Source organism: Cryptomeria japonica, chromosome 9, assembly GCF_030272615.1.
Source record: "Cryptomeria japonica chromosome 9, Sugi_1.0, whole genome shotgun sequence".
Taxonomy (NCBI): Eukaryota; Viridiplantae; Streptophyta; class Pinopsida; order Cupressales; family Cupressaceae; genus Cryptomeria; species Cryptomeria japonica.
Genome location: NC_081413.1, coordinates 712,917,722 through 713,039,617, shown reverse-complemented (window position 1 = coordinate 713,039,617; position 121,896 = coordinate 712,917,722). Strand labels below are relative to the sequence as shown.

The 121,896-nt window shown below is 37.9% G+C and overlaps 2 protein-coding genes across 5 annotated transcripts; both read right to left on the bottom strand.

Moving 5' to 3' along the window:
- Positions 1–3,970: 3,970 nt before the first annotated feature.
- On the bottom strand, positions 3,971–116,717 carry LOC131048544 (uncharacterized). 3 transcript variants are annotated; one of them, XM_057982537.2, is made up of 7 exons: positions 116,369–116,717; positions 105,611–106,059; positions 76,900–77,010; positions 21,201–21,308; positions 19,559–19,762; positions 17,340–19,465; positions 3,971–5,028 (listed from the first exon to the last, which is right to left on the bottom strand). In XM_057982537.2, the coding sequence occupies exons 1-7, from the start codon at positions 116,442–116,444 to the stop codon at positions 4,452–4,454; spliced, it is 3,651 nt and encodes a 1,216-aa protein (XP_057838520.2). In that variant the 5' UTR covers positions 116,445–116,717; the 3' UTR covers positions 3,971–4,451. The 3 variants fall into 3 exon arrangements, with proteins under 3 accessions (XP_057838520.2, XP_057838518.2, XP_057838521.2); XM_057982535.2 differs by having other exon boundaries at positions 76,900–77,085; positions 116,369–116,716; XM_057982538.2 differs by lacking the exon at positions 21,201–21,308 and having other exon boundaries at positions 76,900–77,085.
- LOC131048545 (uncharacterized) lies at positions 59,582–63,186 on the bottom strand. 2 transcript variants are annotated; one of them, XM_057982539.2, is made up of 5 exons: positions 63,120–63,186; positions 61,804–62,036; positions 61,138–61,691; positions 60,586–60,988; positions 59,582–60,476 (listed from the first exon to the last, which is right to left on the bottom strand). In XM_057982539.2, the coding sequence occupies exons 2-5, from the start codon at positions 62,015–62,017 to the stop codon at positions 59,926–59,928; spliced, it is 1,722 nt and encodes a 573-aa protein (XP_057838522.2). In that variant the 5' UTR covers positions 62,018–62,036; positions 63,120–63,186; the 3' UTR covers positions 59,582–59,925. The 2 variants fall into 2 exon arrangements, with proteins under 2 accessions (XP_057838522.2, XP_059067123.1); XM_059211140.1 differs by lacking the exon at positions 63,120–63,186 and having other exon boundaries at positions 61,804–62,101.
- Positions 116,718–121,896: the final 5,179 nt, after the last annotated feature.

Below are 121,896 nucleotides of genomic sequence, written 5' to 3'. Positions count from 1 at the left end.
ACCAGTCATATGGTGAGAACAACCACTGTCAATGATACACTCATTGGAATTATCAAACCGGGAGACAACAACCTTCTTGTCTGACACATCTTCTTTGACAGCAACAAACACAATATCTTCATTTTCTTCATCCTCTGATTCTTCATCTGTGACACCTTCATCAACTACCACAAAACAGTTCCTCCGGTTTCCTCCTTTGAATTTCTTGAACCTTTCCAGTTTGTCCTTGTTGTCTCCATTAGGATAGTTTACAACAATATGTCCTATTCGATTACAAGAAAAGCATTTCAAAAGTAGCTTACCTTTGTATTTGTCGGTTCCCTTAGGAAGTTTCCTGGCAAGGAGAGCTTCAAATGCCATCAAAATCTCCTCATCGTCCATTTCTCTGCTCTGTCTTGGTTCACCACTAGTGCTAGCTTCTTTTCCTTTTCTGGATGGTATAGCAGAAGCTTTAAATGCTGATTCAGTCTTTTGAACACTGCCATCAAAACTATTTAGCTCATAGGATGTCAATTTGCTATGATGGAGTCCAAGGATACCTTAGTCTTGTCTATTGATCTCAGCTCCTGAATAGCAGCAACCCTTATTGCATAGACCGGCAATAGGGATCTCAGGACTTTCCTTACCACAGTGGAGTCTTCTATTTTACCACCTGCACTCTTGATATCTCCAACAACGGTTTTGATTCGTATTCCATACTGTTGAATGGTCTCTCCTTCAACCATCCGCATATCTTCAAACTTCCCTCTCAGGCTTTCTTCCTTAGCCTATTTTACATGTTCATCACCGCCATAGATATTTTCAAGAGCATCCCATACCTCTTTGGGATTTACCTTGTCTTGAACATCAATAAACTCAATGTCAGATAAACTACTAATTAGGGCTTCCATGACTTGCCCATTTTCTTGTATCTCTCTCTTTTGGTCATCGGTGAGAGTACCGGTAGGGGCAACATAGACATTCTAAACATAGCTCCAATGTTGAGCACCCATGCTTCTAATGAATATCTTCATCCTGTCTTTCCAAATACTGAAATTTTCCCTGTTAAACATTGGACCTTCCCTCTTCATCATTTGACTGGGATCTTTACCTCAAGCGGTTAAGCTTATAACACAGAGGACCTGGAGGACGCTCTGATACCAATTGATACCTCAATGATGAGTGAATAGTACCAAACCGGTACTGAGAGGGGGGTGAATCAGTACAAACAAAAATACAATCCTAAACCGGTTTGACAACAAACACTTCAAATGACTGGCAGACAGTGTCACCGGTTTGAAACAGAGTGCAACCGGTAAAGCTAAGAATGTCTGAGACAAGCATTAACCAGTTACTCACTTAGCTTTTTACTCAACTCAAGACTACAATACCATTTCACCCTTATGCATAAACAAGTAATCTATCATCAGATCTTAATAACAGCTGGTTCAACATGTTTTATTGACAGACATAAAACACATAACCATCATATGCTTGACAAACAAGTAGTAAAGCATCACAAGATAAAAGCATCACACATGACACACATATTTTTCACGTGGAAACCCAACTGGGAAAAACCACGGTGGGAATGAATACCCACAAGCTGTTTTTGAACTCTTTGGAAGTCCGCTCTGTTAGAAGCCTTGTCTGATTAGAGACATTACAATAGGTTCTGCTAGGAACCGATCCTGTTAGAGATCACCCGGTTAAGGGATGGCTACAATACCCGATTAAGGGTTAAACCCTGTTAAAGGTTACCTTGTTAGAGGATTTCAAGAACTCAATAGCTAAAGGACTTCGAACTCAGTAGCTTAGAGTTACCCTGTTAAAGGATTTACAGCAAGTCGGTTAAGACTACCCTGTTAAGGGATTTTCCAACTGTTGAGGTGGTTAGAGATCAACAGGTATTACAATGATCTGGTAACAGCACTCAATACCAATGCAAATCCACTTAAGCTCCTCTTTTCCTTCTGCACTTACACTCTGCAGGTATCACTTCTCTCCTCTTGGTCTGGCAAGAATCACGTATCCCTTCTCTTGGATACTCACACACAACTTTTGCCAACAACCCTAGAAAGAGTCACAACGTGGACCTTATAGAAAACAGTTAGGTTGGTAGCATAAACCCTAAACCCTAAACCTAATAGGTTAAGGAGTTCAAACGGTTCAATCCTGACCGTTGAGCATACTGCATTAATCTCCATCGTTCGTTTTCCACCGTTTTCATGGCGGCTAATAACCCATCACACGTTATCTTCGTTATACAGTCTTCTCATATTCTGGAGGTAGATAGGCAAGATCTTCTTCATCCACGATCCTTCATGCACACAAGTCGTACGTGGCAACACGATCTTGTTCTTTGTTATCATGCTAACTTATCGCACAAAGTCACCGGTTGAGCCATACAGGCTTGAAGCACTTCAACCAGAAACCCTAAAATTGAGACTACCAACCAATAGTCATACAACACTTCCATGTGTCGGTTCCCATAACCATATGCCGGTTCATCTTGAACAAGCACACCGCTTCACTTTGGCACAAATGTCGGTTCACAGTGTTATACCGGTTCTCGCATATGCCTGTTCACACCTTTGCAACATATTGACATCAATGACAACATACAATGTCATTATGTCCACATACCGGTTCTCATAATGCCAACACATTGTCAAAGAGAAGCTAAACTTCATCTAAATAAAGAAAAATATTCATAACAGTTTTTTATCTCTGTTGACGCACAATTAGAGCAATTTGTCATTGGAGTCTTTTAATCAATAATCAATAATCTGAGATTGAATGAGATGGTTTTTCTCTGATCCAATTTCTTCAATATTGTGTAGGTGTTGTTTTCTTCTTCAATCCTTCACTAAGAACTAGGAAAGATCCATGAAGACAGATAACAAAAATGCAGCTCAAATCCACATAAAAAAACAGAGACAAAACTACATTCTATGATGCTTAGAAAAAGAAAGAAAACAATGCAGGAAAGGGTTAATACCCCCGAATACCTCAAATCCTAACATTTTAATATAGAGTTCCAGAATAATGATCAAGGTGCCCTTGTATTTCAAATTTCCATTAAAATCCAAATATATCAAGGTGTACATGATAAACTAGAGGAATTAAAACAAAAATTGAGAGTAGAAAAAGTTGTGTTGGATCTTCAGAACTGGCATGCTAGTGGGCATAATCTTCGATATCAAATGTTTGCCTCACTATCTGGGCTCCTATTTCTTGATCTCACTGTGGATTTGATTGGGAGGCGCATGGCAAATCCCCTGCACCATCTGTGGTAGGTAAAAGACTCATTTTCCCGCCCCTCATGAAAAGTTGCTTTAGATTTTGATTTGGGTGGGTGTTTAATTATCAGATGGGATGAGGCAAATTTGAAAAGAACATAATGGTGTGACGGACCATTGACTATCGAGACCACCACCGTACTGACAAATGCTACAGGACGAGATACCATGGATGGGCATGGTTCATCCATCAACCGACCTTGTTAACGGAAAACGAGAGGGAGACGGATTATGTCTGGGCCCCACCAAAGACACTCGAAGCAGTCAAAGCTTCGAGTGTGTTGGTTAAGCCCGACCACATTTGACTCGGTCTGTTGATAACTTATAGATTAAATAGCCGTAGGAGTGGTCAGCCTAGTTGTGGACTAGAGGTGTAGTGGTTTAAATGGTACGTACCAGTTTACTGATTAGCATCACAGCAGTAAATTACTTGCTGTATATCATTGGGAGGTAGCTCCGTTAAATGGCTTTGTTTCTGGAGTCAATATTTAGCATAATTGACTTTCATGTCTCTTATATTGTGATCTGTTCTATTACGGTGTATTTTTATTCATGAGTTACTATTGTTATTCCATTTGTGCATTGAAGAAATTCCATTTCAGAGCCAAATCTAATGTATACACACCCTCCTATATTGCATTATTTTCAAGCATGGTCTTCCAGAGCATAATAGGTAAGGCAAACGGTCATACAAGAAGTCACTGTAGAAATTTCTATTGGAAAGAAGTCATTTGTACCAATATTTTACAAGAAGCCCTTCCCATTAGAGGGCATTTTGTCCATCTGAGCTGGCTCACAAATAACAAACATAAAGCAATGTTAAGAGGGCACAATCTATTACCTGCCCTTCCAATTCATCTTTGAGTATGCTATAAAACACTGCAATGCCTTAATGGATTTCTCCATCTTGATAACAGGAAAATCTCTTTGCTCTAGCTCATCCACTGACAGACTGAAGAATGATTGCCATGGTTATTTACAGAATATGTTTCGAAAAACTGATACTGCTGATGAAGGGCTATGAGTTGGCACTTAGCTAATGTCCATAGACTCCATACATTACAGTCCCAACTCTCTTCTCTCCTCATAGTGTGCATTCAGTTTCATTATTTGTTTTATGACTGCATAAGATAGAGAATATGATACAAAAAAAAGTTGTGAGAAATGCTATCAAATTGATTTATTCTTCTCTGGCTTGATTCTGAAGATGGGACCAGCATTTAGAGGCTGCAAACTCCAAAATCTCCCTCTGTTGTCAAGGCATGCACAGAGCCATGACGTTTGATATAATCCACATGGCAGTGATGAGACATCCAACAAACACGTAGAAAATCCTCGTCCCTTCTTGTCCAATTCAAACATAATAAATGTCTTTCCTTTCTGGTTAGGCTTTTCAAAACTTGCATCCTTAAACTCAGTTTTTGTTCTAGATATATTGATGGACTTGGTTATCAGTTTCATATGTACCAGCAACTCCTCTGTCAATTCTAACACTTCCTGTGTTTCCTCCATCCTCCACCCTAGCCTCCAATGAGCATAATATTCTGAAGTCGTCCGCTGTGAACAGTCTGAGGGTTGAATAATCATGACACAGCAAATCTTCTTCACCTTACAAGAGCTCCCAGGTAGGATATTTCTGACCTGAACACAAAGACTCAGAGGAAGCTGGAAACCCTGCTGGACAGAGATTCCATCAATATTCCTCTCGTTCGTGTTTTCAGCAAAAAGCTCCACACCAATGCGAGGCCTGAAGTCCATTCAAAGAAAAACTTAGGAGATCAGAATCCATCATACAAAAACAATCCATTCTATACTTTTGTGACAATTACAAAAAATTAAGCAAATTAAAAAATATACAGAACTTCCCTGAAAAACAGAAAAAGCATAATGACTGAAGTTAAAAAATCTTCTATACATGAATGAATGAATGATGGTAAAGCATGGATAGTCTGTGGAGAACTTCAAAGAAGAAACAGGTGACCTCTGCTTATGTGGTAGATTGTAAATGACAAAAATAAAGTTCTTGCTCAGTATGGTCTGTCATAATCAGTTCAAAATTTTGGATGCCAACGGGAATATTATTTGTTTGATTTTACATATATCGGCATGGTCTCCAATGTCTTTGTATTAGGTTCTCTGATGCATTGAAAGCTTCTATATAAAAATCCTAATTGAAACGTATCCAAGATTATTATCAGGTCCTTGACAAATAAGGCCGGAAACAGTTCGCATGGCAGTTCTATCAATGTCAAGGAGCTATATGTCAGCGGATATAGATGGTCCTTTTATTCCCTAAGCAGAATAGATGCCAATGATTCCTAGGGGGTAAAATTGGTTAAGTTTATTCTGACTGTCCGAAATCACTCTGTCCTCTCTGTTATATATTGACAATCGTTGGACTTGGTAGGAATGACGATCCTAACAAATCTTGGTGGACATGAAGCTTGTGAGGTATGAATATGATGAAAACAGCAAGCTTCTTTGTATGATCATGCTCTTTACCCTTATCTCTTTCAAATTTTGTTCCTGTCATCCTCACTAACTGCACCGACTATTTCTTAGCACTTAACTTTAGCAAAGAATTACTCAAGAATGTGCTCTATGTTATTTTTAATCAAGCTCACGTAACTTGAATATGTAATTAAGCTCATTCATAAAATTCAATATTAACTATTAAGTATATGCTCAATCAATATACACAAAGAAAGTATTTACACTATGTAATAACTTGTTTATCCGTCATATTATGACAACTGATCATCACCATATTGAAGATGTACCAAAATATCGAAACCCCACGAATCAATTTAGACTATTATAAATATATTTTGATTAGCTGTGATGAAGAGGTAGGAACTTGTCACGTGTCAACCCAGATGTGATGAAGAGGTAGTAATATGTCATATGTCAACCAAGATGTTAATTTAATATCCATATTATCATAATTATCGAGTCATGTATACCACAATTTCCTTGGACTCTCAGTATATTCAATCTGACTACCATGGGTCAGTTCTTAACAAATTTGTCTTTTCAAAATAATAATTTTATATGACACTATGATGTCCAAAAAAGAAGAAAATATTTAACAAACAGCTGGGTAAATTATTGATTAAAGCACAGTTACTTTTTATGGTTAATTTTTTTATTTTTGAGATTTAAAGGATGAGGTATATTTTTGACCAGAAAGTAGAAAAGGAAAACTAACACTATGCATGGTCAAGACATAATGCAATTACCAGATTTAATACAAAGAGATTTTAAATTATCTACCAACACACAAGTTTGGTAATCAAAATTTTTTAAAAGGAATGAAAATCACTGAAAATCCCAACACAGATTGAAATACAGGTGAATGATATGCAACTTTAAATTAAAATTTCACCACCATGAAAGGAATTGAATGCCAAGCAAATGGATATCATGTTTGCACAAAAAGGTAATATCTAGATATTAGCTAAAAGCACAGAGACTTATAAACAAATATCTAAAACCAGACATCCAAACTCATATGCACACAAACAAATGAATCCTCCCAGGAACGAGCAAAATTTTATTGTTCCTTCTTTGATCGTGTTTCACTCTTGCACTACAATGCAATGGGGATCAAAATTCCAGACCTTCTGATATCTTTCAATTACATATTTAAAGAGTTACAAAAGTAACTGCCACTAGAGTCTTTGTTGACGTGGCTAAAATCGGATCACCAACTCTCTCTGGTCAACACAGAATAGACTATTGTTGAGTATCCTATCCTCTCTTGCGTAAGGAACCCCTAATGCTATTTTAGTTGACCAAAGGGGACAACCTCAAGGTTTCAAATGTCAGTTCATGACTGCGGGATAACTCAGCGGTTTGATGTGTTTTGCTGGCAAAACACAAGGGGCCTTACATTTTGCAACAAGCTGGTCTGCATCCAACGATGCTGTGATTCTCAGACTGGGAAAAAGAAAAGCAAAAGAGAAGGGTTTAGAGATCCTAAGTGCAATGATAGGAATGACTAGTGTTGTGGGTAGACAGATTTTCGCAAACCGTTTCTTGTTTTGCTAGAGACACCCTCACAACTCGACAAGAACAGTGTAATCTCCAAGGGGATGAAGGATTTTCAGACCGGAGATACTCATCTAGGCACCCAATTCTAGTGCAACCTAAAACGAATACCTACAGTTGAACTAAGCACAGTTTTGGGTTCAGACTAACCATGCACGGTGACCTACAATCAGCAGGTCCCCAATGGTATGAACCTAAACTGTATCAAATTCCCCCCACATTTCACCATTGAAATCATTGAACTCTACTTCTAACTAGCTGGAAGGAAACCATGCAAACAGAATAAAACCTAAATAACAAACACCAAATCAATGTTTATATATTGACTTTAGCTGCTATTACAACAATTTTGCAACAGTTCTATTCTACTCCTAATAGTCTAACTACTTAAATCTAACCCTTTACAATGAGAGGCATCCTGCCTTTTATAGATTTTTCAATTCAAATCAAGGGCCAAGATTGACTACATCCAAGGGCCCTGATCTGCCTTCTAGAAACTTGGCAGCTTTAACCCATGCCTAGTTAATCCTCAGTTATCCTCCCAACCACATTCCAGCTACCAACCACTGTTTGGCATCAATTCGGTCAATATGGTAGTTGGGAATAACTGTCTTGTATCCCTTTGTTTTAAAATGCCTTGAACGGGGCCCACAAGCAGTCCTTTTACAATAAAGCAGTTCAATTTACAAACTGATTTTCTGGAATTAATTCCAGCTATGTATTTTTGAGTTTGCACATTTTGTAGCACTTTGGGTGTTCTTTTGTCTAATCTTGTTGGTTTAGTAGTGGCGCGTTTCCCCGTGATTGTTTTAGCTCTGTAGTGCGCTCTTCATTGGCAAAGCTTTGGGATCCTTGTTTTGATCTTGCGCTCCTACATCTTCGCTTCCTGGCTTTGATTGTGATCATGCCTCCAATTTGCACTTCAGGTTGTCACTTTAGTTCATTTTCCAACGCCGTCGATATGCAAACAATTGATTTCGACTTGAATTAATCACTTTGAAAAATTAAAAGATTTAAATAAATTTAACTCTTAAATGTCCCTTGTTGAAGAAAACTTAGCTTCGGATTACAATGTGATTCCATGCAACTTTGGTTTAACTCAGCTTTAAAGCCAAGATGAAAGAATTTTATAACACCTAATGTCAAATTTGGGTAAAACAAAAATAAATCGACCCCCTCCACCATTTTTAATTTCATCTTTTCACGTTTAAGGGAGAAATTCAGGTTTTTTAGGTAAATTGAGTGACTTTTATTTTTTCCTTTTTGCAAAATGACTAAAGGCACCGAATTTCATTTATAAGCCCCCCAAGTGAATTCGGACCTTTTGATGTATTTGCATGACATTACTTACCCTTTTTCCAAACCTTGCTTTGGTAATTAATTCCATCTTCTATAAAGAAACTCGGCATCTTTTGCAAAATGAACGATTTTACCTAAACTCAACATTTTCACCTAGCCGATTCGGCTAAACTTAGACTTTGTTTTGAAAACCCAGCCACTTCATTTTAAATGTGCAATTTTCATTATTTCTCGCAAAGCTTATGATAGGGGCGAGTTTGCTTGAAACTCGACACTTCTTATACAATCGTGTGAACTTTGATCCGCAAGTTTTGAACTTAAAAAAAAGTGTCCCCCTTCACACTTGCAAACTCGGCCATTTTTACAAAAATGCGTGATTTGGTGCTTTGCTTCTTCATTCGGGATTCTACCAATCTTGACAAGCGATTTCACATTTTATATGGGCAAATGCCCAACCCTTTTCTGTGATTCCATTTCGGGATTCGGCCATTTCAAGTAAAATGTGCAGCTTTAGTTTTAACTTAGGCTCCCACACCAAAATGAATCGACTTTGATTCACATTTCGCCCCTTCACTCAATGATTTTCGGGCCCCTTGAGGATTTTGCGCAATTTTTTGACTTGCGTGATTTCCTAGTTTGCCCTCTACAAAAAAATCTAGATTTTCAATTAAGATGTGCGATTTTCATTCTTTGGTCTTTAAACGCCCCCTTTGATAGATGAAATTCGGGGAAAAGAAAAAGAATACAAACATTCGTTTTTAAAACTCCCTCTTTCACTTTATGCTACAATTTGGAACTTTATATTGTGCATTTGAGGGAGAAATTCGGCCATTTCAGGGTGAATGAGCAATTATTTTAAAACTCACCAATCGCATATAATCGCCAAGTTTTAAAACGCCTCCTTTTTAATTGGAAAACTTGGGATTTTTTAGCAGAATGAGCGAACTTAGATGCGCGATTTGGCTTTGGAATGAATCTCGGGGTTTTGGATGAAATGCTGGCGTGATTTCAAATCTTGGGCTTCTATCTCACAGAGCAAACAAAGGGCAAAATTGGGGGTCCCCGTCAAGGATGGGGAGTGTTGTGCGAAGCACAACAATCTTCAAACTGATTCTTTAAAAGAATCATTAAATAAAAATATAATAAAATTGAACTTTATAAACATTAAAAAATAAAAAATAAACAAGCAGCTACTGCTAAGGCAGTTAATTTTGTGGGCCCATGTTTGCTCGTCCACTTAGACTTGTTGGGCGGCTGCCACACGTGCCTTGTAATACTTCAGTACTTGTGTGACAGCTAGAATCTCTACGTGCTAAGGAATACTCATGTTTTTGGTCCAGAGTTTCTAAAGGGCTTTGTTGCAATGGATGTTATCCATCTTAGCAGTGAAGTTGGCTAGATGACTATCATATTGTAGTGTCGTACATTGTAACCCTTTACAATGTCACACTCTTTTTTGGGCCCCTGTTTTAGTGATCCCTCTCATAGCTCATTTCAAGCCTATTTCTAGCCTTGTCACAACTAAACTATCATTGTATGCTCATGAGGTGACCAGATCCTATGTCCTAGGACCTTCTACTCTACAACCATCTTTCTCTTCTCCAGTTTTGGGTGGACGAGGATGCCCAACACCATAGTCGCTCTATAAAGGTTCCAAAATCAAACATGTCGAAGTGTCAGTTCTCGCCATTTGTTATCTGATCCCAATATTTTGATATGACCATTAGAATTCAACCTAAAATAGGAAATACCTAGTGATCCCTATATAAAGGCATCCTCTCTAATTCATTTTCAATCCTACGCAACCCCAGAGATTCTAAGCAAGTTCATTGAGCAAGCATTATTGAGCAAGTATCTTCAAATCTAAGCATTATGGAGCAGCAACCTACATGCAAATGTGTTTTCATAATTGATCCTTTTATGACTTGTCATCTCATTTTATTGTATCAACCCTTGAAGCTCTTATCCAAAGAGCATTGCTTCACCACCATTATCAAACTTAAAGTAATACCATTTAAATTCAGCATTTCCTTAAGGTTTTCAGCCTCTGACCTACCAAGGGTAAGCTCTCTTTTCTAATAATCATTGTTGTAATGGAGGTTAATTCATGCCTGGGATTTCAGTTAGGCAAGCCCCTATACAACACAACATTTTTCCCTCTTTTTTGTGTGCAGATTACATATCCGACAGCTGAAAATTGCAAAGTTGCAAAGCACCTGATCCATAATCCGAAGTTTTAGCTGACAAAAACACCTCCACGTCATTATTGTTTATTCCCCTTAATGAAAAGGGGAAATAGTGATTGATTAATTTCTTAGTTTACAATTATAGGCGAAGACTACTATTTCCACTCCATTTCACATACCAAGCCAAAGCTGAAACAATTATTACCAACTTATCTAGGTTGTCTTTGTTGAAATCTTGTTCATCTGAAAAATGCAACAATGACTTTCTAAAATTCTTCCTTCAATTCAAGTTTAGTAGGATCACTAGCATTGACTTTCTTTTTCAGTTGACACCCTATATCTATAAATTCTTTGATAAGGTCAATCTAGATGTGGTTACACACTCTCAACATCCTTGATGTTCTGTTTGAGGAAAGAATCTTCCATTTTATGCTCTCCCTCCCACATCACACACTTGGTGTCATTGGTCCTTTACACAATTTTCTCAGTTGATGCTTTATCTAAAGCCCATATCTATGACATCTTTCAGCTCTTGATCAGTTTGCAGCCATATGGACTCTTCCTATTTAGTACACACTCGTATTGATAGTATTTCTTAGCAATATCAAATCATCAGACTTTACTTAGTTGTTCAATGAAAGGAGGTCCCTTGGCCTTCAAAACCTTCATCCATTCTTCGATGATTCTGCCCAAAGAAACGAGACTCGGACCCGACTCGACAAGGCCTATGTTGAACACAATGTACCACTGGGAGGGGGGCGAATCAATGGTTTCTAAAGTCTTTTTCCTTTTTAAAACAACCTTAGAATACTGGTTATTATCCTAAGCACTAAACAGTCAAACCGGTAAGACAAATGAGGATACCAAAAGAGACAATCACACAAATGCAACCCACAACACCAGATGTATGAGGAAAACCCAATATGGGAAAAATCTCGGTGAGAAATGTTGTTGGAGACTACTGCTCCAATCCAACCTCACAAGTGAAAACACTGAATTACAAAGATTTAGGGTACCAACCCAAGGAGCACCAACCCCTGTTGATTCAGGGCCCCAACCCAAGGAGCACCAAGCTCCAACTTGGTGATGTATAATGAAATACAATTTTGATACAATTATAGCTTCTGGTTGCAAATGAGTTCTGCAACACTTGATCAAATAGATTTATGCCAGTTAATAGCCTTTTCTTCTTCTCTCTCAGCCTCACAACACACTTAGTCACACTTGGATGCCTTCATGACCAATCACACCTTACTTGTTAGCTCAACTGTTAGACCTGCAACAGTTTACCGATACTCTGTCTCTGCCAGTTAAACCCTCTCACCGGTTTGCTTGCTAACTCACTCTGCAACCTTCTTAGAATAAATTCTAAGGAAGATGATCCTTCTCGGTGCTCAAGCTCTTTTCACTCTCCTTCTTCACATCAAGCATCATAAATTTCTGTCTCGAGCTCACATATTTATAATCTTGGATTCCCACCAAAAACCACATTCAAACAATGTCGTGTCAGGTTTTGCCTTCTCCAACTCGATCCAAATCTGATTTGATTCGATCTGCTTTTTCAGGGATATGATCTTCATGACACAAAACAGCACTAACAAATCTTCGCATTCCAATGTGCGTTTTCTAAATCTGGAGGTTTGCACCATGCTTTTTTGCTTTTCTCTGTCATACGCCAGTAATGGCTCGGTTGTTTCCTTTAGCAAACAGGTAGGAAGATCAAATCTTCTTGCAGGTTCAGTTTAGTCGCTTGCCAGCTTGCCTTCCTCGAGCCGCAATCCTCTGGCATCCTTCGTGACTTGCAGGTTCTTCATAAAAATCGACCTGCTTGCTGACTTGTTACATCAATGCACACTCCACTGACCTGTGCAATATCACCACCTGGCATCCAACTGTCATGTTTGTCGACATCCACCTCTGCTTGGATTTCTATGTCAGTTTGACATTCTTTGTTGACCAAGGTTGACTACCGGCTCAGTTCACCTTACCGGTATAACCAACAAACATCCTTTTTATCGACAGCACATCCTCTTGATAATTCATCTTGCCTTCCAGTATGTCTTCATGCCATCCTCTATGTTCTGCTCACCATGTGTTGTTGTGATTCTTTTAACATTTTGTCTCTTCATCACAAACAAACAACCAACCTTCATCCCGGTTGGGCCTTATCGGTAAGCCTGCTTTACCGGCAGATGACACAATTCATGTGTACCGGTAGCCTTCCTTCTGTCTACTCACTCATATGTACATTGCCATCAAATGGCTTGCTCTTCTTATACCGGTCACCACTTCTTGCTTACCGGTGACTTTGCCAAACCAGTTGACATCAATGACAACTTAATGCCAATAATGCCAACAACCTACTCGTCTCGGGACTCGGGACTCGGAGTCGAAACTCTGCTCAGACTCGGCTGGACTCGGCAAAGTGAAAAACTCAAGAAATTTAGAGATTTTTAAAGATTTTGGACCCCAGTCTATGTTTGGCCGAGTTTGGCCGAGTCCAAGCGAGTTTGGACCCCAGACTCGGTCGAGTCCGAGTTTGAGCCCAGTGGACTCGGCCAGCATGACTCAACTCGGAAATCGCCCAAACTCGGCGTTTAATAGGTATTTTTTTTTACGGTTCTTATACGGGATTAGGGTCTTCCTTATAAGAAAGTATCAAAAAGAATTTGAGATCGCCCTAAAAGAAAAAGCATATAGAACGAATTCTAAATCGTCCAATGCAATTTTGGATTCTAAATCGTCCTTTAGCATTTGTTGATCATTTCCTTTCCAACTGCAAAGCTGAGGTCAAAGGAAGAGCTTGCCTGACTGATAGGTTGGGGTGAAGGATCTACTAATGACTTCAAGCAACTTGTGAGCAGCTCCATTGCCTTCTTTAATTCGTCTTTATCCTGCTTATCCCCTCCACCATCATATCAGATAATGCCAAGGCATTCATTGGAACCCAAATAAGTTCTTGGGCAGTTAAGCATGGTGTATACTTGAAGATGTCATCCAATTATTACCCCCAGGGTAATGGCTTAGCTAAATCTTCCAACAAAAACCTCATCAAGATAATCAAAAGGACAATTGAAGACAACGAGCGGTCTTGGCATACTAAGTTGAGGACAACCTCATGGGCTAACAGGATCACACCCAAGAGGGCGATCAGTAACTCTCCCTTCATGTTGGTGTATGGGAAAGAAGTAAGACTCCCAACTTCCCTAGAGTTACCCTCTCTTGAACTAGCACATCAGCTATAATTGATAGAGTGATGCCATGACAGTAAGGTTGGCTGAGCTAATGGAGCTGGAAGAGATTAGAGGTCAGGTTGTGCATACACTTGGGACTCATTAAGAATAAGTCAAAAGAAGTTTTGACAAAAAGGGGATACAAAAAGGGTCTTCAAAGAGGGAGATCTAATTCTCAAGTGGGATGCAGACAAAGCCAAAGTCGGGCGACACTCCAAATTTGATGCTCTCTGGAGTGGTTTGTATGTCATCACCAGTTGCAAAGAGGCTAATGCATTTCATCTCTCCAAGATTGATGGTGAAGTTCTTCCAATACTGGTTAATGGGATTCATCTCAAGCCTTGCTTTTAAAGAAGGTCTTGATGACATTGTAAATATTAGATTAGGGGTTGTTTTGCTTTCAAAAGTGCTTTTGCACCTGATGCATTCTCCTTAAGAGAATGTATGCTCTATTTTCCCTCCAAGTGATGACACGCACATGTTTTGGGTCTTTTCAATGACTCAGTGCCCAATGGATGCTCAAGGCTTCTGGAATCCATGCTTAGCAGGCAAGCATCCCGCAAAGGTCGCCAAAATGTTATCATTTTTATGACACCCTTGGACCACCAATGAGAACTGATCAGAGATATGTTCTATGGACCAGTGTTGCCGCAGTTGATCAAGGAAAGAAAGAAGGGAATCACGAAATGTGAAGTGTTGTCATATTGGGAGACGAAAGTCTTCCAAACTCTGGAGACCCAAGTTTCCCAAGTCTTCCAAACTCCGAAAACCCAAGTTTCCCATGTCTTCCAAACCCTCCCGAAGTTCACAAGTTCTTAAGCATTTTCCTCCCCAGAACCCCGAAGTTCCCAAGTTCCTAAGCCTTTTCTTCTCCAGAACCCCGGAACTCCGAAACCTCGAAGTTCCCAAGTTCCAAAGCCTTTTCCTCCCCGAAACCCCAGAACCCCGAAGTTCCCAAGTTCCAAAGCGTTTTCCTCCCCGAAACCCCAATGTTGAGACATGGACCAGCTAGGACTCAAACCTAGGACCTTCCATATGCTGTTGGAGTGCTCTACCACTGAGCTACTGGCCCCTCTTGGACCAGTCCATCGTCGGTCCGGGTGTGGCTTATTTCCAACACCAACACCCCCCCTTAAGCCACACCTCTCGTGTGCTTGGGGCTCCTAGCCTAGACCTGGCTCTGATACCATGTTGAGACATGGACCAGCTAGGACTCAAACCTAGGACCTTCCATACGCTGTTGGAGTGCTCTACCACTAAGCTACTGGCCCCTCTTGGACCAGTCCATCGTCAGTCCAGGTGTGGCTTATTTCCAACACCAACACCCAAAACCCCGAAGTTCCCAAGTTCCTAAGCCTTTCTTCCTCGGAACCCCGAAGTTCCCAAGTTCCTAAGCCTTTTCTTCCCTGGAACTTCGAAACCACGAAGTTCCCAAGTTCCTAAGCCTTTTCCTCCTCGGAACCCCGAAATTCCCAAGTTCTTAAGCCTTTTCTTCCCCGGAACCCCGAAGTTCCCAGGTTCCTAAGCCTTTTCTTCCCTGGAACCCCGAAGTTACCAAGTTCCTAAGCCTTTTCCTCCCCGAAACTCCGAAGCCCCGAAATTCCCAAGTTCCTAAGCCTTTTCTTTCCAAACTCTAGAAACCCAAGTCTTCCAACTCCCGACGACTTGCAACACTTCTAGATGGCGTGATCAACATTGAAAGCTCTTAATGCTCCATCAACTCTTGCAACTTGTACACTTTCTTTCATGGAGCTACAGGGGTGCATTTAATTATTTTTGCAAGATTTGCATCAAGTCGAGTACAGGGCCATGCTTATTTATAGTTGCTTGTTAACCTTCTTGTCATGCTTGCATGCTCTGACTTTGGAATGTCAAGCAATCCACCTTCTACAAGTACTTTTCTTCTTGGGATTGCCTTGTCAAGGTATGGTCAGGTTGCTTGCATGTACACCATGTCAAGTGCATGCACTTCCCTGCATTCCCTAACTGACATTCCTCTGCACACACAAGGGTCAAGGCTCCTCTTCCTTGACCAATGATCTCTCCTCTGCGACTAGTTTTATATATAAAGGTTGTTAAGCCTCATTGTAAAGAGTTCTCTCCCTGTTGGCTTGAGCTATTCTATGCTCTTTCACTTCTCTTGAAGACTTGTATTTATTTTGCATTTATGCAACTGTAAGTTTGGCCATTGGCCTTATAATGAATTGAAATCATCATTCTTGCCTTCCTTCAACTTATGCATGTTGTGTATGTGTTCTTACCTTCATTGTAAATATATGTTGGTGCTTTCTCTCACGTGTATGCTATGTTAACATGTTCTAGGTGCGACTTGTGGGAAACCTTCTCCCCTTTTGACACTCGGTAATTTCTAACCTCCATATATGTGTTTGGGGTCATTCATGCAACTGAAGTTTGTGCATCTCTAGGGTGTTTCAATTGATTCTTTGTGTCATTTTTGGGTGGGGAGAGACACGTCTCTTATCTTCGTGCATCACCTCCTTTCATTTTAGCATTTCCTTCTTCCCTTTTCCTCTGCAAGCTATTAGGATAGGTTTAGAAGTAGAATTTGGAGTGTTGAGTTGGTTCAACATCTGCACTTGGATTAAGAAGGAAGTCGGCCTTCTCCGGAGATTCAACCCCCTTGCGCAAGGTCCCACACTTTGGGGTTGTTTCCATGTTTCACAAGGTTGTTGAGTTCATAACTCAGCAAGGGTGCAAACTTTTGTGACAACAGTGCTCATGTAGAATGCTAATGTGGGGTTCTCTTGCATGACAACCCTCATTTGGTCAAGCATAGTATCAATGCTCTCTACACCTCTCCAAGGCTAGGTGCATTGGCAACCCCATATCTAATGACCTGGACAACTAGAGTAATGATGGATACTATATATTTTGAGATATAAAAGAAGCAAAACAGGATGCTTCCAAAAGCAAATTCTCTCTTCTGAATTGGAAGTAATTTCCCAATGTTTAATCTTTTGGCTACAAAGTTAAAGAAAAAAAAACTTGCAATAACATTCACATATGGCCAAGGAAAGTTAAATGCACCCAAATGTACAGCACATTGCAATAGCCGATCAGGAGTGCTTAAAGGAACTCTAATAACCAAAAATAAGCATCTATTACTACAACTTGGAAGCAATAAAACCAAATAAGGTAAGGCTAAACCCTCATAGTATATCTTGTTAAAGCCCTGTCCCTTATGATAAAGAAAAAATTATTAAGCTCTTTTCCAAGTACTATTATATGGTAATGAAAAAGGTATGGTTCAAGAAAGTGAAGGTGCTGACCTTGTTTGAAAGAAATATTTAGGAATCTGTGAAGGAAAGTGAAACCACTTCAGAGTCACATCTGCTAACAGCTTCAGTCCATTTTGGCATATTTTGTAGAATTCAGTTTCATGCTTTATCCTTTTTGCTTGCTCCTGTATATCTAATACTCCAGATATTGCCAGCTTACACAGCCTTAGGATGGCTCTGTGTTGATGTCCGGAACTAGACATACATGTCATCACCATTGAACATGTGTTCACATCTCCAATCTCACTGGAAAACAATATAAGTTCTTCCCAGATTGTAGCATCCATCTGCCGCAAACGCTGAGCTAGATCCTGAATAACTGCAACATATGGCTGCTTATTGATATCATATGAAAGTACGCTTGTCTTGTGATCTCCAATAGATACCTTTGGAAAATGGAGAACAAAAAGAGTGCAAAAGGACAGTAAAGAGCAACTAAGTGCAGAGCTTGAGATACACTGGAAACTTTTAAAATCAATATCAATGAAAGATGTATTGAGAAGATCAAATTCACTAGCCAGTCTTAATAATTTAGAAGAAACTTTGAGTAACACAGCCTTTAAGGACTTAATTCTTTGCATATTCTGTTTCTGATAACTGCAGAGACCCTCTTCCATGTTAGAATATGTTTTCTCTTGAATAATTCTAGTTTTCATCATATGTGAATATCTACTCAACAATCCCAGCAATTCTGCAGCATTTTTTATTAGTTTTCCTCTGAGATTCAGAAACCACCTCTGAAATTCAAACGTTCTATCTAGATTAACAGCAGCTGACATGCTATGAATGGCAGTCATGTTCAGATTAAGAGCTTCCGGCATCACATTAACAAATTCACTTAAAAAATCAAAATCATGAGAAGCAGGTGAATGACTTTCAATGACACTTCTATCTGGCTTTCCAGCTCCTGTTATCACCTGGAACTCATCCAAGTTTCTTAATCCATGTGATGAAATCAACACAGCATATATTTTATTTTCAGCCTTCGCCAACAGTGTCAATGATTTTAACCAGCAATAGCAGGCTTCTGATTGCACTCTTTCTACCAGACATTGAAATATAGAACTTGCCGCAAGCCAAGCACCATTACAGGCAGCATGCATCCCAATTTTGTAAGCTCTCCATATACTCCTCTTATTAATCATTTCACTTGCAACATCCAAAGTTAACTTTTCATCTTGGGCCCAGTAATAGTCTTGAAAAACACAGAGATCTGTTTCCATTGTTTTCATTTTGTCATATGTAGCATCATAGTCATTCATGATTCGTGTTTCATCTGCCAGTACAAATTTATGAGCTTGGCATGACTTCAACAGTGCTGGGATTAAATAGCATAAAAGATAATTAGAAGAATCTAGCTGTGAAACACATATAGTAAGCTGCTTCACTTTACTATAAACTCTGCAATCAAGTCTTCCTTCTGCATCAAGTTTATCAAGACACAACAAAAGATAATAACAAAAAGTGCCCATGAGCTTTATAAAATGAGTATTTTGTCTGTTAAATTCACAGCCATCATTGAGGCATTGAGGCATTTCCACATCAATGTTAACACTGCTTTGTAAGTTTTCCGAAGATGGTTTTGTGTTCTCTGGTTTGCCAATAGTTTTTCTTTTCACAAGGGCTTCAACCATGCCTTTGATACAGTCTATGGCTGTCTGACATACAGTAGGGCACTCTCCCACCAAACGTAAAACAATGTTGAATAAAAAATGTTCTTCTCTTGCCAAAGCAACCATTTTTTCCTTCACTACAGGGGAAGCATGTCTGGCATTTTCTACAGGGAACTCCCTTTCCATTTGATTCTTAAATTCTATGGCAATTTGATCAAAAACTAATAAAGTTACTCGTACTGGAAGGTCTATCTGAGAAGAATCATTTTTGTACCTGTCTGTTGTCCTCCAAGAATCCTCTGGAACAACTGTTCCTGGCTGGTTTGAAGAAACCTCATCCCAGACCTTTGGACGTAACTTTTCAATGTTGCATGTTAGATCCACTAACAAGGAAACTGCTGCCTGTCTTTTGGACCAATCAGGGTGAAGACAGCTAATCTCTGTTATGGATACCAATTCTATAAGCTGATGAGCATCCACACAAGTGACATAGTGATGGCAAAGCTGCACAGTAAACATATAAAGTTTGCTTCTGCATAAAAAAAGAAAACTTTGATCCAATAAAGATGACAAGCTCAATAGAGAAAGAAATTCCACCTTGCTTAGAACTTGTAGAGCGAGGCAATGTATTCTTGTTGGTAAGCTCATGTCCTTGACTATAGCAAGCAGGGTTTTAAAACCTTTACCATGAAAAGATATGCATCTAATTGCTTTAGCAGACAGTGTCCTGAAACATTTCAATGACATTGCACGAACAATGTAACGGGGATCAGCATTGGCATATGATAAGAGCAGATCAACCTGCATGGAGCCCTGTCAGTCTTGTATATCCTTACACATAACCAAATGCCCAAACTGACAGAATGCATAATTAGTTCTAAAATTTAATTACAGGCCAACATGTTCAGCCACTCTTTTCCAATAGATTCACATACAGCAATTCCAAAATAAAATAGCAATGGGTGTTTTTGAATTCACCGTGGAGGTCTGATGCCATTCCCCCTACCACAGAGGAGTATAAATTTGAAGATGACAAAATGCCTTCCAATTATGAGTCATGTTTCAACAAGTTTAGCTATCTTGATTCTCAAGTAATATATTTAAGATTACATATTATATCCAGTGATATGCAAGCAAAAGGTCCTGGATGTCTGGGACATTTCAGGGTTCCCCCACTTCCCCTTGCCTCACCCTCCCCTGGTGCCTGCTCTCCATGCTCCCCTACCTTCCCCTCTCCTCTTTTCCTTGCCTCTTTTGAGGATGTCCTCTCCATTTTCTTTCCTTTGGAGGGGAATACTTTGGTGTCCCCAAGATGACTATGGGATGTCCAGGGTGTCCTCTATGGCCCTCCACCATAAAGACCAAAAAAAGTCACAAAAATATTAAAATAAAACAAAACAAAAAAATTAAACATAAATAAAATGTAAGGAGGGTTGCAAGAGTCTTGACACAGCCTAGATTGACAGTTCAGCAACTGTGTCGTTTCTCTGTGATGAAGATGTGATTGGCAAATTCTTAAACTTTGGCCTTTTACTTTTCAGTATACAATTTGGAATTTTGAAGGTGATTCATTCCGTGACTTCTGCTTTAAATTTTAAGCACAAACTTGATATTGGGGAAAAAAAGTAGCAATGCTAGCATATATCTTACTGTCTCCAATGAGTATGATTAATTAAAAAAAAATCATAGGAGCACTTTGCATGGACCCTAAAAGATAAAATCATGAAAGGAATAATGGTATACACTTACAGAGTCAGTGGAACATGAAAATTTAGAACTATGGTATGCAAATTTAATCCCCATTGTCTTGTTGACAAAGCATCCATCATAGTTGTAAAATATCAAAACCATTTTACAATGAAATATTTGTCCTTTCATTGGAATTTGGTGAAAAGCCTTCTCTTTCCTTTCATCTCAGTTTATTTTAATAAATCACCAGCATTTAATAGTTTCACAGCAGATAAAAAATCAGAGAAACAACCATTCACTGCTAAAGGTGGAAATTCAATTTGAGAACAACATATCATGACTCAAGTATTATAATCTAGAACCAATATAAATTTATTATTTGACCCTTATAGCATGTGAGTTGATCTTCAACAAAGGAACTTTTTATTATGGTTTGCAGTTTGCACTTCACATGAAAATAGAATGCTTTTACCTTTACATCCATTAACATATCTTTCCTATGCTAAATGTGGGTTATTCTTATGTGAGACTTAGTAGCAAAATCAAATACCTGGTCTGCCAATGTCACCACTGATCTAATGGCAAGTTTTGACAGTGACAACAATGTAGATGTTACAATCTCATCCGTTGGTAATTTCAACATCAAACTTTTACCAGCCTGCACTAACAAGGATGATGTCATGCTCCATAATTAATCACTCAACGGTCACAACAAAATGCAGAATAGAATAGTTATAGGTAAATAACTTTATTTCAAACCTGACTAAAAGTTGTAACAGTAATAATAGGTGCTTCACAGAGGAACCATATCATTAAAGCCAAAATAAATATGTGGCGACAAAGCATTTGATCATTATGTAAAAGAGTAACGTAATTAAACAAAACAGATAAATAAAGAATTATACAAACTTCAAAAGAAATCACTAAAATATAAGTGCAATGTTTGGTACTTGGAAAAGCTTTCAATGAAGCAAAACATCTGGACAATTATCTTCACAGGGTGACCTAGACTGCAAGAAATTGCAGCATGATTTATGAATTGCAAGCTATAACTTGTCATTGTTGATTCCTAAAGACAGAATCAGAACAATTATCTTCACAGGGTGACCTAGACTGCAAAAAATTGCAGCATGATTTATGAATTGCAAGCTATAACTTGTCATTGTTGATTCCTAAAGACAGAATCAGGGTAATCAGTACTGATAGATTTGAAATCTGGTCTAGGTTGATTTCATCCAGTTCTACATTTCCAGTATTAATGACTCACCGGAAACTAAACTTGGGAAACAGCTAATTAGATTGTCTTCCTCCAGGCTAGCTCTGAAATCCTGATTGTGATTCATTTGAAGTGGGTTCATGCATTAGCAATCAAACTTGTTCAAGACCTAGTTCCAACCCACATAAGATTAACCACACACGAGGAGAAATTAACAAGTACTGAAGATGTATATAAGATATGGCACAATAAACATGTACAAAATTACTTCACCTAATTTGATTATCTATGTAATTCCCTTAACTTCTAAAACTTTGTAATCCAGTTGACACTTCAAACCATGGTTTCATGCTAATCAAGTTTGCTGAAACACCCAGCAAAAGATGAGCAACCAAATAACTTAAAAGCTCAACTTCTATATCAAAACATGCAATAATATAGGATACCATAGACTTGCAAATTGAAGTTGTTCTGAAAGGATTCCTTCAATTTTATAATTCAAAGTACTTATTTTCAGTGGGCTTCAATTGGATGTTTAATAGTTGATTTTGAAGATATAATTTCAGTGTAATCTCCTTATTTAAGTGAATTGTTCAGAGAGTAAGTTTGGTTTTCATTAATATTCAGATTGATTTGCAATTGTCAGAAATCGTTTCCAACATTCAATGTCCAGAAAAAAATGAATTGGGAAATCTAAAGCAATGAAAAGAAGATAGGAGATGGGTCCAAGAGGATATCGATTTACCTATAGTTCCTCAATCAATATAGTGATTCATTAACACTCTCTCCTCAACCTCCTGACATTGGCTAAGTGCCTTTCAGCCCTCTCAATATTAGTTGAGAGAAAACCTCAGCTTCTGAGTTCCTTGACCTCCTCTCCCATTGGTTGAGGGATGTAAATGACTTCTCAGTCAAGCACACTATATAAATGAAATTTATATAGTTTTTTATATTAATCAATCATGCACATTGCTAGTGCTTCGATTTAGCAATCACAAGATTCATGAGTTGAACTTGGCAATGTCTCAGAAGGACAAAGATTATCAATTGCAACTAGAAAATACTCACAAAAACTCGGGACCCAAGTCACATACAGCAAGTATAGTACAAGTATTTTTGTTAAAACTTGAACCAGAATATAGAAAATCTGAGAACAGAAAATAAAGAATGAAACACAAATACACATGCCCTTATCCTGGGAAAACCCTCCACCTGAGGGTGAAAAACCCAGCCCACTCAAAATGAACTTTATTATATCTCAGAAAAGAATATAACTGATGATAGTCTCATATTACTATCTGTTACCCTCCTCATTTTCGCGAGCATTTTGTTCTCACGTCATCAAAATAAGGAGTGTTTATTTAGTCTGGGCTTGTGTAAGTCTCGGTTTTTTGTCTTGTTGAAGTTTTTCTTGAACTCGAACCTGTCGGTTGAACCTCTTCTAAGTTCAAGGTTCAAGTTCAAGCGGAGTATGTTGTATCGCGGCTCAGTTTTTAAAGAGATAAAGGTCTTTGTAATAATTGCCTTTAAACTTGAACTATTGAACCTTTTCAAAGTTCAAAGTTCAAGGTTCACGGTTCAAAGTTTCGAAAGTCGAGTTTTGTTTGAGTCTTGTTCTTGTAATATGTGAGCCGTGGCATTTTGGTGTCTTTGTCTTGGTTTGTCCTTTTTGTTCTTTTGAACTTGAACTTTTGAACCACTTTTCAGAGAGCTCAAAGTTCAAAGTTCAAGGTTCGATGGATCAATGGCTTTGGAGATGAAGAAGCGCCGCATCAGCAGCAATCATATAAGGAATATTCCAGAATTAAAAGGTGAACCTCGAGGGAATGAGTTGCGATGAGAAACTGTACTTGAGAATAATCATTTAAAAGAAAGGTATGAAGGGAAAAGACTTGTAATTAATGAATTGTCAAAATTAAGTCTTTTCAGAGTAATTTGGCATGGATAAGTATGCAGTTACAAATCATAGCAAATTGTGTGACCGATTTTTAAGCCTGTCCTCAAGATTTGTTTTGTTTTTAAAAATAAGTACTTGCCTTCTTCATTTGCCCAATTTGGTAAGTAAAGGATTTGCGCGGGCGATATTTTCTGTTCTTGACCCTTTGAATTTAGAGCTCTGCATGAAAGGTGAGTTAAAAATCTTCCTCCCATTCCTGTGATTTCATATTTGAAATCTTTATTTGGTAGTTCAATTGGTTCAGTCCATCTCCCCTGCTGTGCTTTTTCTGTTTGTAAATCCAAAATGAGACCAAAATTGCCTAAGATAGACCAAAGGTCATGGTTAGTTTGTTCCCTGTCTGAGTTAGGGGATACTTTTCTGCCGCCAGTGGATTTAGATGAATTTCATGAAAGGGCACGAAATTCTTCTAGTTCTCCCTTAATGCAGAAGATTCTAGATAGTGGGTTAGTAGAAGCGGCGGCTTTCCCTCCAGCAGTGTCATGTCTTGAGCTGGTTTTGGAGTGCATGAATAGATATGACCCTATTCAAAGATGTATAAAAGGTGCGGATGGTGAGGTTCTACTCAAGATTAGTCGGGAGGTCATTGCCGCTGTAATGAAAATTCCTAAGAAAGAGCAATATGAGGATTGGACAATGTGGAAGTCTCAGGGGCTCTTCTTTGAGAAGAAATCATTCTATAGAAGTGGCATTGCTAGAAACTGGTTGTTAAAATTTCAAAGGGGAGGTTCTCGACTACCGAGTCCATTAACCCAGGAACACTTAATCAGAGAGGTAAAGGATATAGTCATCATGTTACACAGAGTAAGGGGGAACCAAATTGCTTTCTATTGGGAAGATTATATGTACTTCTTCATTCAAGTCATCCTTGGTGATAACAGATATATCGATTGGGCAGAATTGATCACCGACAGGCTACATGAGGGTTTGAGTTGCTTCGGTAATAAGAACTTCTATATGTCTTCATATCTCCTGTATTGCTTGGCATGTGTTAGGTCGTCGTCTGGTTTGCATCATGAAACGTGGATTGATGGTATGAAAATATATGAATATCACCCATACCTACAGCAACATAGGTCCTGTGAAAATTATCGCAAGTTGCATGATATATTTCTAGGCAGGATGGTGTTTGAACTAAGGGGGAATATTCATAAAAGGTTGTCAGATGAAGCCATGCAGTTGATAAGCACTTATGGCAGCTACTTCATACAATTTCACAGGTTCATTTACTTAAGGGTAGGAGCTTTTGAAGGAGAACCTTATAAGCTACCTAGGTATGCATTCGACAGGCAGATTCTGATGGAAATATGCAAGCAGCTAGCCTACATTGATATGAAGTACAGAGATAAACATCAATCAAGTGTCTCATTTCCTATTGACTTGACATATTTCATCTGTAATAGTGTCTATGATGCTCTAAATTTAGAATTAGAGTTTACGAAGTTGAATTTCCAATTGTATGGACCATAGTTGAAAAACTCGGACTCGGCAAACCAAAAATTTGGACTCAGACTCGGACTCGTGAAAGACTCGGCAAAAAAAAAAACCGTAGTTTTACAAAAAAACATAAAGAAATTAATGCATTTAGAGAACATAAGAGCCATAATTGAAACATTACACATGTCACATACTCATAGTTTCAAACTTTCAACTCTAAAATGTATAATACCAAGATTTCTTCAATGCTAATTATGCTTTTATATGGAGCCTAATCAAACTCAGAGGTTAAATTTTCCCTACTTCCATCGGCGCAATTTCCCCCTATATTTTTTGACGGGGGTTTGGGGGCAGCGCCCCCAAGTTGGGGTCAAGGGGCATCGCCGAAGGATCCTGAAATTTGACTAAGTCTGGAAAATTGAAGAATCCTCCAAAAACTAGATTTTGCATTATAACTCGTGGAGGTCTGAAACCACTCTCAAACATCCTGACAGTATATATGGAATATAACTTAAAGTATAAGTGAATCCTGACAGAGAGACCAAATTTTTTCACATGTTAAACTCAATTTTAAAGCTTGCATGACTTTTTTTCTGGGTCGCGCGAGTCCTTGCAAAAGACTCACGAGTCTTTCAGATGGACTTGCCAAGACTCGCCTCGCGAGTCCTTGGCGAGTCAACTCGTGGCTCCCATGGACTCGCGAGTCCGTGGCGAGTCCACGAGTTTTAAAACTATGGTATGGACCTCGAATTAATTTTGATGCCAAGGGATTTATTGTTGCACATCTAACATTGAGAGAGGATTTCATTCATGTGCCAAATATGGAGGACTTCTAGGCTGACTGTTGTGATGAACTTGAAGTCAAGAAGAGGGCACATCAAAGGTTCACCTTACAACAGGTCAGGGTTTATGATCTAAAATTGAATGTTGCTAATGTTGAAGATGATGATAGTGAATTGATTGATCCTCAGTTTATAGATAGTAGACAAGAAGGAGTGATTCCAGAAGTGGACTGGGATAAAGATGAGGATCAGATTCAAGCAAGAACATTTCCAGTCATTAGAAGGACTGAAAAATGGTTAAGAGGACGAAGAATGGGGAGAATTTCAAGAAAAAGCTCAACTTCACCCACTAAGGTTCCAGTAGCTAACTCTCTTGTTGCACCTTGTGTTGCAGGTTCCTACAAAACACAGGTTAAGACTGAACATGCAGCAAGGCCAGTGAGGGTCAAGAAGGAATCGGCTCCTACCACGATCACTAAGTCTAAAACCAGAAACAAAGTAAAGCATTCAGTAGTAGTTGATTTGGATGCCCCTCTTGTCATGGACAACACTACAGCCCATCCAGACTCAAAGGTGCAGAACATTGATAATGTAAGTGATAATGAGCAGGTGGGTGATGTGACAAATACTGCTACCACATTGGTGGTAAAGAAGGGAAAGGAAGCCGAATCTGGTCCTAATAAAGCTCTTGTGCACACTGGACCTTTGTGGTTAGAGAACACTCTGAGTAGTAAGAAAAGGAACATAGTCCCTGCTTCAGTTCCATTGGAAGATATGGTAAGTAAATGCCTGGGAAAGACTCCCAAGGCCAAGAAACTAAAGACAATCTCCAAAATTGATTTTGATGACAGCATAGGTCATTGGACAGTAGAAATTGCTCGCCCAAATACTGATGAAGTCGTAGCTAGCCCTACTGCAAAGGATTTCACAATTGAAAAACTAAATCTTGGTGTCGAAACCCGACCAACTGATGCCTGCCATCTTGAAACATCGACCAAGAAAATACTCAATAGAACATGGAAGGATGAGAAGGATAAGCATGAGATGAAGGAAATTCTAAGGAGAATGGCAGAGTATATTGAAGCAATTAATAATCCAAACCCTCAACCTCTGTCGCAGCTTCCAACGTCCTTTGACCCTAAATCACCTGCTAATCAAAAGACTCTGGAACAAATACAAAAATGCAAGCTCGTTACAGAAACTGTGATGGAGTGCTTAGAAGAAATTCGGAAATCAGGTGCAGAGTATTTTATCAATTTGAGCAGAGTTTATGATGGGGCGTTAATGGTGATGAAGGAGTCGGAAGCTGAAATCATGAATTAGAAAAAAGAAGAAGCTAAATGGGCAGCGAAAGCAGCACAAATGCGAGGAGTGCAAATCTATGGGGTAATGAAGTTTCTTGTTGAGAAACCTGTAGCTGACTTAGATGATAGTATTCTATATGTTTGCCAGAGGAACATTGAATGGAGGAATTACTTAATAAAGAAAGCTTATGAAGAATCTGCAAAACTAGAGGATCAGCTCACAGAATTAGTTGCATCCATGTGAAATGAACTTGTGTGCATGGGAATCAAGTGTCTAAAAGATGATGGTAAGACCCTCGAAGCTGCGGAGGTTATAACAAAATCATTTGAAGGCAATATTAATTATGTCAGAGGCAAAGCACCTAGTTCTGGACAATCTGTCCACCATTGCAAAGATTGAATCTCTTTTGTTTTTATGCATCGGACACCTGGACAGTCATTCCAACAAAGTTGCACAGGTTCGTAGGGAAAAAGAGGTCTGGAAGAAGAAGATGATACACATGGGACTCCCTCATGGTGCCTTAATTCGAGATTTCTCCGTTGCTTACGCTGGATGGAAGAATGCAGCAACTGTCAAAACTGTTGAGCCCAATCAGAATGATCCATAACTGTTTTCTTATCATTAGTTTTGGCAGATTTAGTTTTAAGTTTTAAGTAAACTTCTCTTAAACTTCGGCACGGAAATCTTAAATTTCCGTGTTTTCCTCTTTAAACCGTTAGCCAGGTTGTGGCTATAAAAACTATTTTCTGATACTCTGGAAGGGTCCGAGAAATTTTGTTAATGTGCTGAAGTAAACTCTTGATACTTTATCTATTTTTGAAGATATGAAGAAAGATATTCATCTGTGAATTGAATATATGAAACTGATTTTGACAGTTTGAGTCTGTGTGTTTGAATCTGAGGAATTTATTTTTGTGTGAATGAATTCTTGTTCAAATTGATCTCATACCTCATATTGAAAATAGTTACAAAGTTAGGAGTTAAAAATTCTTCTTTCATTTCTGTGCATTAAGTTGGATCAGTTAAGATAGTCAGTGAGCTATTTTCTTAAATTGATATGAGTATTTTGCATCTTCATAACATGTTGATGTATGGAGATGAATGCCTTTAATGCTTTCGGGTTAAAACTGTACATGAACTCATAGATTAAATTAATTCATTGAAGATCTTAGAAGGGAGTTGTACCTTAATTCAGAGGAAAATGAATTATTTTCGTTTATCCAACTGTGCGGTTGCAAATTTGTCTTTGAAGGGTAACAGAGGTTAAGTGAAGAATAGAGATTTTGAAAAAGACAAATCTGTTAACCAAAACTATCAATCACACTAATATGAGTTTGATTCTCTACGAATCAATCATAAAAATGAACTCAGCTGATACATCTTGAATACAATCCAAAACTTTCAAAAATCTGAAACTCTGTATGTAGAAGGAATACACAATATCTCTGATCTGACAGACACAATCACAAGGAAGAAGAAGCCGATATAGAAAACTGCCGAAGAAGAAGAAGGACCCGAGACAAGGAAGAATAATGAATATAACATGTCGTAATTTCCAGTGAAGAGTCACACGAAGGGAGAGGGAAAGACACAGACAGTTACTTCTGCACAGACAGCCTCATCACCTTCACCGACAGCCTCATCACCTCCACCGACAGCCACATCACCTTCACCGACAGCCGTTGCAACATGAAGAGTCACCGACAGTAAACAAGGCAAGGAAGGAACGGAAGCTAAGGAGCCGATACTTAGACAAAATAAATAAGGAGCCAATAATCTCTATCGTAGCTATATCTTCAACAATTTTAACTGGACAAAGTACACCACATGTGCATTAAAAAACATTGAAAATTTACAAAAAACTATTCAAATACTTGTCACAAATTAAATGTCAAGATATAAATAAAATAAACTATGAAATGTCCCTCATATAAATGCTCAAATAACTAACACAGAATATGATGATAGTGCTGTTATGACCCTTACGAAAAGCACAACTAACAGACAGAAAAATGCTAACTATATTATTTTCTCTTTTTTTAAATTTCTGCTCACAATGTACTTTCAATTGGAAATTTAACCAAATGATACAACTTACTGGATGTTCCAGTATTAAAACTGCACATCATTGAAGATCCTAAATGACACTTTAGAGCACATTCTGTACCCTAAGGGTTTTCCTACACAAAATGATTAATAACCATGCCTGAAGGATTTAGTAAATTGTCTCCAAATTACAGCTACTGAAAATCACATCCAGCCCAGAAAAAGACCTGATTTGTTTGTAAAATTCAAAAACAATATCCTTTCTTCTTTCCCAACACTGCTTTATAATCTTCAATTTAGGAGATCCCAAATTAATGGCAATCAATTCCACAATTGGTGGTTTCTAACTAACAATCAACTTCACATAATTTGCTGGCAGCTAACTGATACATCAATCCCTCAATTAGGCAATTAACTGGTAGGTTCGCTAACAAGTGTGAAACAAACTTAACTTCTTATTCCACAAAAACAATTATACACAAAAAAAAAGTGAGATCTTGGAAGAAAGAGGTTTTGAAAATATTGTGTTGATAAAGCAAAAATTAGTTTATCCTTGGAGAAGATTCGTGCTAAGATTCAAAATAATGAGTTCACAAATGATGCCCTTGAAAAAGAAAAACAACTATTAAGAGCTCAAGAGCATATACTTCTTAAAGAAGAAAATTGTTGGGAACAAAAATTGTTTGAAAGATGGGTTCAAATATTAGAAGGAAATACTAAATCCTTCAATGTCATAACTCGTGCTACAAAGATAGCCACTAGAATTTCTGTCATATCTAATATGCAAGCTAGGGTACTTCTCAAGAATCCAAGATGATATAAGGCTACAAGCAATAGATTTCTTCTCCACTCTATTGTCAAAAAGATAATGATGATCCCCACTTTTCTTCTTCAGTTTGGAATGCATACACAAACTTGTCAAGGAATCAAACAATAATGCTCTCATACCTATTCACTATTTTGGAAGTTCAAGAGGCAATTGCAACTATGAAAAAGGCCAATGTGCCTGAACCAGATAGTCTCCTAACAAGATTCTTTCAATCCTTTTGGAGCATTATGGGTCAAGATGTTATAGATGTGTTGAATGAATCAATAAAGAAAGGTTGGATTTGTAACGATTTTAAATGCACTTTCTTAGCACTAATTGCTAAATTCCCCAAAGACAATACTCTCTCTAATTACAACACAATGAACAAGATTTTCTCCAAAGTTATGCCAGCAAAAATGAAACCATTGATGTAAAAATTCATTTCCCAAAAACAAACAAATTTTACATAACGACGGCAAATCTCGAACTACATTATTGTATCCCATGAAATTATTCACTCTATAAAAGTTTGCTATGCCAAACTGTGATAACCCCCTACGGTATCACCTGATGTAAACCTTAAGGATAATAGCATATATAAAATGAAGAAATTAATTATAAAAGAAATCAATTATTAAAATAATGTATTAAAGAGGAAATAGATTATTAATTAATGTTAAACAATTAAATGAGGTTAATATAAATAAATGATCAAATAATGTTATTATTATTTATTTAATACATTAAATGATGTTGAAATATTAAATGGAATTGAGGATTGTATAAAGTAAAGTTTATTATATTAAGTATGTTAAATGTAGGATGTGACCCAACATGGGGAGCTAAACACCACGGTGGCCCCCCCGTGGGAAGTGGTGGGACGGGAGTCGCAGCCTGGGCTGCGACCACCGTCACACCCCTTCCTGCGGAAGGGACCCTGTGGTGGGACGCGACCCTTCCCCTCCACGGGATATAAAGGAAGGTCTCCACAGAGTGAAGGGGGGCACGAAAGGAAAGTAGACGGGAGGACAGCAAGCGGCACTGCGGGCTACAAACTGGAACTGCGGGCTGCGGGCTACGACGGGTAAGAGGTGTTTATGGGTCACCGAGTATATATGTGTGTGGACGTGTGTGCCACACACACACATATATATTAATGAATATTTTTGAATATATGTTAATGAATATTTCTGAATATATGTTACTGAATATTTCTGAATATATTACTGGATATTATCTTATGTGTATGTAGCAATGAATATAGGTATGTATGCAGAATACTTATATATATCTAGGATCAATAAAGAGAATTAAGGAATATGTAAATGTAGATTATGGAATGAAAAATGATAATGAATTGTAGAATGTAATATGAATAATGTGGCTATCTGATGGAGGCTATTGGGAGGAAATTCCCTTAGCCTAATGCAGGGATTATGATAATCCCTGGTAGGCAGTATATGCTGAGTATCTATATGCATATATGTTATGGCTTGGGTGACAAAAGTTCATCCAAGAAGAGATGGATCTGGCCGGTCCTCTCTGGTAGACTTGGATGATGAGATGCATCATCCAAGGCAAGGAATTGATCATATATGATGGTCTTCCTTGGTAGGCTTGGATGTAAGATGTTACATCCAAGACAGGAATCGAATCATCCTTCGATTTCCTGGTATGGCTTGGAACCAAGATGGGTTCCAAGAAGGCGAGCTTCACAGCCGCCTAAGGACATGTCCCAGTACTGCACTCGTATCCTTTTTATTAAATAAGAATTGAGATTAGTTTTAATTAAATAATTGAAGTTTAATTGCAAATTAGATTAGTTACATATATATATTTGTTGCATTCTAACAGTCTGTTTTGCAGGACAGTGATCTCTAACTAGTAGGGACATTACACAAACATGTTGATCAAATTGGACATTACTAAAGCCTATGATAAAGTAAGAAGGAAATTCTTGGTGGAAATATTGGCAACTTTTGGATTCAATATTAAATGGATCAATTGGTTGATGAATTGTGTCACCAAGGTGTGGTTCTTTGTCCTACATGTTGTTGATGTGTTTTTAGGACACCTCAAACATAGAATAAAATACTAAGTATTCTATCCTCTCTTGAACAAAGAAACCTCGTATGCTAACGATGTGATCAAATAAGGAAACTCCAAGGTTTACAATGGAACAATCAACTTTATATTATGGATAGACTCAATGTATGTGATGATAATGCCAGTAATCACAAAGGGACTAACATTTCAAATCACAAATGGAACGTGGAAACTAAATTGACTTTGGAAAATAAAAGACAATGGGATGGAAGGTTAAGGAAATCTAAGCTAAACCTAAGGACAATGATGATAATAGATGATGCTTAGATAGACAGATTCCATAATGAAGCTTTGTTTCGCCATAAGGAAACTGTTAGAACATAATGTTATTAGGGATCACATCCTTATAACAGTTATATATAATGTTCTAATATAAGGTTATAAAACCTTATATATTATATGCTTTATAAGCATATCCCATTTGAAATAATTATAATCTAATAACTATTAGATTATTAATTATTTATGAGTGGGGGTTATTGAAAAGGTGTGACTAGTGAAGTCACCCTTCCTCCTATATTTAAGGAGGTTCTTTCTCATTTGAGAGGAGTGGGAATTTGGAGCTTTATGGTGAGTTGTATCACTATGCATATGCGGTATTATTGGCCATGTGGAAGTATTGGAGGAGTGTCCCCAGGTTCATGTCTATTTTATTATAGACTATATTTGTAAGTGTTTTAATTAAATGATGCTTTATGGGGTTTTTTACCCGAAAGGGTTTTCCCCATGTATATCTTGTGTAATGTGTACATTTTGCATGTATGTTTCATATTTCATTTACTTTATAATCTTGTTTATAATGATTAGTATCCTAAGATCCTAATTTCTAATAGAAACAACAACACAAAACTGAAGCAAATCTCCAATAGAGAACGAAGGATTTTCATATTGTAAGCATTCATTCAATTGCCCAATACTAGCACAATTCAAGTGAAACATTCACAATCGAACTGTTGCAATAATGAGTTTTAGGCTAGCTTTACACTATAGCTTACAATTAGCAAACCACAAAAAGTATGAACCAAGGAATTCAAACATTCATGCTTGTATTAATTCCACCATAGTCTTGGCAACATTTCTTCTTTCTTCCTCCTACTCTACTACTAAATATATATTTCTGCTACTAACCATTAAGTATTGATCTATTCACTATGTTTTCCCTATTAACATTTACAAATGAGAAGACTGAGCCTTATATAGGTCTCAATTACAATTCAAGGGCCCAGATTGATTACAAATCAATTGTCAAGATTACATGATGAAACACTACTTATAGTTAGTTATAACTAACTCCTCTTCAACCAATGAGAAAATTACATTACTTAGGGCACATGTCCTTTGAATGTAAACCAATGAAAAATGAGGTTAGATCTTCTTGATGTGTTGTTTAGGCACATGCGAACACAGAATAAAATACCATAAGTATCTTATCCTCTCTTGAACAAAGACTTTTGGATGCTGAAGATTTGGCTTAAGGATTACCCAAAAAGACTCCAAGGTTCATATATGTAGGATCACTACATGTGGATAAGCTTAGTCGGTCGTTGTGATTGTTGTTTCATCTAGGGGCATTTATGGTTCGAAAAGATTTCATGAAGTGATTGGCAGATGGTATGCAATGGATTTTCTCCTAAGACTACTGAATGATTACTCAAAAAGAAAATAGCAAAAGATGAGGGTTTAGAAAGATTCTAAGCTACTCTAAAAAGAATGGATGAAGAAATGAAACAAGTGAAACTCAACTAGTTACAGCTTCGCCATACACAAACAACTCCACTAGAACTAGTGCAATCTTCAAAGGATGTTCAAAGATTTTTCAAATCACTATTAACCATAGACACCATCAATAGAATGCATATCAATGATTAAGCAATAATCGAACTTAAACACTATCAAATGTTCCAGTTGACCACACAAGGCTCGCTTACAATCAGCAAGAAAGCTAGTGGTATGGATAACGAGCTTCACAATATATCAAATGCAACATTCCATCATGTAATCTAAAGACTAAAACTAACATCAAAGATTGACTTGAGATGACGAAAGAACCATGCAATAAGCTTCAAGGATTGAGAAAAAACACCATAACTTCAATGTCTCATTCATCCAAAAGCCAAACAACAGCAGTTCTTTGAGTCTTTCTCTTGCCAATATTCTAGCATTATTACTCTCTTCTATTACTATTGCTATCACTGCTATTCTCTTATTATTATTAACTTTTACAAATGAAATGAGTGGAGCTTACATAGAACTCCCAAATACAATGAAAGGTCGAGATCGAATGGAGATCAAGGGCCAAGATTTTGCCACCTAAACCCTAATTAGGGTTTGATATAAATGAAAACCCTATCAAGATAATCATCATCATCAATGAACCAATAAGAAGATAACATGTGTTGACACGCAAATCAAGGAAGCATCCTCCAATAGGAACGCGAAATGCCACATGGGATCATAACAAATTATTTTCGAGAATTTGATTCCCTTTCTCACGTTCCTTTCTAGCATATTCGATGAATCTAGTCACCATCTCCTCTATCTCAGTCATCGAGATCTCAGGTAGAGATTCCAGCTGCTCTTCCATGTGCATGACTTCGTCGAAAGCCTTGACGATGGTATCTTCCCATTCAGGTTCGAGATCTTGAGTTTTACTTACCAAGACTACGAACTCTAGTATATCATTCATTTGTTCCTTGGTTACCATACCATTTGTATTGTAGATGATAACCTTTATTCTTTCTTGCAACTCCTTGGACTCTATAATTGTCCCTGGATCAATCTTCCTTCCCAAGACAATTTGTGCTACTCCCACTATCTTATCATGGATTCGGTGCATATCATCCTGAACTTGACCGCATCCGTTTCCAATCTCCTCGAAGATAATCTTCTTCGTGCAAAGCAGGCTACTCCATTGTAGAAGATTAGGGGTAGTTTCTTCTCTTCTTACCTTCTCCCTTGATAGGACCTCTCGTGATGTCTTCCTTATCACTTGAAGCACTGGGATGACAACATCTCTAGCATGAGTAAATGCATCGGAGGCCTCTATGAGGACATGAGTTCTCCCAAGGACCCTTATGACTGTATCAAGTGTTTGCATGATGTCCTTCATGAACTTTCTCACTCTAGTGTAGGAATCCTCTATCCATGTATCCATCAATTGTGCTGAATTCTTCATTTTCTCTGTATGATCCACCGACTCTGCGGGACGTAAGGGAGGTGGTGTAGCTGCTGGACTTTGATGCGTCAATGGTTGCTGAAATTGGTGGACGTAGTTCCTCCATGCACTTATCTCCTTTTCCAATCTTCTATTCTTCTCTATTTCAGCTCTCAACATGTCATTGGTGGCCTTCACTGAATCAATTGCATCACCTATAGCCTGCTCGGAGGTGAGTGGACCCAAGTCAATGGTCTCCATATCATACTCATAGGCTGTAATTTCTCCTTCATACTTCTCAACTCTTGGAGTGGCTATTTGCAGCTTTCTTGATCCCGAGTCATCTTTGATCACTTTTGACATCTTCGTAGCTTTCCTCTTCTCAGTAACTTCTTGAGTTCGGCTTAGAAGACTTGCTATGTCATATGTTTGTTCTTCTTCTTCGGCCACTATCACTTCTTAGCCAACCTTTCCTTTAACCATTCCAGAATAGATCTCCCTTCTTGAATTTGTGCCCCTTCGATCATTTGCTCATCTCTAGGTGGTGAAGTAGTTTCATCGTTATCTTCCGCCTTCTTCGATCTCTTGAATGAGGTGGGTGAAATCATCTTGCTCTTGAGATGCCTTCCCTTTGTCTTTAGCATTGTGGACTGTAGACTCAACTGATTCATTGGCTCCTTGACTCGACTCTTTTTCCATCCTTAATTCTTCTGGTCTGGAAGGAGGATGATTCGCACTTGATTTATGCTTCTTCTTTGCGGGTTCCTTTTCATCATGATCTTCCTTCCTCTTTGATCCTCTTGAATGAGATGGTTGGGGTGCACTACCACTTGCGCTAGCTTCATCTTCATCTCTTCTTTCTTCTAAGTGGAATGTTGGTGTTATATTTTGTTCCTTCAACTTTTGGTGCTGCACATCTACCCATATGCGAGTGTACTCCATGTCTGGTTTCATTAACTCCTTCAAATCATCAATCTCTAAATCTGTCCATTTGAATTTGACCTCCTTGTCTTCTTTGGCGTAAGCTCCTTGAAGATATCTACCACTATCTTGAACTTGATCGGCTACATGAAACAACTTGCCTTCTCTGATGAAATCGAGTAGTAGCCTAGAATAAATCTTCCTCTTTACCTCTATATCATTTTGAATATTCATCCAATAATCTTCAAGATGCCATCGATGCATGTTGTTCTTTCCCAAAACTTCTTTTACCTTTTTGTATGGATCAAAGCACTCTCTCATTGTGAAAGGCTTGAGTGAATGAAGTGCTAACTCTTGCTTGGCATCTTCGGCTGCATGAATAGATGGGCATGACTCAATGGAATCTCCAAGTGTGATGGGAAAAGAAACACCGGCTCCATGTTTATGTCCATATGCTTTGATATATGCCAATAATTGTCTCACCACCTCAAGTAGCACTACCCTATTCATTTGGTATCGCGGCAACATGTAGGGAGGAACGGAAGATCCTTGAACTCTAATGTAGGTGAACTTCGGGAACTGAATGAACCATGCACCATGTTGCTCTACCAACGCCTGCGCTTTAGAGAGAGTCTTTGTTGTGATCCACCTCGGAACTGTCTCGTGATATGCATGTTGAATGCATCATTCACCCTCCTGTAGTGTTGTTTCGGTGGATGTTTGAGTTGCGGATAACAATCGTACACCTTGATCTCTCCAGGTCTCCTTCCAATTATGCCTGTATACACGAGTCCTGGATATTCAAAATTTCTCGCAATGGAGTATATGACGTTAGAGCTCATATAGAACAACCTGGTGCGCATTAGCCTCCTTAATTGTTTATCAATGCTATTGCTAATAAGTCTTGCCCAATTGATCGCCTTCTTGTCATAGGTGACAGTCTCAATGTAGTAGAACATCCACTCCTCAAAGTATGAAGCATCAGGTGAACCAACCAATCGATGGAGCAAGGTGATGAAATCTCTGTATTCATCATTGAAGTCAATCTTGTGCAGTCTATAGAACCATCTGCTTCTTCTTCCTCTACTCTTCTTCAACCAAATTTGTCGATGATCTTCGTGCAAGCATCAGGATCATCATCATAGGCTGATTTAGCTCCTTCCAAGGTTATGTAGATCATTTCCTTGGGCTCGAGTAGATGAAACGTCTCGCTGATTGCTGTCTCTGAAAGATATGCGAGCACCTTCCCATCCTTCGCCACAATTCTCCTCGATTCCAAGTCATAGTGTTGAGCACACTCTATGCTCAGCTCATAGCATTGCACTGCGGGAGGAAACTGAGCTGCGTTTATGAGTCCACTTTCAATCATCTTCTTAGCTGTTGGTGTAGGTTTGTTGACATATGATGGGTGGTGAAACTTCTTGGTGTCGAACTTGCCAAGATGAGTGTCTCCAACTTTGCTCCAATTCGACGTGATCCAGCTCTCGAATGCACTCCCCTTCATATCTTCCTTGATGAGCACTTGGCGGGAGAGAGTCTTGTTTTGTTTAGGAGCTGCCATCTTTCACCTATAAGAGATGGTCAAGTTAGATTAATGGTGAAAGGTAGGTGAAATGAAAATTCAAATCAATCTTCTTAATGAATATGATTTTAATGACTAAAACAGATTCATTTTGTGGTTAATGTAGATCTGATTCAATGAAATTCAATCAAAATTTAACTATAATCAGCCCTAGGATGACTCTTCTATCAAGCAAGATGCTATACTTCACCTCAGATTTTACTGATTTCACCTTACTTGAAGACTAAATGATGATAAAAATCTGCAAGAGCTGGGTAAAGATGAACAAATTCGCCCTCCAAAGGATATACTTGCTGATCTTTGGTGTGAATCTGCTGTAGTATTTGCTCTCTCAAATAAAACTCGCTGATTATTACCCTTAATCCTGCAACTTAAATAGTTGAATTCGCTTTGATAATGATTGAATTTTCCTTCCCTAATGAATTTCGCTATTTTGAATTTAGAATTCGCCAATTGCTGATGACTAAATTCGCTGTTCTGCTCCTGATTCTGAGATGTTTTAATTTGAAGTGATGTTGAAATGAGGATTTCACATTTACCTTTATAGGCGCCTAAGGTGAATAGATGTGTCTTTTACCCTAAGGCCGACTTTGCCATGAAATAAAATTAAATCAAAAACTTCCCCTGGCCGACTTACCTCTTGATTAATTTTGAATTTGTTTTGGGCGCTCAAATCATGCATTACTCAATTTTGAAAACATCATATGAACTTCGCTCCAATCACTCAACTCCCGAAGTAAGAACTTCGCTCCAATCCTTCAACTCCCGAAGTAAGAACTTCGCTGCAATCGTTCAATTCCCGAAGTAAGAACTTTGCTCCAATCCTTCAATTCATGAAGTAAGTTTTTGGCTCCAAGTTGAGAGATCATGTAGTTGATATTCTTTAAATTTGTTTCATTCCTTTGATTCTCATTTTATCAACGAAGGCTTGATGGTATAATCTGCTCAATTCTTTTCTATTCATGAATCTTGCTGCTATCCATCAACTTGTGAAGTTCAAATTCGCTCTCATAAGGCAATTTGTGAAGTTCGCTTGAGAAGTGCAACTCTTGAAGTAATGATTTCGCTCCAAAACTCTTGAACCTGAAGTTCGCTCCCATCCTACAACTCATGAAGTAGTAAAATCGCTTCAAACCGGCAGCTCATGAAGTTCATTTGGCATTGTATGTACTCAAGGCGATCATCCTTCATCCTCTCACTCAACTTTGCTCATGCATTGATGAAATTCGCTCCAAGGAGTAAAGTCATGAAGTTCGCTCCTAGATGACAACTCCCGAAGTTCAAGTTCGCTCCAAAAGGTGGAATCATGAAGTTCGCTTCAAAATGATGACTCATGGAGTTGTGTTTTCTAATTCATCTCATCCATTTATACCCAACTTTACTCTTAAAGAAGTAAATCGCTCCAATTTATGAGATAATGAACTTCGCTCCAAAACCCAAACTCATGAAGTTATCAACTTCACTCCTCTTGGTCAAGTCATAAAGTTTGTATTTCGCTACATCCTGGCAATTCATGAAGTAGAGGATTTCGCTCCAATTTGCTCAACTCATGAAGTAGGCACTTCGCTCCAAAACTCAAACTCATGAAGTTCAGTTGGCATTGAATCCTTCATTTCTCATCTGACTTCGCTCATGTAGTCTCATAGGTGGAATTCGCTCCTAAGATGCAAGTCATGAAGTTCAAACTTCGCTCCAATAAGGCAATTCATGAAGTTCGCTTGAGAAGTGCAAGTCATGAAGTAAGCAATTTCACTCCATTTGTTCAAGTCATGAAGTATACATTTCACTCCAAGATGCTAATTCATGAAGTAAGAACTTCGCTCCTCTTAGTCAAGTCATGAAGCAAGAACTTCGCTCCAAAGTGCTAACTCATGAAGTTAGGAATTCGCTCCACTACATGAAGTCATGAAGTTCAATCTTGAGTGTTTTGATCATGAAGTGGGCAATTTTCCCTCATTCTTCCATTTCCAATATGAAGAAGCTCGTTCCAAATCTCCTAAGCATGAAATTCGCTCCAAAGGTCTCACTCATGAAGTTCGCTCCAAGGTAGCAACTCTTGAAGTATGAATTTCACTCCAAAGTGGCAACTCCTAAAGTTCATTCATGAACGCTTGAACATGAAGTGTTTGTGAATCTCCTTCATCTCCTTATTTTCCATTTTCCTTGTGAACCCTTGAAGATCTAATTCGCTCCAATCTCCTCCTTTATGAAGCTCGCTCCAAACTTCCCACACCTGAAGTTCGCTCCAAATCCTTGAAACCTGAAGTTCGCTCCAAACTGTGAAGTCATGAAGTTCAATCTCTAACGAGGACTTAGACATGAGGCGGATTACAAACGAGCTAATGACCACTTCATTGCACATTCAAATGCTCAAATTCATACTTACATCAATTCTCAAGCAAAAGACTCAAGGAAAACTCACTCATCTATCACTCAACATGAAATGGGCAACTTCAATGAACTCCTTGACTAGGCTTTAATTCAACTGACATGGCATGCAAACCTTATAAACTCACTCATTTCATTCCTAAGAGAAGAGAGAGACTAGACTAAGCAACTAAAACTCAAAAAAAAAAGGTGGTCCCCATTTTGATGGGGCGATGTGTGAAATGGTCACAACAGGTCCTTTGAACAATATTTGATGTAGTGCCACATGTCACATGTGTAGTTGTCCACCTCGTAAGCTAAGTCAGGTTCATTGAACTTGGACGCCTTGACTTGGAATTATTTGTTTGGCTGTATGTGATAGGCACCAACTCAGCTTGCTCTTTGTAGATCATCACAAAGAAGTCCTTCTATTTCAAGCTATATCTCTTGATACAACATTTCCAAATGCTTGACTGATGTGATGATGATGGTTCATATTCCCAAATTGTATCATCTTGAAGATCAAGTTTCTAACTTTGCTTATCTTATCATTTTTCCCTCATCACATTTCACTTTTCATCTTCACATTCGGAAATTCACATTTTTTGTGTGATGCATTTCATCTTCATGTTTGGAAATTCTCTTTGCGTTGTCCCTATCTCGCCTTCACCTTCTCATGTCATCAATTTGTCTTCCCTTAGTGTAGTTCTTGAATTATGTAACATGTTGCAATCACCTTATGTATGTGCACTTTGATGTTCTCTTGAAAGGTGGAACATATCCTTGGCGTGATTGATTTCCTTGTAGCAATATCATATCAATGGTATTTTGAATGTCTCTAATCTTGATCCTGGGATCTTGGATTTCTGAAAAAAAATCAAGATTGTTTATCCTTACTCTTGTTTCGTTGAGTTACCCCTTCCTTGATGCCCCCTCCATGTGATTGAATCTTTGAGGTTGTGATGATGTTTCTTCTGACTTCCTTATTGAAATGTGGATCTTGTGTTCTCCTTGGAATGTAGTTCTTGTCCTTGAATTGGTGAATACTTCATCCTCATTTTCCATGCACTTCATTGCTGCCCTCAAACCTGAAAGACAAAGAGACTGTGCATCATACATCATGGATTGAACAGAAAATAAGACTGACACCTAACAAATCAGGTCCTTTAAAACCCTTTCAATCTGAAAATAACATTGAAAAATCAGAAAATGTAAATCTGGAAATGATCATTGATGTATTCTCTTGAAATCTAATTGAACTTTGGATAAGACTTGCTGGAAATTTGCTTTCAATCAGGTCTGACTCATAATGTGATGTGCAAGGTGATGAAACTGGAACAATTTCACACTAAATTAGATAGATTTGCTCCCCTTCTCAGGCTGGAAATTCAGTTCACTTGGCTGGTTTTGAAGAACAGAATCAAGTCTAGACAAATTCGCACCAAGACTGCAGCAATTTGCTCTAAATCAGTCTTTAACAAATGATAAAAATGTCTCCAAAATCATACTAAATCAGGCCCACAGAAATCCGCACTAGGTCTGATCCTTAAGGTTCTGTATAAATTCGCCTCAGGACTGGACAAATTCGCACTACATCAGGACTGAACATAGGTGGAAATAACTTTAAAATTTGCTCCAAATCAACCTCTAACAAATTGGCTCTTAGGTCAGACCCTCAATTCGCCATTACGCTGATAAAATCTTCCCTGTATGCAAGTTTGTTGATGAAAAAATTTGTTTCAAATTTGCTCCTTGTTGTGACGTTATCACACATCGCCCCATTGCAAATGGGGACCCCCACTTTTCGCTTTTTGGGTCGTTGTTTTGTTAGCTTGCCAGCAGTTTCTTAGGTGTCATTAACCTTTGCTTGTGGGATGAGGTAAGTTTTGTCAGGAAAGGGTTAAGGAAGTGTATGTTGTCAATCATGCAAAATGTTGTCAAAATATTGTCAATTGTCAACAAAAGTACAAGATATTGTGATGGTGGTTGTGAATATGACTTGAGGGAATAAATAGGTGTTTTGATCATTTTGTGGTGGAATCGCAAGGTTTCCTTGCAATTTCGCCCAATCTCACATTTACCCTTCATGATGGATTTTCACCCTTAGGAGTTTTGCTGCACAAAATCCCCACCTTGCTTTGATCAATGCATGAAGTGAGTGAAGTTTTGCCCTTGGTAGTCTATGCGCAACTCTTTGCTAAGTCCGCTCATGATGTTTTCAAATTTTGCATCGAGTCAATTTAATGGCAGACTTGATCCCAACTCTGGCACACAAGGGAGAGCAATGCAAAACAAGGCATAAACTTCGCCACAAATGAGGTTCAATGCATAACTTGTTTTCCCCGTAGGGTGTCAGGTTAAGACATTGCATAAATGACAGAAGTACATAGAATATATGGAACCCACAAGTGTTCTATTGATTCATGGTAAGCCAGTACATACAATGATAGCAATATGTTCGACTACAATAGCCTCCCCAAAGACTGGGAACAGATACAATATAAAGGAGTCTGATCAGTTACTCAATACCAACTACCAACAACCGACGGGTTAACTACCGACGCTAACACAATTTACCTTAATGCTTAATTACCCGACAACATCATCCCCCCCAAAAAAAAATGTTGTCTCCGAATGACAGACAACCAAAATGGGAATGATGTACAAGCAAAACTAAAACCCCAAAACAACAAATTACTGGGATTGGGGTAGAGATGGTGTCCCTGATGGTCCCGTGGATGAGGAAGAGGCCAACTGCTCCCGGAGCTACAACACCTGCTCTGTGTGATGGCGAAGATCCCTCTTAGCCACTAGCTAACGCTCTCGAGACCGTTGCACTCTGAATACGGCCTCCATCAGCTCGGTATGCCTCTTATCCAGCTTTGCCCTCGTACTACTCAAACTGGCCTCCAACAAAGCCCTATCTGCCACCCGTGCGGCTGAGGCTGCTGCTAACTCGGCGCGGACACGAGCCAACTCCTCCTCCATACTCCCTGTCTGGGCTCTCTGTTGAGGCAACTCCAACTCCAGTGTCTCCCTAGTGATATCTGCCTCCTGCTGAGCACGACGATGCGCCAAATGACTATCCCGTATGGCCTGCTTGATCCTCCTGAGTAGGTTTTGCACCTGACTCTCTCAAGTCTGTCCAGGGTGCTACCACTCCTCCAACATCACAGGAAGATCCACGCGAGGCCATCCTCTGTCAACAAAGCACCGCTGGAACGCCTCAGCAACTCCTCCGGTAGCAAATGCCAGGAGACCCTCCAACGCTGGCTGCCCTAGGGTCCCTTCCTCCGTCAAGGCCAAAAGTCTGCGTGCCTCACTCTCTACTGCTGCCAAAAACTGAGTCAAGGCAATGGGCCGGTTCTCTGTAGAACCAGGCATCAGAATGTCTACCTGTGGCACCGTATCCTCCGCACCACCCATGTGCTAGAGTAGGTCCGTAGGTTCCCCCTGTGCACGCATCTCATGAGGAGAGTCCATGCCCTCTAAATCAACCACCTCCTTATGGTGAGGTGTGGCAGGCAGGGGTCCTACTGGGGCTTTCGGTTGCGCTAAGTATTGCTCCAACCATGAGTATGTATCATCTCCCTCAACGTCACCCCTGTCTAACCTGATCTCTCCACCTCCATCCACTGTCCCCGTGTCCCCTTCGATATCTGGCCACGGGCAACCGTACCACTTGCGCCTTCTTCCGTACCCAACTCTGGATACGGTACCTCCGTGTGGGAGAGGCGAAACCCAGTATCACCACCCGAACATCGAGAAGATGTCTCCTCCGACTCCTCCCCTGAACTACTCTCGGTGGCCGAATCCGACTCGCTAGCATAGACTACCTGAATCTGGGGCTTCCGCTTCCTGCTGGATGGTGCATCCCCTGCGTGTGTATCCAAATGAGTCCAGTAAAAAATGGAGGGCACGGTAGGGTCAATGCTGTCCCACGGCTGCCACCCTCGCCTTTCTTCCGGCACCTGTATACGGACTGCGTCCAAGAATAACACAATGGCGTGGTGGGGCATATAGAATGCCTTGTGCTTTAGTGTGAGGAACTCATGAATGCGGTCTGACAGCACAGTAGCCCAGTTGTACACCGTCCCATTCCGGAGCTCGTTCATCAATGCAATCATTGGCACGGTTGTGTCGGAGGCCCTACTGGCTCCTGAGAGACGACTCTTCATCAAGTCGAGCAAGCACTACCATGCACCAGGTACTATGTAAGATTTTTTCAGTCCTCACCCCTTGGGTGCCGTAATCCTGTCCCACTCTTCTCTGGTCAGGTTATCCCGACATATTTGTTGTAGCAGCTGATTTTTCCTCTCGGAGGACATCTTCATCGCATGCTTGTCCACCTTCTTCCCTTCGTCAGGAATGCCAAAAACCCTGGCAAAGTCATCCGGAGCAAAAGACACGGTAACGTTCGTGTGCTGGTACTTGAACGAGGAGGTGCGCAACTCATCGTTGTACGATTTTATCATCATGCGCAGGCAAGGCTCAAAATCTCGAATGGCGAATATCAGCATCTGAATGGCCCAATGCACCCGTGCCTTTCCTAACTGTGTTTTCACCAAAATGTCATCTGGGGACTGCGCCTCCAACCACCATTGCCTGCACACATTGCCGTTCAACCCTCGAAAGTGATTGTATCCGCTGTGACTTTCGGCTGCCTTTCCTTCTTGCCTGTATTCGGTACAACAACCTTCCCTTTATCCATAGGACAGTTTGTAGACGGTTTCCTAGTTGTCTTCTCTGAATCCTGTAGTCTCCTCCTCCAATCCAGTTTTTTCAACTGCCTGGCGCTAGACGCTATCAAATGATTTTTTATTTATTTTTTTCAAACTTATATCTTTCCTCTCCTGGGCACCTTCACATGTTCTTCCTTCCGATTGCGATCTCTTATTCCCCTTGTCTCAATGGTACTTTTAGTTTGCTTCCGTGGTCCGTACAGCCAGTATTTTACTTCTCCGAAAATTTGTTTTCCTCTAGCACCCCTGAATCCGTACGGACTTTTTCTTGACTCTGGCAGCCCCTTGGTTCGTACGGAATTTGTACGCCAAATCCAGTTATTGGCGAAGGTCGTACGGACTTTGCGCCTGAATTCCGTACGGAATTTCTGTTCTCCACTTTCCGTAGAGAAATCTTTGGCACTGTCGCCAAAAAATTCCGTACAGTTTTGTTCCTCTCCTTGCCACTTTAATTTCGTGCGGACTTTTCCCTTCACTGTTTTTGATTTCCATACGGAATTCGCTTTTCCTTGATACGTATGGGCCTCTGCCTATAAAACGTATGGATTCTTTCCTTTGTTGGCACTACTTCCCGTACTCTAATTTCCGTACGGATTTTTCTTCTGAGATCCATGGAGTGTTATTTATTGACCGTACGGTATTTCCTTTACTTGTGGAATCCATACGGATCTCTGTCTTTCAGTTTCGTACGGATTTACTATGAACGAGTCCCCCTTTAATTCTTCGGCACTTTAAAAAAACCCTTAAAATAAACATTCTTTTAAATTTTTCCAACTTGTAAAATTTCCTTTTTTTTTTTTTGCTCGCCACTTGCAAATTTCCCTTCATTTTCACAAAAATAATAAAGACAAGTTCTTGCAAAAAATAATGAAAACGGTGTGCGCCATGAAGTTTCGTGTGGTTCTAAAGGTTGTAAATTGGCGTTGGCGACGAGGGCCGCTGCCCCTTGACCACGTTGGGGTGTTGGCATCAAACCTCCATTTGATTTGGTAGGTACACTGCAAGTTGGTCGGTTTTTTTTTTTTATTATTGTTTCTTACTTGTGCCACTGGCTGGGTCCTTCTCGCTCATGGTACACCTTCAATTTAGAGCCATTCACTGTGTCCTGCACCTCCTGCCCGTCAAGTGTCCACAGCTTGATCGCCCCGTTCGCGCCGACCTCGCGAACTTTGAAAGGGCCCAGCCACTTTACCTTGAATTTTTCGGGTGTGATTTCGTTGCGCCCATTAAACTTTAATACAAGTTGCCCTGGGGTAAACCACATTCTTCGCAAATGCATGTCGTGCCAACTCTTCCGCCTTTGCTGTGTCGTCTCTGTCGCCCACTGAGCCATCATCTGTCGCTCATCCAATTTGTTCAAAGCGTACAGTCTCTCTCTCAAGCTTTCCATGTCGCCAAGTCGATTATCGATAGCGATTCGGAGACTCGGCACCATGAATTCAACCGGCACCACGGCTTCTTGTCCATACATTAGCTGGAAGGGAGTCTGTGCTGTTGTTACCTTATAAGTCGTTCGGTATGCCCAAAGTACCGACGGTAGGCGCTCCTCCCAATCATCCTTCTCCACTCCGCAAGACTTATAAATCACCGACATGATTATTTTATTGGTCGCCTCGGCCTGCCCATTCGTCCGCGAATAGTAGGGCCTTGATAAGGAGTGGAAGATTTTGAACTCCGTTGTTAGCAACCGGATTATATGATTTACAAAATATCCTCCTCTGTCACTCGTCAATTGGATTGGAATCCCATACCGCGTAATGATTTATTCATAGATAAATTTTGTTGTATTGACCGTCGAGTTGTCCGGCAAAGCCCGTGCCTCGACCCACTTGGTCAAGTATTGTCGCCACTACAATGTATCTGCACCGTCGGGCTCTACTTGGTTTTAATGGTCCGATAAAATCCAATCCCCATCTCTCAAACAGTTCCTGGGCATTCGATGGGTTGAGGGGCATAAAATCTCTCTTCAATGGTCGTCCGACCCGTTGGCATGTATCACAGCTCGTCACCCACTGTCTGGCGTCATTATGTAGTGTCGGCCACCACAGTCCTACCAACAGAACTTTCCTGGCCGTGGTGTCAGGCCCCATGTGTCCACCTGCGGGCCCTTCATATGCTACCCTTAGCACACCCTGAATTTCCTCTTCCAGGACGCATCGCTGTAGGACCTGGTCGGGTCCCATTTTGTACAAGAGGCCATTAATGAGTTGGAATGTTCTGCTCCTCAGTACCAGTTTCCTTCTTTCTCCTAGTGGCATCTCCCTCGGAAACTGTGATGTCGACAAGTATTCCCCCATGCTTGTGTACCAGGCGGGGAGAACGGAGATGCGAAATAAGTGAGCACCTGGAAAATCTTCATTCATTCCTTCGGCTAGTTCTCCTGACTAGATTCTCGATAGCTGGTCAGCTATCACATGGCTCTTCCCAGGTCTTGCAATAATGTTGAATGTAAACTCTTGAAGCAGTAGCAGCCATCGGCTGATTCGTCCTTGGATAATTGACTTGTTTACCAGGTACATCAATGCTTGGTGGTCCACATAAAATGTGAACGGGGTGGCCAGTAAGTAATGTCGAAATTTATAGACAGAGTACACCATCCCGAGGGTTTCCCTCTCTGTGGTGCTATAATTTTTCTCTGCCTTCTACAGGAGTCTACTTGCAAAGTAGACCGGGTGATCTAGCCCGTGATCGCCAACCTGCGCCAGTGTGGCCCCTATGGCAAAATTGGATGCATCAACGTGTACGTGGAACTCTTTGTCCCATATGTCAGGATTGGCGCACCCACCAACCGTGACTTCAATTCTTGGAAGGCCTCTTCCTGAGCTGTCCCCCATGCGTACCGTTCACCTCTCCTCGTCAACTTGTCCAGAGGGCACGATACTTGAGCAAAAATTTTGATAAACCGCCTATAATACCCTATGTGTCCTAGGAAGGATTTAACTCCCGTGACATCTGTCGGTGCCTCCATTTCCACTATCACTCGAATCTTGTCTGGGTCAGTCTTGAGTCTAGCCTTACACACTATGTGTCCTAACAGCTTCCCTTGAGGCACCATGAATCTGCATTTTTTGGGATTGAGTGCTAGGCGGGCTCGCTTGCATCTCTCCATGCATTCACCAAGTGCGGCCAGATGTGCATCCTGGTTACTGTAGATGGACCAGTCGTCAAGGAACGCCCTGAAGTTCCCTACTCACATCTTGTCAAATATGTGAAGGATTATCCATTGGAATGTCGCGCATTGCATAACCCGAACGGCATTCAGTTATACGCGTACACGCCATCTTCCACTATGAAGGTCGTTTTTAATTTGTCCTCTTCGGCAATGGATATCTGGTTATACCCAGAAAATCCATCCATAAATGAATAAATTTCATGACCGGCCACTTCCTCCAAGATGCTATCCGTAAATGGTATTGGAAACGGGTCCTTTATGGTGACCGCGTTAAGGCATCTGAAATCCACGCAGATTCAAATCTGGTTTGCCTCCTTTTTAAGGGATATCACTATGGGTGATACCCACTCGCTGGTCTGCACTTTGAAAATAATCCCGGCTTCGAGCATACACTTAATTTCATCATTCACTCTCGCAGCATAGTTTTTATTCATTCTGTACAGCCTCTTCCGCACAGGTACGGCCTCGGGTACGAGTGAAATTTGATGTACGCAGAGTTCTGGCGGCACCCCTTTGAGGTCCTTGTACGTCCAGGCGAATACATCCTTGTATTCCATGAATGTTTTAAATGCAACGGCTTTCAGGATTGGATTCCAGTCATCGCCAACCAGGATGCTCCTTGGCTCTACTTCCGTGCCGAGGTTTGTAGGTTTTACGGACTCTTCATACCGGATTGGTTTCGTCATGTCAAACCTATGTGCTGGTGTCTCGTTGACAGAAGCATCCCCTTCCGTGTATTCCCCGTACGCTGGCGGAAATTCATTTTCGTCCGACTCCTCGTCAACCTCCAACATGTTGCACCCATACGGCAGCTCGTAGTCTTCCATTTGCCAGTGGAAGAGCCCATTAAGGGAATCGGTCTCATCTTTCAAACATCCTTGGATTCCTAGGACACCTTCCTCATCCGGTTCCCTTCCGTACTTTCCTTCGTCAACTCCGCCCTCGCCGTCCGATTTCAATTCTGACATAAGTTCTTCACTCACGAGTTGTGTTTTCAGGTCGATAATAAATTTTCGCCCGGCTTTCTCCATGGACAGCGTGTTACGCTTCCAGTTGTGATTCACTCTGGCCACCACCAACCACCCTCTACCAAGAATGGCGTCGTATCCTTTCTTGGTGAGCAGAATCACCACGAAGTCGAGGACAAATGGTTGTGTCCCAATGGTCACTTGTTGCGCCATGAGCGTTCCAAGAGGTTTGATACCATGTTGATCCGCTCCCAGTAAGTTGAAGGTCGACGGCCATAGTGTTGGCTTGCCAAGCTTCTTCCAAGTTTCTTCCGGAAGCACATTCACTCCCGACCCGTCGTCGACAATGGTGTTAGTCAAAATGGTGCCAAGTATTCCCATTTCTACCACCGTCGGGTGCCGACCACTGTATAGTGTCAGCACCAATGGGTTTGTTGGTGTTCCGCCAGGAACATCCGTATTCCTGTCACCCGACTCTGTGGGGTTACTTGCACCGTACGTAGGAGTGTCGTACATAATTGCGGCATCGTTTCCAGGAGGTCCTTCATCTTCACAGGTACTTCAATCTGCAGCATTTGATTCGGGATATTTTCCTCAACCTCAGAGCGGGAAGTACTTGCCGCTTCCTGAGTGTTCCCTTGTGCCAACATTTCCTTCGCCACTTCAACCTTCGCCTCCAGCACCCGCTGCTTCTCTGTGCGGGGGTCCGGGTATGTGGCCTTCTTTGCTTGTGACCGTGTGATTGCCAATACCCGTTCCTCCGTCCTATCAATGTTGAGCAGGTTCACTCCTGACTTTGGGCAAGTTCCATCATCGTGGTCTCCAGGCCCACACCATTTGCATAGTTTTTGTGGGGTTTCTTCTGAGGTGCATTCTCTGGCAAAGTGGCCCCATTGATTGCAGGCTCGGCACTAGATCATTGGTCGTCCCTTCGCATCATATTGGATCTGGCCCCTATTATTATTGTTATTATTGGTCTTCCCCCCTCGCCGGTTGTTCCAGTATCCGCCAAATGATGCATTATTGTTGGCGGTTTGCGAAGTTCCGGCAGTCGGTTGCTCTTGCGTGAAGAGAACTTGTTGGCTCCTGGTTTTCATATTGCAGGGACATTCCTTTGTCAAATGTCCGGCAATCTGACAAATGTCGCAGAAAGCCTTCTTGGGGCAGGACCCCTTGGTGTGTCCGTCACTCCTACAGTTCGTACACCACACGTCGTTTTCTTCAGTCTTACTTGTACTCCCCTTCATGGCTTTGAATTCTTTCAGCATTCGTTCCATGTCCTTTTGGAGCACGTGCACTTTTTGCTCGATTCGCCACCGCTACTGCTTTCCCCGTCAGAGTCTTCTTCATCGTCGGATGAGTATTTATTACTTTTCTTCTTCTTTGACATTTTGTGTTCGCTCTCGAGGTCCATCGCCCTATTATAGGCGTCGTCATATGACATCGGGGGTACAATTTTCATCTTCTTCCGTAGGGAGGATTTCAACCCTTCAACGAACCATCGTTTCTTCAACTCATCTACGAGTTGGCTTTCCATTTTACCCAGCAGTTCTTTCAGCCTCCAGCTGTATGCCCGTACTGTCTCCTTGGGACCTTGTTTGGTACTGTATATCTTGGCTACGATTTCATTGTCATCACGGAGCAACCGAAACTCTTCCTTGAATTCCTTCTGTAGATTGGCCCATGTGGCCACTTTTTGCTTGTCAACATCGGAGTACCAATCTATGGCAACTCCGCGTAATGTGGTTGGGAACTGTTGTACCCACTCATCCTGGTCCGTCACTCCGTTGGCGGACTAAATAGTTTCACATGTACGGCAGTGTCGTATAGGGTCATCGTTGCCATCTCCATTGAATTTGGGCAACTTATGTTTGCCCGCCATCGATGGGGGTCTTCTCCCCCGAGGTGGCTGTGGCTGTGTCTGTGCCCTTGCATCGCTCCCTCCGGCGCCAGTGGTGTGTCCTGCGTGGGTGACTGGGGGTACGGTGTTTTGCCTATCGTGTGTCGCACCTACAGCCGTACGGTTGTCCTCCCCTTCATTCTCACCCGCGCCCACTCCTGATTCCCTTTGGTGATCCTCACTTCGTGCCGTAAGGGATAAGTTTATGAACTGATCCTGGGTCTATTCGACTAGATTCCTCCGTAACCTTGTTTCCTCCAGAAACTCTTCGTGGCTTCTCACCCTACGATGTTCTGGCGACGCGTAGAAATTTCCCTCGGCTTCTGCACCCTCCGTGACACCTCCTTGGTTCCCTTCGAGCAACCCCTCGGCAGATCGTCCTTCGGCAAGTTGCCTCAGCCTCCATCTACGTTCTACTCGTTGTTCCAGAATCAAGGCCCTCTGTGCGGCCTCCCACTCGTCTGTTTCTGCTTTCTTATTTCTATCTTTGTTTAATAGGTTGGGCATTAATTCCCGTACATTTCCATAAATAACAACACATAAAACCAGAATACTCCTTTATTAATTCATTTCATCAGATACAACTTGTGTCAATATTATGACACCTTTATTTGAATATAGAATGTTCCTTTATCCCTATGGGATTCAGGGTTCAATTCCTTCTTGGCCTCGTGCCATCCCGCTCCGCTTCCCGACGGCTGCTTTCTTCGTACTGTTGGAGGATTTGTTGGCGTCGCTCTTCCCGGGCAATCTCCTCTAGGCGAATTTGTTGTGCCAGTGATGCCTGTGTAAGCAACCGAAGGAGGTGGTTCATCAACCGATTTACTGTTGGGCTAACTTCCAATGCTGTCCACACGGCACTTGGTGGGATTTCAGCCTCCGTGGCCTCTCTTCGGACGTAGGTCTCGATGGCTACCTGCAGAAGGATTGAAAATTCCCTCGTCGCAGTGTCTTCCCCGTTGTAGAGCTCTGTTTGCACGTCGTTGACCTCTAGGTTTATCTCACCAACGGGTAGGCCCATCATGTCCGTGCGCCATCCACTCCTTCCTTTCCCGAGTACGTCTAGGCAACGACGCCAAATGTTTTCCCCGTAGGGTGTCAGGTTAAGATATTGCATAAATGACAGAAGTACACAGAATATATGGAACTCACAAGTGTTCTATTGATTCATGGTAAGCCAGTACATACAATGATAGCAATATGTTCGACTACAATAGCCTCCCCAAAGACTGGGAACAGATACAATATAAAGGAGTCTGGTCAGTTACCCGGTACCAACTGCCGACAACCGACGGGTTAACTACCGATGCTAACATAATTTACCTTAATGCTTAATTACCCGACAACATAACTTATCTCAAAGTTCGCCATTGATCAAAGATGCATTGCAATGCACAACTTACCCCAAAGCCCACCACGCAAAGGATTAGTGCAAAACCTTCATCAAACTCCACCATGTGCATCAATGAAAAATTTCCAAGTTAGAGTGAATGTCAAACTTATATCTAAGTCTGCCACTAGAGGGAGAGAAAAATGTCGGACTTGTATAGAACTCCGCCAATATTTGAGAAGCCAATGTAAAAACAAGAATGCAGGACTTTGCCCAAAGTCCGCCATTGTGTTTTGGTGGGATTACATTAAGATAAGATGAATCTCGGACTTGACATGAAGTCCGCCATTCAACGTGAATGATGAGCATGGGATGCAAAACTTATAACTAAATCTGCCAACAAACTTGAAAGTGTTGAGCATCTTGCACTAAGTTTTGATGAAGGAAGAAAGGTTGAAAACATTTGAAAATTCACTGTGGTAAGAACAATGTCGGACCTGACATGAAGTGCGCCATTCATTGGTGTAGCAAATGGTGAAATTGCAAGAATCAACATGAACTCTGCCTTATGAATGGAGATAATGCTGGACTTGGCATGAAGTCCGCCATGCCTCTTGGTGAAAGGAAGTGTAAATCAGGATAAAGTCCAACTTGACATCAATGTGGAATTTTATCAAGGTCTGACCTACATTAGTGCACCAGCTGATCCAAACTCCAATACACATCAATGCATACACCTAATCTAAGTCCATCATTGTTGAAGGCAAAATTGCAAAAGTTGATGTGAAGTCCACCACAGATTGAAAACAATGCCGGACTTGATATGAAGTTCACCACACAATTTTTTGATCTGACTTAAACTCCGCCAACACTAGAGGGCAGCCGACTTAATATTTTAAACAGTTTAAATTCCCACAAGATGAAATGCTTCTTATTAAAAAGTTGTTGTTAAGTCGGCTTGGGGGTAAATAGGTGTATCTTTTAGGATTGGCACTTATATAGGGGGTAAAATGCAATTCATTTGAATCATTCAAAAACAATTCAAGGCATTTTAGATTCAATTTGAAGGGCAGAACAGTGCGAGCTTGTATCAGGCCAGTGATTATTTAAAGCCAATTTGATCACTGCATGGGTCAAATTTACAATCAGGTTTGAAGCGATTTCATCAAGCGCAAACCTAAGGTGAGTTCAAGTATTTTTGTGATCAAATTGTCAAATCAGATTGAGGCGAATGTGTGATCAGACCAGCAGTGAATTATAGGGGATATTGCAGGCGAGCTATTTGGCAGATCCTAGGTTCACAGAATCAGACTTGAAAAGGCAAAGCCAGACTTCAATCTTTGTATTTCAAATAACCAAATGCATTTCCAAATTTTTTGATGAGGTTTTGATATGATAAGGGTGTATTAGAGTAAGTTCGTTTTTATTATTACATCATTATGATTCACTATGTTTTCTTTTCAGGTTTGATTGAAGAGTAATGATGAGGAATGAGGATGCACATTCGGGACTACATCAATAATGATGAGGAATTTCAGCCCTAACAAGCATCAACATCAAGGTTCAACATCAAGAGGAGGATCTTAGCACCAGGTCTATATTCTAAGGGAAGACTTCACAAGGTTACACAAGGAGATTGCACAAGAGGGAAAGTCAACACTTGCATTTTCAAAAATTGTAATATAAAGGATGACAAGTTCAAGCATCAAAGTGTTCAAATGAAGATCAAGGAATTTTGCAATCACCTTGGATTTTCGAAATCCAAGGATATTATAAGTATAGGGGGTAGATTCCCGAATGAGGATTGTTTCATAAGGAGAGATTCTACATGCAAATACATCACTTATACTTGAAATTGCCATACATCAATGCAAGATTGTCAATAATTCAAGATAGTGCCGTAAGAGGATCAAGGTCAAGTATGTTGTGAGCAAGTGATTCTATATCACGAATCAATATCACTCAATCTACATCAAACTTCATCAACATAGAGATACAAATGCAAAGAGGTAGATCAGACGACATCAAATAATGCAAGAAAAAGTTCTATACATCACAAGGGAGAGGATTCCCAAATTAGGAGGTGAGATTCTGCAAATATGATCAAGTTGGATGGTTTCAAAAAAGTCAGGAAAAGTTATAAAGTTTGCTTGATCATGCTAAGATGATACAATTTGGGACTATGTCCCACTACCTTCATCATCTTGAAGCATGGTGGATCTCAATGTGTTGTTTCTTCATGTTGCATTTTTTCTTGTTTCTTCTCAAAGTTAATTAAAGTTCATCGATCATGGTGGATGCTTATGAAGATATTGTGATGAATTTCTTGGTTCATACTTTTTGTGGTTTGTTGAATGTAAGCCACAGTGCAAAGTTAGCCTAAACCTCATTGTGCTAAGTTTGATTGTGGATACTTGTTCAAGTTGCGCCAGCATTGGGTATTTGGATGATGCATTCACAATGTGAAAATCTTCCATTTCCTTAGAAGATTCCATCAAGTTTGTGTAGTTGTTCCTAATGGCAAAACAAAGCTTGGTTTGAGAGAATCTATCTAAGTAACATTCATCGTCATCATTGATCTTAGGAGTAGCGTAGTCTTTCTAAACCCTTTGCCTCTTTTGTCTTTATTTTCCCAAGTTAAAATTAGAGTTTAAGTTCCAGCAGAGTTCAAACAAAACTAAAGTCCTCTTGTGATTCCAGCAAAATCACAACAATTCACTGAGTTTATCGACAACATTTATGTCACATAGTTCACATTGTAAACATTTGTAATGTCCCCTTCCAGCCAGTGATCATTCTTGGTGGAGAATAGCCTATTCAAGAGGCTCGTAGGCTTTTTTTGGCGGAATTAGGGTTTCCATCTTCTAGGAGGATTTTGAGTGGGAACCGGTAGGAGTTTGGAATTTCTGATTGTGGAGTTTTTCTAGGTTTTCAGAGAGATTCGCAGTGATGATACATGCATCACATTCAGTTGAGGTTCGCATGCTTACTATTTTTAGTAAGTTAGGGTTTGGCTGACTGGATGGTACAGTTTTACAGCTTTCCAAGCTCTTTCTCTGGGTGCGAAGATCATGCTTTTCAGAGCAGTACTTCATGACTTACTATTTTTAGTAGGTAGCAGTTTTAGTGTTGCTATTTTTGGCAGCCTTGGACAAAGTCCTAACCCAGTTCAGTTCAGTGGTTTTCATTGCTCAACTTCATCCTTGATTTTGATGATAATCAGTATTGGAGTTATAAGTTATTTAATTAAATATTATTTCCTTATCCTAAGGTTTAATATTTAATTATTTTATTACTGATTAATTTTATTGAGAATTGTGCATAATGTTGCTTTCCAAAGTCTGCTAGGCGAAATATTTATTTTATGAAGAGGGACGCCAAAAAGGTGAATGCAGAGACATTATTTTATTTAACAAAGTGTATTTTCATGCCAAAAAATCGTGGTCTTTTCCCTCTAGGCGTGATTTTGACTTATGAGTGGGACGCCATACTTGGATCCACCTTGGGGAAATGAAATGCAAATTGAAGAGGGTGAATTAGGTGGTAATTTGGATTTGAATTTCAAATTGGGAAATCTATAAATACGGGTGCTTGGCCTCTCATTTGGTTATCCAGAGAATTTATACTGTTGTGTTGTTGGAATGACTCCAGACTTCTTCGAGGGTGAAAACCTCCTAGAGTATCCTTTGCAGTTTCGAGTGAGACATCACTCCTAGCTGTGATTCGATTTTGTTGGATTGCTCGGTTGTTTCCTGTGGATTGCGTTTTGTGTGGATTTGGAGAATTTGTTTGCTACTGTAATTTTTTTGGTGTTGCTGGACGTGGTGGCTGAAGCATTATTTTGTTCATATCTCCCTGCCTATTGATCATTACATTTTGGGTATTGGCTCTATCCACCGTATTCCCTGGTCGATATAACTCACCAATTTGCAGAAGGGGACGTGGTGATTCTGATTTTTAGCTACAAATCGAAATCTACAGCAGGTCATACCATTTGGGAGGTGCCTCGGGTTGCTTGCAACACTCTTGAAGCTTCCACATTGCTGGTTTGAGGTTTGGGGATTGATCGCCTATGTCATTTCTTTCATTTGTTTCAGATTTGGTGTGATTTGGTGTAGAATTGAGTGAGTTGTGAGTTTTTTGGTGTTGCCTAGTGTGGCTGGTTTTGCGTGTCATTGATTTTCAGTTTCAGAACAGCAAGTAGTGTTTATGTTGTGTGATTTTGGATAGCTTGAGATCCATACTTAACTTCTTATCTATGCTCATATCTCTATTTGTAGAATTGTTTCAGTAGTACTGATCAATCATTCTTATTGCTCCTTATTTGTAAATCCCACTGTGCAAGTGGAAGAGGATGGCTTAGCCGCCTTCTTGTTTGTAATTCAGTTTGTAACCTTTGTCCTCCCACTGAGTAAGTGGTTTGAGTGATATTGTCCTCCCGCTGAAAAATGCGGTGGAGTGATAGTTTCTATGTATTGTCCTCCCGCTGAAATATGCGGTAGAGTGATGGTGTTGAAATTCCTTGTTTTCCTTGGCTGGTTCACCGCCAAGTAGTTTAGTTTCTATCCTGCTGGATAAGCAGAAGGAGCTGGCTTGCCGCCCATGCATTGTAATTTCAGTTCAGTTTATGGTGCTAACGATCCCCGGAACACCGTATGCTTTCACCCTCCCAGATTGGGCTCTCGGTGAACAAAAGGTGGAAGGGTTCCCTTTCGGTTGTTTTGGCTTATTTCTCTAACCTTAACGAGTTATTGTGTTTGCTTTGTAATCTTATTGAGAAAATCAAAAAAAATTTAAGGTGAATATTTCAACCTTGGAATCATCTCATTTGATCACATTGTATAGCATATGAGGTTTCTTTGTTCAAGAGAGGATAGAATACCTTGGTATTGTATTTTGTGTTCACATCAACACTCCTCAAGTTTCCTCTTTCTTAATTTGCTTTTGAATTGAATTGATTTGATGTTAGAATGATCAAATTCACCTTTTCTTTATAGGCCTCTTCACTTTTGAATTAATTATTAACCAACTAGGCTGACTTGGCTTATATTTCAAATTTTTGAATTTTGAATGCATATGCACATAAGCAAACTTGGAAAGCAAACTCCACCTTAGCGCCTACCTATGATCACAAATTTGTGATGACGCATGGTGACATGAGAGTGCTACCCTATGCTTTAGCTGGAAATGCTGAGTGTTGCCCCTTTTTTGAGTTGGAAGTAAAATCGCCTAAGATCGCTTCCACATGTCTGAGCTAGAAGTAAAATTGCTTACTCAAGTTTTATCTAGAAGTAAAATTGCTTCCTCTTGTTGTAGCTTGAAGAAAAATAGCTTCCTCTTGTTTTAGCTGGAAGTAAGATCACATTTTCACATTTAAATTTGGGGACAAGAACATGTTTGAGCTGGAAGCTTCAAAGTGATAAGTGCTAGTCCTTATTTGAGCTGTAAATTACCTTGGTGAAGAATTTCCTAAGTGAAAGTTGGGATTTTTGTCAAGAAAATCAATTTGAAGTTGTAAATCCACAACTTATTTTGAATTGCACTCCTTCACAAGGAATTTCACTAAAACCATTTCAAAGAATTTTACAAGATTATCTCGCTTTTTCTCTCTTGTCAAGGTCAGAAAATCCAACCTTGACAAGGAATTTTCCTTGTCTAGGGATCGAATTTCACATTTTCATCCTTAACAGTCCTAAATGCCATACTCTTTGAATTTAATCTCATACATCGAAAAAACACAAAGGCCTTGTGGTTAAAAAAACATATCATGCTTTTGTAACTTTAAAAAATAATATTTTATCATAGGCCACCTTAAATATTTTAAAGTCCTTATTTTTATTTTGTCAGCCCTTAATTTTTTTATATTTGTCAACTTCATAACTTTCCCCTTACATATGGTAATGTTTTTTAACATCATTACTTTAATAAAATTTTGCTTTTTTTCTCATTCCACAATTTTTCCCTTCTAATTTAATATTCCTCAACCTTAATATTTCAATCCCTCCTTTTTTATCCCCTTTCTAATTTTTGAATTTTTTCCGACTCCATTATATTTTGCTTTTTCTTTCCATTTTCCATCCCTCCTAATTTTCTCTTTCTTTTTCTATACATTTTCAATGAAGTCAATTTACCTTGACAAATATTTGTATGCTTCACATTAAATATTCTACTCTTCGTATTGTCAAATGTATCGTCCATAATTTTATATGCTTTCATCAATTACTCTCCACCGAGAATTGTAGCTTCAATAAAATTACATGTTGGCAGAAATACCTCATAGTCCTCAATTTGTACATGAAATAGGCCACAAGGAGAATTTGTTTCATCCATTGAGCATGACTATAACTCCAAAATTCCTTCATTGTTTGGTTCCATCCAAACTTGACTCTCCATCCATTCTTCGTCGGCGTTTGAATCTAACAAATCCGAGGAAGCTACTTCCTCACTAACAGCTTAGTTCTTTAAATCAATTACATACTTCTAACCTGTGTTTTCAATGGAGATTGTATTCCTTTTCCAATTGTGATTGGCTTTGGCTGCTACTAGCCGACCCCAACCTAGCAATGCATCATATGCTTTCCTCAAGGAAATGACCACAAAATTTTTTTAAAATGCCTAGGTTTCGATACTTCCTTTTTCTTCCCTTCAAACTCCAAGTACCCTAATATTTTGTTGATTTGCACCCACCAATTGAAAATTCGGTGGCCAAATGGTCAACTTTTCAAGACTTCCCCAAGTGTCTTTAGAAAGTAAATTCACGCCAAACCCACCATCAACAATTGTATTGGTGAGATTCCATCCAAGGATCTCCATATTCGCCACCATTGGTTTCTTTGTCGTGTTAGTCATCAGTAACATCGAGTCAATCACTTGGTTACCTAACAATGGAGATTTGGTTATTGGATCTTCATTCTCAGCAAATTCCAATTGGGCCATAGCATACACCCTCTCATTCTCTGCCAATACAATAGCATTTCAAAGTTCGAGAATACTTTGCGATAAATCCACTAATTTAACTGGTATAGTAATTTGTCATACTTGAGCAATATTTTTCTTGGATTGTAATTGATTTGTTATCGTCAAAGAAACGGGACTCGGACTCGGCGCGGACTCGGCAAGGGTGACTCGACTCGGGACTCGGATCGGCTAGGACTCGGCAGGACTCGGCAAAGTGAAAAACCCAAGAAATTTAGCGATTTTTAAGGATTTAAAACTTGTTTAATGCACCCTTTATTAAACAAACCTTAAATACACAATAACATCATCAAATAGAAGTTAATTTGATCACATACACAAGTATACATCGATCACATTAGTATAAACGCAAATTGTAGCTGAAGGAAATAGCAACCAATAACCATAGATATATAAATAGTGTCAAATGTAAAAATATTACAAAACTCATGGAATATCAAATCCATGACATCAAAATTCAAATGTTCCAGTTCCACACATATATCAAAAAGTAAAACAACTACAAGTCTATGGCTCAAAGGAGCCTGGGTCCTTCCTACGAAGGCGTCTAACCCTAAGGTAGGTCCTGGATGCATCAACAGCCATACTCTCTGCCCGTGACTCCATTCTACCCTCACAAACATCAGCTGTGTCTGGCTCTAGCTCTGGCTCTGGCTCTGGCTCTGGCTCTGGCTCTCCTCGCGCTCTAACCTCCTCCTCTGCCATGGCTACAACCTCAGCCTCTCTATCTACCTCGTCGATCCAATCTAAGTCCTCATCACCAAACAAAGGATCTGTAGCCTCACTGATCCACTCAGATTCTGGATCAACCTCCTCTAGCGTGATCGGGGTGCTGTCATGGTCCATAACCTGTTTGTGTCTAAGACGGAGGTTGTAATGAACAAAGACTAGATCATTCAACCTCTCCACAGACAGTCTATTGCGCCTCTTGGAGTGTATGTGCTCAAACATACTCCAATTGCGCTCACAACCGGAAGCACTGCATGGTTGGCTCAAAATACGAATGGCTACCTGTTGAAGATTTGGTGTTTTAGGACCAAACATCTGCCACCACCTATCTGAGATGAGAAAAAGGAAAACAAAATCAGCCTCATTTAATAATTAATAACAATTTGAATAACATATAATTAAAATTATGCTCTTAATTTCTTAAAATATACATTTTACCTGGCTGCATTTTTGTCCGATTTTCTATGCAAAGCATACGAGAGAAGACCTCCCCTTCAGCATTAGAAAAAGCCTCTAGCTCCTGGACTATATTGCTGCTATGACCAGGCGACATTCGCTCTATCACTGAGTAGAGCCCACTAAGAACCTCCTCATCCGCCTTGAAATCAGGGCGGAAATGGAATGCCGGATTGAGGTAATAAGCAGCTGCATGAAGGGGCCTGTGAAGCTGGGTCTGCCATCTCCTGTCAATGATATCCCAAATGGGACGATACTTACTCTCATCCCCTTCATAGGCAGATCTGATGCCCTCCTTGGCCCTATCCATGCCCTCGTATATGTAGCCCATTGCAGGCTTCTCCCCGTCAGCAACACGTAGGAGAACTACCAAGGGCTCAATGAACTGCAAATATTGTGAAACAATATGTAATATCAGTTAATGTAAGTGTGAAATTGTAAATGAAAATAAGCAAATAAAAGAAAAATAAAAATAAAAATAAAAACTTAAAACTTAAAACATAAGGTAGAGATTAGAATGCTTAAAAATTTTACCTTCACGATCTCAGCACAAGGGGTCCAAAAGCCTGGCTCATCAAAAATGTAATCTGCAACATCAACTCCTGCAGCACTCGTAGCATAGGATGAGGAAGTCCACTCCTCACCAACAAGCATACGTCTCAAAGCTGCCTTACTGCGAATCAAGGATTGCAGTGTGATGAAGTTAGTGGCAAATCTAGTGATTCCAAGACGAGCCAACTCCTTCTGCCTCGTGTATTGCCTCATTAAGTTAAGGACCCATGCATGATTGTATACAAATTTGCAAATATTTTTTGCCTTCTCTACACATGTCCTGATCCATGCAATCTTAGCAATGTCCTCCAACATGAGGTCAATGCAATGGGCAGCACAGGGAGACCAAAATATAGATGGGTGCCTCTCCATCAAAAGTTTACCTGCAGCAACATAATTTGCTGCATTATCGGTCACCACTTGTACTACATTCTCCTCGCCCACTTCATATATGACCTCCTCTATAACCTCACATAGGTAAGTGGCATTTTTAGAATGTGCGGAAGCATCAATGGACTTAATGAACATGGTGCCACCTGAAATTTGAAAACAAAGCAAAAACAGTGATCAATGATCATTCAATAAATCTCAACTCAAAAAAAAAATACAAATAAGAATCATTTAATAAAATTCAAGTTATTCAATCACCTGCAGAAGAAACAAGAAAATTTAGGAGCGTCCGATTTCTCCTATCAGTCCAACCATCGGTCATGATGGTGCAACCCTTCTTCTTCCATATCTCTCGATGTTCCTCTAATGTGGCTTTTACATCAGCCACCAATTCTATCAAGATTGGGCCACTTATCTCGGAATCAGAAGGGGCTTTGAAACCCGCCCCACAAATAGCAATGGCATCAACCATGCTTTGCCAATAAGGAGACCTATCACAAATAAATTAAATAAGATAAGTATAAAATTATAAAATTAGAGTCTTAGACAATCACAAAGTCACAAAACAAATTAAGAATATTAACAACTTAAAAACTTAAAACAATCAAATAAAAACTAAAAAGAATTACCTAGCTGCGAAGAATGGAATATTGCAATAAAACCAAAATCTTCCAATTGCAACTTTAGCCTTATTGTGTACCTCTTTGTTCCAAGCCATGCTCTCAAGTGAAGGTTGGGCACCAGGAGTAGTGCGTGGCTCAAAATATGAATCCATCCTAGATTTACGAACTCTAGGACCAATGGTTGGAGTTGCATTGATACTACCACTAGCACTGACACTACCGGCAACAGAAGCACTAGCACTCCCACTAGGACAATATGAAGGCATGGAAGAGGCCTCTCCAACACAACCAATGCTAGCTTGAGCCAACTCCTCCCTTTGCCTCTTCTTTATTTCTTTTCGAGTCTCAAATGTTTCTAATAGCACTTGGCACTCACGAATATCCTCAGGAAGTGCTTTTGTGCAAGGCTCTGCATCATGGCCACGTATGCCGGCAAGGTGGTATTTCAATCTATTTATGCCTCCATGAAAGATTGTTTTGCAAAATTTACATTTTGCCTCTCCTTTTTTTTGCCCAGGAAAAGGTTCTGTATATTTCCAAGCTGGATCTTTTCTACCCGGGATTGCTCTATGAGGAGGACTGGAAGTAGACATTGTTTTCAAAAGTTGAAGGTTGCTGGAATAAGACACAATTACAAAAAAAATGAATATTTGTCCATTGTTAAATTATAAATTAATACAAAAAAAAATATAATAGCAATGTTTTGATTTTGATACAAAAAACAATGTAATAGAATTTGCATCATTTTTTTCAAAGAAATTAGCAAACCTACCATGTAGATTGTTTTTTCATTTCAAAACATAAAAAAATCAGCAAACCCTACAATGTACATTTTTAAACAAAAAAAATGTACATTGTAGGGTTTGCTGATTTCTTTAAGTTTTAAGAAAACAAAAAAAATGTAAATTTTGCTTATAAAAGACCAAAAAAACCAAAAAATATAAATCTTACCTCTTATAAGAAGGTTGAAATGAAATGCAACCTCTTTCCAATCCTCTCTAACAAGCTTTTGATGCACCAAATGTAAGTATTACACTGCCCCAATGTGATTTGTTGAAGAAATTCTACTCCTCCTCCTTGCTGGTTGCCCTACTATGCTCTCTTCTTTTTCCTCACAACTCACTCTTCTCCTCCTATTTTTTCAATAGAATGAAATGAGATGCCTTTTACAACTAAGCTAAAAATATAAATGAAAAAAAACGCAAGCAAAACCATTTTTTAAATGTTTTTTTTTTGCTTTTTTCGGCTGTTTACGCCGGTCGAGTTTTGGGCTTGGGACTCGCCGGGTCCAAGCCGAGTCACCGAGTTCCAGGACTCGCCAGGACTCGGCCAAAACTCGCCGAGTCCGGGTTCGAGCCACCCAGGACTCACCGAGGGTGACTCGACCCGTGACTCGCCGAGTTTTGGCGAGTCCTGGAACTCTGGATCGTACTTGCATTGCATTTGAGTGTTGTTGTTCGTTATCCATAGTATTATCCACTTTGGCCCTTCCTTCACAAAGCCTTTCTTTTTCTATAGATGGGTCTGAGTATGTTGCTTTCTTTGCTTGGATCGAGTAATGGCCAAAACTTCATCTTGCCTTTCATCATCAGTTACATTGATGCTAGCCTTTTGCTTTGGACATCCAATGTCTTCATGGTCACCAAGGCCACACAATTTGCACAATGATTGTACATTGTCTTTCTTAATCAAGCAATCTCTCGCAAAATGTCCCCATTCACTACATTGTCAACATTGTATTATGGGTGTCCTTTGGGGTCATATCGTATTTGGCTTGAACCTCCTCTTTGATTCGATAACTACCTAGAGATGCATTTTGTGGCTTCAATGGGGTGGACGATTCTCCCTATGTAAAGAGTACTTGTGTACTTCTAGTGTTCAAATTGGATTTGCACTCCTTTAGTAAATGACCCATAACTTGACAAATCTCACAAAACATCTTTCTAGGATAGTTACCTTTCTTGCACTCGTCAATTTTGCACTCACTCCACCATAGTTCATTAGTTTCTTTATTGGTTTCTTTCTCTGCCTTCAATTCTTTCATCATTCTCATCATATCCCATCATAGCCGTCATAGGCCTTAGACTGTTTTCAATTCTTTGTTGCTGCTACCTTCAATGCTCTCGCCATCGTCCGTCCTCCTCTTCCCTCGAGAAGATGTTTTATTTTCACTCTCGATGTCCATCACCCAATTGTAAACATTGGCATACAAGGACAAAGGCATCATTTTTTCATTTTCTTGTGCAGCAAGGGGATCAATCCCTTGGTGAACTACCGCTTCTTCAATAGGTTGGCTGGTTTTCCAACTTTACCAGTTTTTTCCTTAGTGTTGTAGATCTCTACCACAATCTCACTGTCATCTTTCAATAGTTTGAACTCTACCTCAAATGCCTTGTTCAACGTGTCCCATGAGGCTATAGATTCTTCATCAAGTTTCGTGAACCAGTCAATGGCTATACCCATAGTGTCGTTGGAAACACTCTCAGCCAATAGTCATTGTCTTCCTAGCAGCTTGCTATCCAAATGGTTTCCAAACAAGATCTTTAGACCCATTCCCCATGAACTTTGGGACTTTATATCTTTCCACGCTTGAACTCACCAAAGAAGTCACCATTCTTCTCGCCTGATTTCGTCCTTGTGCATTGGACCTAGGTGAAATGTCTTGACCGCTATATTTTGGTGCCTTCCTTGCACTCTCAACCATGTGCAAGTCCTCCACATGTCCACCTTAAGCGTTCCTTGCACTTTGGATATCTTTAGACTTGTTCTTGCACTCCCTTCGTCCTCCGAGTTATTTGGTTTGGATCCTCCAATTCTTAGCTCCTCCCGAGATGGATAGTTCTCAAATGCGGTATATGTTATTCTCAAATGCTTTGGTTAATTCATGTCCAAGGTCTCTTTCTTCTTTTTTGTTGTCCAATGTTGTATGTACAGATGGCTGTCCTACTTGGTCAGCAAGGTCTTGGTATGTTTCATCAGAAAGCGATAAGTATCCACCAATTACTTACCACTTTCCCTTCAAGAGTTCTTCGGCTTCCCAATTGCGGGTTCAACATGATGCAAGTATTGTCATTGATGTCAAATTAATTGAAAGCAGGAAGCATCTAAAATGACATCACAGAAAAAATGAAAGTATCTAAAATATATCCTAGAGTCGGTTGTTGGTTTGGAAGTTTCCTGGCAAATCAGCACGATGAAGCAGAAGATTACAGTGAGCCTGGTTCGTATCTATATCATTCTCTGAAGGCAAAAATAGAAATCAAATGAAAACTATTAATGGAAAGACTTTATAAATAATCCGATATATTTATTACCCGATATATAATATGGAAAGACTTTATAATTATCGGCAAATATATTAATATAGCGGCAAGTTTATTAAAGCGAAAAAATGTTTTGATGGCGGATGTATTAACCAAGTATTTTTTACGGCACCTCATGAGCATTAATATATTGAACAATATTATCGGCGGCACACTTTAAATTAATTAAAGCGGAGATAGATATGGAGCAGCAAAATTAAAAGTGAAAAATAAATCTCGAGAGCAAAAATTATTAAACTTTGTGTTTTGCGGAACTTACTTAATACCGACTGGGAGAAAATAATATCGTAAATAAATTACATACCTTATTTTTACAATACATATTATCGGGCTTCATTAAGTTCGGTGGTTTGTTTATTATGAAAAGTATTGTCTAAGGTATAGTGGCATAAGAGTTTATTAATATAAACAAAAGTGTTTGGCAAACAAATACTCCCGTAAAAAGTTTATTAATAGAATTTAACAAAAAGAAGTTATTGAAATATTGAAGGATATGACTTTTCAAACTAAAAGTCATGTTGGTTTGCAACCGGTGGAACTAGCACATATATGTACGAATTTTTAAAAATGCTTTGAGAAGGATGTTGATATGCTGGATATATATACTTTGTATAAAACTGTGGATTTTTGAAAGTATACCTCACGTAGGTGAAGTAAGAGGTGTGCAAAGAGAAACATGAACAATCAGTCCTAAAAGAGCATAAGTTTAGAATATAATAGCAGATATATAAACTTAGCACATGCAGATTTGAAATGAAGAGTAAGGCAGATTTATGATCAACTTACAGCAGATTTAAGAAAGAAATTGTGACATATTTGTATGAAGATGTGTATGCAGATTTAAAGAGTGTTACCATTGTCCATCATCCATTGTTACAGCAACATGTTCAAGATGGAAAATTAGATTTGTGAAGAGTGAGTTGGTGCTCACAATTTCAGCAGAGAGAGTTGGTGCTTCCAGTGGGTTGGTGCTCACAAAACAGAGTTCGGGGATTGGTGCTTCCAGTGGGTTGGTGCTCAGAAAACAGAGTTCGGGGGTTGGTGCTTCCAGTGGGTTGGTGCTCACAAAACAGAGTTAGGGAGTTGGTGCTTCTAGTGGGTTGGTGCTCACAAAATTGTAAAAGAACATAAATATATAGCATTCATTTTCAGTGGTTTTCTCCCGCATTGGGTTTCCACTTAAATCTTTGTGTTATTGTGTTCATATGCAAAATTATTTTTAGTGATTGATCCTATCATATAAAATATTGAATTGAAAAGTTTCATTATATTGATTCACCCCCCCCCCCTCTCAGTATAACTGTGTGCTCTTCACAACATCGCTTTGACTTTTACTTCATTAATAGGAAGGTCTCCGACTTGAGAATCATTAGACCAGATTTTCCTCAAATGCTTCTCATAATCTTCTTCGTTCTACAATCCTTAAAGATCGCCTTATCAATTGGTCGTGACCACCTTGTGGCCTCTTCTTGTATTTATTGGGAACTAAGGGTATAAATCTATCAAATCTGACCCAATTTCTTTTAAGGCAATGATGCCAAATGTTTGCTGCTATATTTGATAATTTAAATACATGGTGTAATAATAAACATGACAATGCATACCAAATATAAGAGAAAAATATATCTTTAATCAGACATGACATTATTACAGAAAAAGACCAAAGATGATCGGCTAAGGATCAAAATTGATATGACTAGAATATACTACTTTCCTTGACGATACACAACATATTTAAAGGACAAAACGGTTGCCAAGATAAACACAACCAACAACCAATAGACGCTTATAACTACCCGAGAATGACAAACAAATTATTACATAGTCAAATAACCAATCTTATCGAAACATAATTATCGACATTGTACACTGACTACACATGGATGGATCAAAATGTGCACCATCATGCATCTTAATTTTTTGACATCTTTAACCAAAAAATCCAGCATTTGGCTCTAAAAAAATAAATTTTAATCAACATTTATTGAGCATACGTGTTACATACTCCAAAAATACTCACAAGCAAATGAGCTACATGGCTGGCTCAAAATGCGCACCATCATCCATCTTAATTTTTTGACATCTTTGCCAAGAAAAATCCAACATTCATCTTCGAAAAAATAAATTTTAATCAACAGTTTATTTCACTAGACAACTTCAATCTTAAAAAAAAAAAATAACAATCTTGTCTATTGATCTTTTGATTTAGGGAAAATCTCTCGATGCATTGGAAGCGACCCTCACTCACCTTTTCAATTTGACTAAAGGAGTCACTATGAAATAATGCTAGATTGTGGAAGTATCCAATATCATGCAAGAAGCAATGCATATATCAATTCCATCTCGCACCAATAACCTCCCATATTGGCATTTACTTGTGTTGTGTGAATCGCACACCCATCCCCGTCTTGGACAGGGACCCCCCGGTTTGTGCCTTTTTGTCTTTGCAGAAGAGGAAGGGGATATGAAGGGTCAAGTTGGTGAGTGATGGAGTCTGGAATGTCATCTTGATCTCCAAATATCCTGATCCTGAGATTTGACTGTCATCTTGGTGAGTGATGGAGTCTGGAATGTCCTAATCCTGAAATTTGACTGACTGGAAAACTGAGGAATCCTCCAAAAACCAAAATTTGCAATATAACTCCTGGAGGTCCGAAACCACTCTCAAACATCCTGAAAGTATATATGGAATATAACTTAAAGTATAAGAAAATGTTATATTCCATAGAATGATCCTTCGGCAAGATCTTGACAAACTCGTCCAAGTGCCCAAGCTCGCACTTCTTGAGGAAAACGTTTAAAATCACTAAAATGCCCAATTTCGGACCCTGGGACAAAAAGTTGAAAATGCGAAATGTTGCAAAAAGTAGATTTAGGTCCGAATTTCACTTAAAATGCCCAATTTCGGACCCTAGGGTAAAAAGTTAAAAATGTGAAAAGTTGCAAAAAGACCCTTTAGGTCCGAAAATCACTTAAGTTGCCCAATTTCGGACCCTGGGGCTGAAATTCGAAGTTTTGTCTAAGTTTGCAAAACGCGATAGAGGTCCGAAGTTTGCAAGATTGGCCAAGAGGTCCGAAGTTTTTTTTAAAACTTGCAAAAGGCGTTCAAAGTCCAAAATTCGTTGAATTTGCGAAAATAGGGCTAAGCATCCGAAAATTACAAAACGTCCAAGTGGTTCGAAATTCTTCGAAATTTGCAAAATAAACAAATGGTCCGAAAATGTCTTTGGGCACCAAAACGCTAAAACTCCGAAATTCCAAGCACGCCAATGGTCCGAAGTCTTTTAAAAAGGTTGCGAAACATGTCCAAAGGTCCGAAATTCATTGAATTTGCAAGAATAGGAAAAAGGTCCGAAGTTTTTTAAGTTCGCAAAATGTGTTAAGTGGTCCGAAAACGCCTTGGTAAAATGAAAACATTTAAAGCTCCGAAAAACGCCAAAGATGCGAAAATCGCGAGGGATGCAACAGATCCGAAGTTTGTGTAACTTGCAGAAGGTGCCCAATGGTCCGAAGTTCGTCCCTAGGGTTTTAAAAAAACGCAGTTTGAAATTTGTAGAATAGCACCAATGCTCCGAAATTCGCCATAAACTCAAAAAACTGCAACGCGAAGAAGCAATATAGGGAATTCGAAGTTGATAAACCCTTCCCAGGCTCCGAAAACCAGAAAAGCATGTGTTTGGATTTTAAAATTTGCAGGAGCTCTTCAAACCTCCCGAATCACGCTATAAGAAGTTTTCAAACAACATAAACCCATTCAAAACGCCCAAGACTCCAAAGGTAAAATCACGCAGAAGTAAATCGCCCAAACACTATCAAGACCAAGGATCAGATTTCACATTCAAAGAGAAAGGAGAAGCATTTTCAAGATACATCTCACAAAGAACTTCTCAAGCCAGGCGTCGTAATTAAATTTAATATTTGTTAAATTAATTAATTAATTTTTCAAATTGATTTAATGAAATGAAATTGGTTGATCGCAGGACGTCATTGGAGAACCAGGAGAAGGCCTCAAACGCAAATCAAGGAAGGATCGCAATTCGAGGCCAGGCGCTGAAGACTGGAAAAGAAAAGATGCAAGAGCGCGAAAACAACCGAGCATTGGGAAGCGTGCCACCAGACCACAAAGCTGAAGTCCACCACCGGGACCAAAGACCAAAGAACACTCTGAATGCTACAGGTCTATGCATTCTCAAGAAAGTGCACAGCTGGATTTAAGTCCAGAAATTCAGTTTTAAAACTGAAACTGCTTTATTGTAAACTGCCTATGGGTCCCGTGCAAGATATTTTTGTGGATAACTATTCGCAACCACCAAGAAGATTGGATAGACCTGAATTAAAGCCAAATAGTGGCAGGTAGTTGAGATAGTTGCTGGTTGGATAACTGAGAATTAATTCGGCATGGGTTAAAGCTGCCAGCTTCTGGAAGGCAGATCAGGACCCTTGGATGCAGTCCATCCTAGCCTTCGATTCAAAATTGTAATATCTATAAAAGGCAGAGGCCTTTCTTTTGTAAAGGGTTAGATAGTTAGAGATTGTTGAATAGTTAGATGGTTAGATAGTTAGATTTAAGAGTTAGAATAGGTTAGATCTTAGCAGTAGCATAGAGATGTTGCAGAAATTGTTGTAATAGGCAGCTGAAATCAATATATAGACATTGAATTGGTGTTTATTGTCTTGTTTTCATCCTGTTTGCATGGTTTCTCTCAGCATTTTAGATAGATCTTTCTATTTTGGGTGTGCAGGTATTTGATAGATTCAGGCTCATACCATTGAGGATATACTGATTGTGTATCCTTTTGTATGGTTAACCTGAGCCTTTAATTGTGCTTAGTTCAATTGCAGGTGTCCGTCTGAGCTACGCCAGAATTGGGTGCTTAGTCGTGCGTCTCCAGTCTGAAAATCTTCCAAGTCCCTTTGAAGATTGCACCGTTCCTGCAAGGTTGTGAGCTATTCTGGCCAAGCAGGAATTGGTTATGTTGAATTCGTCTACCGACATACCCTTGTTGTTAGTTTTAGATCTCCTAACCCTTTCCTTTTACTCTTTATTGCGTAATTCGAGAATCACAGCAGACCAGTTTGTTGCAAATCGTAAGTCCCCCTTGTGTTTCCAGCATAAACACATCAAGCCACTGAAAATCCTGCAATCAAGACCTGACAAAAGAAACCTTGAGGTTGTCTCCTTTGATCAAACTTAGAAAACAGCATTAGAGACTTCCTTATCTCAAGAGAGAGTAGGATAATCAGTTGGTTATTCTATTCTGCGTTGGCCATGTGGAGTTTGCAGCAATGCGATTTCAGACACGTCAACAACTTGCACGTCCCATAGTCCCTCCTCACCCTAATAGCCTCTTTGGTCATATCCATGGCCTCATACAAGTCGGCCATTGATGATTTTTACCCATCAACTAGACCCACTCTAAAAAAATGCTCAAGAAAATCTCACAATCTCCTTTACCTTTGTCCAAAAACTAGCAGCAAAAACATGTTCCGCCACATTCTAACCCTTTATATGATACAATAAAGCCAATTTGTGACCACTCATTCAAAACAAACATTCATTTCAAGTCTACAACACTAGGGAGTGTTTGGCAAGTCTCATGACCCTTGGCAAACAAAAAAGTTCCTTCTCACCCATAAAGGAGCACATCATATATAAATGCCTCACATGATTGTAGATAAACTTTGTGATGCTTCTGACCTACAATATGTATTTAATCCATTCAATTTTCACAATGTCTTCTAGTATTAAACCAAAACAAGGAGTTGTGCAAACTACAAAACAAAATGACATACTTGTCTATCAACAATTTCTAGAACAGCAACAATGTTTTCTATAATAAATCGAACATGTTGTGGCTCCACCTCAATTACCACCTCATCAAATAGAATGAATAGTGCTTGAGTTGATTTCACTCTATTTGATGCATCCACTAATCTCAAAAAAACAATGGCAAGCTTTAAAGCAACAAGGGAATTGATGAGTGTATGATTCCTCTCATCCATCCATCCAGCATTATCATGCAATTGGTCCTAGCTACGTCCTTACGGTGATCTACAAGAACACTGCTCATATCATCAGCTAACAATGTGCTCGTCTTGAACGTCTTAAGTGAAGTGGCTTCAAACACCATGGGCTGCCAATATGGAGACCTCACAATATGGAAAGGTAATGCTAAAATAGTACCAACCATTTTAAAATTGCCTTTTTGGCTTTGCTCATGCACAATCTTCTTCCACCACATAAACTCCAAATTTGGTTGTGCTCTAGGCATTGTATGTGGTGCAACAACCTATGTTGCATCGTGGTGATCCAAAGTTAGTCAGAAAAATCTATTTCTCTTGAATTCTTTTCTAATTATGCTACCCTATCCAAGTGATTGGCTCTAGTTTGAAAAGAAGTCAATGTAATTTGTGTGCCCAACCTTGCCTTCTTAGCTTTAATTTCTAAAAGGACTTCCATAGAATGCTGAAATGTTCACCCCTGATTTTTTTTTGAAATTGTTTGCAAGTATTCATAGCAAAGTAACTGTTTACTGATTGTTATTTTCAGATTTGTTTAAGCATAAGATACATTAATTGAAACACATTTACATTAAGAAGGAACACCATCATGCTCCAAAATCATGATCAATATTAACCTCTATCTCAAGTCTCAACACATAAATCTAGAAATTAATGCATTCAAAGTTCAGACCTGAAATACATAATTTTGTGAAGGTTACAAACCTTAAACAACAAGTCAACCAGCAACAAAGGCTGTCCAAAGGCTTCCTAAAGTTTGAAATCTTCACCCAGTCACTTCAAACACCTACAAACCTCAATGGCTTGTGCCTGAGCAAAGGAGGAATACCGAACGCCAAAAATGTAGATTTTGAAGCAAACACAAACTCCAACATGCTAGAAATAGGAGGTGCTCTTCTCTAGGGTGATTTCTTGCTATAAAATCATTCCTTCACCCAATATTATGTATGACACCACTGGCACCCAGCAGCAAGAAAAACAATGAACCAATACCCAAATCAATATTCAAATCACCCTCCTAGTTATGAACTCCTGTATCTCTAAAAAAGAAGACCAGCATACTGAAAAAGGACCAAATCATCACAAAACTTGAACAGCAATCTTAGAAAGATCACACTGCACCAAAAACTCAATACCCAAATCAAAAACCCTCAAAAACCTTCATCGTTTCCAATTCCAAATCATCACTTGCAAGTCAAAATCACCAAAAATTGAATCTTATCACACCAACCATCTAGGGTGGATTTTCCACCACTGAAACCAACAACACTGTAGAGGGTTTTTGTCCTCAACCAACAAAAGAAGAACTCTCAAAGCTCATTCCAGCAGAATCTCCTTAAGTTGTCAAATCAAAATATCAAATGAGAGCTCAAAACTCATATTTATAATGTGGAGGGAAGAATTAGGGCAATAATCTTCAAATTTGAATTATTTTCCCTCACTTTTCACTTTATTAAAATATTAAACTTCCTCTTTCCTCGGCGTTCCCTTTTTGAGATATAAAATAAGCTTCTAAAACACAATTCATGTCCCCCTTCCCTCGGCGTAGCATCTTGGGGACCCTTATGAACACTTTGCACTTTATTTCACTTAAGTTATGAAGTGACTTTATAAAACACTTGAGTGAAATCAAATAAAATATTACTCATCCAAACTTAGAACTTGCCAAGGAACAAATTTTGAAAACACTTCAATTTGAACTGAGAGGAGACAAAAGTCGAGACCAAGTGCCCCAAAATAGCACTAACTAAAAATAGCCATATGCTAAAAAATAAAAACTCTATTGCAAAACACTAAAATCACTTGTTAGAACTCTCCACATGACACTAAGTCCCCTAACCAACTCCATTTAGCCTACAAGAACCCAAGGAATAGGCTAATGGCAAGTCAAACTAACTAGAGGCGAAAAAGGGACATTACAAACACTTCACCTAATAGGAGACATCTAGAGGATATTTAAGGCAACCCTTCACATCATGGTTTAATGTCCCATTTTTGAAATGGGATTTAATAATAAATCAAAAAATAAAACAATAATAATAAAAATACAATATAATATAATTATAAATTATAAAAGTTTAAATTTAGTTAAGTTTAATGATTGGTCAAAAGGCATGAAATAAAGAGTTATGAGAATTGAAGGATTAAGGTATAAAAGAGACATCATTCTATGAGAAAAGGACATGAAAGAAGCAATCAATCAATTTCGAAATAATATCCATCAAGAATAAGATATAAAAGGAGATCATTTCAATGGAAGGAGATTATCAAGCAAGGAATAAATAAATCATAAATTGGAGTGAAGGAAATCAATTTGAAAATAAATTATTATTCTCAAAGGCAGCAAAGAAGGGTGGTGACTCATTACTTGTGAAAGGAGGTGACTCCTTCAAGAAATGCATATAAAGGGCAAATCATTTCATTGAGAGAATCATTGAATAAATCATCAATTCATAAAGGAAACAAACATTCACTCAATCAATTAGGAATAGAACATTATGTGACACTGCAAGTAAATTAAATTGCTTTTTCAAGAGTTATGGTGTGAGAAAGGGTGTGACTCTTCTAAAAAAACATCAATACATCATGACTCATCAATCCATCCATCAAACAAACGAATCAAATCAACAATTCATTCAAGCAAAAAAAACCAGCAAGCGGTAAAAGATCAATCAATTCAATCATTCAAACATCAATCATTCTAATATCAGTCAATTCAACATCAATTAACAATCATCTACAAGCAATAAGAACAAATCAGATCATCGATTCAGAGCAGAAATACAAAAATATACTCAGCAATAAATAAAAACTCTATTGCAAAACACTAAAATCACTTGTTAGAACTCTCCACATGACACTAAGTCCCCTAACCAACTCCATTTAGCCTACAAGAACCCAAGGAATAGGCTAATGGCAAGTCAAACTAACTAGAGGCGAAAAAGGGACATTACAAACACTTCACCTAATAGGAGACATCTAGAGGATATTTAAGGCAACCCTTCACATCATGGTTTAATGTCCCATTTTTGAAATGGGATTTAATAATAAATCAAAAAATAAAACAATAATAATAAAAATACAATATAATATAATTATAAATTATAAAAGTTTAAATTTAGTTAAGTTTAATGATTGGTCAAAAGGCATGAAATAAAGAGTTATGAGAATTGAAGGATTAAGGTATAAAAGAGACATCATTCTATGAGAAAAGGACATGAAAGAAGCAATCAATCAATTTCGAAATAATATCCATCAAGAATAAGATATAAAAGGAGATCATTTCAATGGAAGGAGATTATCAAGCAAGGAATAAATAAATCATAAATTGGAGTGAAGGAAATCAATTTGAAAATAAATTATTATTCTCAAAGGCAGCAAAGAAGGGTGGTGACTCATTACTTGTGAAAGGAGGTGACTCCTTCAAGAAATGCATATAAAGGGCAAATCATTTCATTGAGAGAATCATTGAATAAATCATCAATTCATAAAGGAAACAAACATTCACTCAATCAATTAGGAATAGAACATTATGTGACACTGCAAGTAAATTAAATTGCTTTTTCAAGAGTTATGGTGTGAGAAAGGGTGTGACTCTTCTAAAAAAACATCAATACATCATGACTCATCAATCCATCCATCAAACAAACGAATCAAATCAACAATTCATTCAAGCAAAAAAAACCAGCAAGCGGTAAAAGATCAATCAATTCAATCATTCAAACATCAATCATTCTAATATCAGTCAATTCAACATCAATTAACAATCATCTACAAGCAATAAGAACAAATCAGATCATCGATTCAGAGCAGAAATACAAAAATATACTCAGCAATAAATAAACTTCAGAAATTCATTCAAGAATCGTTCATAAAAGCATTCATATATTATTCAAAGGATTGATTGTCAATCCATCAAGAAATATTATTCAGCATTGATAATCTAGCAATTGCATCAAGTGGTCAGTTTTGAATTCTAAGTAGTAATTACAAAATGCACAGGGTCCATGGTATTGTTACTATTGGGTTAGGGATGGGGTCCTTGAATTCAGCAGATTTGCAAAGTATTTCCAAAGAATTCACAATTTGATCAACTTTGGATATTTTGCTATGATTTATTTACCTGAATATATATCATTAATTTGCATTTTTTGATAAAACTATAGTCATATTTTGAGTAAATATTATTGTTTTAAGGAATATCATAAAAGGGGATATTACACATGGCCTAACAGCTTTGGAAAATGCCATTTGAAATGAAAAATCCCTCCATTGTTAATAACACTGCAAAAAATTGCAGTTCCCTCCATTTGTACCCTCATTGATGTGCAATATACCCATACAAAGTCTTTTTCATGCAGCAAGATGACCAAATCTAAAAAAAAACTTACATTTAAAATTTAAATGTTTTAAAACTACATTAATATTTACTAGAATTATTAAACTCAAAACTATAATAAAACTTGTTGGACCAGATTTTAACAAATAATAAAACTATTATAAAATTATTAAAACCTAAACTATTACAAACAATACCAATTTGCTTGCTACAGCTGATTTGAATTGTCTGAATGCCCTTGAATGTGAGCATATAGATACACAAGAGTGTGTAGTCAAAAACCGTAAACCTTGACTGGAAATCACTAAGTTCCATAGAGGGAACCCTAAACATGAATATGCAAACGGTTTGCACTCAAAAAGATGAACAAAATTGCTGGTGTTGCCATTTTATATAAAGAAAAAACAAACACTGAAAATCAAAAAAATAGTGGTCAAAATTTCAGGAAAATGGCAGTCAAAAAGGGAAAAATTATGGTCAATGTTTGTTGCACTAGGATCAAGTGATGTTTAAAAATTGGATAGAAATCCAAGATCTCACAATTTATCATGAGAGTTTCCCACGATCTACTTCTATGGTTAATACAAGCATCTAGTTTTTGTATAAACTTGTTCCTTATGGTTATACTTAAAGCTGGGACACCTTAATAAATCCCCACATACTAATCTAAAAATCACAAATGTTTATTATAAAACAAACATATATATGTACTTGGGTAACCTAGTATACTGTCATATTCTAGATTGTACAAATACAATTTACAATGGTAAATGGAAAATATCTCAGGGAGTCTCATACACCAAATTGGTATCTCGACATAACCCAAAAACAACTTTTACCATTTTTTGCTAATTATAGAATCCCAAGTAGAAAAAATAGAAAATATATGTATCTGTTAAAATGACTTTCCTAATCTTTATGCAGCTCAAATTCTCAACTACTCTTGGCACAAAAAGCTTCAGATCACAACAGAAGTCTAAATTTCATGTTGAATAAATGAATAGTGTTTATTATTATTTTTTTAAATTAAAAAAGGGAAAGAAAGAACCTCTTGTGCTCCACATGCAAGGGTAGGTGAGTGAACCATCTTTGCAAATAGGTATATAGCTTCAACCTTTGTTTCAGGTATGGTCCTCATTGCATTCACCATTTGAATAACCTTCTTCAAAACAATTGATGAAAAATCTTTTGAGAACTCACATAGACAACCTGCAGCAAATAGTGCTGCACTGACCTGCAATTTTTTTTGTAAGAGCCCATAGAAAAAACATCAAATAAAGAAAATACTGCATGTCCATAAAGATATTATCCCACCCCATTCAAGCTTTAGAATTAATCATTCTGAACATGACATGTTGAAGAAGAGCATTAAATGAGCTGATGCATTAAGCATGAATGAAAAAAAATACACAGCCAGTGCAAAAATATAACACATTAACAAAGCAAATCACTTGAGCATATTTTCAAGTTTTTAAGAGGTTTGGCTTTTGAATTAAGGAAGAATAATATACAAAACCTGGACAAGGGATAAGCAATGAATGCTAGAATCATTTTACGAAGTTAACAAATTATAATCCAAAATAATTTACTCTCTAAAATTAGGAAAGTAAAACAATCACCATCCCAAACAGATTATGCTTTCAAAGCAACAAGAGGTATTGATATTAAACCTAGAAATAAGCATACACTGTAAAAAAATCGGTATATCTCAACTCTTTTTGCTACGTCCTTAACCCATTGATTGTATTGGGATACATGATAACGAACTATGCCTCACATAATACTTAATTGAATCATTTATGGGTTCCTAAGTATAATTATTGTAAGTTACGTCGACCTCACTCTAATTAGGGTATTGTTGTGACATATTCACACATCGCCCCATTGCAAATGGGGACCCCTGCTTTTTGCTTTCTAGGGTTCGTTTTCTGGGTCTTTTAGGGTTTTGTCTGTTAGCCTTTAGCTTTCGAGTGTCGTCAAGGGGATCACCTGGATAGCAGGTTCTGCTTGAGTTAGGTCAAGTTGGTGAGTGATGAAGTCTGGGATGTCCTGATCCTGAAATGAAGTCTGGAATGTCCTGATCCTGAAATCTGGCTAAGTCTGGAATGTCCTAATCCTGAAATTTGACTAAGTCTGGAAACTGAAAATCCTCCAAAAACTAGATTTTGCAATATAACCCCTAGAGGTCTGAAACCACTCTCAAACATCCTGAAAGTATATATGGAATATAACTTAAAGTATAAGACTTATACTTAAATGTTATATTCCATAAAATGATCCTGACGGAGAGTTCAGAAAGTCAAATTTCGCTCCTGACCCTTCTAGAGGGTCCAAAGCGAATTTCGCTCCTGACCCTTCCAGAGGGTCCAAAGCGAATCTCGCCCCTGACCCTTCCAGAGGGTCCAGGGCGAAAATCAATCTAGGACTCATTTCTTGCCTTATTTGACCAAATTTTGACTTGCAAGGCATTTTGAAGGGAAAATTGGAAATGTTTGAAAACCTTGAAAAAATGATGGATTTTAGCCTAGAAGAGGAATTTCGCTCCTGACCCTTCTAGAGGGTCCAGAGCGAAATTCATCATAAACTTCATTTGCCACCTTGTTTGAGCTTGAAAACTTGTTCCTAACTTGGAAAAACATCTAACCTTGCCCTGTGAAGTGGTTTGTAACTCGAACATTGAGCAGTTTAGCCTGGGGTGAAAAATTCGCTCCTGACCCTTCCAGAGGGTCCAGAGCGAAAATCTTATTTGAGCTTATTTGTCACTAATTTTGGCTAAATTTTTATGTGCAGGGTCTCCTGGAAGGAAGATTGGATGTCACTTGATGCATTTGGAGGTTTGAAAGCATGAAAAATGGTGAATTTTGGGCAACAAAGGTAAATTCGCTCCTGACCCTTGCTGAAGGCCCAGGGCGAAATTTTGAATTTCCCTTATTTTGTAGTGAAAAAGAACAAGTCTTAAAACATGAGTGAAATAAAGACATCTCCCTTTACCCACCTGAGAAAGTGTCAATTTGAAAAAGTGAAGGATTTTGTTGAAAACTTAAAATTCGCTCCAGACCCTTGCTAAGGGTCCAGGGCGAAAATTTTATGGGGGATGTTTTTGCTTAGTTTTGGAATGTCAAAGAGGTTTCAAGGTGAAAAATGAAACATTTTGAGTCTAGATTGCAAAATTCGCTCCTGACCCTTGCTGAGGGTCCAGGGCGAAAAGGCTTAGAAGGAGGCTTTCTTGCTTGGTTTGGTTGAAATGAAGTGTCAAAAGCATGATGAAAGATGAGAACCTACCTTGCAAAGGAGTTTCAAGTTGGAAAAATGAAGATTTTTAGTCAAAATTGCAAAAATCGCTCCTGACCCTTGCTGAGGGCCCAGGCGAAATTTCCAAGTTCTTCCCTTTTTTTTGCAAAATTAAGACAAGATCTTATGATTTGGATGGAATGGAGGCATGATGTTCTTTGCCTTAGAAGTGATTTCAAGTTAAAAGCATGAAGAAATATGCCTAGAACCCAAAATTCGCTCCTGACCCTTGCTGAAGGCCCAGGGCAAAAATTGCAAAATCAACCTATTTCCTTTGAATTTTGGCTAAGGCAAGGATGCACTAGGGTAAAAATGGCCTTCGAAAACATGATGAATAAAGATTTGCTTCCAAAACTTGATGATTCTAAGCTAGGGAAGAAAAATCGCTCCTGACCCTTACTGAGGGCCCAGGGCGAAAATTTGAAAAACTCTTATTTCACCTTGCAGAAACAAAGCAAATTTGGATGAGATGAATGAAAGGGATCATTGCCTAACCTTGTGAGGTAGATTGGGGTTAAAATGATGGAGGAGTAAGCACAAATTTGAGAAATCGCTCCTGACCCTTGCTGAGGGTCCAGGGCGAAAAAAACCTAAATGCACTTTCCCTCCAAAATTCAAGTGAAATCAAACCCAAACTCCAGTAAAAGATGCCATTTACAATGCCTAGGTTAAATTTTGGATTTGTAAAAATTGGGTATTCAAGGCCTAATTTGAAAAATCGCTCCTGACCCTTGCTAAGGGTCCAGGGCGAAGTTATTGGCATTCTTCATTGATACCTTAGTCAAGCGTTGATATCCCTCAAATTCCCCAAAATTGCTAACTTCGCAGCCTTTGGAAAGATTAAATCAAATTCGCATTAAATTAAAGGCATTTTAATTTAATAAATTAATTTTTGACCTCGAGATAATCAAAAGGGACATCTTGGAAGCATCTAAAATTAATTTTTTGAATTAAAATTTGATTAATGAGCGCTCAAGGCATTATTTTGCCTTTATTTGGCAAGTCGGCCCACCTTTTTTAAAGGTTTTATTTATTTTTTTTTACCTCTTTATTAGCAAGTCGGCCTTGGGGATACAAGAGGTGAGCGCTCTATATAATGGGAGAGGTCCTTTAGCAAATTCAAATCATTCTTGCATTATCTCTCATGCGAATTTAAAGAGCATATTTGGAGGTGCGAAATTGGGCAAGCTGGAGGATAATTTCCAGATTTTGGAAGGTGTTTGAAAGCGATTTTTTGCTAAGTGTGGAGACTAAAGAAGGTGAAATTCATTTTGAAGGCTAATGGAGGCGTAATTCATCCAAGAGAGGACTATAATCTAAGCCTTGTCCATCAAAATCCGGTCTTCTTTCATCATTTTTCAAGGTTTTGTAGTTAAGCATTCAAGGAGGAGGTATGAAGAATCATTTTTTTTGAAGTTCTTATTCAAGACTTATTCTGATCTCATTGCAATTTTGTAAAATCTAAGTCTTGGAGATCCAATTTCCATTCATAATTAATTTGAAAATGTATAATTCTTGATTTATCATGACTTTTTCAAATTAATATCTTAAGTTATACCCTTGAAAGGTCTTAAATTTCATGCTTTAAGGTTTGATGCTCAAAGACTAACTTTAATCTGTTGTGTAGGCATCAAATGGCAACCCCCGAAGTCGGAAGATCAACTACTTGGTAGACTCTCATCAAAGAAGATCAAGCCAGGACAAGGACGACCTCCTCCTGTCCAGCATCAACAAGGACGGTCCTCTTCGGTCAAGCATCATCGGGAATAACCTCTTCCAATCCAGCATTCCAAGGCGAGGTACATCATCATCCTGCACATCAAGGACAAAATAAGTCAGAGCAAGGGTTCGCCGAAGAAGCAGTTAGTTTCAGATGAATTAATTAAAGCTAGCTTATCAGCATCATCGAATTGGATATCTACCAAGTTGCTAGGTGTTAGACAAGGTGGCATCCTTGTCATCACTCCTCCAGTCGGATTGGTCCACCTCAGCATGTCCAGATTCAATGTACCTGACTCATTAAAGGTAGCACAAACTTCGATGTACCTACCCCAGCTATCCATTGGTCGAATATTCCAGAGAAGACGTGTCCAATTAATACAATTATTTCATTGGTCAGAATTAAGTTTGTTGTAACAAACCCTAATTAGGGTTTTCATTGTAGAATCTTGGCCATTGATCTCAAATTGATCTTAGCCATTGAATTGTATTAAGGGCACTATATAAGCCCCGGCTCTTCATTTTGTAAAGGCTAATAGAAAATAGAAAGTAGTTAGTGAATAGTGGAAAAATAGTGGGTAAATAGTTAGTGAATAGTCAGTTAATAGTATAGCAATTAGAGTAGAGTAGAGAGAGAAGGCAAAGATTGTTGCCAAGATGTTGTAAAAGACTTGTAAAACTTCATTGAAGAAATGGTGAAATTTATGGGTCGATTCAACAATTTGCATGGTCTCTATACTTCTCGTATTTGATTTCATGTTATTAGATGAGTGGAAGAAATGTGTTTGATTGATGGTGAAATTTGTATATCCATACTACTAGCAGTCTGTTGATTGCAGACTTGCCTTGTGTAGTCAACTGGAATCATTCAGCTTAAGCTTAACTTCAATTGTCGCTTCTTCACTAATATGCATCAACCTGATGGTGTCTATGCCTGTAGCGATGATCTGAACATCATAAAGCTTTCCTTCGAAGATCGCACTAACCTTGTGGAGATGGTCCTAGGATGTCAAAACGAGACTTAGTTAGAATTTCATCAAAGATCATTCATTGCTCCTACATTATTAGTGTCAGAATTAGATCCTTTCCTCACCTTCGTCCTTTTTTCCTTTTTTCAAAAAGTCTAGGCTAGTGAAATCCTATGTTCCAGCAATATTCAAAGCAAAACAGACGTTTAGGTCGTCAAGTGTAAGTCCCCTTGTGATTCCAGCAAAATCACATCATACCACAGAGAGCTTATCCACACGTAGAGATCCTACATACAAAGAACCTTGAAGTCATCCCGATTGATCCTTTTCGCGACATCTTCAGCATTCGGAGACTTTATTCAAGAGAGGATAAGGTACCTTTAGGTATTTTATTCTGTGTTCGCATGTGCATAAAAAACACATCAACAGGTATCAATGACAGTTATATATAGGAGGTAGTGAGAAGTTGTTGAACATCATATTGGAACTTCTATCCTTACTGAATGAATTTTGGAGTTTGCCCCTCAAAATGGTTATAATAATAAATTATTTGCATCTTATTCCTATTATATTCTTCTCTTATGCTATGCCCATAAAATATCAATTGTATTGGGATATGTGATAAACAACTCTAGCTCAAATAAATACGTCGTTTATGAGTCTCTCAATATAGTTTTTGTAAGCTAGGATGACCTCATTGGGATTAAATTACTCTTATCGCTTATGATGCTTGTATATAGGAGGTAGTGAGTAGATGTTAACACAATTTAAAAGGTTGAACTTAACAACCTAAAATTTTGACTCGAACTAGGAACTAAACAAAACTTGACAAAACTCAACCAAAAAAACATAATTACATCAAAAAGAAACTAATGCATTTACAAAACACATAAGTCTATTTTGATCATCAATTTGCCATAATTCAAAGATTACATGTCATGTCACCCTTAAGTCTATAAATATCATAGTTCTACATTGTCTTAAAATAGGGGGACCAAGGGCTTGGATTTGGGGTAAACAAGGCAATACCTTTCATAATTTTATTACTATATTTTCAACTTTTCTCCAACACGAAGTCTTCACTATTTTTCACCAAATCTTCATTCTTCTGGTCCCTTCTCTCAAGGTGTCTTGTCACATGGGTGCCAAAGACATCTTCTACTAAGTGAAATAAGAGCATGAAATGTCAAAAAATGAAGATTGATAGGGTTTTTTGAATTCCAATGCTAGACGAGTCCATGCTCAAAACTCATGAGTCAACATGAAAAACTTGGTTGAGTCTCTCTTAAAAACTCACTAAGTACTTGGTTGACTCAACCCCAACTTGGCACAAGTCAAATTGACTCAATGCAGTGAGCACAAAAAACTCACAAGTCACACCGACTCAACCGCTTCAGTCTAAAGTTGTTAAGCATTGTATTGCAAATTTTGTTCTTGTTTTATGTAATATCCCCTTCACAAGCATCAATGCCAGATAATTAGCCTATTTTAATTCTTGTAGGTTGATTGGGAGGAAAAAGGAAATAATTAATTAATTGAATCAAGTCATCTAAAGTTCAAACAACTAAAATTTATTAATTATTTTATTTTATGTAGTAAAACAATTAAATTAAAAAATTATTTTATGGAGATCCATAATATAAAGTTTTTATTATAAAGTCACTAAGACGGAAAAATGAATAATATTTTATTATTTTCAAAAAAGTTATAAAGACAGAAATGGGAACGGAAAAAGGTACTCTTGGCATTTTCATTTCAAAACTTCAATTTGGATAGTGAGTAATTGCTCATCTTCTACCTAGGACGCAAACCCTATGACAAAAAACCTCCCAACCAATTCACAAGTGAAATCATACATAATTCATAAGTGCACTTGGAGATTATAGAGATTTGTTAAAAGGATTTGTAGAGAAAATAAATATTCGATTTGGAGAGTTTGTTCAAGTATTATTATTTTATTGGCTCTAGCTTTGAGATTGATACAAGACATATTTGCAAGAAAAATAATTATAAAATCATGAAGAGGATTTTGAGGAGCACATAGAGGTCTGTAATGTCCCCACTTTGAAATAAAATTCAATAATAAATGATAATAATAAAATTAAAATATTTAAAATTAAATTAAAATATAAAATAGAATAATTAAATATAATTAAATATGATTAATTAAAAATTAATTAAGTTAATGAAAAGTCAAAAGAAATGAAAGGAAAGGTTGTGACTCCCTCAACAATGAGATATAAAAGGGAGAAGAGAACCTCATTTGAGGGGAATAATTTTGGGAAATGAGAAGTGCAGATCTGATTTAAATGATAAGTGCAGATCTGATTATGAGAGGTTGTGTCCCTTTCAAAGGGCAGAAATAATGAAAAGTTGCACTCTATCAAAGGGAATGGTGAAAGGGTGTGTCTCTTGCCAGAGGGCATACATGATGAAGAGGTGTGACCTCCCCCTCACATTGAGAGATATAAAGGAAAGGAATCAAAAGCATCTAGTAGGAGCACCATGGATCAGATCAGATCAGAACTGTTATTAAGTTACAGGCAGTAACATCCTTGTTCTTGGTGGTATGCATGGGGATGTGTTTAATAAGTATCCTTAATATTAAATATATGAAGCCCAATAATGTTCTTATGCAGAATTAATAGTAATACTAATATGGACTGCAATATGTATGATAGTCATACTTAATTTCATATACGTATTCATAATACATAAGAAATATATATACTTATTGTTCTAGTTGATATTGCGCTCCTCCAAGTATAGATATTATGGTCATTAATTGCCATTCATTGGCTAACTGGGTCTGTATTAGTTCGCACATCAATCTATGAATTTGGTGATTCAATGCCTTAGCCAATATTCGGTCCCTTTAATCTTTGATGTTGCCATCGAACTATGATGCCTGTCGACTATACATATCTTCGTCTAGACTTCTTCTATCTTGTTTGTCAATATGGATTCTTTATGTTGAAATATAGCTTCGGTCGGATTATTCAGGGTCGACTTAATCATTTGAGTGGCCTATTTGCCCTTCACAGTCAATAAATCATATTAGTCACTTATCAACCTTGCAATACAAACCCTTCACTTTGACGTGTTAGTTATATTGCCACCAAAGGTCGTATTAATCAAACATAACTAATGATTAAGAGAAGACGTAATTTTTGAAGGGACGTAAACATGGAACCGATCTTGGAAGAGTCATGATGATTGGTTTCATCTATCCACGGATATATGATTCGATTCATCTACTCTTCCAAGGGGAGGGGAATCATCTAACACCTACAGCAGTTCGTATTATTTTTTCTAGCAATACATCGAATAAATACTCAAGCAGGTCACGTATTACTTAGCAGTTCATGTTCCTTGTTTCTGCAAATCGACCATCATTAACAAGACCGCGGGGAGAATTGGTTGGAGGTAATACCGCTGCCACTTATCCGCCTCTAATGGCAGTTAATCTTCAATATGCAGAAGATCCAATATGCAGCGATCAGCACTATGGCAAGTTTCAATAACATCATTAACGTGTAATCACATCAGCATGCTGGCCGACCAGATTGTTAAAGTAAATTATTATAGTAAAGACGATATTAATAAAGTGCGATTTTTGTTAAGGAACATGTGTGCGATTAGTATTTGCTAATCATTAAAGGAAAAAGAAAGTTATCCCAAAAGGTGCTATTCATCAAATAAGAAGTTAAATTATGAGACATTGTTTCTTTCAAGTGAAGTTGTTTCTCTCACCATGAAGGGGCATCGAGGTGTATATATTAAGAACTATGAATAATGAAATTAATCAGCTAATGAGGAAAATAGACAAGCACTTGTTAATAACTTATTGAAGAAAATCTATCAATTTTAGTATATTTAATAGATCAGGTAGGGGACATTACAAGGTCAAAATAAGGTTGTAGCAACTCCTTTCACCTAGGCACCATTTTTTCTTGTTTAAGAGGCTGCCACATCATATAAAAGAGAGGCATGGGAATTTAAATCTCTGAATTTGGAGTTGATGGGCCTATCCTCGATGCACTCCCTATTAGATAATACAACACCCAATCTCAGCATAATGGAAATGTGTCGCATCACTTTTTATGACATGTAAAGTGTTGGCAAATGTGACATGAGAGATATTTGTGGTCGTGGGAATCTTATTTGGCTTAGTCGTCAATATTATATGAAGAACTACATAATTAAAAGATGTTATAGCAATATGAAGTCTTGAGCATTGAATGGTGACGTAGGAAACAAATAAAACTAATGGCCATAGAGGAATAGGAATTGCCCCATACTCATAGGGGATTTGGTGACATAAAGGAAGGATTTGCAGCTTATGAAGAGTAAATAAATATTATGAAAGGTTGCAGCTAATATGGGAGCAACATAACTATTTGGGGGCTAGAGTTGGTATGTTGGCAGATACTATAATTTGTGATTTCTATAGATTGTAATTTGTTGTCATCCCAATTACTTGGTCAAACAATCAAATTCCATATTTTTGGATGATATTATATACATATATAAAGATAAATTATTTTCAGCTGATTGATACAATGTAAACCAAGTAAAACTTCTATATTGTATATCTACATATAATATTGGTAATTCATATAATAATTTTGTGAAAACACTATTAGTCATGGTGAAATTGATTCAAATGCCATATCCATTTGCATGCACATAAAAACGAGTCTATCTATAGTCGGCATTTCATCAAACTATTATCAAAAAAGAAAAATTATCTCAGCATATTAAATTTTAAGAGTTTTGGATGTTACCCCCTTGAATGGCTTATTACAATTATAAGTATTTACAACTTTCATCATATTATATCCCTCTCTAGTTCAAGAGATTTCATGACAAGTGATTACAAAGCATATTCTTGGCACCTTTAAGGCAAGAAACGAAGGATTTTTTCAAGTAGGTCGTGTTATCAAACTGAAACATATACATCTCTCATCATTGTGTTTTTTTCGTAAATATAAATGTTTGATGTAGGATACTATAAACAAGCTGCATTTGAGATTTGGAGAACTTTGGAGCACTTTTAAAGTTATTATAAATTAGGGTTTTTACCAAATTTGCTTCCAAGGCTGCAAAACATCAATTTCTTTGGGATATTTTTTCACCAAGGCAAGGATTGGACTCGAGTAAGTTAAAAATAAAAATTTAAGCAAATCTCCATTTGTTTTCAATATATTATTATAATATCGGTTTGTGACATCATGCCAGGGGCTTCAATAAGAAGCAAGGGCCAAAATCTAATCACATGTAAAGTCCCTTTCCACATAGTCGCTCACAGAGGACTTATTAGCCTATTTAATTCCCATGGGCTATTGTCAAGACTAAGGGAATTAATTAATTCAATTATTTAATATTACTCCTCAAAAGTAAATCATAAAGGTACTATAATTTAATTAATTTAACAAAATTATTAGGTGACTTGATTGGTGATTTAAGTGATATTTAATGAGGTCACTTTATTAAGTCCCTCAACTTAAAAATAAATTAAAAAGGGAGGGAGAACCTAAAAGTTGTCTAGAAGCTTCTTCGGTGGTTATAAAAGAACAGATTGGGCCTCATTTGTATTATGCTTGGTTTATTTCTCTTATTAATTTGGAGAGCTTCTTGAAGCATGTGCCCCAGGATGAAAACACTCCAAGTTCACTGGATTCAACTATCTACCCTAGTCAGGGTTTGCGGTATCATCCAAGTATCTCACATTGCATTTGTTGAGCATTTCCAAATTTGTGAAGTCTCCTATGGAAACAAATTTGCAGGGAGCTCAAGGTTGGTTCCAGAGATTTTTTATCATGGACATCTTGCCTATACTATTCATTTTGGAGGTTGAAAGAAAAAAAATTTAAGGGTATTATTCATGATATTGAAGGCCTCTTTGTCTGTCGACGCCATTCCTCAAGCTAGTGCAAGCCTTTGTTATTCTTAGGATTTTATTTACCAGTTGTATGAGGGTAGGTATAAAAGCAAGTCTTTACCCCTCGTTTGAGACATCTCTCCACGAGTTTTCAATTACAATCTTTCAAATTCAAGTGAGCAAGTAATCAAGCATCATTATAGCAGTGAAAGATATTGGAAAACGTTTGCCATTGCGCCAAATGATCAACCTGTTAACACCCGATACAAACACTAGAGATAAACGGATCCACGGTTGGTGGTTAGTCCATGTCTCGAATCCAAAGGGGGACGCTAGCGATTGGTCCAACAATCCCCCCCTCAGCATCACTTGAGGTGATTCGTACCTACAACCCGACTCTGATACCAATTGGTGGAATACGTTTGTCGTTGTGCCAAAAGATTGACATGTTAATGCCCGATACAAACGCCAGAGATAAACAAATCCATGAGAGGCGGTTAGTCCATGTCCTGAATCCAAAAGGGGACACTAGCAATTAGTCCAACAAAGGAAAGATCAAGTATTCAGATTTCAAGCATTCAATATGGCATCCATGATCAAGTTTGTATGAAGACATCCATGGACCATTATCCAAGATATTAGATTTTCAAGACCCACCATCTCTATGGACTCAATGACGATTTTAGAAATGAATTTTGCATCTTTGATTTGTCCCTCCCAATCAAATGCCTTCAAAAACATTGTCCCTTTGGGGGACATTGCAATGATATTTATTAATGGAAGATTTTTGCAATCTTTCCATCTATCAAAAACAATAGAAACTCTTGATTCACCCCAAGAATATCTAATTGGTTTGAGTGATGTCTCTACAAATTTCTTCTATCTTCCCAATAAGATGGTGCGCACCTTTTCATACCAAGGACTTATGAAACTAGGAGGTGCACTATTGATTACTGCCACCATTTCCCACCAATATGGTGATCTCACTAAATTTAAAAGGAAGAACAATGGCATAGATGCAACGTGCAATTTTTTCTTCTACAATGTCTCTTGCTTATATTTTAAATGCCTTGTTCAATGGGCCTCTTTTGTGGGAAGGATTGGGGTCTTCTACTTGGATAGAGGGTGTCTCCAAGAAAGGATGTTGGGAGACATTACTAGTTGAGAATCTGTTGGTAAAGTCATTGTTTTTTCTTTGCTGAAAAAAGAGATCTTAGTTTTTCTCTTTCAACCATAGCATCAGCTACTTCTTGTTCTCTAATTAATGCCACCTTTTTTTGGCAGACAACCCTTCTTATGTAGCCCTTCACATACTCTAATCAATTTCCCAGGAGGGCCACAAAAGTGAAGTCTCACTTGATAATACAAGCTCTTAGATTTGATTCTACAATCATTACATGAAATATCCCACCCTGATCTAGATATTTTTTGGGGGTGGTTAGTCTTTCTGGTTTTTTTTGTGCTTTTTTGCATAAAATGGAAATGAATGCTGGAAAATGAAATTAAAATTCTAATACTAAATGATAAATAACTCACCAAACCCACAATTATTATTTGCATCAAATTAAAATACTGAATATACCCCAGTCCAAATGCCTAAGGTTGCCAAGCAACACAAGACCCCAAACGCCCAGCTAGAATGATTAATTTGCTGATTAAAGATGGACAGTTGCTGGTCAAGACTAGTACGGCCTAATTGAAGGTCTGAATCTGATTTGAAATGGAATTCCCAAACCCCACGTTGGCCCTAGGAAAAGGTAAGGCCTGATTTGGAGATGGTGAACCTCCAACACTTCCAATCTGCTATTTAAATCTTTCAATCTATTGAAAATCTGATCAGATTTTGATGAATTGAATCCAATGAAGCACAATTATAACCTCTGAATGTGAGTATCAAATTGAGTGCTCTTGGGTGATCTTCCACACTTGCAAACACTGTTTTCTTTGAGAGATTTTGTCCTCAAAAAGCTATGGATTTCACAAACCAACAAACCCTTGCTTAAGCTCTCCACATGAAATTTGCAAACACAAGTATATGAAAAAACTCTCAAATGAGCTTTTTATATCTCCCCCAAAGCCCACGTCCCACTTGGCTTTTAATCATTTTAAATCACCCCTTTATGGCTTTTAATTAATCAGTTTTTGAGATTAATATATTCAACTCTTTTAACCACTTATAATTCCATTCTCATAAAGTCATTTAATATAATTAATAATATTAAAGTCAATGCTTGATAAGAATTTAATAAATTTAATTAAATCATTAAACTCCGATAAATTTTAATAACAATTCATGAGACTAATCCTACCAACCTTCTAGATATAGCCATAATGCCTACTGATCATCTTGTGACTTACTATAAATAGTAAGTATGACCGAAACGTTTAAGTGACTCACTAAAAAAAGTGTATCAAAGAGTCCTAAATGATCTCCAAAAGGCATACCACAAATAAACTGGGACACTGAGCTGAAGAATACTGAAATAAGCACCAAAAGGTCAGCTGAAGAGCCATAGAACACCCTCAGAAAGGTCCCTAAATCACCATGTTAGCCTACGAGGACCAAAGTCATAGGCTAACCTCTAGAAATAGTTGATGCTTAAAAAGGGACATTACATTACAATTCCAAAGATATCCCCTACCTCTTGGAAGTTGTTCAAACATTGTAGTGTGTCTCCATAAAGGAGATGCTTTATCAATTTTATATTTTTGATTTGCACCCACACCCACACCCACTAAACTTGAACTACTGACCGTTCTTGCAATCTGATTTTGCTATTATAAAAAATTACACAATTTTAAATTTAAAAAAAAAATGCAAGCCTACAATACGTACAAACTAACAAAAGTTCAAAAAGAAGATCACAAAACTTTATAACAAATAGTTAAACTTGTTTGAAAAAAAAAACTTGAAAATTTTTGTTAAAAGACTACGGAATAGGATAAAACGCTTACCTTAGATGATTAAATCTCCTTTGTGCAAGCTATCTTCCCTCCCTTGGCACTCCTCAAGCGATCCCCTTCGAATAAAACCAACAACCCTTCAAAATGCCAAAATGAGAAAGAAAAGAGTGAAGAGACAAAATGTGCTTTGTCTCGGACAAAATGATGCCTTAAGGGCATATTCAAGTTTCAATCAAAAGGAACAAAAAAAGAAAATTGTTTGTTTAAACTGATTTGGTGTTTTCTTTAAGGGAACTTGTAGGTTCCATGTGGGTTCGCCCCAATGCGCCTAGGGCATGCTTTAGACACCCTAGGTGTGCTATGGGTACACAGACGCATACCCAATGCATCTGAGGAGTACCTTGGGCACATCCAAGCGTGCCCCAAGGCGAACCCGGAGTGGGTGCACAGAGCCAAATACATGTACCTAATAACTTAGTTTTTTTTTCCAACTATCAAATTTCAAGTAACAATTGCAAATGTGGGTATTGTACATTAATCTAGGAAACTTCACGATATCAAACTTACCGTGGATGACTACCTTTTGACTAGTCCTATGTTTGTCATTCCTATAGGGGATGCAAATGTGGTGTTGGGAATCCAATGACTAAAAGCATCATCAAGATGATTCTCCAAGAGCTCTTCATTCTAAGGGTAAGACATTTGATATGAAGGGATCACACAAAGGATTCACAAATATTGATTGAATGCAAAATATGTTTAAAAAGGTTCAACAAGTTTTAAGGCAAAATGTTTTCTGTAGACTGGAACATCACCATTAAGAGTTGGCATTGTGCAAGATCACACTCACATCAACAATTACTTTCTAGTTTGAAGACAAATTTGGCCATGGCATAAAATCATTTGAAGCAACAAGTAGACTACATCTAGAGTGAACAAAACTTTCAAGCCAAAGATTGGGTTTTTTTAAGGTTGCAACCATGTAAGCAAATCTCCTTGAAGCACCAAAAGAAGAATAACAAACCCTCACCCAAATATTATGATCTTATCAGATTTTACAAAAAATTGGCTATGTAGCATAAAAGTTAGACTTATCACCAACAACAAAAGCACATCCAGTTTTCATGTCTATTATTTAGAAGAGGTTATTGGACAACAAATTCTAGGACAAACTATTATCTGTGCTCAAAAAAGTGCGAAGAATCGTCTTGGCTCTCAAATGAATTCTCCACCGTATGCACAAAGAAGTTGAGGCTAGGACAATAATAGAGTATTTCATCAAGTAGAAGAATTTGTTTATTGAAGATGCTACATGGAAAGATGAATATTTCATAAAAAGGCATTTGCAATTGATCTAGGTGAAGGTCAACACTTGTTTGAAGTAGGGTGGGGTGAGAGGCATGCCCCTCCCTTAACTAATCAATTGTATTGGATATGTGATAGCCAACTATGGCTCACAAAATCCTTAATTCAATCATTTATGAGTCCCTAAGTATAATTTTTAAAGCTAGGTGAGCTTCATTGGGATTAGGGTACTAATATTGCTGAATGATGCCAATATATAGGAGGTGGTGAGTATTTTTTAAGTATGGTATGGCAATTTTCGTTCTTATTGTAAGACTTTTGGGGCTTTCCCTACCGAAATAGCTTATTATTATTAAGTGTGTGTATCTTATTTCCTATTATACTCTTCTCTTGTGCAAGTAATTTCATTACATCTTTGATATATTATGTGTTCTTACAATGGGCATTGAGAAGTCCATAAAAAATATTGACAATGAAAAAGCCTTTCTAGAACAGTGATATTGTGATCAAGAATCAAAATTTTGAAATTATCAAATTCTTACAAAGGCCTTTCAATTTTTCATAGATGAATAAATTTTAAATTTACTGCTCAAAAATGTGAAATTTATATTTCATCAATCTGAAAGGCATATTGTCCTACATAAGAAAATAAATCTATTAAAATGTCTATTAAATAATAGTTTAACAATTAACATTCCTTCACCATAACTTAGAACTCCGGAGCTGAAAACAAAAACACATTTCAACTAAGTGCATTATTATGTCTGAGTGTTTTACTTGTCATCCATATGCATAAAAATGATATTGATATTGAAAAAATAATGGATGCTTTATTCATGAATATACAACGTATATATAGAGGTTTACATGACGGTGTTCTAAAAAGAACAAACCGTTTAACTGAAGCTAAAAAGCTAATTACGTCTTCTAATAAAAGAAGTGTTAAAAAAAACAATAAATAAATAAATACTAAATAAACAAAATGACCATTAATAGAAAAACTAAAAATATCTAACTAAATATACTCTAATACCCTCCCTCAATGGTCATTCTATCAAATACACCAAGTTGCCTCCTAAATTTGACAAACTTTTTCGGACTGAGAGACTTGGTGAGAATATTTGCAGTTTGGTCCTCAATTGGAATGTACTGCAAGATCACTGATCCATCTTCGACATGCTTTTGGATGAAATGACAATGAAGTTCCACATGCTTGGTCCACTCATGGAAGACTATATTTTTGGCTAATTTCAGAACCCCTTGATTATCAGAGAACAAGGGTGTAGATCCTGCTTGAGGCATTTGCATGTCTATACACATGCTTCGAAGTCAAATTGCTTCACAAGCTGCTTTAACAGCTCCCTGATACTCAGCTTCAGTCGAAGAAAGAGCTACTGCCTGCTGCTTCTTGCTGGTCCATGTGACTGCACCTATGCCCAAACTAAAAAAATACCCAGACGTAGACTTTATGTCATGAACACAACTTGCCCAATTTGAGTCTATAAAACCAACAACTCTAGGATCTTTGTTGTTGTTGTATAGAATGCCAAAATCAAAAGTGCTCTCCACATATCTCAGCACACACTTTGCTACAACCCAATGTTCAGCTTTTGGGGCTAACATGAAGCAAGAAATGTAGCTCATAGCATAACTAATGTCAAGTCTAGTGGCAATGAGATAAATGAGGCTCCCCACTAGTTGCCTGAATGAAGTTTCACCCACCACAGGTGAATCAGATTTGGCTGATAATTTCAACCCTTTCTCCATAGGTGTAGATGCAAGTTTGCAATCATGCATCCGAAATTTATCCAGCAGACTCTTGGCATACTTGGACTGAGAAATGAATATGTGGTTATTTGTTTGCCAAACCTCTACACCAAGACAATAATGGAGAGGTCCCAAATCTGTCATATCAAAAGTTTGAGACAAGGTTTGTCTGACCTGTAATGATCAAATCATCAACATAGATGACAAGAAGAAGAATATCACCACCAGTATGCTTGACATAAAAATTAGGATCGGAAGGACTCCTCTGAAAGCCTTGATTAATCAAGTACTTATCAACTTTTATATACCATGCACAAGGAGCCTATTTGAGGCAATATAGTGCTTTCACCAGTCTACATACCTGGTGTTCCTTACCGGCAACCTTGAAACCAAGAAGTTGCGTCATATAGACTTCTTGCAAATCATCATTGAGGAAAGCACTCTTGACATCCATTTGATAGACTTTCCATCCAAATTGGGCTGAAATAGCGAGGACAAGACAAATGGTGCTCATCTTGGCTGTGGGAACAAATGTTTCCTCATAGTTGATGCCCTCTTTCTGTGAAATCCTTTTGCTACTAACCAAGCCTAGTACTTATCAAGGGTTCCATCAGCCTTATACTTGACTCTATACACCTATTTGCAACCAATGAGCTTCTTCCCTAGTGGAAGATCAAACAAGACCCAAGTGTTGTTCTTCAAAAGACTATTATATTCAGTTGGCATAGCTTGTTCCCACTCAAGTACACCTTGAGCCTCTGAATATGTTTGAGGCTCATAAATACTGTGAATGTTAGCCATAAGAGAAAAATTAATTGTGTTATGCTTGCCCTTATCTCTAGATGATCTACCCTCAATCAATTCATCATCACAAAGATCACCAACGGTCTTGGCCCACCACTTAGGCCGGAGAGTTGAAGTAAAAACATCTACTACAGGAGGAATAACATCACTTGGAATATTTGGAGCAAACTCATCTGGATGTGGAGCCTAAGGTTCCTAGGGCAAGTCGGGTGGCGCAACGTCATGCCTTGGAGACGCCACAACTACAAAGTCGTATGAATCCCTCCCATCAAGTAGAGCTAATGGAAGGCGAACACCCATATTTGTAGCCTTTGGAGGCTAAACCTTAGGGCTCAAGATAGAATAAGAAGGTTGAAAAGGCCATCGTTCTTCATCAAATACCACATCTCAACTGAATATGAGACGATCAATGTCAAAATCAATCAGCCAATAAGCCTTATGAGTGTCACTGTAGCCCATGAACATCAATCTTTGGCACTTAGTATCTAGCTTTATGCACTTGGCATCTGGAACCCAAACATAAGCAGTAGAGCCAAAAACATTTAGATGACTAATTTTGGGCTTTCTTCTAGACCAGGCTTCCTCAGGGGTCATCTTCTTAACGGCTTGTGTGGGAGACCGGTTTAGAAGATAAACTGCAGTGTAGACTGCTTCTGCCCAAAACTTCTTTGGAACATTTCTATGCTCCAACATAGATTGGGCCATCTCAATGACTATACGGTTCCTGCGCTCAACAACACCATTCTACTAAGGGGTGTAAGGTGTGGTGAGTTGATGCTTAATGCCATTTGATGCACAAAAGTTGGAGAAATCAGTAGAACAAAATTCCCCGCCATTATCAAACCGAAGAGTGACTATCTGACAGTCGGACTCTTTTTCCACTAAGGCCCTAAACTTCTGAAATATGTTGAACACCTCAGATTTGTGCTTGAGAAAATACACCCACATTTTCCTACAGAAATCATCAACAAACAGCAGAAAATACCTACATCCAGTGACCAATGGAGTGTTCATCGGGCCACAAATATCTGCATAAACCAACTGCAAGACCTTGGATTCTCTCCAAGCATCACCATCTGAAAACGGAGTCCGATGTTGCTTTCCAACCTAACAAGCTCTGCAAAATACATGATTCTGAGTCTGTAATCCAACAACTAGACCCTCTCGAACTAATTGAGAGAGATAGTGAGCATTCAGGTGCGCATACCATCGATGCCAAAGATTGCTGATGGAAGTACTTTTGGCTGCCAAGGCATACTCTTGAGAATCACCAAAATCAACAAATCTATAAAGACCATGATCCTTAAGGCCAAAAGCAACTATAGTGCGAGTCTCCCTGTCAACAATGCTACACTTGTGCAAACTGAAGACGACATCCAGCTGAGGAGAATCCCAACGCTCTAATACCATGAAAAAATAATTGGATGATTTATTCATGAATATACAACATATATATAGAGGTTTACATGACAGTGTTCTAAAATGAACAAACCGTTTAATTGAGGCTAAAAAGATAACTACGTCTTCTAATAAAAGAAGCCTTAAAAAAGTGATAAATAAATAAATACTACATAAAATAAATGAACTGAATGACCATTAATAGAACGACTAAAAATAGCTGACTAAATATACTCTAATAGATATTTATATAGATTGTTTGCCCCCTTTCAAAATATCTTCAAGTCCATCTAGTCTGCAATTAAACATGAAAGGTACTAAAAAGGATATTCAAGATTATATCTATTTTGATTTATTCAAATTACTTGGATTGCTCATCACAAAGTTGCAACTCCTAACTGATATTCTTATGGTGAACATTCCTTCAACATTTCAAATAGTATTCAAAATACTTTTAAGCTGAGTTACAGGACTTGGCAACTTCTCGCTTAGAATCACAAATTCAAGTCCAGGTCTGAGTCTGATTGGATGAGACCAGAGCTTTGAATTACAAAGCTCACAGACTGGGGAATGCCAACCCTATATTAGTTGGGTATTCATTTGCAACAGCACCTTTAGAAGCCAAAAAAATGTTTAAAAAGGGGTCATTTAGTTTCTTCAAACACTTACACTCCCCGTTCTATTTTTCACTCTCCTGATCACACTTACACTCCTCCAACCCTTATCGTGATTTTTCATTTTCTCTTCAAATGAATTGATTGATCTTGGGCAAGGGCTGAATATGTGTGAATTAGCAATGATTTTTTGCATAGGAGCTGATAGGAAAAATTGAATTTAATTTTAATAAATCTTCAAACACTTACAAAAGGTAAACCACAAACTATTTCCTCTTTCTTTCTTTCTAAATAGAATATGTAAGACAGAACTAAGTTAAAAACCCTAGGAATTAATCATTTCCTATTCTTTCTTTCTCTTTTTTTTTTTTTCCTTGTATTTTACATACTCTTTAAATGCTTTTCTTGTGAATCTTAGTTTCTTAATTTAACCCTAGGGCTGATTTTCCTCTCTCAGATGTGCAGGGTTTAATTTTTTTTAATTTCAAACCTGCAAAGAAAAGACCCTGCCTAGAAGCATGGCAATCTGCATACAAAGAAAATGATTTTTTTTTCACCAAGTGTAATGATCAAGAGTTTTCAGAAAGAGACCTTCATCACCTCAAGTAGACCACCCTCCTACACACCTAAAAGAGATGTTGCGTTATGTACAAAATTACATCCAGAGTTTGTAAAAGAAATGATAGATCAATTAGAGAACTGTAAAAAAAAGGAGCAAAGAATCGGGCCTAACAAACAAATAGTTGCCTCTTCCCTTCTTCGATGCCCAAAATGAATTCTAGTAGCATAAACCTTAAAGCTTGCAATTCAAGGAGTTGATTTGTGCCATGCAATGTTCCTGGTCCACTAACATTGTTGGAAAGCGTAGGTTGGAAAAAAGACAAACACATGGCAGCAAGGAGGGTGGTATGTATTTTTGGTACTTTTATATACTTGTTTCAATACAGTAAGGTAACATTCTATTTTGATTCTATTTTTTATTCTGAGTTATCCTTTTTTAATAAATTATATGGTAGGATGTCATGACTATTTACTCAACATAAACATGGAAATTGTACATTGAATGGCCATCAAGCACTCTAACGTTTAATGGCAAATTTAAATCACATTTTGGATTCTCTTTTGTCTACTCCCTTCTTAAAATGTGATTACAAATTGTCTTCATGGGCCTAACACTCAAACAATTGGAACGTGTGCTTCAATGTGTGCACGAAAAAACATAATCAGATTGAAAAGTCTGATTGAAATATCACGATGAGCCATATTGACGGGAAAAATAGTCATGGAGAAGCATCAACTTCTTATTGCTTTTAACTTTCAAGGTTCAAACCTTAGTTACTAGAAGCTGGATAAAGAATCTTGCTCTTTTGTGCTGATAATGTCCATTTTTCAATAATGGAGGGAAAAACATTAAGCGCATGTTTGTATAATATTTTTGAAGGATCCTGTTCTTTTGTGCTTATAATGTCCGTTTTTCAATTATAAAAGTTGATGCCATCATAAAGTTTGTCCAAGCATGGCTGATGTCTATCAGTAAATTGCACCATATTCATGATGAGCTCGGTGAATTAAGCAAGTATTCCATATGCACCCGCCAGTCATCATCTAGGATCAACTACCTCCATATAGTCTAAGACTCTAAAAGTTGCTAAACCATGCTGCATAACACCTCTTTTCCCTTAAAAAATCAAGTCAAGATGATAGTATGTGAGGTGAATCTATTGCTAGCAACCTAATAAGAAATTTTTAAAAAATAAAATAAATTTCATTTTTTAAAGAATAAGAACCTGAAATTTTTTAAATGGTTAAAAATATATAACATCATCTACTTTGCTAAAGTTAAAAGTTTAAACTTAAAAAACAAAGTAGATGTTGTAATTAAAATTATAGAAGATATAGTTCTGATTTTGGCAGCCTCTCTATATTCTTTCAAGGGCAAGGTTAGATTATATTAACAAAAATTCCATAGCATGGACCTTCACCTGACTATATGAGCTATTGTATTCATTATTGCATGGGCAACATTTCAAAAATTACTAGTACAAATAAATCAAATATACAAAAATTACCAACTTAAACTCATTATTTCAAGATATTTAAGATGGGTCTTACTCCTGAATGCATTTATGGAAAATCCTTACTATCCAGTTTCAGGTCTCAAAATTCATTCCTAGTCTACTAGAATCCTACATGTTAGGAATTAGATCTTTCTAATGCAGGTTTCCATAGGTAAGATATTTTTATGTTACCAATGCCATATAGAATGTATCAAGAAGTTAGTTTACCCTAGTTGTAATAGGTGCTTTAGGATATATAACACATATTACTCTCCTCAAACAAATAAAACATAACCTAAGTCTCCAGGACTTCCTAACATTCTCAACATTCTAAGACCTGCTTGATATGCTAATGGTCTTAACACTTCTATAATCAAATTGGTTCTATTTTCCACAACTTAAATGGCATTGTGCTATAATGTTATCATAGATCAATAAATATTGAGATATGGTTCTGTTGTGACGTATTCACACATCGCCCCATTACAAATGGGGACCCCTACTTTTTTGCTTTCTAGGATTGGTCCTCTTAGCTTAGTTCTAGGTTAGTGTTGAGTCTTTCACTGTGAACCTTTGCATTGAAGAGGTATAGTGGGTCAAGAGGTCAGAAGTTGATCAAGTTTGTCTCACTGCCCATGGGTGCCCAGGCCCGATCACTCTCATTTCCATTCCTCGCCTTCGCCATCACCATTCCACCCTTCCATCCTTTCGTCTCTCTCTTCATTCCATAACCCTCCATCTTGGCGGCTTTCCACTTCCCCTTTCCTACCATCACCATTTCACCCTACCCTTTCCACTTCCATATCCCTTACCTTCTATCTCTTTTTATCTTTTATCACCTTCACCTAACATATTCATCTACTACCCTTCACCTACATTTAGCCCTACCACTACACCTCTTAACCTCCATCTTACACCGTCACTTCCCTTCACTAACTTCCTTTCCACTTTACCCCTACCCCTATTCTATTCTAACATCTCCCTTCCCCTCATACCTTCTATCTCACACTCCCTTTAGCCTACCAGCCACACTACCTACCCCTTTACCCCTTTATTCCCCTAAAATCACTTGTTCTAACCCACATCCCATAAGTCTCACTTCCTTTATTTCCCTAAGCTTACCTCTACCCCTACCCCTAACCTTCTTACCCATCTATCCCACCTTCCTTCACCTAGTCTAAACCTCATCCCATTATAACCTACACCCCTCTACCCTTTCATTACCCCCTCATACCTCCCATTACATTTTACTCCCTAACCTTCCCTAACTCCATCCACTACCTCTTATACCTCCTAACCCGACGCATCTCCTACTTCCATCATTTATATCCCTTATGTCCCCCTTTCCTCCAACATCCCATTTCCCCTCTTTCTCCACGTAGCAGCTTCCATTACCACTTCCCTCACATTCCTCTCATCACCCTTTTGGGCCCCACTTTAAACTCAAAATGGAGAATTGAATTAACTTTTTATTAAAGACTCTTGTTGGGACCCACCAACCACTGGTTTGGGGAATTTAAATGTTTTTTTTTTTTTTTTGGTCTTTCATATTAAACGGGCCCCACCACCACCAGAATTTTTGGAATGAAAGAAAAGTTCTTTTTTTTTAATAGAAATTTTAAAAAGGGAGAGCATCCACCTCACTCTACCCTTCCACCTTATTCCCCCGTGGCACTTCTTTACAACATCACCCCATCCTCTTTGTTGTTACACCTTTCATCCCTTCTCACATTCGTAGCATGTTTTGGACTCCACTAAGATTCAACGATAAAAAATATAAAGCAACTCACTTCAAAGTTGATTCAAAACTTCTAGGTTTGTACCTACAGATCCACCTTGAAGGGAGATATTAATCACTGATTGGCTCCAAAGGAGAGGAGATTTTCAAGCAAAAATGAGGTGAATTATAAGGGATAAGCTGTGTAAGAAGAGATTCAAGCAGGCTGGTTCCTAATCACGGGAAAATTTATCAGATCTTCAGGAAGAGATCAGGCCTCATTCACTCTTAGTTTAAATGCAATTTACAGTGGATTAATTTCTCTGAGTTTAGACCACAATCAGATCTAAGTATTATTTCATACTCAGAAATATGATTAATGTACATGATAATTAATTCAAGTTTTGTGTCTTTGCAGGTATGGTTGTAAACAAATAATGGAGCACGAGGAATATAGGATGATGATAAACCAAGAATGGGGAATCCTCCACATAAGGGAAGAGATCTGATCTGTGCATCTCCACATGAAGAATGCACTCAGATAGAATTAATCCTGCAAATACAGAAAGTCCTAAAATCAAACCAAAGCTTATGAAAATCCGGCCTGATTCAATTGTGCAAGCACGTGAATTTGATTGATCAATCATCTGCTACAAAAGAACCTTTGATGGCCGATTCAGTGAAGAAGGTTTTGACAACGAAAGATGAAGTTTTGACTGATGTAATGACCGATTTGCCTTAGGGATTAAAATTTGATGAACTTAGTTTCTAAATCTGGATGAAGCTTTGGAAAGCAAATGGATTTCAAAGGTCTTCTTGAGGTTAATCTGATATGGATGACTAAGACTTGGGATCTGAGTTGATGGAATGAGTTTCGTCAAGTGAAGAAACTGTCCAGTATTCCCAATTTGAAGCGAAATCCCTGCTAAGGCCTTCTTTGAAAGGTTGATTTGATATTTTTCACATTGGAGTGACAGAGACTTGTTTGAACTAGTTATTGATCATGAACAATGAGGAATTTGAGCTAGGGCATCAAATTCGCTCCTGACCCTTCCAAAGGTACAGGAGCGAATTTTCTTAGAACACCACCTTGCTCCTTACTTGGATCCAAACTCACGCTTTCAGGGCTTGATTGAAAGAAATTTGAGTTATGTGTGCCTTTAGAAGTGAACTCAAATCAAGTTGAATGATGAAGTCGGGAGAATTTGAACAATATTGCCAATTTCACTCCTGACCCTTCCAAAGGTACAGGAGCGAATTTTTCTTAGAGCCCTCCATTGCTTCTAAGTTGGACCAAAATCCTTGCTCCTATGGCATGATTGAAGAGGAAATGATGTGTGCATGCCTTGAAATTGAATTGAAACAAGTTTGAATAGCAAAACATGAGGAATCTGAGCCAAGAAGCGAAATTTCGCTCCTGACCCCTCCAAAGGTACAGGAGCGAAATCCTTGAAAGGTCCTAATTTCTCACTCAAGCAATTGAACGAATCTTATTAGGGAACAAACTGACTTGATCATGATGGAAGAAGGATTCAAAAGCTAAGTTCAAGGTGAAGTATTGAGGAATGGTGAAGGAATTGAATCAAAAGAAGAATTTCGCTCATGTCCCTCTCTAAGGGTCCAGAGCGAAATCTCTTGGAAGGACCTCCTATCTCACCTAAAGCTCTAAGAGGATCTTGTTTTAAGCAAAGTTGGGAGTAGATCGACTTGAGCACGATAAGAAGAGAATCTGGAAAATCAGTTCTAACGCAAAGTGAAAAGATTTGAGTGTGAAGTGAGCAAAGAGAGAAATTTCGCTCCTGACCCTTCCAAAGGTACAAGAGCGAATTATCCTAAGGGTCCTGTCCCTCTCTAGATACCAGAGCGAAATTGTTTTCAAGGACATGTACCTCTTGAAGGTACAAGAGCGAAGTTTGTTGAGAGTAAAGTGCTTTGTGATAAACCGAAAAGATCAAGAGAAGACTAAGTGCAAGTCAACCTAGAAACATTTGATGCATTAATAAACCAATCTCACTTTAGCGGCAAAAGCAAATTCGAATTTTTAAATAGAAGTCGGCCAGCACTAAGAGGGATAATTTACAATTATGTTTACACTAGATCAAGTCGGCCTTGCATCCCAAAGACATGTCTCTACCCTAGGCCACATATATAAAGGATTTCATTAGATCATTCTAACATCAAAACAAAACAGCATCTTTTCCATCAGCGAATTTTGTAAGCAGCTCCAACAGTCAGCGAAAAGAATTCAATCATTAGCAAGGCGAATTTACCAAAGAAGCAATAATATCATTCTCACAAAGGCAAATCAGACTTTGAAGGTGTAGACCTGATGATCAAGGAAGACAGATCTCATCATTAGACAGCTCAAATTCACCCTTAGACAATAAGGATACTTCATGGACAGTGAATTCACTTATCGAAAGGAGGAATCTCCCCTATAGAAACACATATCAGACCTGCAAATGTAGAATAAGAAATCAAGTCAAAGTGGGAGTGTATATAGATTATATATCATGTGAGATTGATACCCATTTGTTTGTTTTGCAGGAAGCAAGGAAAGAAATCAAATGGACTAGGTTAGAGGAAGATTGGAGTAAGGATCTAAAGGAAGAGATCATGCAATCACCCTGAGGCAAGCAAGCAAGGATGGAAGAAGGGCCCAGCTATATCAATAATTCTCATCATCATCATTACATTAAGCAACTGAATAATGTTGAGTATCAAGAGATATCTCTCAACATCCCTTCATGATGATAAATCAACTCAAGTCTACAAAGTGCAAGATTGAGGTGGCATCCTAGTCACTACTTCACCAATTCGAGGGTTCCACATCAACATGTCTAGATACAATGTACCTGACTCACTAGTGATGACACAAACTCCAAGGCATTATCCATTGGTCGAATATTCCAGAGAAGACATGTGTCCAAATAATGCAATTATTTCAATGGCCAGAATTGAGTTTGTTATAACAAACCCTAATTAGGGTTTTCATTGTAAAATCTCGGCCATTGATCTCAAATTGATCTGAGCCATTGAATTGTATTGAGAGCATTATAAAAAGCTCAAGCTCTTCATTTGTAAAGGTTAATAGTCAAAGAATAGTTAGTCAATAGATAGCTAATAGTTAATAGTTAGTAATAGAGGCCAGAATAGTAGAATAGCAATTAGAGTAGATTAAGAAGAGAAGGCAAGACTTTGTTGCCTTAATTGTAAAGACTTCTTTTCATTGAAGATATGGTGGAATATGTTGTTTCTTTGCAATGTGCATGGTCTCTTGTTGAATCTTCATTTTGATGATAGATGATTAGATTGAATGAAAGAAGCTGTTGAATGCACCTGTGTGGAATCCGTCTAATCCATACCACTAGCCTCTTACTGATTGTAAGTGCGCCCTGCGTGGTCAACTGGCATAAAATGAGCTTAATCTCAAGTCATCACACGTCTATTGTTCATGCATTAACTTGAATGATGATCAATATCTGATGGTGTTCGATTTGAATATATTTGAAGCATCCCCCAGAAGATTGCACTGAGTTGGTGTTGAATTGTTCATCTTGATGGTGAGACCCAGCCCAGTAGGACTCCACCTAGTCATTCATCCATCTTCTCGCATTCTAGGTAGTAGAGTAGACTTCCTGAACCCTGCATCTTTTACCATTTGTTTGTCTTCCAGTTAGTTAAAAGGACCTGTGATTCCAGCAAATCAGACGTTTAGGTCGTCAAGTGTAAGTCCCCTTGTGATTCCAGCAAAATCACATCATACCACAGAGAGCTTATCCACACGTAGAGATCCTACATACAGAACCTTGGAGTTACTCCGACTGATCCTTCAGCGAGATCTTCAGCAGTCGGGAACTTTGTTCAAGAGAGGATAAGATACTTCGGTATTTTATTCTGTGTTCGCATGTGCATAAAAAACACATCAACAGGTTCCCACCAGAATAGGAGATGATAAATCTTCAGAGAATGATTTGCAACTCGAAGAAAGAAATCAGTGGGTGAAAACAAACAAAGGAAAAGACTTATAGAGGGCATAGTATTGAAGCCTTGTAAAGAAAAATCATGGAGCCAGTGTTCGAACAAATGAAAAGAAGAAATAAGAGAAAACTCGTGTGGGTCAGGGAAAATATTTTCACCAGATAATACACATACTCTGAAGCTTCATATCAACATAAGCATAAAGACAATATTGAACCAGAATATGCACATAAGTAGCATACAGTCATTATATGCCATGAAGGGAAAGGGCAGAGAACGATTATAAGAACATATTCAAATAGAGATTTATCTATTTCTAAATAGAGAAGTGCATGGCCTATTGGCAAACACTGATCACAAAGATTGGGAATCATGTGGTACAATCATGATGATTTCCACATATCCAGAATTGTTTATATTCTTAAGGGCATAGCTACCACTCCTTGTGCAGAACTTTTGTAACTCTCTACTATTGCCTAATCCTGAACACAACTCTCTTTTTACAGTTGCACTTCTCTAAACAAAGGTACAGTTCTATGACACCAATGATCAAAGGAAACATGACTTAAAACAAATAAAATAATCAAGACCACATTGCCTGAAAAGATAAGGAACTAACAACTTTCTTTCTTGTCCTTGTTATGATATGAGGAATTGTAAGCACATTGTTATTGAACAGAAGGGCATTCATTATGGATGTTTTTGTCTTGTCTGTTTCATTTGACAACTGAATGAACCATAAAAGTAGTATGAGTGATAACTATGTAGAGACAAATCGAATCCATCACATCAAATGTACCAGAGATTCATAAAGACAATATATTGCTTATATTTTTCTTGTACTTCACAATTTTTGAGAAAAAGAAATTAGGGGCAATCTGCATAAGTTAGAATGACAAGAATTGCTTTCGGGAATGAGAAGATTTACAAGAGAAACGCCTGCTGTTTGGGTCTCTAAACTGTTTTCCATAATAATATATTATTTTAGAAGACTAGCTCTATTTTCACAATGAAATTGGTTCCACACCGAGAACCAGATAGATATTTATATAGATTTGCTGCTAGCAATGCATCACCTTCAGTTCAGTTTAATCATATCCTGTCAAATGACTATAAGGAAGTGCTTGGTGATGATTATCCAGCTCCAACAATTCTGGGAGGGCCCCAAAATACCATAATGAAAAGTTAAAAAAAATAATAGAATATACTTTTGGTGATTCCCATATAGTTTTTGAAATTATTGCTTGGAAAAATGTTGCCGGATGAATTGCTTACAAAGATAACCAAAGATAAAGCCTGTAAGATAAGAAAACACAGATATTCACCCAAAAATGTGTAGCCTAAGCTTACCTCTAGTGAGTAAGGAGAATCTGTCGCATCAATTATTAGCCGTTGTACTTCTGCACTATCTTTGGCAAGATCAGCCAAGCAACCAAGAACTCGTAGGGTTAAAGACCTAGCCACAATATCACCACTACTAAAAACTTCTTTTACTCTTTTCACCATTTCAAGATGGTTAGGCACTCTTTCTTTTGCAAGAATACCATTATAATTACCTCTATTATTATGAAAATGATGCTTCTTTAACTCTAAAAGGAAAACTTTCAGAACACACAGTTGTGTGAAGTTATTTCCAGTTCTAAAGACATCTGCAAGGCGAAGAAGGATAGAATTCGCAAAGGCTCTATCTTGCCAGGACTCTAGCTTAAAAAGGCTTTCTGTCAATGCTGTGACAAGAGGTTCTTCGCTCCACCTCTGAAGCCTTGGCCCCATCTTCATAATTGCCTCAACATGTGCACCTGAAATACAAGCAAAGACAAATAAAGAACATGCCCATGTCATGTCTGGAAAGTAAAAGATTTGACTAAGCATAAGAAGACAAAAACATCAATATTATTAGGGAGAAGCACAACTATTCTAAGTATTTAGTTAAAAAACAAGACTGAATTCAATAGTAAAAAATACAAGGTCCACCTCCCAAACTAATTCAAGGCCCATATTTCAACTACTCAAAAATAAATTAAATAAAAGTGGTAGTTGATCCCAGAAAAAAATCCTTGAGATCACATAACTTGAGAGGGAACACATGTTCTACACATTTTTGATAAATGGCCACAATTCAACAAGATAAATAACTATCCTTTTTGGAACTTTATACTGAATCAGCATAGAGAAGCATCCTGCCACTGGAAACCAAGTAGTTTGGAGCAGCGTGGGAGCAGATTAAAGAGAGTAAAGCCATTATAAATTTGTTCAACTGTCACTCTATTTTATTGTAAGGATTCAAAGTCAGTGAGATGGGGGATATCTAATAAGCATATAGATGCGTGTGGAGTTTCAGAAACTTTAGGAGAATGTTGACAAGAGAAAAAATTGACATATAAAAGTACTGTAAGGTTATATATATAAATGAAAATCCATTCATGTATGTCATAACTACCCAAACAATTGTCACCTAGTGAGCCCTACTTCTAACCACAGCATAAGTTACCTAAGTTATGAAACGATTACAAAATCAAATCAACTAGCTGTCCTTGTGTATTTGGTTTTGCAAAAGTGGCTGCAAAGTATTTTCAATTTACACCAAACATGATCCACAAATTGCAATGTCGAAGTTTTCAACATAGATAGAAGTTTAGTTTTGTGCTAGCCCAATGCATTTTCCTATTTAAACTAGCATACATAACACAGAAATTCATGTGTGTTACAGCTATGGCATGCCATCTACATCTTTCATTCAATTTGCATTGTGTATATGCTCAAATGCATGCCTACAATGCTATAAGGCAGATCTCACACCCCCTCATGCAAGCATGAAAATCAAAACATGGGTCCACCCTTCCGCAAAGTCTATGATGTAGCAAAAAAAGTATGTTGATTCTTTATTTCTAATTGTCGTTGTAAATGATATTCAAATTTATGTTCAAGTCTGAAGTTATATAATATTGTTATTCTTTTACTGATATTTTCTGTTGTTTCTTATGTCACAGGTTGCTGAAGATAACATTAATTATATTCTATATCACTACAGCTTTTCATTGACATGTACATATAGGCAATGCCCACCGATCAAGGCATGCCTTGACCGGTCATGTCTTTTGACATGCCCGATCAAGACATGTCTTGATTGGTGCATATGCACCGCTTCACTTAAGCGATATACCGATAACTATCGGTCACGTCATTTTAACATATTAAACCGATTACTATCGGGTCACGTTAAATAGTATAATTGATCGATTAGCAATCGGATCACGTCAGGAATATAATCATCCGATAAACAATATAATCATCGATCAGTATAATGTGAGATTAAGATGATAACTGTTATAGTTATCATATGATAGCATCAATCAATGCTATCATATGATATCTATGATAGTTATCATAAGTCTGGTCTGATCTTATTACAATCACAGCATGAGTAATATGATTATAGTATGATCGATTATGCATATAAGATGATTATAACAAGTTCATTTATTTAATCATGAGGTCTACATTTAGATTGTAGTTATATCGATAAGGTATATGATTGAATGAGAGATAAATAAAGTCTCTCATTCAATCATTTATCTTACCGAAGCTACTAAGTTTCAACAGTCGTAAACTAAGACATGCTTGAAAGCAATGTATCAAGAATTTATAATATTTTCCTAAGTACCAGAAATGAAAACAGCATAAAAGAAATGTACAACTACTACACCAAGTAAGCAAAACATATAGCATTACATAATAAGGACACAAAATATACCCAGGAGAAGCGAAATTTAGAAATATTCCAGCTTGGAAAAAGGTTTTGTGCTTCCATTATGACCAAAAATGCAAATTTACAAGCCCACAAAGCCATTGGCTTCTACTACAACCCATCTTGTTTGTTCTAAATCCAATTCTTTATGCTCCCTAAAAATTGCACTTCTACAACTTGTTGCAACTCAAAACTCAACTTTGAATGATGTTTCAGCTTCCTTCGATGATCTTATTTAAACCCAAGACATATCATAATGTAACAAAACCAATGCTGAAACTCTAAAACATGGACCATTTCCCTCTTATTTGAACCATTGTGAAGCTACTGAAGAGCTCTATCCCTTGGTAGAGGTTTCATCAAGGTTTCATACAGATTTTCAATTGTTTAAGAGCACCAAAGTTTCTTATTTTTAGCATAGACAGAATCAACTTAGTCTGTACATAATCATAAAACCACATTTTCAGATGACTGAATTAAAAATTATCAGTTGCTGATCAAGAAAAGTGTGAAAATGTTGGATAGGAACTGCTGCTAATTTTGAAGAAGAGGACTAAAAGGATTCTTTATCTTCACCTCTAACTAGATATGAGAAAAAAAAATTATTATAACCATGCAAGGTAAAATACAATAAGCCCAGTTTTGCAGACATGTAGTGAAGCAGTTGCGGATGGAGGGCCTAATGAAAGACATTGCAACCATGCAGCCTTAACACAAAACACTCATCAGCATGCACAAGGGAGCTTGAATATCACAGCAATAATATAATAACAATTGGATCCATTTACTATTTTCTACAATCTATTGCATCAAAAATATTTGATTGCAAGGCTTACAACAAATCTAGACCTCAATGTTGGATTTCAATATAAAATATGAACTAGAAAAGAGTGCTACTACAAATATCAATCTCCTTGGTCTAATTTAGCTTCAGTATCTCTTCTCTCAACTGCTGGACCTCAATTTTGTTTCTCTCTACCTTGACCTGCATCTCTCACCATGAATTTGCCACTCTTCTATAGTGAAGATTGTAATAACCACTCTCATTTTTGTACATTTTTTGAAAATATGGATAGCTTTCAATGAAATGAAATGTATAACAACTTACTTTCCACTTTTTGATTGTAGTAAACATAAAATGCCTATTGTTATGTTTGATAATATTTGTTATCTGCCAATGTATTAATTGTTTGTATTAAGTGGGTTGTCACTCTTGGGTAGTTAATGTGTCGGTTGGTTGATGGTTGTGTTCCTCTCAGCAACCATTGGGTCCTTTAAATATGTTGTGTACCCCCAAAGAAGGTAGTATGGTATAGTCGGATTAATTGTAATCCTTGGTCGACCATCTCTAGTCTTCTTCTCTGTAAAAATTTCATGTGTGAATACAATAAATTTTACTGTTGTGTCTGGTATGCATTATCATTTGTATTATTATTTCTTGTACTTAATTTATCAGATATAGCAATAAACATTTTGGCATCGTTGCCTTAAAAAAATTGGATCAGCCTTGAGTGATTCATGCCCTAAAACCCCAACAAAGGTGAGAAGAGGCCACAGGGTGGTCAAGACCAAGTGATTAGGTGATCTGAAAACCCTCGATCAGAGGGAGCATAGGGAGGAGTTAGAGCCTGGAAGTACCCAGAGTGTTGGGAACGTTGGAGGTGGACGTGTAGAGGACGTGTGCATGGCCGAGAGTGCAAGGAAAGCACCGGAATGTAGAAGTTGAAACAATCCACCCAGGTTCGGCACACCTGGAAGTACTTGGAGTGTTGGGAACACTAGAGGTGGACGTGTAGAGGACTTGTGTGTGGCCTAGAGTGCAAGGAAAGCACCGGAACGTAGCGGTTGGAACAGTCCACCCGGGTCCAACACACAAGGGAGTAAGTAGGCGAGAAACCAATTTGCACCACATCGGGAACTTGCCCCTCGCCAAGGAACCAAGAATAGAGGGGCCTAAGTCGAAGACTCCATGGAGGAGAGAGTATACAAAACGAAAAAGGTGACCAAAGTGTAGAAGGCGCAAAAGGTGGACGCATAGAGAGCTCGCACGTGGCTGAGAATGCAAGAGAGGCACAGGAACGCAAGCGAGAGCGAGACGGTGCAATCTGGTCGAATACACATAGTACCTTCCGAGTGTAAACAATGATGAACACCCAAGAGAAGCGGAAAGTCCCTAATGTTACTAAACGATCAAATTTTACTAAGTATGGATGAAATGCTAATGTCTAATCTCCAATTAGTCATGCACAAAAGGGATGCGATTCATACTCACGATGAATCATGATTATATGGGTGCGATTTATGATAAGAAGAAGCGATTAAACATTGATTGTGTTGTGAAGAGTCGCGACTAGTGAAGGGAGACAACTCGTCACTTCTAATCGGAGTAACCCTTCAGAATTGCAAGATATATATGGTAGATCAATTCCATTTACTAAAGGGGCATCTAAGTTGGTTTTTATTTTATTCTTGTATCCCTACATGGATCTGCTCATTAAAGCATCTTTGGCTTAAGTGTCAAAACAGGTTGCATACATTTCAGGATTAAAATCAGAGAGAGCACCATCATTGTTGCAGGCTTCTACAGTCATATCATAAAAAGCACCATTAATATTTGTTGCAGGTATCCATATTCAAATCTGAAACAGCAACGTATTGCTTCAAGCAATATCATCATCATATCTACATTGGATATACTTAAAGATTGAAATCAGAAATAGCAATTCATTGCTATAGGCGATTGGAGGACATCTTAGCATGCTTCCCATTGTCAAACCAGAGAAGTCTAAAATCAAGATCATCTTTGCATAATTATCAGTTTATATCAGATATAGCAGTGATCCATATTCAATATGTATACATTATTCTTTGAATAATATTATCAGTATTTATATACAAATCTTATCCATTACATAGTTTTAAAACACTCATAAGTGGTATCATTAATCATAATTCATAGTAATACTAATTATAGAGGCTATGAGGAAAGAAGTCTCTTGCAATTGATTCTTTAAGTTACTTTGAGGAAAGAAGCCTCTTGCAATTGATCTTTGCAAGATAAATGTACCTATTTCGTAAGTCATAAAATAAGGGGACATAACCCTAACCCTAACTTGTTGCAAATGTGATTCTAGGGCAATTTGGAAGGGAACATTACACAATCTAAGATTATTCTTAAAATTGAATTTCTAATTTTTTTTTTGATACGTGAAGTACTAGGGTTTTTAGCCTTACCCTAGCTCCAAGTGAGGCCACAATTGAGGGACCTCATCCTCATCAATTTCCTCCTTCTCCTCTTCCTTTACGTTATTTTTTCCTAGTCTATCGCTTTCATGTCCCCTCCTTGATCGTATATATCGTAAATAAAGCAATTATTATTATTACCAACAAATGATTATTTGAAATTTATTTATTTATTAAATATTATTAGTTATTTATTACTAATAATATTCTGAAATATAAATTTATACTATATTATAATCGTATATTATAGATCATAAACATAATTTACATTTAATGAAGACAGTGATTTTGGTTATCAACAATATTACCGATTTCATACCATTGATATATACGCAACAATATATATTAAAGAAAACATAAGTGCCAATGATTCTATCCTAATTATTATTTATTTCTCTAATGACATTTTTACCAATCCAATATTGTCGATTGCCATAATATATACAGAATCACAGTATGACCAATACATTAATATCTATAATATTTTAGATTCCTACTGAATGGAGAAACGCGCTTTAATACTTTGATTGGTGTCATCACTTACAGCTTGTTAATAATTTAATACTATATAATACAAGTCTTTTTTAAAATGATATGATACGTCGGGGTAAATTATAATTATCGTGTTAATTACATCCAAATTCCAAACTATAATTCAACAAACAATGAGTCTATATTAGACATCTTATGAAGTGCGATTTGTTAAAAGAAAAAGAGGGATGCCATGTAATCTTATAAAGGTGAGATTAATAAATAGTTTGGGAGCCCAATAACTAATTGGTTACGTTAAAAGCATGGTGACTCTTACGTAGAGATGTCTCTTATTCAAGAGGTGTGTCTTCTTCAGCATATGAAAAGATGTATAAATGAATTTAATTTATTTGAGGGGGATCATCGATTACTCCTTATTCCCTTTACATCCTTATTGGATCAAGGGGAGATAAGAGAGGTTAATAGTCTGCAATTCATACAGCTCAGATCAGAACGGTTATTGAGTTACAGGCAGTAACATCTGTGTTCTTGGTGGTATACATGGGGATGTGCTTAATATGTATGCTTAATATATGAAGTTTGATAACGTTCTTGTGCAGAATTTAATAATAATAATAATAATAATAATAATAATAATAGTAGTAGTAGTAGTAGTAGTAATAATAATAATAATGTTTTATAAGAATGGCATCTGCTGTAATATATAATGATAATATCTGAGAATAAATAATGTGTATAAATAAAGATATATGTATATTAATAATAAATATTAGAATATAAATCAGATAGAATCCTTAAGTTAATGTCAGTTTGAAGCCTATGTTTCTTTGTTATCATTGATTGGATTCATGTAAAAGATAGTTTTGTCTCCTAATCAATTTATTTTAAGTCATAAGTAAGTTGAGATAGATTAATTATGGTTAAAACAAGCCTAAACTTAGTAGGGGACATTACAATCGCATCCTTTTTCTCATCCTCCACTACCACCATCTTCCTCCTTCCTCCTACACCACCTGTCCTTCACCTTCTTTCTCACCTCCTTCCCTAACCACCGTGACCTCTGCCTCAAAGCTTCGCCTCACCTCCGTCTCTGTCATCAATCTCCACCGTCCCTACCGTCTCCAAGTTGTCTCCATCCGCCGCTGACTTCCAACCACCACCCTTCCTTTCTTCTCCAACACTTGCCATCCTCCTTTCATATCGCTTTTGCCTTCTTTCCTCCATCCCTCCAAGGGTTCGACCCTTCATCGAGGCATTGACATTTCCACAATCTTACCACTGCATTGTGGGGTCAACCCCTTGAATCTCTAAATATTACTCTTTATTGGCAATCAATATTTATCTCACATATATATATTTTATATCTTAATTTCCACTTGATTTCAGAATTCTATAATTCCTCCAATGAAGCCCCTCCCAAATGACATTTCTCTACTTTTATATCTCCCTTAGTGGAGGGAGTCATACCCCTTCATTTGGGAAGGGATACCTCCCTTCATGAAGCGTTGCATGAAGGAAATGTTTGTTAATCACTACCTTAAGACATTTCATTTAGTTTGTTAATTGCTGCCTTAAGACATTTCATTTAGTTGGCACTTTTGGTAAATAGCCGATTTGAAACAATTTCCCTTTTTCTTTTATCTTAGTCAACCTCTAGCTGCTCTTTATGTTGTCACCTACGAAAACTATAATTCGAGGCTGCAATTTGGTTTGTGTGCAATGTCTTTATGGCAGGGGCATGATAGTCTGCCCTTCCCAAGATCGCTTGTCCACAAGCAATTTTAGATTAGGATGGTCGAAAAGATCTGCTCCTTCCCAAGTAGCATCCTCCACAAGCAAAGTCTTCCATTCAACCAAATATTCTGGACTAAACTTAATTTCTTCTCTCGCATATCAAGAATAGCCTCAGGTTCCAAAATTGATCTTCCTTTGTCATAAAGCAAGGGTAATTCTGGACATGGTATAACATGTTGACCTAACACCTTCTTGAAAGAAGCTGTTTCAGATATATAACTTGATTCTTCCTATAACATAGTTATCAGGGTGCTTTGACCCCTTAGAGACCTGAATTTTTGTTTTGACCATATTCCTGCTAATGTGGTTGGGGCCACTAACCATATTCAAACTAGATGTCCTATAAGGTTTTTTCATGATGATTCATCGATCATTAAGACATCACAACTTTATGGAATTGGCTCCCTAAAACAAAGCAGTGATACTAAATAAATGGTAGAACCATTTCGCAATAAGCCAAGCATAAGTATGGACATGATTAATGAACAAAACGTAATTGATATTTGTTAGCATGGTGTTCCTGTAGAAATTGATTGCGGAATTCTTCCTAAAGAAATATGATGCTTGCTACCATCATTTTCCTATAGAATTTAATTAGAAAATTCAGCATATGGTTCCATCATCAATGTTTTCTTTAGTATGTATTCCCAGCTCAGCATTAAAAGTTCTTTGCATGATCACATTCCCCTTGATCATTTGTCTTTGTTTTCCCTTTATCTCGTTTCATAAGAAAACATTCTAGGGTAAATAAGTATAATCCTTTTGTCATTGTGCAATCCACCCCCATGTACTCAAGTGGTGCAGGAGCACCCTTTCAAGCTCTCCCTCCTCCTTGTTTTGTTCGTGTTATGCTTCTTATGAAGCCATTGTACATAAAATAATGAGCCATGTGCTCATAGGTCCTAGTTAGGGTCCTAGAGGAGATCTTAGGGGTCATTAGTCAAGATTGTGATTTTTCTTGAAAATGGAGGGTATGTGTGTCTTTGTGGTGTTTAGGGGTCCTTCATAACATGGTGGTGTCCTTAGGTTGGCCCATTGTGGGACTAGGAGTCATGAAGAGCAACATTGGGAAAGTTGCTCAAAAGTTGCAAAAGTTGTCAAGCAACTTTTCCACCAGGAGGCCAAAATCCTTAGTTTGGCGTGGACAACCCTAATATGGGCACACAGACTGAGGCAAAGGTGGTATAAGTATTTTCAAACCCTAAATGCATGGGTTGGATGTCAGAGATTGTACGGCCCAAGCAAGAAGAGCTTGACTGTGACTGTTTGTTAGTTACCAATCAGTTTGAATGAAGCAACCAAGCAAGTTAATGGATTGAGATACGTCCAAAACTGTGTGGAATGTCTTTCATGGTGTAAATACTTTCATTTCAAGCAATTAGTTTAGGTGTTTATTTGCAGATTGAGTGTGTTTGTAAATAGTTTGTAAATTGTCTTCTTACTGTCCAGTTTTGGACAGGATTGTGTAAATGGCTGCATAACTCCATTCCCCGTTGTGGAACCACCATGAAACCATGGGGAATGAGAGTGCAGACCTTGTACCATACTGCAAAACAAGCAGGGCCCTTGAAAATGCAGGGAGGCCATCAAGAGACCCAATCCTAGGTGAGACTGAACAGTGCCCGGCTAGGAGAGGTTAAGTTGCAGAGGTCTTGGAGAGCAAGGTTGGACAGAGGAAAGTACAGCCTTTGGAGGAGGTGTAGAGGAGTGTTTGAAGCATCATTGGTGTGAAGGAGGAGCCTCCACCAATCCAGACAAAGTGGCTAAAACACAAAACACTCACTGTGACCCAGGCAAACCACAAAACCCTCACAAAACCCTTAAAAAACCCCAAAATTCGCCCAAGGCACTGTACGGCCACTTGGAGGCCCAAAACCTAGAAAATCCTTGAGCCCTTGCCAATTGAATGGTAGTCTATTTTGGGAGTTTGGGTTGTGTATGCATCGTTTGTGAGAGAAAGCCCTAAAGGACCGGGTAGGAGGCCTAATTGGTCCTAAACCTTGTAGCCCTGTTTTGTAAGCAAAAATGAAATCGGTAGAAAGGATGAAGGTAGCAACTTCTTGGGGGCACATGGAGGGATGTAAAACATGGTTTAAGACCTGATTTAACCTTGCTAAGACCTTGGAAGGTGTGGAACAAGCCTTAGCCCTTATTAGCCATAGTAAGGGCTTTTGAGTCTCATGAGTAGATGAGACCTTAGGAGCAGCATAGCAACTCATTGGTGGGTGGATTGGGCAAGGTCAGGGGATTTCTCAAGCAAGGGAAGTCCTAGAGACCCTAGGGTGTGGAGAGAACACCAAGAGATCCCAGGGAAGGATCCAGGAGCATAGACTAGGCTAGTCTATCCCTAACCCCATCCCATCATCAAGATACTTCTTATAAGTTATAAATAAATAAATGAAATATAAAAGAATGTAGTTCGACTTTCATTTGTTTTCAAGATGGCTGCTAAATTGCATTGTCAGCTTAATCGCGGTTTTTCCTTTCATTTTCTTCAGCGAGGTGGGGGACGTGTTTACAATTGCGGTTGTCCCAAAACAAAATTTAAATTTATTCAAAAAAGTTACTGTTTGAAGTTTTAGAAAGAAAAAATAAAGTTTAGGTTTAAGATTTAGGGTTTGTACTTAAGCTTTTGGGTTTAGAACAAGTAAAGGTAACATGGTATACTTCAATGCAGAAGCACCATAGACCTCAAAGCTGAATGTGGGTGCTCCGACACAAAAGTCATGTGGACAAAACAACAAAAATTACAATTGCAGAAAACTATTTTCTTTTGAATTTTTGGAGTCGGACACAAGAAAATATAATAGTTGGGGTCATTTGTATGATACCAGGCTTGTTGGAGCGCAAACCCATGTCCAAATCGACGCTCCATTCCTTTGCGTGAGCTGCACATATTTCCTCCATTTTCTTCTCTAATTTCAATTCTGCCTGCCAGAACCCATTTGCCGGGTGCAGAGTATCTTGTGCTTTTTAGGGAGCAATTCTACGAAATGTTCATTTTCTTCTTAAAATCTATCATTCATTCATTCTCAACTGAATTTCAAATTTAAACTCCCGGCTTTCATTTGACCGCTACGTGAGTGCCTTTCTGCGAAGTTCCTACTTCGAAAATCATGGGAGATTCTTATTAGGGGAAGCTTATTAGAAATGGGCCAATCATGAACTTTTAGTTATTTGTATTTTGGTTTTTTTTAAGTTAGTAATTGGAGGTTGGATGTGCAAGGAATGAAATATTATTAGAACACACACATTATATATAGAGTGTGTGTGTGCTCGTAGCAATTGTTCTGCAACATGTAAGACTTTAAATAAATTAATATTATATTTAGATATTATTAATATATTAGTATAATACTATAGTTCAATTTTTAAAAATAATATATATAATAATATTTATTATTAAAATATATAAATATATTTTTAGTATATTTATAATATTATATTATAAAATATATTATATCATTAATAATAATTTCATTTATTTAAAAATATATAATACTATAATTATAATATTAAAATATATTATGATTATATAAATAATAAAAACTTCTTTTAGGATTGAGGTCATAGTTAGGGTCATGAGCACCCTTAGGTTTAGGTTTAGGTTTAGGTTTAGGTTGTGGGTCAAGATTAGACTTACGCTTATGTTTAGAGTCAAATAGGGGTAAGATAATTGTTAGGGTTAGGGTTTACATCATGGTTAGGGTTATGCTTTGGGTTAGGTTTTCGGTTAGAGATATAATCGGTCATTATTAGGTTAGATTTAGGGTTAGAGATATAGATAGGCTTAGATCTAGGTTAAGAGTTAGGGTTAGAGATATAGTTAAGGTTAGGGTCATGAGTAGCATTAGGTTTAGGGTTAGGATAAAGCTCAAGGCTATGTTAGGGCCCATGTGAGGGTTAGAACAATGTTAGTGTTAGGGTTAGGGTTGGGCTTGGGCTTAAATTATTGTTAGTCATACATTTACAACTAGACTTAGGGTATTAGATTTAGAGTTAGTTTAAGAATTAGGGTTAGGGTTAAATTGATAACTAATGTTAGAATTAGATTAAGGTTTAATGTTAGAGTTAATATCTAGAACTATAAACATGACCTTAATACTAATAATAACCATGATTAAACTATAACTCTAGCCCAATTTAAATTGTAACCTTAATTGAATCCTAATTTAACCCTAATTGAATCCTTGTTAAATCCTAACCATTATTGTCTCGTAACACTAACCCTAACCTCAACCATAACAATAATACAAATTAAATCCTAACCCTAACACTAACTTGACCATAAATTAACTCCAACCCTAACTTTAATCCCAATGCAACAAAGTTAACCCTAACATAGACTTAAAATGTATACCTAATCCTAATATAACTTTAATCCTAACCCTAGCCCTGATGTAAACTTAACCTTAACCCTAACCTTAATCCAACCCTAATTGTAACACTACCCTTACCCTAATTCAACCCTAGCCTTTTAATCCTAATTGAAACAAAACCCTAACCTTGTTTGAACCCCAACCCTTACTCATACCCTAACCCCAACCCACACCAACTTTATCATAGAAGCATAATCCTAATCTAATGCTAGTGGTAACCCTAGAATTTGATTAAACCTTAGCCCTAAATAAATTGCAACCCTATGTAAACCCTAATCTTAATTGAAGCCTAACTCTAACCTTAATTGTACCCTAAACCTAATTACCTTTGTTGAATCTTATATCTAGCCTTCATTTAACCTTAACTATAATCGTGATTAAACCATTACCCTAATTAAATCATAACCCTAACTAAATAGTGAGACTTATCAAACTCTAACCCTAATTAAATCCTAGACCTAACACTAACACGTACCCAAATTCAACCCTAACCTTAACCAAAACCATAAGTTAATCCAATCCTAATTGAATCCTAACGCTAGAACACTAACCTTAACCCTAACCCTTACCCTAATTCAACTCTAACCCTAACCCTATTTAAACCCAAACATTGACCCCAAACCTAACCTCAACATTTATCATAGAACCCTAACCTTAACAGTATCTGTAATTCTAATTAAACCTTAATCATAGCCCTAAGTGAATACTAACCCTAATAGAACCCTAACCCTAACCTTAATAATAATTGTAATTGAACCTTAACTATAATCTTAATTGAACCAAAACCCTAAATAAATCATAACCCCTAATTGAACCCCACACCCAATTACAACACTAACCCTATCCTTAACCATAATTGTAACCCTCATTTTAACCCTATTCATAAACTTAATTCTAACCATGATTTTGTTATGACCCTAACACTAACCCTAACCCTAATTGTAATTATTAACCTAATCTACCCTAGCACTACCCATAGTTATAACTATAATTTTAAGTCTACTTCTAATCTTAATATGAACCTTCACTCTAACCATAATCCCATTGATTTTAAAATAATTATAATTAGGAAATAAATAATATTAGAATTGTAATATTGTTAAAATTATATAACTAAGACTACAAAGTTGGTTTTTTTAATAATAACTAATAAAAAAATTAATTATAACCCCAAAATATAGAATCGTGAAATTGAAATATTTAAAATGATTTTTCAATAGATTTAAAGTTATAATATAATTTGATTATCTCTTATCTAAATGTTGGTTCATTCTTTTTTTAACTATATTAATTTCATATTTTTCAAATCTACCTTATCTTGTTGCACATATAACTATACTTCAACATTTATTATGCCTATTTTTTCACCATATTTTAACATTCATTTTCTACTTAAATATTAGATCAATTTCACAACTATAAATCTTGACCCTCAAAATTCAAAAATAATATCCAAATTTTACCCACTTCCACTTATCATTTATGTTATTTGAGTTTAAATGTTTTAAATCATACTCCCTGATGTTATACTTATCGAACATTATAATAACTATGAAAAATAATTTTAGAATTCTAATATTATTAATAATTATTAAATTAAGATTGTAGATGATTATTTTAATTATATCTAATAAAATTATTAATTATAACCCTTCCCTTAATATCTAATCATGAATTTAAAGATTGGGCATAGATTGAGATATGTGTTTGGTTTGGTCAAATGTGGCAAGTGAACCTCCTGATCATTTATGAGAGATATTATTAGTTAGTTTCAATCATGCTTGCTTCGAGATGGTTGTTCTCTTTTTGAGATGGGTTGATTGTGGGTTAAGATGGATCTTGTAACCGATTCAAATCATGTAATTTTTGAACATTATGCCTTTGATAGATGGCTTAAATTACACACACTAAGCTTTGGCTTCTAGACTTAAAAATGTTAAACACTTAGAATTGACTGACATTCTCTAGGCTTAATATGTTGCTTAGTGTGTGGGGTTTAAGCCTAGCATGTTTTTGATGGGTTGATTGCTTACTATGTTAGTGTGAAAAGATCATCGTGATCAGAAGATACATCTTGACTCAATAATCAACCCATCACTAACATAGTGAACGTTGGCAATCGCCATGTCAGTGAGCTCTAGCTTCTATTGTATTTCATTACCCTTTTCTAATATCAAGAAGATTCAATTGATATTCATAGTGAAAGGAAACACTCAAAGACTTGTAATATGTGCAAGTAAAGATCCTTACCTGCGTGATCTTGATTGTGCTCCTACCGTGGTGGATTTTTGGTGGTTTTGGGTGTTCAAGGCAAGATTATGATTACCTCAGCTAGTGCACATTTGATTCAATATGGACTTTATTGTTGATGATACAGGTGGATAGTATGTTGCTTTTGGAGATAATTAAGGAGTGGGTAGCAATGCCAATTGAGTTAAAGTAAGAAGTAGCGTCTTCAATTCACTTTTGGTATTTTCTTGAAGTGTTGGTGTGTGGGTTGGTCACAACTAAGAACTTGAAGATTTGATAGATTCATGCTCTAGTGTGTTTATCTTTTTAAGCAACATGGCTAGGAGGAAGTATTTTGGGCTAAAATGCAACTGTGAAGATGAGTATGTACTAAGCAGTAGCTTAGGATGTTGTCAAAAGTTAAAGAGGAGGATATTAAGCAAGTTATTAAGTAGATTATTGGCCCTCAATTGCTTAGTGGAGGCCATAGACATGACATGGTCTTGATGGAAGCCTTCTTCACAAACATAGGATAGGCTACTAGCCTCTATGATCAAGTTTCAAGGTTTGTATATCATGTTGTAAAGGAAATTTTGTACATAGATGTAAACTATGCCATCACCAAGATCAAAACAAATCCAAAATCAAGCTTTATAGTTGGGGTATTTGATGTCGTAGTTGTTGCGAGAAACCAAAATTTAATGAGGCATTGGAGATATTTAGAGATGTATTGGAGAAGTGTGTTATGGCCCCATATGAAAATTAATAATCATTATAGGGATATCTTTTTTGCTTTGAAGTTAGAATGAATCAATGTGTTGGCAGATGAGATCAATACCATCTCATGTGCAATGTAATGTTTTTTTTGAATCAATATTGGGAGCTACCACCTCTAGAATACTTATCTTTAAAAAAATAATAATAATCATGAAATTAAAGTGTTTTTTTATTGGTAAAAGGTTAGATTTGTATTACTTCTCAAAAATATACAACGTAATGTTTTAGTTATGTCCATCCATCAACAATACATCTATAAAAAAAATTGACAATCCATAGTATCATCATATTTTTACTATAAACAAAATTCCTACTGCTACCACATAACAAGATACTACTACACACCTGACAATTACAGATCATTTACATCTGACCACATTCATTTTCATTTTATTGGGAAATGAACTAGTTCAATACCAAAGATTGTGAATATCAAACTATATCCAATAAATTAATCAAAGGATGAGTTTCAAGGCTTGGATAGTAGCAACATGGAAATTTGAAACTCGTATGCATTGAAATTTAAGTTTCCTTAATTGTGGAAAAACCCATGATTAGACCCTTCTTCTTTATGATAGCAAAAAATAGCCTGTTAACCATGCTTAATAAACATATCTTATGTGAACTTATAACAACAACAACTAATGATTAATATCAACATAAGATAACAACAATAAGGCATAGTTTAGCAACATAATTTCCACACATAACACAGGATTTACGTGGAGAAACCCCTGTGGGAAAAAACTCTACCAAGAAGAGAGGACAAGCTTGTATTAATAACAATAAAAGTGCTTAAAATACAATCACTTCCATTCTTCTAGTTTCCTCCACCATAGCATTACCTATGTACGTTTGAACAACCTCCTTATGCCTCCCATTTGTCCTTCCTTCCTACAAATATAGCTACATTCAATTGTTCCACATTTTGTTGCACATCAAATCTACACCCAAAGGTTGAATTTATAGAATGG

Bases quoted from the DNA above. Each gene is read 5' to 3' on its own strand.
- LOC131048545 (XM_057982539.2), bottom strand. From the start codon at position 62,017: ATGGTTGATGCCATTGCTATTTGTGGGGCGGGTTTCAAAGCCCCTTCT. The intron at 60,989-61,137 runs GTAAAATTTTTA...CAATATTTGCAG, and splicing joins CTTGTGCTGAGATCGTGAAG to TTCATTGAGCCCTTGGTAGT. The intron at 60,477-60,585 runs GTAAAATGTATA...TTCTCATCTCAG, and splicing joins TCGGACAAAAATGCAGCCAG to ATAGGTGGTGGCAGATGTTT.
- LOC131048544 (XM_057982535.2), bottom strand. From the start codon at position 116,444: ATGGAGGAAATATGTGCAGCTCACGCAAAGGAATGGAGCGTCGATTTG. The intron at 21,309-76,899 runs GTTCTTTCTTTC...TTGTTAGTGCAG, and splicing joins TTGCATGTGGAGCACAAGAG to GCTGGTAAAAGTTTGATGTT. The intron at 19,763-21,200 runs GTATTTGATTTT...GGCTCCATGCAG, and splicing joins TGGTGACATTGGCAGACCAG to GTTGATCTGCTCTTATCATA.